Raw genomic sequence first — 144,179 nt, 5'->3', positions numbered from 1 at the left:
TGCACAATATCTGTCACTGGTCATGTTTAGACGACCAATACACAGTCCAGGCACTATAGGATTGACAATACATGTTGCTTTGGATGTTTGAATTGGCAATACATGTTATTGGACTTTATGTAAATATCACTACCTCCTATATGATGTGTGAGAACTTACAATGGCCCTCATTACGACCCTGGTGGAAATCGTGGTGCAATATGCACCATGGAGCACGGCGGAAAGCTGCCAATACCGCCATGGGGGTTGGCGGATTTACCGCCCCATTCCGACCTTGGTGGGGCGGTAAATCCCCAATCCCCATTTTACCCTTCCCCATTCCCATTTTTGCCCCATAGGGTATAATGGGAGTGGGGAAGGCGTTAATTACGCCACCGTAAAATACGGTGGCGTAATTAACAACAAGGTCCCGTAGCGCCATGGATTTCTCCGCCCGGAAAAACCAGGCGGAAAACGGCTCCATGGCGCTACGGGAACTCGTAGTAGGGCGGAAGGGTCCGCCGCGAATACCGCTGGCGTAAACCCACTCCGCCAGGGTCGTAATGAGGCCCAATGCCTGTTACAGGCATGTTGGAGTTGGCAATACTAGTTACTGGTATGAAACAACCAAACAAAATGCTGTCTAACATTAATCAATATAGAAAAGAAACAAACAATTATGCATATGTAAGCTTAACCCCTTTCAATTTGGCAGCAATATGGGATTTACGTGTGATGTCATCGAATAGAAGATGCACAAAATCATCCCGCTATATAAAAATCACAATCGCAGTAGTCACAATCTACGGCAATCGAACCGGATGCAACTTTTGAACCAGGAAGATAAGAAACAGCCCAAAATAATACTTTTTACTTAAGTTGGTATTACTAGCAAGAAGTACTATGAAGGAATTCTGTCCAGGTTTTTAACTTTAATCCAAAGAACCCAAATATAATAACGGGTTAAACCATTGCCTCTAAAATATATTTAGTGTCACAACAGACCTAATCTGCAATATTGTTTGCATTTTTAGCCATAACTTGGTTATATCCATCTAAGGACCTTGTATATATAACACTACGGGGATAAACAGGAAAAGACTACTCCACAATACTATTTAATGGCTGAAGCTACCCCACGGAGACATATGAGTAGCACATAGGCATATGCTCCTTTGAATCTTGAACATCGCCTAAGTCAAGATCACTATCAGAGAAAGTACAAAATATGCACTATTTCAAATGTGCATAGTTTAAGCCACATACAATTGAAGACTAAAAATACTGACCCCCCCGACCCCCCTGCCTTTTTTTGGCTGTATTCTTTTATTTCTTTCAGAAATCTCTTAATAAGTCTCATGAAATAAACTGAAAATATATTGGATTCAGTATCCAATAAAAATCTTATAGGATAGGAAGAACAGGCAAAGGGAATTGCCCTATAAAATGAAAACAAGTGGTCTAGATGTTTTAGATGAATGAAGATAATTCATCAGAGTGAGGTATTCTACACAGGATAAGAAGCACAGTCATACAATTCAGCATCACTAACAAGAACCTAAGGATTGTACACAACAATTTGCACGACTATTCCAAATGAATGGAGCCAATGTATCAGAGTGTGTCAGTTGAATGAAGTGAATTCAACCAAATCTGCCAGAACTATATGTGAACAAAAAATATTTGAGAAGGAGCTACAAACCAAACAGTCTCTAATGACATTTTTTCGTGAGTGCTCAAGACAAGCTGAATCTATTCATACATTATCTATTTTGAGTTCCTGTACAGTCTCAGAATAAGAATTAGCAATCTCCAGCAAACACGTGATTCTTTAATTTAGTACCTAAGACCAAGGAGAAGCGCCAAATGCTGTTTAGGCTGTAATCATCTTATAAACGTGGTGATCAACCATGTTGAAAGAAGCCGACAGATCTAACAAGTGGACTGCTCTGAGAACGCCCTTATCTACCAGACGCGCCAGATCATCCAGTAGTGAGTTCAGGACGGATTCAGTGCCCCTGCCTGGCCTGAACCCAGACTGGAATGAATCAAAACAATGAGAAGACTCCAGAAAACTAGACAGGACGGGGTCACCAGTGCTTCCATCATCTTCATAGGGAAAGGAAGAAGAGAAATAGGACAGTAGTTAGACAGTACGTCGGGATCAAGAGAAGGCTTCTTTAAAAATGGAACCACCAGAGCATGCTTGAGAGAAGAGGTACTCACTCCACTAGAAAAAGAAGCATTAACAGCAGCAGTGATATGTTCGATCAGGTCCACAGATGCAGCCTTTAAGCCAGAGGTATAGCATCGGCAGGGGAGGCAGACTTCAATTTCAGAATAGCCGACAATACATCAGAGTTTGAGAATAGAGGCAGAGAGGACCAAGATCCAATAACAGGAGGAGGTCGACAACAACCGTGTCTGCAGTAGTGTGACAGTTTAAGTGCCTGGTCTCCCTTTTCTCCCCCTTCTGTCGAACTCTCCTCACCTGAACCGCCGGAATCGCTGTCGGGGTCCTGCAGACGCCGTCGGAGTAGATAATCCTTCTCCTTTTTCCGATGAGCTTGCTTGTCACGGAGGGAGGCCACCGTGACCGCTGAAGAGAACAGCTGTCCGAGGACCTCCCTTCCGGAACCAAGCCGAAATAGGGGAAAAAACCCCAAATGGGGAAAAACCCTTGGACTCCTCTGGTCTGTAGCCCGGAAGACGTAGTTCCAGCAGAAAAGTAGACTTTCAGATGGGTAGGAGGTAGATAGTAGACTGGATCCGTATGTGTAACTGAAGGTAACACTGCAGTGGAACAGGGGAATCCTGTCGTGGGAGCCGGAACTCCCCCAGCCAAGGCCTGCAAGGGGGGCCAGGACCGGAGGAGAGGTAGGCAAAGGAGAAAGGCGCCAGGCAAGTAGCGGAGAGAGAAAAGAAAAGAAAAGCGCAGGGAAAAGGGGCGGCGCCTATCCGCGGGGATGGGGCCGCAAGAAAAGAGAAACAGAAACCGCCGAGGCACGGCGGCAGCAGAGAAAACTGGAGGGAAGAGAAAGTAAGAAGAACACTCGCTGTAGGGCGTGAGTGACTGGAGCCTGGACAGAGCGAGGCAGGAGCGAAGAAACCCGGAAGAGCGAGAGCTCCCAAAGGAAAGTTGCAACGTAGGGACCGCTGGGCCGGGAGAGTAGATATACTCCCAGCGGCCCCGCGCTACAAGGAGGAAAAAGTAACGGACACAAAGGAGGGACTAGTACCTCCCGTACCTATGTCCCAAAACCCAGCGCGGAAGAAACCGCCAGTCGGAACGCCTGCGGGTGACAGTATGCCCCCTTCCAGTCCGCACCACACCAGGTTTCCCCGGGTGCAGGCGGTGGAACCTGGCGAGCAAGCGAGGAGCATGCACCTGAGAAGCAGGTTCCCAAGAGTCCTCCGACTCCGGATAACCCTTCCAGGACAAAAGGTATTCCAACCTTCCTCGGTAGAACCTAGAGTCTCTAATGTTGGAGACCTCAAATTCTGCTTGATTGGGTGTCTGTGAGGGAATGTGTCTGGGCACTGGTCTGTGATGAGAATCGGAATAGAAAGGTTTTAAGAGAGACGAATGAAATACAGGGTGAATGCGATTTAGAGAAGGAGGCAGCCGAAGACGGTAAGCCACAGGATTGATCCTGAGAAGAATGGGAAAGGGACCCAGAAAGCGAGGGGAGAGTTTAGAGGGCCTTGTCCATCTGGGTAAAAACCGAGTGGACAACCACACCTTGTCGCCTGGCTTCCAGTCTGGACATTCTTTGCGGTGTTTATCTGCTCCGATCTTCGATCGTCTCCTGCTGTTCTCTAAACTCCGCAATGCGGTGGCATGGGCATCTTTGATCTGATCCAATACCTCTTCGGCCGCTGGGGAGTTGGTGAAATTGGGAACCTCAGGAAGAATGGACTTAGGGTGGACCCCATAAGTACAAAAGAATGGCGAGAGACCAATGGCAGCGTGCCTGGTATTGTTATACGAGAATTCTGCAGTAGGCAGTAGAGAAACCCAATTGTCTTGATGCTGAGTGACGTAACATCTCAGATATAGTTCGAGAGTAGCGTTCAGACGTTCCGTCATCCCGTTGTATTGGGGATGGAATCCCGAAGAGAGTGCTCTCTCAATCCCCAATCGGGTACACAGGGCTGTCCAGAATCTCGAGGTGTACTGACTACCCCGATCAGAGATGATCTTGTCAGGTAAACCGTGAAGTCTGAAAATATCTTGTGCAAACACCTCAGCCATCCTGGTGGCTGTAGGAACACCAGAAAGAGGAGAAAAATGTTCCATCCTGGAGAACGCATCCACCGTGACCCTGATGCAGGTACAGGATTCGGATACCGGTAGGTCTACAATGAAATCCGTAGAAACCAACCCCCAGGGGCGAGTAGGCATCTCAACTTGGGTGAGTAATCCCAACGGTTTCCCGGTAGGATATTTAGACCGAGCACAAGTAGGACAGGTCTTCACAAAGTTCAGGGTATCTCTTCTCACAGTGGGCCAGGAAAAATTCCTCGAGATGAGCTCCAGGGTGTTGATTCCCCCACGGTGACCTGCAAGGCGAGAAGTGTGACACCAATCCAGAATCTTCTTTCGCAGCATGCCTTCCGGAACATGCAGTCGTTTCTTGAAGAACAGCCAGCCGTCCTTCTCCTGGTAATGAGAGTCGGAGTGTAGCGGTAATTGGGGAAGTTCCTGAACCACAGCGGCTTTAACCTCTTGTAGGAAAGAGCTAACGAGGGCCAATATCGGGTTGCGAGGAAACATAGCTTCAGCGGATAACAAAGCCCTTTCCTTGCTGGAGTCCTTGCGGGATAGGGCGTCTGCCAGACGATTTAGTGACCCAGGAATGTAAGAAATCTGGTAATCATATTGCGAGAAAAGATAGGCCCAACGTGCTTGCCTGGAATTAGAACACTCCATTTCCTGGAGGGCTTTCAGGTTCTTGTGGTCAGTCCTGATAAGGAAGGGATGTCGGGCCCCCATGAGCAGATGGCGCCATTCGTCGCAAGCCAATTTCATTGCCAACAGCTCCTTTTCTAGGACAGAATAATTCAATTGACTGGGTGAGAGTGTCTTAGATAAGTAAGCTACCGGATGTTCCACTCCACCGACAGCCTGAAGTAGTACCGCTCCGATGGCAATTGCAGAGGCATCGGTCTCCAGGATGAAGGGCTGAGTTTGGTCCGGGTGTCGGAGTATCGGAGCTGAGCAGAAGAGATGTTTGAGCAACTTGAAACTGTTCTCGGTATCGGCTGACCAGCGGAACGGCAAGGCCTATTTCTTGAGTAGGCGAGTGATGGGGTACACCACTTCCGAGAAGTTGGGGATGAACCTTCGGTAATAGTTGGAGAGTCCCAGGAACCTCTGCACCTCTCGGACAGAAGTGGGGGCGGGCCATTCAAGAATGGCCTGCACCTTCCTTTGATCCATGTCTATTCCCTCTTCTGATAACTTGTAACCCAGATACTGCACAGAAGGTACCGCAAATTTGCACTTCTCGGCTTTAACCAATAGCTTGTTCTTCTGTAGACGTTCAAGAACTTGAGTGACATGAACGATGTGTTCCTGTAAGTTTGAGGAGTAGACCAAGATATCATCCAAATAGATGATGACAGAAGTGGAAAGCATGTCGGAAAACATTCTGTCCATAAATCTTTGGAACACTGCAGGAGCGTTAACCAGTCCAAATGGCATCACCTTATACTCGTACAGGCCGAATGGAGAGCGGAATGCCGTCTTCCATTCGTCACCCTTGGAGATTCTGAGCAGATGGTATGCGTTTCTGAGGTCGAGTTTGGTAAAAATTCTGGCTCCTTGTACAGCCTCGATGATATCGGAGATCAATGGCATGGGATAACGATCTCGGATAGTCACCTTATTTAGGCCTCTGTAGTCTATACAGGGTCTAAGTTCAGTGGAATCCCTTTTCTTGATGAAAAATAAGGGAGCCCCTGCAGGGGATTTCGAAGGCTGAATCAGCCCATTCACCATATTTGTGTCCAAATAGTTACGTAACACAAGCTTCTCCGTAAGTGTTAAAGAGAACATTCTGCCGAAGGGAACTAGTGCATTGGGTACCAGATCTACGGTACAGTCCTCGGGCCGGTGGGGTGGCAGTTTGGAGTGAAGGCTTTCTTGGAATACTTCGGAGTATTTCAAACAAAAACTGGGTAGTGCAAAAACCCCCACACAGTTTGAGGTGTGAGCCGTAATAGATTGAGGGGCCTTCTGACTCTTCGGTGGAAGACAGTGTTCGGTGCAGTATGTAGAACAGAAACTCAGCTGGTTATTAGTCCAATCGATTTGGGGATTGTGTCTGCGAAGCCATGTGATCCCCAAAATAATTGGAAAATGTGCAGCCCGGATGATGTCGAACCTTATCACTTCCGAGTGCTGAAAAACTGTTAAGGATAGCTCTTCAGTGGTATGGGTGATGAGTCCGGATGATAGTGGAGAGCCGTCAACTCCTTCTATCTTGTGACCTTCCTTCCGGGGTATCCTGCGTAGACCGACCTTATCGGCCCATAGGGTATCAACGAAGTTTCCTGCTGCTCCGCAGTCCAATAACGCGAGAGTCTCCACCTTCTCGCCTTCTATCATGATGATAGCTGAAACTACCATGAGTCTGGAATCTTCCTTGGAGTTGGAAGAAGAAACAGTTAGAGAAACATAGGGACGAGTAGACAGAACTGGAAACCCCCGGACACTAGTCCCTATTGATGCCGAGGGTGATCGTTTCCCTGCCTCTTGTTAGGCAGTTCTGTGCAGTCCTTTAGAAGGTGTTGATCCGACCCACAGTAAGCGCAAAGTCCTTTTTCTCTTCTTCGCCGTCTTTCGGCAGCAGTCAGAGGTGCTCTTGTGAAGCCAATCTGCATCGGTTCCTCTGAAGCGGCAGCGGGAGAACGACTAGGGGGAGAGTATGTCCGAGAATCCGGGAGGAATCCTGAGCCTCGTTGTTTGCGTCTTTCCATCTTCCTTTCCTGTAGGCGATACTCGATATGTAGTGCCGCAGTTAGCAGGTCCGAGAAAGTAGGTGAGCGAGTAGATCTGGCTAACTCATCCTTAATCTCCTCTTTTAGACCCCTCCTGAAAACGGCATACTGTGCCGGTTCTGGCCAGCCTGCGCCAGGGGCTACTGTTTTGAAAGCAGAGATATACGACAGGACGTCCAAAGAACCTTGCTTTACATCCAACAACTCTTCAGAAGCAGTAAATGACAACTCTGGGCGTTCGAAAGTCTGTCTCAGAGAATTTTGGAACGCTGCGTAATCTTGGAGAATGGCATTGTTGCTTGTGACTAGGGGAGTGGCCCAGGTCAGAGCGTTGCCTGTCATGTTCAAGATTAGGAAGCCGACCTTCGCTTGGTCTGTAGAGAAAGTGCGGGGTCGGAAAGTAAAGTAGACGGTACACGCCTCTAGGAATTCCTTCACTTTCTTGGGGGCACCATCAAATTTTCCCGAGGATAGTGTTGTAGGAGGTAATTCTGGAGGAGGAGGTTCCCGGGCGGATACCATTTGTCTAAGGAGGGCGTTCTCAGCTTTGACTCCCTGAAGTTCCTGAGACATAGCTTGAATTGCCTTCCAAAGTTCTTGCACTTGCCCTTCGGCTGACATGGTGTCTTTCTTTGGCGTTGCAATCTGTGACAGTTTAAGTGCCTGGTCTCCCTTTTCTCCCCTTTCTGTCGAACTCTCCTCACCTGAACCGCCGGAATCGCTGTCGGGGTCCGGCAGGGAGGCCACCATGACCACTGAAGAGAACAGCTGTCCGAGGACTTCCCTTCCGGAACCAAGCCGAAATAGGGGAAAAAACCCCGAATGGGGAAAAACCCTTGGACTCCTCTGGTCTGTAGCCCGGAAGACGTAGTTCCAGCAGAAAAGTAGACATTCAGATGGGAAGGAGGTAGATAGTAGACTGGATCCGTATGTGTAACTGAAGGTAACACTGCAGTGGAACAGGGGAATCCTGTCATGGGAGCCGGAACTCCCACCAGCCAAGGCCTGCAAGGGGGGCCAGGACCGGAGGAGAGGTAGGCAAAGGAGAAAGGCGCCAGGCAAGTAGCGGAGAGAGAAAAGAAAAGAAAAGCGCAGGGAAAAGGGGCGACGCCTATCCGCGGGGATGGGGCCGCAAGAAAAGAGAAACAGAAACCGCCGAGGCACGGCGGCAGCAGAGAAAACTGGAGGGAAGAGAAAGTAAGAAGAACACTCGCTGTAGGGCGCGAGTGACTGGAGCCTGGACAGAGCGAGGCAGGAGCGAAGAAACCCGGAAGAGCGAGAGCTCCCAAAGGAAAGTTGCAACGCAGGGACCGCTGGGCCGGCAGAGTAGATATACTCCCAGCGGCCCCGCGCTACAAGGAGGAAAAAGTAACGGACACAAAGGAGGGACTAGTACCTCCCGTACCTATGTCCCAAAACCCAGCGTGGAAGAAACCGCCAGTCGGAACGCCTGCGGGTGACAAGTAGGCAGAAGCAGGCCATCCTTTATGTGGTTACGAATGGTAGACATTTTTCCAGAAAGAACGCCAGAAAGAACGCCAAAAGCGAGTCACATAGACCCTGTGAAGGTGGAACAGAGGCAACACCATTCTCAGGTGAAGATAGTGATTGCACAAGGTCAAAAAGGGCCGGAGGTTGATGTATGGCCACCTGTACTTTGTGACTGTAGTAGAATTTCTTAGCAGTAATAACTGCCTTATGGTAAGCAAAGAGAGAGCGGCAAAGAGAGAGCAGCAGAAGAAAGCTTTAGCCTCGCTGGAATAATAGAGGCGCCACTTCCTCTCAGCCTGTCTACAACGTAGTTTATGTGCTCTAAGATCTTCCTAGAACCGGGGTTCCAGAGAATGATTTTTCTGTTTACAGAGACTGACACGGGCCTGCAGGACGGCGGTTACCAAGAACGCAGACTCCAATACAGGTAAATAACAGTCCGCGGGTGGGCTCCAATTAGCATGCAATGCAGAAATCAGCATGGAATTAGACCCTCTGCCCCAGCTACGTTTGGGGATAGCAGGTTGAGTAGGACGAGATCGAGGAACCTGACAGGGTATCGTAAAAGATACAAATAAGTTGTCAGTCCATAACACTGGGCTAAGAGCAACTTTAGTTACCTGCCGTGCAGTAGTGTTGTTCGCAGGGAGAGGGAGGTTTGCACTATTATTCCCTGACTCAGAAAAGATTAAATGACTGGCATTACCCCTGCTTCTGTTTCAGGTTGTTGGGTTAGTTGATAAGGGTCCCACGGGTAAAGAGAAGTTTGAATTGCGTACGCCATATTGGTGGCTAGGGTGACATCGATGTTGACATGATGTGGCAATTTAGCATGAATCCAGTGTAGCTAATGCAAATGTAATATGTGTTATATTTAGTGTTGTTTGTGTTTTAAATGAAACATTTTCAAACTGCATGTGCGCTACAAGATAAATGTCAAAACGGCTGATACAATATAAACACAATATAGATGTGTCATGCTACATAGCCTATCTGTGTTTTGCACTGACTATCGTAGATTTGCCCCGTGTCTACAATAGCATTTAGTGCCTATTTGTGCTTTGCACAGACTAGCTTAGATGTGCCCTGTGCCTACAATTGCATTTAGTGCCTATCTGTGTTTTGCACTGACCAGTTTAGATGTGCCCTGTGCCTACAATTGCATTTAGCCTATCTGTGTTTTGCACTGACTAGCTTAGATGTGCCCTGTGCCTACAATTGCATTTAGTGCCTATTTGTGCTTTGCACTGACTAGCTTAGATGTGCCCTCTGCTTCAATTGCATTTAGTGCCTATCTGTGTTTTGCACTGACCAGTTTAGATGTGCCCTGTGCCTACAATGGCATTTAGCCTATCTGCGTTTTGCCTTAACCAGCCTAGATGTGATCCAACTACAACTAGCATCTCTTAGGTATAGCACAGAAATCCCACCACACCTTCATCTACACTGAATTAATCACTCAGATGTTAGTATGACCTCAGCATAGTTTGACAATGACCTCTACCTACTTAACTAAACTAGCCCAAACGGCACTACTTACCTGTGCCATCATAATTATTATGGCCACTGCCATTTTAACAAACCCCCCTAAGGATAGAAACCTGAGACTTAGGTCTAGACTGTCCCCTATCTACGAACCTTATAGAAACCTACCCAACAACGCAAATAATCGAACTATTACCTGGACTAAGAAGCCCTCTTCCATATTAACGCAAACCACCAATACCACTGACCAAACTCCCCCCAAAAATGACACCTCTCGAGATACCCTTTCTCACAAAATATCGCCAACTGCCAACCCTGACAGTACTCTAATGCTAACAGGGTCCCTCATAAACTCTAGATCAGTGGTAGGCCATGCTACTGAAATTGCAGACATTTTAATGATAATCTCGATTTACTGGCCATAACTGAGACTTGGCTACATGAGGCCGCAGAACCAACTCTCATGTTAGCAGTACCTGACAATTACCAAATCATTAGAGTGGAAAGGCCTAATGCCAGAGGTGGTGGCCTTGCCATCATCTTCAAAACAACTCACCCCATTAGACTTGCCACCCCAGCTCCCTTCACATCCTGTGAAGTACTTACTGCCAAATTGCCCCTCGCCAACAACCATACTCTAACTACCCACTTGATATATAGACCCCCTGGGCCTCTAGGCACCTTCGAAGATGACCTAACTAGCCATCTAGCCAACAACACCAAAAATCACTCTCAAACACTACTGTTGGGAGACTTCAATCTAGGCTTTAATGATACTGACAACAAACATGCTGAATCTATTGCAACCCTACTAAACGACCACGGCCTCACGCAAATAGTCCTCTCACCAACGCATATCAAAGGAAGGACCCTTGATTGGGTATCCAAACTAAACTGCAATCTCAGCATCACCGATATTGTCCCACAATCATGGACAGATCATCACTTAATAAACTTCTCTGCCGCATTAGACCTCCTCAGCCCCAAGCCCAATAACATGGTACCACCTCTCCCCACCAGAACTAAGAAGGATATTACTGCTGAAAAACGTATCCCCCTTCTCCTCCCTGCCATCTCTGGAATGGAAAATAGCAACCCAGACGCATTGGTAAATACCTTCAACAATGCTATGACTAAGGCAGTGGACATGATTGCTCCTGTCAAACTGCGCAACGCTAGGCAAGTAGTGCACCTGAATGCCTGGTTCACCCCCCAACTTAAATCCTTAAGATCACAAAAAAGGAAACTTGGCGCCACTCTCCCTCTGAAAATAACAAAAACAACCTAATGGAATTTGCAAAAATGTACAAAAAAGAAATAACTAAAACCAAAAAGAATACCTTCAATGATAGGATTGAGAAAGCTAAATCCAACACTAAAGAATTATTCTCCATCCTCCGCGAACTAGAATCCCCAATCCAACTGGTAGACAATGCCCCAAAGGATAAAGTATGGTGTACTAATATACAAAAGGCCCTATCGAATAGAATTTCGTCATTACAATGCAAAATTGATAAAAAAAAGGCCTCATTACCATTCACTGACCAACAAACTAGTCAACCCCCGGTGACTAGGACAACCACACCCTTTAGATTCAAGACTATCTCCATTACTGAAACAGAAAAAATAATACTTTCCCTCAAACCTTCTAACTGTAAAGGCGACACGTGCCCAGCACAGATAATAAAGGATGCAGCGAGAGACCTAGCCCCGTTTATCTCCAAGTTGATAAATTCCTCATTTAAAAGTAATACAGTACCAGCCAACCTTAATGAATCTTGGGTTCTACATTCCTAAAAAAACAAACTCTGGACCCCTCTATCCCCACCAATTACAGACCCATCACCACTGTGCCATTTCTTCTTAAAATCTTAGATAGAGCTGGTTACATACAAATTCAGGTCTATCTGGAAGCCAACCACTTACTTGGCTGAGGACAATCGGGCTTCCGCCCTCTCCATGGCACTGAAACAGCGCTGCTAGACCCTAAGACTCAAATTGAAGAATTAAAGGACAATGGAAAAATAGCTTTGCTACTCCTACTGGACTTGTCGGCAGCGTTTGTCTTGGTGGACCATGCAGTTTTATGCAACCATCTCCATTCGGCTGCCAACTTCACCAATGATGCTACAACTTGGGTCCAATCCTTCTAAGCCAACAGGACCATGAGAATCTTCTCTATTTCAGCCTATGCCGACCCTATCAAAATAACCTCCGGGGTCCCACAAGGTTCCTGCATATCCCCTACTATGAATAATATCTGCACCAAGCCTCTGTTTGACAAGTTGGATAGACTGGGTGTCACCTACACTAATTATGCAGATGACACACAGATCCTCATACCCCTTTCGGGCAACTTCGAGGCAGACTCAGCCTTTGTGAACAAAATATACACCCTCATTCAGGCATGGATGGCATCCCATGGCCTCTGCCTGAATGACGAAAAAACAGAGTTACTAATCTTAGGCTCTGAAGTCAATATCCAAAAACTTAGCCCAAACTACACATCCTTCAACATTGATAACAACCCTATCAAGGTGATGTCTGTAGTTAAAACTTTAGGATTCTATTTGGACTCCTCTCTTACTCTCAAAAGCAAGTCAATTCCCTTGCCTCATCCACAACGTACACCTGCAAACTTAGCAGAGCCTCCAGACCTTACCTCTCGAGAGCGAGCTGCACCACACTAGCCAATGCTCTTATTATGTCAAGATTAGATTACTGTAATGCCCTGTACTCAGGAGCCAACAAATATATTACAGACAAAATTCAAAGACTGCAGAATAATGCCCTGAGGGCAGCACTGAACATCCCCTACAGAGAGCATATTACCAAATTCAGGAAAGAGGTTAACTGGCTGAAAATAACGGACATAATTCCCCTTAAAAACAGCATCCCTCACCTCCAAATGCTTGAATAACTTAGCACCTCCATACCTAATGGATAAAATGACTAGGAGAACAGCTACTCGCCCTACGAGATCCGCTAACTCATTTATGTGGGAGGTTCCTAGGTTCAAACGCGCGACAGCAGGAGGAACCAGCTTCCCTGTCAAAGCTGCACAATGTTGGAACAAACTACCCGTCGACCTCAGACTAGTACAACCTTACCCTAAATTCAGACACAAGATACTTAATTGGCTACACACCAATGACACCTAACTGACGAACTACACTTCCACCTATCCAGCCCCTACAGAATCCTTTGTTTCCACCAGACCACACCGTAGCTTAATTAACTGTGCACGCAGTGTATATGTAGGTGTGTTTATACTGACACTCTTGATAATGCTTCCTTGGCCTACCAAGACTATTGCTTTGTATTTAATGTATCTTTTACCTTGTACCTGGTTCCTATTGCAATCACTGCTCTATGTATTGCTACCTTTGCACTGTAACTAAGTTTTAAGACTTCTTGTTTCTGTTGCGCCCGCCTACCCAAGGGTTTGGTGCGCATTACCAAACAAATAAACAAACAAACAAACAAACATAGCACTTAACAATCACACAGCGAGGAGCTCTACATGTACATGCGAGGTAGGAGATTTTAAATGGAAAATCAGTGTGAGAGGATGCTGTAGCCTGAACATACATATATAGGTACACATACATGGCGGTCTCTAGGGAAATAGGTTTTGGGCAGTATGAATATACAAATCTGTTTTGCTGCATAGTTCTCTGTTAAGATAGAAATTGTGGTGGCTGGAAACCTGGGTTGGGCAATTGAACTCTGTGTGACTGAGAAACTAGTTTTACATGTTTGGGGAAAAACATGAGCAGTTGAGTTGCGATGAATATCAGATGGTCAGTTTTGGCAGGCCTTTTTTATGGCCCAGGTGTGTTGTGAAAGGGAGATGCAATCTCTGTAAGTATATGATAGTCTGTTATTTAATCACAGAGGGATTCCGCCCACCTGGTAGGGCTGGATTTTAGGGCTGGACAATTAAACCTGATGTGGGTTGCTTGCAAGGAAAGGAAAACCAACAGATCATGGATTTTCAATCGAGTTGTCCAGGTGTGGGTTGGGACCATGTGGGCTAGAATGGTAAGTGGCATAGTTTAGAATGAAATGTGGACACCAAAACATTTGGGCAATAAAACCAGCAACAATAGATCAAAAGGAAATGTGTTCCCCTCCTCTTCAGATCAATGAAATTTCCATAGAATAGCGGTGTGCGTCACAAGTAGTGATAACGGTTTCCAACCGTTGGAATCTGTGATAATTGAAATTGTTTGTAAGTTGTGTAAACGGTGTAACTAGGAGATGGGGCTATGACCAAATATGGAAAGGCCCCAGAGAGGGGTGTAGTGTCAATATGAAACATGCAATTATAAGTTAAAGAGGATGGAGCTTAGATTAATGTATCCAATATGAAGTATGGGAACTGAAGGGAACATGGTTACATTGCATAGGTTTAACCAATCATGTGTTGGGGGTTGACTCTTTAACAAAACCTGTGGGAGGGTTTTAACTGTTGCAAATTGTATAAAAGATGTGTTCTTTGTGTGGTTCAGGCAGACAGGTTAGTTAGGCTCTTTGATATCATCTAACCCCTCTCAGCCATTTGCTTTACGAACAAAGCAGGTACTTACTCATTAAAGGAGGGTCTTCTTTGAGTTACGGTGATCTCACACCCACTCCTACATTTGGTGTCCCTGGGTGGGCCCCAGGCTCTCTGAGACATTGTGGTCTCCGGTCCATCCAGCTTGGCTGCGGATCTTCTCTGCAGGGACCAGTCTTTGTGCTCGACAAGGAGAAGGACTACAGGTACCATATTGCTTAGAGGCCTGTCTGCCCCCCAGAGGTATGGTAGCTTGGCCTGGCTGCACAGGTCAGATTAAAGGAGCACCACGTCGGATCACTTCGGGGTTCACTTTCATGTGAGTGCATCTTTGCCAGGTAAAGCAAGAAGGTAACAGGGGAAAAGAAGCATGTTTTATTTGATTCTTGGATAGGTGTGTATAAGGTTAGATGAGGTCAAGTAGGTTGTAAGAGTGAGTGTTTTTGTTCTATGTCATAGGTTTTTACCGAGTTTGTTATTTTAGCTGTGTTGTCTCCCGCACCTACACATCCATTGTAAGGATAGTCTTGATACCCTTCAGGTTGTTTGTCTGGTTGGCAAGAGCCCTTATCATAGGGTGAGGTATCATTTTATGGTAAGACCACCTGTAGATACCTAAGGGGAGGAGGGAGGAGGGAGTAGACAGACGAGGTTGCTATCATACTAGGTCCAGGGACAATTCTGATAGAGTAAGTACATAGAAGAAAGTAAGGCGAGGAGGGGAGGAGATAGGAAAAAGGGAGAAGGGGGAGGAGGAGAGAACAGAGAGTAAGCAGTCAAAAAGAGAGGAGAAGCAAGAGGGGAGACCAAATGCAATTGCAGAAGTCGGTAGTAACACATAATGTTACAAGCCTGGATACAAGATGAAGATGGGAACAGCATGATTCAGGGCCACCATGAGAAAGGGTGATGCTCAGTGAATCAATGAAGTCCATAAAAGTCAAATCCAGCATTGGCCACAAGACGGTGATGATGAAACCAGAATGTATCAGGACAGATTCCTGCAGAAGTAGGCTGGAGGGGGCAAGGAGGAGCAGGGTAGAATAATCAAGCAAAGCAGGCAACACCTGTGTGCAAAAAAGGGGGGCACAAGGGAACATCACAGGGGCACCAGAGGGGTGGGGATGGCCTGTGGCGACCTGTGCCGCTATATTCGAGTAAATGAGAAATCTCAGAGAAGTAGAGAGGATTATATGGCCAGCGTGACTTTTGATAAATATGCTGTCTTCAGTGTATGCCTGAGGAGTGTATGATTACAGAGACGGTTGAGGTGAAGGCGAGTAAGGACAGTGAATGCAGGACATTTTATATTTTTTTAAAGAAAAGGGAACGGAAAAGGGGCTCTTTTGTAGGTAGTGATTGTGCTGTGGGTTTGATTCTTGGGGTTTATATTGTGATTTTTGAAAATGTGTTTGAGACACATTGGTCTTGAGTAGGGAGACTCCATTGAATCATCTATCAGGTGCTCCCGGATATAAGGTGAAGATTTTAAAATACCATCGAGAATGGTTGAGGGAAACGAAAGGCAAAATGCTGAATTCCTGGCATAAGGAAGGGTTTTATGATAAGGGTATATTGGAGAACGTGCATACTTTCCTAGAAACTAAGTATAAAAGTTTGAATTTGGAGAATAGATTGAATATCTTGAGCTATGGAGGTTGTATGAGAAGGATGGGAAGGCCCATAAAGTTATGACTGTTGAGGAGGGGACAAGAAAGAAGGGCGCAAGAGTTTCTTCTTCATCACCCCCACATGGTGATATCCTTTGTTGCACGCAGAACGATATATTCGAACCCTAAATTTGAACCTTCATACTCTCCGGTAACCATTCTGCCGGTTACAAGACAGGCAGGGGTGACACCTCTGTTAGCTCCAATCTCCAAAAGATGGCATCATGAGGGGAGCATGGGGATAAGACCGTATTTAGTAAAAGTTATTGATGGGTCTCAAATGGAAGGTGGAATGAGAAAATTATATTCGACATTTAGACCAGCACCGAAATTGGAGCTGAAGGACCAAGAGCAGGAGAGAACCATAAAATCAAGGAGCAGTGAACAGTTCAGAGGGGAGGAGGTGCTCCTCATCACAAGAATATGAGATAGATTGTGGATAGTGGTAGAGAGGCAGTAGTAACGGAAACTGGAAGAAGTTGTAAGGTTAGCAGAGAATGAAGTAATGCGGTTGCAGCAGAGCAGGAGTGAAGAACAGGAAGAAGGGAGTAGGCAAGTGAAGGAGGTCATTGAAGGAAGATGGAGGCATGGTCAGATCCTTGTTAGGTTAGATAAATCAGTAAATGTGGATTTGGAGAAGTATGTGCCATCATAGGTACGGAATCATAACAAGTAGAAAGAGAAGCGGCATGCTACGGCAGTGCTGAATATACTTCCACCCCCATATAAAGATTAGGGGATGTGGTAATAGGGACAGATGAGGAAGAGGATGAATAGGAAACAGATGAGGCGCAAGGAGGACACGAGGTAGTAGTTGTGCCTCCCGCTCCAAAGTAATCAGGGAAAATAAATCATGGGGCCTTCGGATGTGTCATGGGGCTCACACGGCTGTAGCGAGAGGCCGAGGATAGATGGGAAAAGTCCCAGTAAAGGTAGGAGCAACTCCCACTACTCCCAAAGGGTCAGAGGAATGCATATTATGTATCGTGGTCACACATGGACCGGAATAATCTAATGAAGATGCTTCCATCACTCACTGCATGGGCGGGGAAGTGGATTTATGCTTTGGAAAAACAAACCGTCAGTATCATGTTAGTGATTGGGGACATGAAAAGCATTTTCACAGCCTTGATGGGGGATGCATAGATGAGCTCTGGAAAAAAATGGGATATCTGGGGGTTCTATTGAACACGAACACCCATGATGGAGTGGCCTTTAATAATTATAGGGCACTCGTTTGGGGGCACTAAGAATGATGTACCCCAATACGCCCGATATAAGCTCTATCTTGGCGAAAACAATGAACCTAGATGAGGATCATACCGCCCATATTCAATTAATTCAAGACATTTGGAGGGCAGAGATGGAAGAAACATGGGACAAGAATGTGGCTATCTTCTTCCACATGTTAAAAAAGGGACTCCCCAAAGAAGTCCAGCACGACCTAGATAAAGTGTTAGGAATAGAGGCCAAGAGTGAGCAGGAGATTCAAGCACACATTGTGCATTTTTGAAAAAGGTGGCAGGAGAAGGAGAAGGCAATCATGGAGCAAGCACAAAAGGCTGAGGCCAAGCTGGTTCAGAAAAAGCTGGCAAAGATCTGTTTAGAAGGAGCATTAATAACTAGCTACACAGAGGCATAGCAGAGACAATCAGCACAGCAGGGACAAATGGAAACCGGAATGGGACAAGGATGGATATGTACCAGACTGAGACCAATGAGAGGGTGTCCACGGGTTAGGGGTGGATTTTCAAAGGGTGGTGGGTCATTTGGCAGGTTTGGAGGGATGGGGCCCCTGTTTAATGGGCCGATGGAAGGAGGCTATGGAGGGTATGGAGTGCAGTGCTGGGCATGTCTGAAAATGGGACACATCACACAGGACTGTTGAAGCCGGCCACAATATTTCAATGCAGATCCCTGGAAAATTAATCCCCCAACTTTGCCATCGCAACAAGTCAAACCCAGGAGCTGGAATGGCACAGATCTATGCACCCCCACCGGCCGTCCCTGCCCAGGCACTGGTACAGGCTTGGGATAAAAACCCTCTACTCCACGGGACAGTCACCCACTACACTGGAGCAAGTGTGTTTGGAGGAAATCCTTTTTTGCCTCCTGGAGCTCATATGTACCAGGAGTAGGACAGTCCACAGGAATCTCTGATGTGTTTAGTTCTATAAGTTACTACTAAAGGAACCTCGGATAGGAGTAAAGGTAGGTGAGTAGACGTTTCAGGCAAAATGATGGACACAAAGGGATTTTCTGGGGCTGTCCTGTCAGTTCCATACAACGATGATCTGCATATCAAGGTAGGTGAGCACATTTTATCTGCTCCCTTGTTATATTGTAAGAATACCCTGACAAATATTTTGGGAAGGGATCTCCTGAGTAAGCTTAATATGTTGATTACTTCTTTGAAACACGGTATAGTATGCTCGACTCCAGGATTGTACCCGGTGAGAGAAACAACACTTTCCCCCACATATTACAGTGATAGCCTGACCAGGGGGGTGCCAGTGCATTCAGCATTGTTTCTGTATGGGGTTATAGTATTGAGTTGGGTCCTGGGAATAAAAGATAGAACATGGCGTATACCTCTTGAATTTTTGTTTTGGGCTGCTGAGTCACAGAAGATAGTGACAGGGACTATTGTTACCATTCTGTTAGAAGCAGTGGTTGTCAAGAAGGACAGGGTGGTTCTTTCAGGCACCAATGAGGAAGGAGCCAAATGGCACACAGTGTTATCCATCGATCCAACCTCACAATTGTTTGAGAATGCGGAAGACACAGGAGAGATGGTCTTCGAGATTGGGGTGCCTTGCCAAGTGATGATATAGCAAATGGAAGTACCACACACTATGATCCTTGCTAGGAAAACATGACCATATTGGAAGGAGGATTTGGAGAATGTGCTGGACTACTTGAGCAATCCTCATAATGTGGAGTTGTTGAAAAGTGTAGGGTAGTACCGATTAAATTAAAACTAGGAGCAATAGTACCACAAGTTAGGCAATACCCTATGTCTAGGGAGGCAGACAAAGGCAGACAAAGGGATGTTCGAGACCATTATGGCATTGTTACCATTATGGAATTATACAACCATCTGTATCCCCATGTAATACGGCCATCTACCCTGTGAAGAAAGCAAAGGGGTACAGTTGGAGGATGGTCCAGGATGTGCGACCTCTGACCAACATTGTTGAAGCAGAGTTTCCGGTGGTACCAAATCCTGCCACCATTCTCTGTAACATTCCTACTGGGTCGACCCATATTATAGTAATTGATTTAAAAAACACCTTTTTTTCTCTGTCCCCTTACACCTCAGTTCCCAGTAACTCACAGCATTTACCTCTCGTGGGCAGAGATTTGAGTACACAAGGTTACCCCAGGGGTACTGTGAATCTCTGAATGTTTCAACAGGGTCATTCAAATGGACTTGGGAAACGTACAAGTGCCCAGTACCAAAACTCAGTATGTGGACGACTTATTGGTCTGCAGTGCTTTAGAGGAGCAGGGTCAAGAGGGCTCAATTAAGCTCCTCACCTGCTTGCGTAGAAGGGGTAAAACGTGGACAAAGATAAATTGCAGTATTGCCAGACAGAGGTAGTATATTTGGGACAGGTAATATCATCTTCAGGGAGAAAGGTGATGCCTGAGAGAGCCACCGCAGTCCAGAATATACCTCAGCCAGTTAAGGTAAAACAGATGCAGCAGCTTCTGGGGCTCTGTAACTATTGTAGGTACCTGATTTTTGACAACTCTTGTTACACGAGGCCCCTACTCCAAGCGCTTAAGGAAGCACAGAAGGAGAAGGATCCGATAAGGTGGTCAGAGTAAATGAGAACATGTTTTCGGGATCTCAAGACTGCAATCAGTAATTCTCCAGTTTTGGTGACCCTGAATTTCCAGAAAGCATTTTTTCTATTTTCACATACAGATGGAAAGGTAATGACAGCAGTCATGGCTCAAAAAACATCATTAGGTTACAAGCCCTTGGCTTACTACAGTAGGCTTTTGTATTCAGTTATGCTGGGGCAGTGCATGTGTGAGCAAGCTCTTGCATCAGCAGCTTTTGTGATACAAAAGTCTTCACCTATTACTATAGGCTGTCGGGTGACATTGTATGTGGAGCATGCAGTTGTTGATATCTTTGAAAAGTCTAAGTCCACTTTGACAAACCAAAGAGTATCAGAGTATGAAGTTATTTTGTCAAATGCTTCTATACATCTGGTAATATGTCACCTAGTCAATCCAGCAACCTTCTTAGCTGAAACAGTGAAACCTGGCGACGTTGTCCATGACTGTGCAACTTATGAGGGAGAAGAAGAAGAGAGGATGAATATTAAGGAGGATGCCTTGGAAGGAGGCGAGGTACTCTTTGTTGAAGTGTCATCAACAATTGATCAGGGCACTGGTGAGAGGCACACAGGGGCAGCTGTTGTAGGTCTTGTGGATGGGGAAAACCGGGTTTGGAGTGGAGAAACGGCTGCCTTCCCATTACTCTGTGCAAGCGGCATAACTAGTGGCACTCATCTACGTGCTAGATATGAGTAAGGGGAAGGCAGTCACTATCTACGCTGGCTCTGCATTTGTCACCTTCACAGTACATTCTGGGTTATCTAGATGGAAGAAAAGAGGGTTTAAAAGAGCTGACGGGTCCCCAGTCCAGCATGCTTCATTGCTAACCCAACTAATGGAAGTACTAACATTGCCCTTAGAGGTAGGAATGCTGAAGTGCGCAACCCATGCTAATAGAACTGATTTAATAGCACTTGGTAATGATACCGCAGACAGAGTGGCAAAGGAAGCAGAATATTTGCCCTTTTCAGAACCTCTGAAAATGAAATAGTGTCCCAACAGGTACAATTGCCAGTCCCATATACTGCAGTCCCTTTGCTTCAAATAGTAGAAATGCAGGGAAAGGCACCTCGAAAGGAGAAGGAGCTCTGGGCAAAGAGGGGAGGTATGCTCTCGTCTAAAGACTTGTTGTGGAGACAGGAGTTGACGGGGAAGGTAGAAAGGTCCGTAAAACTTCCTCTTGTGGCTCTAAAGCAACTGCATTACCCGTCACCTATGTTGTAACAACAAATAGCAACAGGAGCAGTGGTTTACACCAAACATTCACAAACAGGTAAGTAGGTTCATAGGGAATTGTATGGTTTGTAAAGAATTCAATCCTGGTAACACTGTGAAAGCAGTGAGATGGCCACATTGACTTTGTCGATATGATACAGAAGTGTAATAATTTCAGGTATTTGTAATTGTATGTCAATTTTCCCAGTGGCTTGTGGTTTGTGACTGCATGCACCCTGATGCAAAATTGGCAGCTACATTTTTGGTGAGGGAGAGATTTCCACAGTGGGGAATATGTGAGGTCCTGAGATCAGATAATGTGACCCATTTTTATGATGCATTATTTGCAGAGATGACATCCCTTCTGGGGATCAAGCACAGTTGTGCTCAGTGTATCACCCCCAAGCCAACAGGATAGTGAAAAGGCTTAATGGTTTGCTTAAAATGCAGTTGTCAAAATTATGTAGTGAATTGGGAAAATGTTGGTTGTACTGTGTTCCGTTGGCCCTGTTTTACTTATGAAATAAGCCAGGGAAAGATCACCACCTCAGTCATCATGAGGTGGTGATGGGGCGTAGATTGTATACACCACTCTCACCCGTACGCACAGGTTCAGACATACATAAGTCAGCAGAGGTTCTTGGAGAAGAGTTTGGGGAATGTCTTTGAGCCTTAACTAAGGGCCTGATTCCTGGAATAAAATTGCGCAGAAAAACATGTGCTTGCATGCAAAACACACGCATGCGCTCATTCGTTGATTCATGGAACACATTGCGCATGGCTTACCCGAGACTTGTGCTGAATCCGCACAGGTCCAACACGTCACTGCGACACTAACACCACAAACGTCTTTTGCGAGACACCGAGTGAAGGTGCATACTGTCTAGCGCAGTCACCTAAAAAGGGGGCTGAATACATGGAATGGGGAACAACAAGCGTAAATGTGGGCATTACATGGAAAGTACCACAGTAAAATACTTGCAACACCCACACGCACGCTAACAACATGTATTCATGGAATCGAACAGGGCTCTCCGGCGCACGGAAAAAGAAACGCAAATCCGGAAACACGTCTGCAACACGAAAGCTGGCATAAGCGTCACCGCACACTAAAAACAATGCATACAAAGTGCATGCTGTTAGGCAGAATGCTGTGCAGTTCCCTTAGGGAACACTGCAAAAAGATTAAGACTAGAGGAGTAAGCAGTAAACCCAATTGGTAGCAGTCTGCACCACCCAGATTTACCTGGTAGCTGTGGCTGAGCAGTCAGACTTCTCTCAAGAAGAGTAGGGCAATATATAGAGTATACACAATAGGGCTAAAAACACAGTAGAGCAAACAAACACTGACCAGAGCTTTGTATAAAAAGTATATAATTATTTATGTAAAACACACATTAGGCAATATACTAACACTCTAAATCAAAACCAAGTTAAAACACAGTCAGGTAAAGTATACACACCTCCCTTGATAACTATCAGACAAGTCAGAGTTAAAACACCATGATTTGTTAAAACAGATGTGAGCGCATAACCTGATGGCACTCCAGTAGTTCAGGTAAAGGGAGAGAAAAAGGCAGAGCATAGAATTAAAACAGGTCCCAACACTTTTAGGAGTTCTCAGCAAGGGAATAAAAGCAGCAAATACTGTTGAGCCAAAGTTCATAGGCCAGGCCCACTTTAAATGGAGCAAAGCGAAATGTGGCAAGGATCACACAGTTTAAAATGCACTAAAAGTCTTTGCAGAATGTTCAAAAGAGGTTGGGGTGATTCAAGAAGGTAAAGTTAGAAGGTCTGGGGCCAACCCAGTTGTCAAGCCAAGGATTTAAGGGTCACCTTGGGCAAACCGAAGAAAGGGAGGCCAGGCAGAAAACAGTACCTTAAAGGGAGAGGAAGCTCCAGTGGTGGCAGTTGTTCCTGGCAGTGATTGCAGTTTGATGTTTCGACCAGGGGAAGAGAGGATCTCGTCGAGGAGGAAACATGGAGTCGTTGCACTGCACAGGGATGAAACCAGCCGCGGATTTCTTCGATAAAACGTGCGTTCCTTTTATTCGCGGTCAAAGTGGTTAAGCTTGGCTATCCGGCCGCCGGGGTGCTTGGCACGGGCGATTCGACCAAGAGACGTCTTTGGAAGGTGAAAGGGGTGAACTGGTTGGTCCCACCAGCTCAGAGGAAGAAGACGCGTCCAGCAGAAGATCTTCTCTTGTCGTCGGGAAAGTGGTGAGGTAGTTGCAGCAGGGCTTCACCGGTGGTGTCGTTGTTGCAGATGGCTCAGCTTCTTCCCTCTTCGGATTCTTAGGTCCTGTGGCGACTTCTGAAGTTCCAGTCCCAAAAGCCCTGCTTTTATGCAGAAAAACCCCCATTCAACAGCCTAGCTGTCACTCAAACATGCTAAGTGGTGAGCCGGGCGGTTCACCACTGGCCCAATCAGAACAGAGTGCAACTTGAGTTGCTAAGGCAACGCAGTCCAGGGTGCCAATTCCCCTCCCCACCCATCCTGTGGAACCCAGACAGAGTGGCACCATTTTGAGGGCTTCTGTGGAGAAGCCCACCAAAAAGTGTAACAAAGGGCTCGACCTTGGTCAGAGTTACAGAGACAGACACAAACGCCATTTTAGAAAAGAGTTCTGGCAAAAAGACCCAACCGTTGATTTAATATTAAATAAATAAACCAGCGGTATCTTTAACATTGTACCAAAAAGTGGTGTGTTTACAATCAATGGGAAAATCCCTTAGGAAATATTCTGGTGGAATATTTTGAGTGGTAACCACTGCCATCAGCCAGAAACTCGACAAGGGTGGACTGGACAGTGCCCCCTTGAAAACAGACCCAGGGGCAATATAATTAACCCCTTCCAGTACTTCCACAATATGATGGTTTGTACTGGTTCTGTTCACAATTTAGGAGTAGTAAAGTCAATGGTGACTTTACATGCCCTGGGAGATAGTAGTCAGTCCCAGGGTTTGGAGTCTATATTTGGGGGTCACTATGACACCCCTGTGTTACTGCACTGAGGGTGCTGTGTAACACACACACATAAATATATAATACCCTATGGAGCAGAAAGAAAACCCCATAGCCCATAAGCACACAAAGAGTCAAAGACATACCTCAAATCATGCCTAAGAGTGGGAGGAAAAGAGTCTCATCCGGAGCCGGAGAAAAAACAAACCCCAAAAATCCAGCGAAGCTGCTGGGGGCCTCACTAGGTTTGGGAAACTAGCCTTGTAAGAGAATTCTCCCTAACCCTCGCCCCCCCCCCAGACTAAGGGACAGGAGGATTGAATCCACTCCTGGATGAATCTCATACCTCTAGTCGGTTAGAAACACCCTAGAGAGACCATCAGCATTTTGGTGGTGACACCTTGACCTGTGTTCAATGGATACATCAAAGGTTTTCCTTTGTAAGCTATATGACCTACAAACCCTTTGAGGAACATCTTCCTTGTTAAATTGATAGGGGATCTGGTTGACCAGTTCTTCAGAAGTAGGTACAACTTCTGAACCTGTGTTAGGCTTTTTCAAGGGGTCCTTATAAAGGATTCCCTTAAATCTAGAGGGGCCTCCAAGGTTCCTCACCACCTCTCTGTTTGGAGCAGGTGGGATCTCAGGCCTCTTGGTTTTAGGGGTTGGGGTTAGGCAATCTACCTGCTTCCCATTCCTCTTAGATCTTACCTCATCTACATTAGGAGCTTCACTCCCAATACTAGGATTTGAGTTGGAGTCTTCAGTAGAAGGTCCAACAGTCTGAAGGTTTTTGGCCTTAGACTTTTCTTTTCTGGTTTTCCACCAGCACTGAGCATTACCAGTTCTCTTAGGCCTAGGTAGGGGTCCAGTTGGTCTATCCACCTCTTCCTCAGAAGCAGGGGGAGTCACAGACTCTAAAACTGGGGGGACAATGATGGAGCTTGGTTTGGGCTCCCATTTCCCTAACATTTTAGCCTGAAATATGCCTGGGTTAGAGGTCAACTTACTAACACCAGGGCTTGTAGTGGGGTTCTCCGTAGAGGTTAACACAGGCTAAGAGTGGTCCCTTAAGGTGGCCTCTCTAGCCAATTTCGTTAGGTTCTGTGTCTCCATACTGGGAGGCCTGGGGGTACTGGATACTACTCCTCGAGTTTTTAGATCATTCCCCAACAGGACTCTCCCAGGCACCTCAGTCTTAACACTGACAGGGATCCTAACTGTCATGTTATTACACTGAATGAGGGCTGGTAGAATAGGAACCATCTGGACAGGGCCTCCATAATTTCTAGTGGGACCTTTGGGTGCCTTAGTCACATCCTCAGGTTTGGAAAAGCTTCCATCCACTACTGTTCTGCTAGCCCCAGAGTCTCTCCTGGCAGGAGTATCCTGGCCATTAATGAGAACACTGTCCATATAATATATTTTAGAGTTGGCTGGTAGGGAGTCATAGATTTCCCTATTTTGGCTGCTAACCAGACCCACAGGCTCTAATGATACACTTGCTTGAAGACTCAAAGGGTCTTCAGCAAAGACTTCAAAGTGAGCACTAGCCACTTATACGTCCTCCTCAGGAGTGAAGGCTTAGGAGACTGTGCTGATCCCTGCAGGTTTACCCTTACATCTGGGATCTCCTTTGATGTGGTCAGTTGCCTTACAGACATAGCATATTCCAAATGCTCTCTGGAATGGTGACTTGTTCTGGCCTCCTTCTGGTTGGTGACCAGAAGGTACACTAGCCTGATGGGGTTTGCCTGGTGGCTAACACTGGTTATTTTGTTGTTTGTGGCCCTCTTTGGTATGGGAGGTATTAGAATTCTCTGGATTCACATTTGGTGGCTGCTTTCCCTCATCCTTTTTCTGAGTGACCCCTGAATCCTTGTGAGTAGCCCTGTTGACCACCCACAAGTCAGAAGCCTTAGCCAGCTTTCTAGGATCTATTTCCTTTGAATCAGCTAAGTGTTGTCTGAGCTCAGGAGAGCAGGCATCATGAATTGACTCCAACATAACAAGATTTCTCATTCCCTCATAAGTGTTCACTATGTAACCCTAAATCCATCCCTCTAAGTTCTTCAAACTTTCATTCACCCAGGTAGCCCAAGGGGTACCATCATTCTTTTTGAGGGTCCTAAACCTCTTAAGGTACTAGGAAGGGGTCTTCCCAAATCTAGCTATTAAAGCTAGCTTCACACATTCATAGTCCATCCTATCCACCTCCCCCAACTCCATTACCACATCAGATGCAACAGGGGGGAGCCTAAAGAACAACCAAGGAAGCAACTGATTCCCTGTGATGTCCTGGAGCCCAGGACATCACAGGGAATACATCACATGTATATTCAAACATAGCCAAACAATCCAATACATCCAATTTAGGTTCATACATACCCACAATCTCTTTAGGCATCCGGGGTCTTTTGGGACTGGAACTCCTAGAGGATCCAGGGAGAGAAGTATTTTCAACAGACAATTTCTTCATCTCTAGCCTTAGCTTCTCCATTTCTCTGAGCCTTAGTTCTTGGTGCTTTTGTTCAGATTGGGCACTAATTCTTTTTAACTCTAATTCAAGTCTCATTTTTTCCAGTTCATTGAATGCAGGACTTAGTGTGGGGCCTGACAAAGGTCCAGTAGACACAGCTTGAGGTGCTAGAGCAGGCAGAGGGCCAGTAGGAAGAGTTACATTAGTTTCCTCTTCCTCTTGGAACTCTACAACAATACTATCATTACTTTGATTCATATCATCCTCATGACTGTGGTTTCCATGTGCTGGGGAGGTAGGCTCCTCTGAACCACTACCCAGACTTTGATTCTCTAACAATCTTTCTATCAGTTCCATTTTCTTGCCTTTTACAGGAAGATCCTTATGTCTACAAAGAACTCTTAAACAATCAGCAGTTTTTGCAGAATGGGATCCTGGCTGTAACTTGCCATAGTTGACTTGCTAAAAAAATTGCTTTTACAGTGCTAAGCTTTGTGGTTAGTTGCACTAAAGTCTTTAGAAGCACTCTAAAATGTATACTCAATACAAATCCCACTGCTGTACACCAGTGTTAGGCATATTTCTGTGCAGTTCCCTTACGGAACACTGCAAAAAGATTAAAACTACAGAAGTAAGCAGTAAACCCAATTGGTAGCAGTCTGCACCACCCAGATTCACCTGGTAGGTGTGGCTGAGCAGTCAGACTTCTCTCAAGAAGAGTAGGGCAGCATATAGAGTATACAAAATAGGGCTAAAAACACAGTAGAGCAAACAAACACTGACCAGAGCTTTGTATAAAAAGTATATAATTATTAATTTAAACACACTTTAGGCAATATACCACCACTCTAAATCAAAAGCAAGTTAAAACACAGTCAGGTGAAGTATACACACCTCCCTTGATAACTATCAGACAAGTCAGAGTTAAAACATCACGATTTGTTAAAACAGATGTGAGCGCATAACCTGATGGCACTCCAATAGTTCAGGTAAAGGTAGAGAAAAAGGCAAAGCATAGAATTAAAACAGGTCCCAACACTTTTAGGAGTTCTCAGCAAGGGAATAAAGGCAGTAAATACTGTAGAGCCAAAGTTCATAGACCAGGCCCACTTTAAATTGAGCAAAGCGAAATGTGCCCAGGATTACAAATAAAAATACAAAATACAAATTTAAATGCACTAAAAGTCTTTGCAGAATGTTCAAAAGAGGTTGGGGTGATTCAAGAAGGTAAAGTTAGAAGGTTTGGGGCCAACCCAGTTGGCAGGCCAAGGATTTAAGGGTCACCTTGGGCAAACCGAAGAAAGGGAGGCCAGGCAGGACACAGTACCTTAAAGGGAGAGGAAGCTCCAGCGGTGGCAGTTGTTCCTGGCAGTGGTTGTAGTTCGTTGTTTCGACCAGGGGAAGAGAGGAGTCGTTGAACTGCACAGGGTTGAAACAAGCCGCGGATTTCTTCGATAAAAGGTGCGTTCCTTTTATTCGCGGTCAAAGTGGTGAAGCTTGGCGAACCGGCCGCCGGGGTGCTTGGCAGGGGCGATTCGACCAAGAGACATCTTTGGAAGGCGAAAGAGGTGAACTGGTTGGTCCCACCAGCTCAGAGGAAGAAGACTCGTCCAGCAGAAGATCTTCTCTTGTCGTCGGGAAAGTGGTGAGGTAGTTGCAGCAGGGCTTCACCGGTGGTGTCGTCGTTGCAGATGGCTCAGCTTCTTCCCTCTTTGGATTCTTAGGTCCTGTGGCGACTTCTGAAGTTCCAGTTCCAAAGGCCCTGCTTTTATGCAGAAAAACCCCCATTCAACAGCCTAGCTGTCACTCAAACATGCTAAGTGGTGAGCCGGGCGGCTCCCCACTGGCCTAATCAGAACAGAGTATGACTTGAGTTGCTAAGGCAACGCAGTCCAGGGCGCCAATTCCCCTCCCCATCCATCCTGTGGAACCCAGACAGAGTGGCACCATTTGGAGGGCTTCTGTGGAGAAGCCCGCCAAAAAGTGGAACAAAGGGCTCGACCTTGGTCAGAGTTACAGAGACGGACACAAACGCCATTTTAGAAAAGAGTTCTGGCAAAAAGGCCCAACCGTTGATTTAATATTAAATAAATAAACCAGCAGTATCTTTAACATTGCACCAAAAAGTGGTGCGTTTACAATCAATGGGAAAATCCCATAGGAAATATTCCGGTGGAATATTTTGCGGGATAACCACTGCCATCAGCCAGAAACTTGACAAGGGGGGACTGGACAGTGCCCCCTTGAAAACAGATCCAGGGGCAATATAATTAACCCCTTCCAGTACTTCCACAATGTGATGGTTTGTACTGGTTCTGTGCACAATTTAGGACTAGTAAAGTCAATGGTGACTTTACATGCCCTGGGAGACAGTAATCAGTCCCAGGGTATGTAGTCTATGTTTGGGGGTCACTATGACACCTCTGTGTTACTGCACTGAGGGTGCTGTGTAACACACACATAAAAAATAGATGATACCCTATGGAGCAGAAAGAAAAGCCCATAAGCACACAAAGAGTCAAAGACATACCTCACATCATTCCTTAGAGTGGGAGGAAAAGAGTCTCACTCTGAGCAGGAGAAAAAACAAACCCCAAAAATCCAGCAAAGCTGCTAGGGGAGTCATTAGGTTTGGGAAATTAGCCTTGTAAGAGAATTCTCCCTAACACATGCAAAAGCCAACACGCATATATAGCTATGATGAATGTACCATTTTTCGCAGCTGTGATCGTGGGACACCGCAGGAGGAGGAGGATAGCCAGGGAACGCATTTCTTTACCCAGGACCAGCCTTTTTGGGATGCATGATGACTAGGTCTATGCCAGGTATAGGTTTCCACCTCATAGCATATTATACCTGGTCATGGAGTGGGAACCTGACCTCACATCACCCACCATGTGCTCCCAATCACTTAGCCCCTTGGAGAAGGTGCTCAATATACTGTATGTTTTGGCATACTGGGTCGTTTCAGCGGACAACTGCCATTGTTGGGGGCATCTCACAGGCCACACATTCACGCTGCCTACACCAGGTGTTGGCTATCATAACTGCACACCCCCCAGTCCGCAGGCACATATACATGCCGAGAACACCCTCAGAAAGGCAGGCCATGGTCCAGGAAATTTACGGGGTGGCGCACTTCCCAAAGTGCTTGTTGCCATTGATTGCACCCATGTGGCCCTACATCCACCTAGGGCCACAGAACACATCTATCGCAATCGCAAGCACTGGCATTCCATAAACGTGCAGGTTGTATGTGATGCCAAGGGAATTATTAACTTCGTATATGCAAACTATCCAGGGTCCACCCATGACAGTTTAATATTCAGAATGTCACCCCTACAGCAGGCCCTGGAAGCTGGGGTGCATGGCAACACATGGCTCGTTGGTGAGTACAAATGGCTCTGCAAATGGATGCATGACTCACACAGACAAAACCACACCACTGACAGACCATCTCACCTCCACAAGGGACAGTTCCTATCCTCTGAGCACCTACATGATGACAACAATGCGGAACCCCACCACACCGCCCCAGGTAAGATACAACACAGCCAATACTGCAACTAGGGCCATAGTGGAGCACACATTCAGAGTGCTAAAGTCACGCTTCCGCTCCCTTGACCACTCTGGTGGTGAGCTACTATATTAACCACCAGTAGTGTACAGGATCATCGTGGCAGCATGTGTCCTGTACAACATTGCAACACAGCGTGGCATACCAGTGGACATGGTGGTGCCCCCACATACCCAACAACATGCACGGCAGCTGCGCATGGAAAGGGAAAGGGCATGTGGCGAGGCTGCCCGTACCCAGCCTGTGGCACAATTTTTCACCTAAAATCCATACCCTGCGGAGTGCACACAAACCTGGCAAATTCCAGTTCATAATTGATGAGAGATGAAGGCGCAGACGCAAGGCCCAGTCATGCTCCCAGGAAATGTCATCTTCGGGGAGCGAGTGGACTGGTGCTGCATCCAAGGCAATGGCCGCAGGTGTTGAGGGGAGGCCCAAGAGGGTGACGTTGGTCATGGGCTCCTCGTCAGTGGGAGGGACAGGTGAGGTAGCACAGGGGAAATCCGATGTGGAGGACGGTGGGGAGGCATCCAGTTTGGCGGACGAGGAGGAGGAGGCTGCATCAGCCAAGCCCACGTGGGCATGGTGGGATGATGATGTGGGTGTGACTGGTGCACTCCAGACTCAAGGGCAGGAGCCGGTACAGGTTGCCATGGAGGGGCCTATGACTGACTCTGCCCCTGTGACTGCATTAGTATGCACCTGCGGGCATGCCTCAGGGCAGACCGATCCGCAGGTGGTGGATGTTTCCACATAAACGGAAACACCAATACCTGCGGATGTCACCATTCGGGACAATGTGGAACCAGTACTAGCTGGTATCATGATGCGGACAAACACCATCCATGATGATGTGCAGGCTTCCAATTGGGGGCTTGCACGTCATCATGATGAGGTTTGCCATCTCTTGAACTGGCTAGCACATTTCCTGGTCATGCAATGGGTGCGTGGGCTGTCCACTTATATGACCCCCTCCTCGTCTTCCTCCTCTATGCACCAGTCGTACTCCCTGCCATCTTCCGGCCCAGATACCACCAGGGCCCCCTGTGTACCTGTCCCATCCCCAGCAGCCAGTCTGGTGGAGATCCCATCCCTGCCAGAGTCGGGAGTCGAAGTTGGTTCAGCCGAGGTGGTCACCACGCAGATCCAGCCGGCGACAGTAGCTGTGGCAATGGAGGAAGAGCAGGCACCAAGGAGCATGGCATATGCACGACGGCCCCAGTGGTTGACATAATCCTGAAGGCTGTCCTTGAGGCGTAGGTACCGGGCTATTTGGCAGCAGCAGGCTCAGAGTAGGAGGCTACAGGCCTCAGGGCTTTCAATGGCAGAGAGGCAGGTATTGGCCATCGTTCAGGAGGCAAACGTGGACCTTACAAAAAGGGTGTCTTCCGTGTTGGAGCGTTTGGGCCAGCAGATCAGGCAGAGTGGCAGTGGGCATGGGAGGCTAGATTCACCATCGCCAGGGCGTAGATTTCACTGCGTCGGGCAGAGAGGCAGGCTGAGGTCCTTGAGGAGACTTGCAGGGAGTTTGAGAGGAGCATGTTGGAGTCCCTGCAAGCCCTCAAGGGGGAAGCAGAGGCCCGCCCAGGGGAAGTGGATGCAGTGTTCGATGATGCCCCTGTGGAGACTATGAGGGAGCATGGTGAGGAGAAGGACTAGCCCGCTGCCATTGTATATAGTTATTTAGGTGTAAGTTTCATTTGTTTTTCCCTTATTTTTTGGGAGTTTTTGGACTGTGCTCCACTATTTGTATATAGTTATTTTTTGTGATGACATTTTGTGGAGTGTTTTGAAAAAACATTTTTTATGCGTTTGGGACAATGGACCTACACTCCTTTTACATAGTTGGATTTTTTTTCTTCCATTTGTGTTACCCATGATGTAACAGATTTCTTTTTATTTGTGATTTTCGTTTGTATATTCATTTAGGACATGGACCTCATTTTGGATTTCACCCTTTTTTTGGCAGACACTGGTTTTTTTCATTTGGAGAAGATTACTTTTTGTTTCTTTTCATGTTATATTTATTTATTTCATGTAAATGAGTATGATTTCCATACTGGTTTTTAATATATTTTCAGAACTTTTATCAAAGTGGTGTTTGGTTGCCCATTTTTTGAAACATTTGATGCTTCATTACACTGTTCTGTGTCCATTATGAAGGCCTATGTTGTTCCAGCATACACCATGTTTGACATTCATTTGCATGGGGCATGGTCTGGTGTGCATTGAGGTGGATGGGTGTTTGGGTGTAGTTTGAGTGTGCACCATGTGTTGCCATTTGATTTCACATGTGCCGCATGAATGTGTATTGGGCCTCTGTATGTTTGTGAGGGTGGTGTGTTGGGTGAGTGATGTGAGTGTGATGTGTTTACTATTTTTGCACCAAATTCAGTTGCATGACACACTATTGCAATGTCTGTTTCTGTGACACATATCTAGGGTGCTTTGTGTTCTGTCACAGTGTGAGTATTTGTACATGTGGATTGTTGACATTACTTTGTCACTTTGCATGCTGGGCCTCACTTTGACATACACTTTTGTGATGTGGATGTTGGGATATGGTTGTAGTATGCAATTGTGTGTGATCAGCTGGGACACAGAAGCTTGTGGGCCATGTGTGTGTTTTTTCGTTTGCTGTATAATTTCCTGAGGAGGAGGTTAAGTGTGGGGTCACTACACAGCAAGCAAGTTCATGAACACACCATCATTGGAGTAAACCTCAGTCATTATGTCAGCATCCATCGTGCAGGTGGTGTCCAGTATGGGGGGTCTGCCTGCAGGTTGCCGTCACAGGTGTTGGGGGGAACATGAAGTGGTTCCTGCCTGCAGGTTGCCGTCACAGGTGTTGGGGAGGACATGAGGCGGGGCCTGCCTGCAGGTTGCCGTCACAAGTGTTGTGGGAGAACATGTGGTGTGGGCTGCCTGCGGGGTGTGTTCATGGGTGATGGGGAGAGAACATGTGGCATGGGCTGCCTGCAGGCTGTGGTCACAGGTGATGGTGGTCCCATGTGGTGTGGTGTGAGCTACCTGCAGGTGTGGTCACGGTTGATGGGTGTTCCATGTGGTGTTGGCTGCCTGCAGGATGTGGTCACGGGTGATGGGGGCTGGACAAGAGTACCAACACCAACCTAAGGCACGTGTTTCAGCCTTGTTGGGCCTTATCAGTGAGGTGGAGCTTTCCCTCTCTGAGCACAGTGAGCAAGGGGTCCACGTCTGGATGAACAAAGGAACAATCAAAACATTGTCATACACGCCCCTCTGTGAGAACGAACACGGACGAATTACCTGTTCTTTGGGAAGGTAACCACTCAAGAGTCCGCAGACACACTTTAGCTCACGGTACCTTTCACAGAAGGGAAATATCATTTGCATATCAGTCTTTGTCCCACCCACATGGGCAGTCCAGCACTGTAATGCTATGGAAATTCTCTTCTGAACAAGAGTACCAACAGCAACCCCAGACATGTGTTTCAGCCTCATGGATGGGTAGAAGAGAACATCAGTTTTAGTGGAGTCCAGCATGAGCGAGTTAGATGCTATCCAGTATTTGATGGCATAGAGACAGACATTTTTGATCATCGCTCATCAGATACAGAGGGATAGGAGAAGAATATCTGAATGCCATCAGCAAAGAGTTGATAGGAGAAGCCATAAGAAGAGATTGAGGAGAGCTGGCTCCGTAGAGTGCAAAGGCCAGAAGCCAGATTGAAGAGGATTCCTGAGGTTGTGTGTCAAGGAACTCAGTGAGTCGGTTGAAAACTACAGAATCTAGGATTTGGAACATTGAAGTAGAAGAGTAGCAGTTGTGGGTCCCACACAGGACAAAAGTCATGAAGCTCATGAGTGGGCTTGATGGGCAATGTGTTCAGAACTGCCCATATGCATGGATGATGATCAAACAGACCTTCCATGGAGCTCTTGAGTGGGATTGAGGAGCGACGTATTCAGAACTGCACAACTGCATGGATTTGGAGACATAAGCATTAGAAGGCAAGCAAAAGGTTGCATTGAATGAACTACTCACAGCTGAGAGGAGCCCACATTGGAGGACACTGAGCTGTTAGTTATTCATGACATGGCCCTCCAGATGTTTTGGACTCCAGCTGCCATGATCCTTCATCACTGACTGTGCTGTCTACAGCTGATGGAAGCTGATCTCCAAGACATCTAGAGGGCTACTTAGAGAACAAACATATGTATGACTCTTTGCTAATCTCTAATAGCTTTAACCATTCCTACATTTAATTGCATCTATAGCTATGTATGCTTGAATTAATAATGTGAACATTTAAACCACAAGTCCCAGAATGCAAACTGGTGCCATCCAAAAAGCCTGAAGGTGTAATGTGCGCCAGTGGACCACATTGTTACATTGGGGGCAGACAGGAATTGCATGCTTACTATACTCTTATTTTGTTTGATTGCACTTAGGGAACTTGCTAATGGGTTATAAAAGTCATGCTAAATATTGCACATTGAAATGGTGTGATTTCCTTCATCTCCCTCAGAGGGAAAGAAACAGGCTCATGAAGACTTTGCCTACGGAGACCACAAGTGCCATCTACATCACCGTTTGAATCCTACACTCCACGACCATTCCAAAATGGCTGCCGTGCTTAAACTGCATTGCTAGGTGACCCCACTAGCCTCTGAGTCAGCCCCATACTTGCCAATTGCCCACATCATTGGATTTGAACCAATTAACGCGACAGGCAGGAGGAAGCGGACCCAACACTCTAAAGCCTCAGCTTAAGGCCAGGCACTGTCTGTGCCTGTCCGTGTCATGCGAGCCGCTGTGCCGAACACGCTGCCCGTCACACCTCTGCTGCGACCCCCAAGACTTTAACCATTGTCAGCTGAAAACACCTCCACCAAGCCGATTCACCACATTCATACCTGCATTATCGCGGTAAGCTTGTAAGCCCCACCCGCCTGACCTTACCATATGCTAGTGTCCCAAATCACTACACGTCAAGCTGACATTAGTCAGGCAAACAACCTCTTTGTTTGTCACTGGTGTTATCATGCCCTTCTCCAGACCTCTTCAAGGGCCCATAACTTCCAAACTATGGGATTACCCATTCGCTGCCTTGCATGACACCTATGTCTCCCGCAGCTACCTTAGCACCACGGAGGCCCTCCCGGCCTGCAGCACTGTGTTTACAGCATCTCCACCTTGTGCCCTATGTTAGAAATTGTAATGAAACTAACTTGTCACTTCACTGCATGCCTGTAAACAGTGTTTTCACCATGTGCCTTGCTTATAACCTGTGAAATGATTTGCACTGCTCAACTCTGCCCTGCATCACTACCCAAAGCTTCCAGCAGCCACCCCAGCCTTGCAAGCTGCACCTCGCTACCTGAATGCCTTTCAACTCACCCCATACGCCCTCTGTCCACGGACTATATGCACATGCTTGACTACATCTGCGCCAAATCTCTATTGTTGCTGGTTTGTACTGATGCTAGGACCCTGCCTGCCCTCTGCATCCTGATGACATTGGCACAAGATTTGTATTGATGTTAGACCCCTGCCTGTCTGTTGCACCTTGAAGATTTTGTATCTAACTACTATTGTTGCACCTCTACTGTTGATAGGCCTCTGCCTGCGCTCTGCATCCTGATGATATTGGCACAAGATCTGTATTCATGTTGGGCCCCTGGCTGTCTGTTGCACTTTGAAGATTCTGCACCAAACTTCTATTTCTGTACTTCTACTGTATATATATATGCTAAATATACAGCCGCAGAGGCTACATAATGTATGCGGCCCAGCCTATCACTGCCTGAAATATACAAGTGTTATTTGCTCCCTGCGGTGCCCTGATTAGCACTGTTCGAAATACACGACCACGGGAGCTGCCCACTATGTGCTAGCCCGCCGACCTTTGCAAGTAATTGCTTGCTGTACACCCCCAGCCAGCCTTGCCCCCAAAGCCACTGCCCTAGGTGATATTGAACACCCACTACCCCTTAGCATAAAGGTTCAATGACCAATAAATCCACCTATCTAGAAATGCATAACCAAGTTCAACCTACCCACTGCCACCCCAGGCGGCACCGCAACCCTTCACGTATCAAAACAACTACCACCCCCACCATCCATCAGAGAAATAAAAGACTCAGTGATAAGATAAAAACCCTTCCTTGCCCTAGGAACACACACCAGTCCCATTACATCTAAAGGAAACAGTCCACCTAACAGGCCTAAAGAAAAAGATATGCTCCCCTTTATCAAAGGGGGCCCCATCAATGCCAGATCTCTCCCTGTGCACGCCCTGGGCATCTCAGACCTAATTACCACCAATGATCTAGATTTCATCGTCATAACAGAAACCTGGCTACATCCGGCATCCGGCCTGTCTCTTGCTCTTGCCTTACCAGATGGATACTCCATCACAGAAAAGATAGAACCATCCCAAAAGGGAGGCGGAGTCGCCTTCATCTCCAAAACGAATTTAAGCATAAGAGAAATACCAAACCAAGCCTTCCCATCAGGAGAATCGCTGACAGCCAAAATAATGCTATCTGCCACAGCATCCCTCTTAATCCACCTCATCTACAGGCCTCCGGGCCCCACTCCATCCTTTGAAGAGGATATAGCCACACTACTAACCACAGACCTAAAGCCCTCCTCCAAGGTTATCATCTAGGGGACTTTAACCTAGGTCTCAACGACAGCACCGACACCCAATCCACGACTCTGGCCAACACCATAGAAGCACAAGGATTCACCTTTTGCACCGCAGGTCCCACCCATGTCAAAGGCTGCACTCTAGACTGGCTGGCTGATCACGACTGTATCTCTAATATTTCTAACAATGACCCCTGCCTGTGGTCAGACCACAACACAATACTGTTCTACATCAACACATCCACACAATCAAGCTTACCCTCCATCTTTGCACCTACAACCCAAGCTCGAAATCTCTGCAACATCACGCCGGCTAACATGATTCCCTTGCTCTCAACGCTCACAGCGTACAATGAAAAGGTCACTAACCCAACATCCCTGGTAGCCACCTACAACCAGACCATGGAGGCAGCTATTAGCAAAGTGGCCCCCCCTTGGCACTCGCAAAGCTAAACCCAAAGCTCACATCAATCACTGGTTCACCTCAGAGTTTAAAGACCTATGCAATAAAAAAAGAAATGCAGAAAGTAACTGGAGAAAAAATAACCTGAGCCACAGCAACAAACTTCAATTCACCTCCCTAGCCACTGAATATAAAGAAGCCACTCTCCAAGCAGCGCATACAACACACTTATCGAGAATGCCAACTCTGGCACCAAAGAGCTCTTTTCTGTTCTTCGGGAACTAGAATCACCCTCTCAGACTCCGACCATTGAATTAAAGACCAAGCTTGGTGTGAAAGCATACAAAAAGCACATGGACAAAATCGCATCCTTAAAACACAAGATTAACCTAAAATAAAAAAAACTGAAGCTCGCCTCACCCGCCCAACCTGCTACTGCGGCATTTAACCCTCTGAAAACACACCCAAGGCTTAAATTCTCACCTACAACTATAGATGAGACCATCAAAATCATAAAGGGCCTAAAACCATAAAAATGTCAGGAGACATCTGCCATTCCACGCTGATCAAAGAATGAGTAAACAATCTAGCCCCTTTTATCATATCATTAATTAATAACTCCTTTGCCTCCAACAAAGTGTGGGTACTTTACCTACTGAAGAAATCTACTCTGGAACCTAATGTGCCAACCAAATATAGGCCCATTACTACACTTCCCTTTTTACTAAAAATATTAGAAAAAGTGGCCTATGTACGAATCCAGAACCATCTCGAAATGCATAATCTTCTTGGCCTTCGCCAATTAGGATTCAGACCTGGCCACGGCACCGAAACAGCCCTGCTAGATTTTAAAATCCAAATGGATCAAATCAGAGACAGAGGTGACCTAGCCATCCTCCCCTTACTGGACCTCTCGGCAGCTTTGATTTAGTGAATCACAACATCTTATGCCGCTATCTAGATAGCGATGCCCACTTCTCAAATAACGCCATAAACTGGATTGAATCATTCCTTTCAAATCGATCAATGAGAGTCTTCTCCCCCACGGCAGCAGCACCACCCACCCCAGTCACATGCAGAGTCCCACAAGGATCTTGTGTCTCCCTTACATTATACAATGCGTTGACAAAACTGCTCTTTGACCGGCTAGACAAATTGGATGTCACATACACAAATTATGCTGACAACACCCAAATACTCCTACCAATCATGGGCGACTAGGACACCAACTCCAAATCCCTGAACTCCATCTACTTTGCTATCCAAGCCTGGATGGCCCAACATGAACACTGTCTTAATGACGGTAAAACAGCAATTCTGATCGTAGGCAGCCCTACCAGGCTGAAGAACCTCCCACCCACTTGCAAATCCTTTGACATTGATGGGAACAACATCACAGCAGCCAAAGAAGTCAAAACACTAGGGGTATATCTAGATTCAGCACTAACTCTCACCCAACAAGTCAATGCCATCACCTCAGCCTCTGCATATACGGCAAAACATATCACCGCTTGCAGACCACGCTTAACTGTGGAGAACCGCATGACATTGGCCAGAGCTTTGATCCTCTCCAGGATCGACTACCGTAACGCCATTTTCGCAGGCTCCTCAGCAAAAAACATCAAAAAACTTCAGATTGTCCAAAACAATGCAATCAGAGCGGCACTCAGTATCCCCAAATCATACCACATAACCACAACTAGAAGAAATATTCACTGGCGCCCAGTCAGAGACCGCATTAAATTCAAAATACTGTCACTCACACACAAATGCCTGTCCAATACCGCCCCAGACTACCTTTCTAACCAAATCCCAAAGCTCAACCATCCAGACCAACCAGATCTGCCTATCCGGGGCAGCTGACCACACAGAGATACAAAAGACAAAAAGCAGAAGGCTCCAGCTTCCCTGTTATTGCAGCCAATTTACTGGAATGCCATGCCTCCGGAGCTAAGGACAGACCCTTCACTCAAAACGTTGCTCTTCAACCAAGATATCAAAAATCAGCCCTAGTCCACCCCGAGTACTAAACACCCTCCTAGCCCCTGCAAACAAGGTACATCCAGGGGAACTAGGAAAAGTATTATGTAATATGTACAGTTGCAATGATACGGACTAATCTTGAAATGTAATTATAGTGCAATGTAAGTGTATTTGCATGTATCAACAATTAAGTTAAATGATATGACTTGGACTAAGCCTGAAAAGTAACTGGATATAACCCTTTCCTTAAGCACAAGACATGATATGGTCTAACCATAAAATGTAACTGGTTGTAATCATATTCTTAAGCACAAGCGCCCAAATCCCCATGGTTAGGTGTGCTATACAAATAAAAAACACGCCAGATTTGCTCAGTGAGATTTGGCCGGGTAATACTACTGCTCATGCTAGATTATGATGCCGCTTATCAGGCGATTTCTTTTTTTACTACTTTATTTTCATTTTGTGTTATGAATACAACTTCAAAGTAAAATGAACAACTGTGACAGAGAAAGGTGGAAAATAAGAACATTAAACCAGAACGACCTATTATCAGAGGCCCGTCTCATAACTCACACATGGATTTTTGTCTCACCCTAACCCCAGGATAAGCCACTCACAACAAATTCCATTTCCCAGAAAAATAAAGTTTTCCTGTCTCTCTAGGCTTCCTCCTCCTGGCCCAAACTAGAACTTTTTTCAATCCTGTGAGTTTGTTTTGGGCTGAAAATGTGGACTATTTCCTTTCAGTTCTCACTCCCCTCTGACAGAATTCCAGTTCGAGGCCCATATTTTCCCGCTTAGGCCAGCATGCGCTCAGTTAAAAGCAACATTCACAGCTTAGAAAGGTGTTGCTGCTTGGTAGAATATCATACTGTGTGAAATCTCTAGGTGTTAAACACAGAAAAGGCATTTACAGGCGGCATCCATTATGCCATGTCCGAATGTAAGCTGCGCCATGCTTTTCACGCTACAGGCACAAGTAACCTTTTAGGGAGCTGCAAGTCACAACTAAGGCAAGCCATATGCGGCGGATTGATTTCTGCGAGACCATGGAAACGGAAATTCACTGCCTAAATGGCAGCAAGAGATTCTCATGCATAGGAAACTGCTGCAGTGCAACAAAAGACAAAATGGGGATCTTTACATATGAAGAGACTTGCTGGTTCAACCCTTCAGAGGCGGCACAAGGAAAAAGTGCAGTCATAGGTCCTTGACCTTGGGGGAAGCAAAGACTCCCCTGCCCCACCATAAGACAAATATACAGACCATAAGGGCAAAACGTGATAACATTTTAAAAACGCAAGCAAAAGTCCCAAAGGCACCCAAAAGGATGAATGAGATATGGTCATAGCTCTATGCATTTCAGGATAAATTCATGTGAATGCTCCAAACAAAAACACAGTAAATAGTAGGGGGTGGGGGGCAACATAGGCCTGCCCATGCTTCTACCCACTCAGCTCCATGTATGTCCTGTGATCAGTGGCACCCACGGAGAGGTTCCAGAGGAAGAGACTCTGATATTATTACTGCTGGATCTGGCACTTTACAGTGCACATGTATCCTTTCATTTGCAGGAATGGCTGTTGGCAAAGAAGTACAGATTGTTAAAAGATATCTAAATTGAGACTTCAAAAACATTTGTTCTAGCCTAAAAAATATCCTCCTTGGAAATCATTCTGCTCCCAACTTCAAGGTATAGAAAGTGACATTCTTCTACTCAGCGGTGGATTTAGCACTGGGATGATGGACAAAGGGCAGGCGGGCCCTTCCATGTCCTGGTCTACCATCTTCCCAATCTCCTCATATCAGCCACAACACACACGCCCTCATCCCTGCCTGCTGGTTGTCGTCCACAGTGGAATAACAAAGAGCAGGTTTAGCGCTCACTAAGAAGGCCCGTCTAAACATCTGTCAGGGCTCATGGGGGTCCATTTCAATATGATCGGGCCCGCCTAGCCTACAGTTAGCGGATGAGGATGCATACAGTCTGTGGCACCCTTGGGTTGCTTAAGTAAGACTGTATGCAAAGGAATGCTCTTTAATCTCACGGAGCAGGCAGCCAGGGGGGAGCTCAAACACTAAACGGCCACTCAAAAGTTGGTAATTGCCCTGTCAGCAAGGTGTTAGCACAGATGAAACCACAGTAAAAGGCAAAGAGGTGGTAGCACCCAGCATCCAGCCAAAGGCAGCCTAAGCGCACATTCAAAGTCTTCAGTTAAGGTGACAGTAGCCAGCAAAGGACTGTAACATGCACACGAGGCAAAGTGCACATTTAATGCCATGATAGAAAGAAATATGTTGCTGCGTAGTAAGACTGCCAAAATAGAGGCAGCTGCTTGCGCCTCCTCCCCACCCCAGGCTCTTGCACATACACAGAGCAACAAAATCACAACACTGTGGGATTGCTAGGCATACAAGGCTCTGATATGCTCTAATTTGTCTTCCGGACCTGTCCAGCAAAGATATGCAGAACCCTAATTTGCATAATATGAATTGACATGATCAGAAGCGACCTCACAGTAAATAACATTACAAGCAGTGACATCAGCCTTCAGTACTGTAGGACACCATTGGTAAAGACAGTCACATTTGTTTTCATGTTTAAGCCAAGAGAATAATGTGCTGTGCAATATATAAATATTCAATATTATTAAAATGCAGCAACTCAATAGTATAGTAAACCATGAGGGTTTTTCTTCATGGCAAAAATTGCAAACTAAATCACTTCAAGTGACACCCAATGTCAGCAGATCAAGCACAGTGAGGTTAAATGATTTGTCCAGGATCACACATTTTGTTAAAGTGGGGAAATCAGTATGTGTACCCAGGCTGTGATTTAAGCACTTGAGTACACATCTTCCTAGTGATAGGTCACATAAATATGTTTTAAGGTTAGAGTTTCCAAAAAACGAAATTATTACTTTTCTATCAATGTCTTGAAAAGTACACAAACCACATAAAAATCCAACCTGACATTATAAACGTTGTTATAGAACCAGGACAAGACAAAATACATGTACAGATTTATTATTGACACCCTGATTGCATGATTCCAGTAGCAGCATGCTCCCTCCTCATTTATTATCACCCACCAATCGCACCTTTTAAGATACAACTGTCGTTACGCAGGTGCCCCTGTGTCTTAGTCATCAACCTCTAATCAGATAATTGAAAAGAGAGTGACACAAAGCTGAACCTGGGGGTGTTCGGGGTGCAGTGGGAAAGGCACTGTGCTGCCCTACGCTTTTAACTGTCACATGAAAAGTGTGAGCTAGGAAGACTTTGGACAGCTGATCCTGCTTCAGAGGCAAAAAGTCAGGCCTTATTCTTGTCCCCAGCTGGCTGTGTGCGGGACACAGGACACAGCCCATGAATTGGGACAGTACCACAAAATGTGGGTTGGTTGGCCACCCTACAGATACACCCAGCCCTGTTCCCCGACCTTGGATTTCATCTGGGCTTGTTTAGCTGCCAACTTGGAATATAGTAAACACAGAGAACTTTCAGAAGGGGATTTTCCTCAACCATGTGGATATTTTTGGCCCATATCAATAGAACTTTGTCTAAGTGGCTGCATTTTAATTGTTTCCCTGTTCATTTATCTATTACAGCTGTTACTGGGTATAGGTGGGCAGTTAGGACAAGCACCTGCCCACCTCACATCCCAAATATGCTCCCCTTTCACTCTATTCCCTCCTGCTTCCTTTTTTCTCTCATACAGCATTCTTTTTGCCTCCCCTCTTTTTTCCTTACTAGCAATTTTCTCTCTACTATCCCACGCCTTTCAGCTCTTTTTGAACACAATGCCGTTGCCTGTTCTTGCCTCATTCCCTTACACTTCTTGTATTTCCACATTTCTGCCACAGTTGCTTTGTTATCTGTTTCTGGCCATCTCTCAGCTTAACCTTCATTCAGATTTTGTTGGTTGTCTCCATGACCACCAGTCTGGCTTCAGAGCGGTCAGAAGCACGGAAACTGCTCTCCTCAATATCTGTGAAGATCTGCTCTCCAACCTTGATTCTAACATTCCCTCTGTCCTCATCCTTCTTGATCTCTCTTCTGCTTTCGACACGGTCAACAACACCATCCTGCTCAACCGTCTCCGTGATAATCTGGGTATCACTGATCAGGCTCTGGCCTGGCTGACCTCTTTCCTCTCTGATCGACCCTCCCAGGTCCAACTGGGGTCTTTCCTATCATCTATCTCCCTCTCCACCTGTGGGGTTCGCCAGGGGTCTAACCTCTCACCCTGGCTTTTCAACCAATACCTGGCAACTCTCGCTCACTGCATTGCCATTTTCTGCTCAAATTTCCAGTGCTATGCTAATGGCACTCAACTAATTTTCCGGCTGCCCTCAGCCACCTCCTCTCCCTCTCTCAACTCTGACTGCCTAACTGCCATTCAAAATTGGTGTGCCGCCAATGATCTTTGTCTGAATGCCAGCAAGATGGTGATCCTCCTCATCGGCACACCATCTCCATCCTTTTCCCTCACTCTCTGGCCGGCCTCCCTTGGCCCTCCTCCTACCCCTACCTGCGAGGCTAAGAACCTCGGCGTCATCTTTGACTCCACACTTTCCTTCTAGGCCCATATCTCTGATGTCTCTAAAAAGTCAAACTTCCGACTGCACCTCCTCAGAGGTATTCTGCCTTTCCTCTCCTCCCCCCAGAAGCTCATGGTATTCCAAGCTCTGGTTCTCTCTAGCTTGGACTATTGTAACAGCCTCTTTCTAAATCTACCTGCCTCTACCCTCTACAACTTATCCAGAACAGGACTGCAAGACTTGTCCTTGGCCTCAAGCCCTGGGATCGTATCTCTCCAGCTTTGAAATCTCTCCATTGGCTCCCAGTGGATGCAAGGATTAAATTCAAAACCCTCTGCATTGTCCAAAAGGCTTTCTGGGGCCTGGGTCCAAAATACCTTCAGCTATCCCTCCGCAAATACCTTCCCTCTCGAGCTCTTCGCTCCTCTATCTCTAACTCCCTCAGGGTCAGTCGTTTTTCAAAGAAACGAGCTGGGGTTAGATCTCTATCTTCGGCTGGGGCCTCCCTCTGGAACTGCCTCCCTGCCACTCTAAAATTTGAGGAGCACCATCTCCGGTTCCAGAAGCACCTCAAAGCCTTCCTCTTTGCTTCTGCCTTTGCTCCCCTTCTCCCCTGCTGATCTGCTCTCTTATCACTGTGCACCTGGCCACCCTCTGTCCCCTGGGCCCGGGTACCTGCTCACCCTGCCACTTTCCTGCACTGCTTCCTGGCCACCCCTTGCACTGGGGTCTTTATCTGTACTCATACAGCCCCCCCCACATTTTTCTTCTTTTTCTGCACTTATTCAGACTTACCCAGTCTGCTGCCTTAAACACAGCACTACCACAGTTTGCCTCAATTTTCTATTTATTTTATTTATCTGCGCTCCTCGGCTTCTGCACTTTTCACTCTCCCCCTTCCATGCACTTTTTCCCTTTTCCCTTTCCAATGCACTTGCGCGTTCTCAATGTCACTGGGCCTAGTAAGATCGTTTTTATGTTGTGCTGTGTTCTCCCTTGTTCCCCTCCCTTGCCTAGTCGCGCTCTGAAACACTTGTGTACGAGCGCGATACAAATAAAATATCATATCATATCAATATATAGATCAGCTCACTTCTTCATTTCGCTGCTATTCGCATACTCACCTGCCTACCTTGACTCCATTTTGCCTCCCTCGTTCACCCACGTCTCACACTATTTGACTTAAAATTGCTACCCCTCCACTACCCATTCCTCACTCACTTGCCTCCCTTCCCTCCCTTTCCTCCCTTTTTCCTGCCCTCCCTCACTATTCGTTTATAACCGACTCATTAGACCTCCATTATTCCCCATTCACCTTAGACTCCCGAACCAGCTAATCTCTATGTGCCCTCCCTTGAATCCTCTATACCCTACATTTCCCCTCACTCTTGTGCCTCATTAACTGTTGCCCCATTCTCGTGCCATCGCCCCTTCCCTATACCCATTCACCCTTGTACCCTCACCTGTCTCCCTTCAATCAAGTTATCCCCTGCCTTCCCTCACTCTCAATCTCTCCCTCATGTTTCTGCCCTCTTTGACTCTCCACTTTTCTGTCTCATCAGTGTCCATGTCACCTGCCCATTCTCTACTTTTCTCCCTCATTATCCTGCCCTTATATTCCCTCTTCATTTCCATTCACTGCCCTTCAGCAGAGCCGAGTTGAGCTGGAGGTGATATGGAGGTGGTGGGTTGGAGTTAACAGGATTTTCAAGTGCCACAAGCAGTACCCACAAAAAAGGTGACCCCTCCATGTTTTGAGATTAAAAGGTGAACTCCTTTAAGTCTGTGATGTTCAATGACATTTCAAGTGTGTGGCGTAAGAACACAGGTGGCATGCACAAAATGGTTCTGCATGCTGTAAGAATCATCCTGTGGTATCGCCTCCTATCATGTCCCTTCCCATTGCCCATGTTTTTTCCCATTGCCTTGAACTGTATAATTTTCAGCATTAGCTGCAGGCTTCAGCATTCAATGTTACCTCAATTGACAGGCAAACCTGGTGAGGAGGCCCAGCTGTTTCCAGCTAGAGTCAGGCCCCCAAATACAGAAAACTTAAAAAACACAAAGATTTTACATTCTTTACATTTTACAAGTTCATAAATGTGCAACTCCACTCACTCTTGGCCCCGCCTCCATGACCTGTCCACCTGGGGCCCTCTGTAATTTTTGCCCATGGGACCCTTTGCCTTGAATCTGCCATTGTTTGTACTAATGCAAAATGTTACTTCTGCCCTGCATCTGCAGTATTCTCATCTCAGCTGATTAAAACCAGGATCTGCAATAACTTCCCTAAACATACTGTTTCACATCAGTACCAAAGCTACTAAACCGCAGCATCTTGTCTTATGGCTTCCCGGATGGATGAACTTAAAATACAATTCGCCAGCAGCTGCTTCAGGTCCCAGAGGAAGTTTTTCACTGTCGCCAAACAGCTGTTGGACTTTGCAGGGAGCTACTTTCCTCGTCTAACAATCCTTGAAAATAATCATCTCAGTTATTGCTGTGATGTTCACATTGATTCGGTGCCTGGAATAGCATTGATAGCTGAAGCAGATGCAGTGAGAAGCAGCTTCAGAATCGGTGAAATAGAAGGAGCGACTAGTGAATGGCGGTAGACGGGCGACTCATTACCGCACCCATCTCGTTCCATCATTGATGAAGGATGTATGTAAGTGTAAATGTTTACACAGTAGTGCTTCCTGCTTAGCCAGTGCGGGATTAAACCCTCTGCAAGCCCCTATGCATTCGAAATGTCAGGCCCCCCCAGGTAAATTATCTCTTAATCTGTTTATCATTTTCTACACGCTTTATTGCGGGGTCCCTGAAAGGAGTGGGGCCCATAGGCAGATGCCTACTTGGCCTAATGGATAATCCGGCACTGCGTTTAGCCAATGTCTTCCCAATCTCACACCAACAAGCTGTAGCAGTCCATTACATTCGTAAACAACGCTGTGTCCTGCTTCCGCCATCTTCTCTTTCCCACCCGAATGCTCTCTTGTCATGATATAAAAAAGTGGATCTCTATGAGACCGTAGAGAATCTGACCCGATGCACTTTTCATTTACAGCGCATAACAAAATAGGTTATTCAGCAGCATGTCTTGCTCATAGGGCAAATGAGCAGGGCGTGATTGGCCAAGTGACCTTTATTTGTTCCCCAGTATTGTCATTTGCATTGTTGTAAAGGTGCTGTTATTTAGCAATTACCAACTTCCTATAAAGGGAATGTCTGATCTTCCCGCAGGCAGTCAATGTGTCCATAAACAATGACAAATACCTGTTTAGATGTGTGAACGATTCTACGAGTGGGTGTGCGCTGGGACCAATATAGCACAGCTTGCCCTACTGTATATTTCCCAAAATACAACCAATGACAAAAGGGTAATGAGCAAGACCAGTGGATTCTCTGAGGTAAGCACTCTGTGACACAGACAGACAGACAGAATTCATCCTCCCCTGGAATAGACATTAGAACTGCTGTGGGATGTGTTTCCATGAGTATCCCTCACAGGCTTTAGCAGAACGACGCGAAAGATGAACTTTCAGGCTGTTCGTTTTCCAAAATTAGACCTGAGTGAATACGTTTGTCAGAACCCCAAATCACTTGCATCTCAAGGTATTAACATTTCGAGGAACCTTTCAAACATTAATGACATTTGCATGTTAGATTCATGATAAGTTAAAACTGTCTGCAGCCTCATGAACGTTTCTATAAATAGCTAGTTGAAAAGGTCAGAACCTTTTCGGTCAGTGGATATGCAAAAGAAGCTAAGTTCGAGTTTAGATGAAAAAAAGCTTGTAACTACTTTCAAATAGAAAGCATTATTGACCCCTTATTTTCATCCAAAAAAAGTACTTTAATTAAAAAGGAAACACTTCTTACAACTATGTTGGGCTGTATTTCCCAGGTACTGGGCTCCAAACATTGCATGACATTAAAATACTAAGGGCCTCATTCCGAGTATGGCATGCGTGAAAAAAGTGTCTGCAAGTGATTTACCGTCACTTTTACTGCGCTGCCATATTACAACTTCTGTCTAGCGTGGAGGTTTAGCCACCAAAAATGAGAGGTTTTAACTTTCCTACATGCATCCACGGTAAATCCTTTAAATGCAAATGGAGCCACAGAGAACTACAAAATTGGGACTGACACTGCTACCGTGCCACTCCAAATTTGGCACATTTACTGACAAAATGAGTGGTGGTATTTCTACTGGAAATACTGTCATACTCACAATCACAGAAAGAAAACGTTGGGCTACTCCCTCATCGCGTTATGTACCTGTATTATTATTCAAAAATGTATTTAGGGAATTGCATAGACATTTCGCAGGTGGGTGATTAGCATACATCAGTCAACTAGAATGACACTAGCCTTGGGCCACAAAACTAAACAGAAAAAAAGCCTGTGGACCTAATGCGCTGCACCCTCAACATTTTGCAACCACAATATATTGAGTATATTATGCATGCTAGTTTGTCAATACAAAGTTATACAAAAAAAAATGCTCTGCAAATTCTTGGTACAAATTATTTTTACTGGTATGCCGCCAACACGTGTTTCCACCTGTAAATGAAGGTCTTCCTCAGGGATTTTGTACCATTAATCATGAACCACATACATAATTTCACAACACAAAAGCAGATATCTCAAGAGAAATCATTACCTGGAATACATTACCACAAGATTTGTGATCCATATGGACAGGTACATCCATCATAGTTTACAGAATTTGTCAAATCTGAGCTTGGGCTACAAGAGAAAATGAGAAAACAAGAAAACAAAAAAAACTCAAATTACTCAAATTACTTAACTTCCTCAATATTGTTTGAAGACTACAAAAAGGCAAGTCTTTGGTCCATATCATACAGCACATATTCATGTCATTGATGACATCAGTGATGTCATCAATGACATTTGTGATGTCATCTTTGATGTCCTGGGTGTTAGTGTTAGCAGTGCACGGTGGCGCGAGTTATGGTTGCTTATTTTACCATAACTGCCGAATTTCAGGGGTTTTTCGGTTTTACTTTGAACCATAACGTCCATTTAACTAAGTTTTTTCACTGAATTTCATAGGTTTTTAGTAGTGCAGCTTAACCATAACGTCCCTTTAACAAAGTTTTTTCACTCAATTTCATAGGTTTTTAGTAGTACAACTTAACCATAATATCCCTGACTTTATATACATGTAACATAGAACATACTAACCCCCTCGTAGTGATTTTCATGTCCGCGGACTACCGCCATGTCCGCGGACATATCGAAAATCTGAGCGTGGTGAATGTAAATTTAAATATTGTGCCCCATTTCCCCTTTGAAGTTGGCTCTGAAAAGAGACGTTTTTTTTTTTTTTAAAGATGCTTAACAGACATGTGTTATTTTGTATTTATTTTCTTGTTTATTTTTCTTACTTTACTCCTAAAATCTTTACATAACCTTCTCCAAAGCAACCCTTACATTCCAAAATAGAAAGGCATTTCCCGTAAAAGATCAAGAAATGCCATCTTCTTTAAAATTAACAGCATTACTGGCATCAATATTCTCATTGTTACAGAAGAACATACCAGCTCTAAGCATGAAGGCACACATGCCTCGGTTGATGATACACCTAGCAATGTTTTGCTGAGGACAAAAAACTGAACTATTGTCCCATATTGCCCTAGGTAGTAATCCAGAAAGAATTAGTTTGGCATTTGGAAGGATCTTCATTACGGCTTGAACCAAGCGTTCCAAATCAGCCAACAAAGTAGGGGCACTGACGTTGCCCAAATGGAAAGCACCATAGTGCAAAACTACCACATGCAGACTGTTCATCATGGCCATATCCTCACAAACTTGTACAATTCCCTGTAAATTGCAATCAGGCACAGTGCCCCACACCACCTCCACTCTTTTCACATCAAAGTTCTTTGCAACATGCCTGCATTCAGCGTACTGCTGTAAACCATGCACAAACATATCTCCGAGCACCAACACCCTGACTTTCTCCACTTCTGCCATCTTCACCACACACAGTCTCTTTCAACACAAATCCACAACCTCGACATCTGATTGGCTGATCCGTACAGTCTTCTTTCCATGTTGGATTTCTTGGAAAAACCCGGATGTAGCACGCCCTGTCCACGAACAGCCGCGGTGTCCGCGGACGGCGTCCACTTTACTCTCTGTGCCATTCCCTCATTGCATACAGCTAAGCGATCACACAATACAAATAACGTCCTCAGAACACCCCCATTTTGTGAATTTTCGAACATATCAGGACAATTATCATTTCATTATTCAACATATTAACATTACAAATATTATACTTTCATCTTGTACTCTGCACACAATGCTATGTTTCTCCATTAGTAGCTCAGTATACTAGATAGAATCCCATAATACAATGCTATTTATATCAATGCATCGTTCAAAGCACTAATAACGGTATGATATTTATTGCAATATCCTTAACACTTTTTTCGGAACATTATAATAAAAATCCCTAGTACACAAATTCCATGAAAAGTACATACACATGTGATGTCATCAGTGATTTCATCAATGACATTTGCGATGTCATCTTTGATGTCCTGGGTGTTAGTCTTAGCAGTGCACGGTGGTGGCGCAAGTTATTTTTCATAGCTTACCATAACTTGCGATTTTCTGGCGTCTTTCGGCTGTACTTAAAACCATAACATCGTTTAAACAAACTTTTTTTAATATCACGCAAAAAATACACAAACATGGCGTGCAAAAACCAACTTCTACACATGGCTTTACACAGAATGTTGCAAAGTAAGAATTTATGCTCGTTCACAGTGAAGGTCAGCTGCTTCCATTTTTTTCTCGGGCCCCGGAGAGGCTCACGAAGCGGACTATAAGGTTGTATTGTGTTTTGACCTTGACAGACAGAGATTGTGAAGAAAGACTTCTCTTGAAGGAGTGGTGCTAAAACGTAAGAGAAGATAAGGATGAAATTTATGAAACGAAACCACTTTTATATATTATATCACTATGCGAAAGATCGTTGGCACACGCGGAGTCGTATTTTGGGACTGCACCACTCATAGACAATGGAAATTGCAATTGTACTGTAAGTAACCGTTTAGATTATTTTATACCAAATATAATTACAATAGCGTAGCATTAAAGACCGCTCAAGTTGAACTTGTTCGTTGAAAGTGGCATAATGTTTTCTACCGCGCACTATCACCGCCGAATTGATCCCCTGTTGTTTAGAGGGCTCTGAAAAAGGCAGACGACACAGGGTGGGTTAATACAAATAATTTAACCGGTCTATAGGCGGTCAAGCGCTCTACTCGCTGTGCCACGTCACTGTAGCCTGTCAAATGGCACAGCGAATACAATGCTCGCTTTGACATCCGTGCACAGCTTGCTAAAGCAAGTTCGAATCCCGGCAAGGCCAAACTCAGCCTTTCATCCTTCCGTGGTCGATAAATGAGCACCACACACCGTGGTTAATAATAAGCACTGCTTAGATACCTCACAGTTCTTAGCGCTATATGAATGGGAAAATATTATTATTTTATTATTAACATACTCCGTTGCACTATCTTCGATAGCAAATAGTTTCACGCCCTAATAAATAAAATGATGATTTTTAATGAAGATCGGCTGGTGAGACTAATTTATGTTTTTTAAAACAGGTATGTGGCCCCATTTTGCCTATGTCACGATTTACAGACTCCAGCGGATGGGGTCTTCAACTGCCAGGTGCAGGTCTAAATATGCAACTTCATGACTCTCACCATTTTATGGGACAATCGCCAAGGACCAATGTGCCCTTACGCAGTACTAACGGCTACAAACAACATACCAACCAATAGGGTGGTCTAATAGCTCGTTTTTGGAGCAACCTTCCGATTATCAGAGCGACCATTTACTGCTTTTATCATAAACCAACAGCCTATCTACCGCAAAGGAACAACGTGTGGCTCCAAATAAACCTTTGCTGATCGACAGCAGAGACAATAGCAAATCGCTGAATATTCACTAAACATTTCATGTAAAATAAATGTACTTTACCAAATGTACAATCCTGCTGTTTACTTTTAAACCACAGTTTCATATTCCGAATTGTGGCGCACTGAGTTGTAAGCTGATCTAACACCCTCTGTACCGCAAAGGAACATCGCGTGCCTCAACATGAACTTTTGCGGATCGACAACAAAGACAAATGCAAATTGCTGAATATTCTCTAAACATTTAATGTCAAATAAATGTACTTTACAAAATTTACAATCTTGCTGTTTGCTTTTAAATCACTGTTTCATATTCCGAATTGTGGCGCGCTGTGTTGTGACATAATATGTGTTGTCTTCCGGGTTCTGTGTAAAGTCACTTAGGACTGGAAAGGACTGGGCGTGTTTGATGACGCACCCTGTAACGTCACGGAGAGAGGCGGGGAATATGAATGCTTTGATAATATCAGGCTTAGGGGCGGGACATATGATTTAGTGTCGCAAAAGCAAGTGCGCCAGGTCAATAGCACCAGTCATAGGATTATCACATAATGTCGGCGCACACCAGCCGGATTTATCGTTTCTTTAGTGGACAAAAAGTCGGTTGACGCCCATAGGAAATTGTACTATTAGCGGACAAAAGGAGTGGTCTTAAAACACTTTCACCCTGACAATGAACAATACAAACATCGTTCTCAGAACACCCCGATTCTGTGTAATTGCAACCATTTCGGGACACCGCGAGTGTTCTTAGAACACATTCAACTAGACACATTACAATACGGACAGCGTCCTGAGGACACCCCCAGTTTGTGTATTTACGAACAATTAAGTACAGCGCGAGTTTTCATAGCTCATTTTTACCTTCCTTGCGAACAAAAATGACACATACTCCGTCCTCTAAACACCCCACCATTTAGTTTATTTACAAAATGTCAGAACAGCCGTGTTCTCCGCGGACAAATCGAACGCAACAAAAACGTCTAGCACATAAAAAAACATAACATTGAACCTATCTCATACTCCCCCACCCTCCCCAAACACTCTTACACACCAACACAGGGCACTAAATACAATTTTTTATCCACGTTTCACCGCGCTGTACGCGGTCGACGGCGAATACAAGATGGCGGGCGCCACAGAAAATCTGACGCGCTCCACGCCCCTCGCCATCCAATCAGCGAACACGTCACATGTCCGTGGACATGACACAAGGCCATGGGCCAATTGGGGTGCTGTCCGCGGAGCGAACAGGGAAGTCCGTCCGCGAAGCGAACACAGATATCACAATTTATTTTGCCTTACATTTTGGTCATTTAAAAAAAAAACTACTGTACGGATTTACACCAAATTTGCAAAAGCACGCTTTCGGGACCAGGCCGCCGCTCCAGCCACAAATTTGGTGTAAATCCGTCCAGCGGTTCGGGCTGTAGCCGTGCGCAAAGTTTTTTCCCATTCAGTCTATGGGAGAAAAAAAAAGTTTTGGGACCCCCCTATAACTTTTTCCCCCCTGGACGAATCCTCACCAAACTTTGCAGAAAAATCCAGAGTGGGCCATATACTTTTTGTGCAAAGTTTGGTGAGGATTCGTCCAGCGGGAGCGAAGTTATAAGCAGCCCAAAAAGTGCTCTTCCTATGGAAACACCAACTTAACCATAACTACATGGCCACTACCGTGGCCATGTTATACCACCACCAGGAACCTCTAATTGTGGCTAGGAAGGTTCCTAACCTTCTTAGAGAATGCGGCTACCTTGAAAATCTAGGGCCATGCAAGAAGCGGTTCAAAGTCTGCAACAAAATACTGTAACAATTTGGTGTTCCAGCTAATTCGTAATATTAATTCAATTGGAAATTCCAGCTCCCATATATCTGTAACACAGATGAGCACACTCACTTACATATGTTAGAGGCTGTCTACCTTCAACATGTCTCATGGCATCATTTGTGGTGGTCCGCACATAGAAGAATAAACCATGCAGTGATCCGCGTTTCAAAAGACAGCCATTTTGTCATGTCAAGGAATAAATATTCCTTTTGATGCAATGGCGTGATGACCTCATAGCGTTCTTGACTTGTTACTACAGCACTTCGGCACATCAGACCCTGCGCCCTTATGGTGATATTCTATAGAACATATACACAATATGAGAAAAAGATTACCCCTCTTCACGCCAATAGCTATTGGATTGGTGGTGTTTTCAAAATAACACAATGGCCTAGAGAAACCAAAACAATAATTATATAATGGGACCAGACATCACAGCCATTACAAAAAAGATGTATTATTATATAAAACAATTCACAAACAAGACTGATATTATTTCAATGTTGTCATAGTTTACAAAATCTAAAAACGTATTCACATAGGACAACATACAAAACAGATTTCATGGGGATGGGAATCACAACATTTGTGATCCATAAACAAGTGATTTATGTCAGTCAGGGAAACCAGACTCTTATTCATACAGTTTTTCCAGATAGTCGACATGTTTCAACCTCATTACTATCCCTAGTGTCCATGTCGATATGGATATAAGGGAAATCTTCAGGACAAACATTTCTTAGTGGTTGAATCTTGTACACTCCAAAATTTGATGTTCATAGACAGTAATCTATAAATAACACATAAACACAATAATAACAATTACAAAATTGCATGGTCCATGAATGTATGACATTAGACATTCAATCTCTAGGCATCTGTTTATTTGATATATGTAACAAACTCCTTTATTGGGAGCCCGTCTTCTCCGGGTGACTTGTTTACCTTCATGTCGTTTATGGCTTCCCGCACTTCCTCTGCCCAAAATGGTCCCCCTATTTGGAGCCTTTCTTCAGCACTTAAGGTGGCTAAATTCATGGTATTTAAAAACTCATCCACCACCCACTGGTCCGTGGCCTCTTCCACTGTATATAGGTCACCATAAAACCCACAGAACACTGAGCCTATATCCTTTGGATCAGTTATGATCCTGTTGTTACATTCTTCAGCATTGTGTTTAGTTGTGCAGCTAACTGGCGACCCGCTTTCTCTCCCTGATCATAGGTTGTTGTTTTTATCCTAAATAGTGCATAGTCTGCTTTCTTCGTAAAGAAAACATTTAACTTCTATTTCGCTCTCCTAACCCTCATGAGGTGCTCCTACATGGGCTGTTCGTCATAGAGGCACATTGAATTGGTTACCTATTCTTCAAGCAGTCTTTGTCTCTGCATGTCTTCCCTCTTCCTTCTTGCCCCTCTTTGCATCATGATCCCCCGGATATAAACCTTTCCTGCTGCCTGTAATGTACTCACTGTGCTAACTGAGCTTTCATCCTCTATTGCATTTGTAAGGGCTTGTTTGTCTTGCGGTTGACCATACTAGTGTTTAATCTCCACTGTGTTGCCTTCTACCCTCTTAATGATGTATCTAGTGAGATGGTCAACGCCTCATGGTCCGACAACCTTCCAGGTAATATGTCCCATTGTATCACATTGTTTAAAAATTGATTTGAAAGTAGGAAGTAGTCAATCCACGATCTCGTGCCATGTACACACGATGTGAATGTATATTCCCTACCTGAGGGATTCAACAGCCTCCACGGATCGCATAGGCGATGAGTGTTCATTACGTATACCAGATGCTCTCTGTCTCTGGCATTGCTATCTCTGGGGTGGTCCGACTTGTCTAGGTAGGGTTGTGGCGGCAGATTCCAATCCCCCCATCAGCATTGGAATATTGCCCATCCCCGCCAGTGAGCCATGAAGCTCTGGGAAGTATCATTACTTGTCTGCCATGGGTGCATATGTCGAGCCTATGATTAAATGGTTACTGACAATGTGCTTTTTAATCGCCACAATTCTACCACCCTCATCTGCCCAAATCCTCGTAGTGTGGATCAAAAGTGATTTTTGCTTTAGAAAAGCCACCCCACATTTCTTTCCTCTATCTAGACTACTGTTATGTTATGTCATATATGTATGTATTTATTGTGTTCCACAGTACAAATGTACTTTTAACACATTGCATAGAAAATATACATGAACCAACAAAATACATAATCAAATCATACAATTCAGTACCTAGTTCCCAATTCATCAATCAAATGGATATAAAAGGATGTTATCCCGAGAGGGTAAATTCGAAAACATGAATGCACAAACTCAATTCATTACAGTTTAAAATTCTCCTCCACAACTCTTCTTCAGATGTAAACCTTCTCCCAGCAAGAGCTTGAATCCTAAAATGTAACAAATTGGGGCACTCAAAACATATAAGTGCTTCAGAGTCTCAATCTCAGTCTTACAGTGGCAGCATAATCTTTGATCTCATGGAATGTTAAGACGCCTACCCACTGTTTAATTGGTTAATACCAAGTTCAACCTAATTCTTAGTAATTGAGACCTGAAACTCCTCGATGGATGTTTTTTCAGGCAGGGGCCAAGCACATTAAAACTCTTGCAAGACCATACAAAATGGTCCCCAAAACATTTAGCGTCCATAATCGTGTCTCTCACGCTTGACCAGATGTGCCTGTTCCATGCTAACTTGGCCACTTTAGGTGTAAGGCCCAATTGTTCAAGCGAGATTCCTGCGCAAGAGAGCATAGATTCACAGCCTAGAACTCAATTGTTAAGCACTCTGCAGCCACCCTGTAACTTTACCAGGTTTAATTGCTTGAGCACCGAAGTTGTCGGAGGGTTCATCATATTTGTAAAAAGCTGGAGCTTAGCCCAATCCACCATGTTGTGGATAAGGAGCTGTCCCAGCTGAAACAAAATCCCTACAAGAGGGACAGACTGTGGCAATTGCAAGAGACCTCTCCACAGGGCACCCTCCAATTTTGACCAATCTACAAACTGACTCCTGGTTTGGGCACCATAAATTAGTTTTGGGACTATTTGCTGTTTATATAACTTCAAAGCAGGTAAGAAGGAATATCTACCACACTTGCCATCAAACACTTGCAGCTTCACCAATGCCCCAAGAAAGCTAGCCTTCATGTCTTCTTGCAATTCTGGTCCTGTGACTTTATCATAGACTGTGAGGCCTAAATAAACAAATTTGTTCACTACCTCCAACTTTCCATTTTCCAGAGAAAAGGTTAGAGTTTTACAGCCCCCCCCTTTTAAAACAAGTACCTTTGATTTAGTTGAGTTTAATGATAGATCCAAACTCCCCAGAAATCCCTCTACTGCTGTTAAAGCTCTCTGCAAGCCAATAGCTGTCAAATCACAAAGGACAATGTCGTCCGCATAGAGCAAATACTGGATTACCAGGGAGCCCAACCTAGGGGGAAAAGTGTTAAATTGACTGAGGTGCCCTCCCAATCAAATAGAAATAAAACAAAAATGGAGCCAATACACACCCCTGCCTTAAGCTCCTGTTAGTGTACATCCAGGGGGGTATAATAACCAAAGGCATCCAGCCGAACCCTAATCTTTGTATCCATGTGCAAGGCCTCCAGGATACCCAGCAAAGCAGCAGCGCTCCCTTTCTCGTGCAGTTATTCCCATAAAAGGGATCTATTCACCAAATCAAAAGCTTTGCTAATATCTAGAAAAGCAATGAAGACAAGCCGAGATTGAGTCTTAACTTGGTGTGCTAACAAATCCAAGACAAAACAGTTGGTAGCAGTGATCAGACCCTGACGAAAACCCGACTGAAAGACATCCAAGGACTTAGATTCACTCTCCCATTTTTGCAAAACTTTCTGCAACATTTTGCAAAAATCTTATTTGAAGCGTCCAGGAGTGATATTGGTCTGTAATACAATGGTAAGGACCTATCTCCTCCCTTGAATATCACTATTATTGTAGCTGCAGACCAAGTCCTAGGGAAAATTTTACTTGAGAGGATGCTAATAAATAAATCTGCGAGCACCACTGCCCAAACCGGCCTATTATCTTTATAGGTCAGGTTTGAGAGGCCATCCGGCCCTAGCGCATTTGAATGTTTGGATCTCTTTATTAAATTAATAATATCGTCCAAATCCCAAACCAAGGCCCCCTGCCAGTCTACCTGAAACCAGACCACTGGACAAGCCAACCCTTTCACCCTATACAGGTCAGAAAAGTAGTTAACCCATGCTGTGTCACTAACCGCCTGTGCCTGTAAATAAGCCTGAGTCCCTGCTGACTTTATTAATTCCCAGAAATTCTCTGTCTTGTTGCCTGACATACATGCCAGCATTCTCTTTGCATCTTTAATCGACAGCACACATTTCTTTCCTTTTACCCAGTTCCTATAGGATTGTCTTAATCTCCGGACCTTGTCCTTATAATCTACCGGTGAAGCCCTTCTCAGGGACCTCACCTCTCTGTGCAACTGCTTTTTGTGTTTCTGTATCTCCAGATCAAAGGAGTGTGTCCCTTTTAACTTTTTCTGCCCCTGGATTAAGCCTCTGTCTGAGGAAAACCTACCGAATAACTCTCTGATTATCTCAGGGAAACCCTCTGGCGTGCATAAAAATGTCATCTTGCCTACTGAGAGGAAAAGATTTTGCTATCCTATGGAACCACTTTGCCTCACTCTTGCCTTGGTTTATTGGCACTGTCAGAATTTTGCACTCCTTACTTTTCACAGGACCAAATATTCTATATATCAAAATACAATGATCGTTCAGAGGTGTTGTTCTAACCTCCAAGGTATCCCCTTTTTCAACTAAGTCTGGTGATACAAAGACAAGTCCAGTGTCGTCTTCCATGTTATGTTATGTAAACAGTATTTCTTAAGCTCACGTTTGCTGGAGGCATCATGGTGCTGGCAGCATTAGCACATAGTAAGGGACTAGAAAAGGTGTGTCTTCAGAAGGCGGTGAAAAAGAATATGATCCACAGTATTTCACAGGGCAGAGGGAACAGCATTCCAGGCCTTGGTGTCAGCCACTGAAAAGGCCCGTCCGCCAATGCAGGAGAATCTAACACGAGGAACTGCCACCGCAGAGGCAGATTGTGAGCGGAGACAGCAAGACGGAACATACCGTAGGAATTTTTGTTGAATATATTCTGCCCCGATTTAGATTTCGGCCATAGTGATATGTATGCCCCTCCCTTTCTAGTGATCCCACTCCCTCTTTTCCAAACCTCAAATGATGTAGATGTCTCAATCATTTGGACATTTGTTGCTATCAGTTCTTCAGCAGAGATCTCAAGTGTTCTCTAATTCTGTCTATACTCGTGCCATCCCGTGTTCTCTGCTTATCACTGATGAGCTTGCGCCAAACCCCCTGACTTTTCTCTTCCATTTCATCTTGTCTTCTCCCCAACTTCCTTTCCTGTTCATGACTTCCTCTGTCATGGCTTCCCACCCTTCACGGTTAGGACGTGTCCATAGCCTGCGCCTCGAGATCATGCATTTAGTCCCATAAAATGTATGGCTCCATATAACCAATGGTCTTCTGTTCATTTCCTTCCACCTCTTCCAGAAATTCAAAGAACCGTAGGTCACTTTGCCTGCTCCTGTCTTCTAGCTCACAATTGACTTCCCACAGCTCCTCCACCTGTGCTTTCAGAGCAAACACTTCTTCCGCTACTTCTTTGACTTCTTCTTCAACTTTCCCTACTCTTTCCTCCATTTCATCCAGTCGTTCTGTGTACCTTGTCATTTCGGCTTTCAAGTTTAAGTCTTTGCTGTGTATTTCTTTCGTCCCTGAATCCATTGTTGCTACCACTTTGTTGAGCTTTGCAAACTGCTGTAGGATAAGGTCCAGTTTCAGTGCCTCTTGTGAGGGATTCTCTCCTTCTAGCTCATAGCTTGTCATTTTAATCAGAGGCACGGGGGGAGAGCTTTGTTGTCCTGTTCACTCCTTGCTCCTGTACAGGTCCCCTCGTGTCCCTCTACTCTGTCATGTGCTGTGATCTGCTTCCTTTATTTTCCCATTCCCTTTCCTCCTCTCACCTCTCACCTCTGTCCGCCTGTATTCACTGATGATGCCTTTCCACTGACATGTGCACTCTTACTCCTGTGTCTGTCCTGACAGAGGTTGTTTGGAGGGGGGTCAGAAATATTCTGCAGGCGCTTGTGTCCTTTAATTAAGCTTCCTTTCTGCCTTTTCCTCCCTGCTCCTTTTCACTCCTTAGTTCCTTTATTCATTGCTTGTGCATTCGCACCTTCAGGCATGGCTGTTCACATGTTTCCTGTTTAATACTATAGCCAGAGCCTTGTGCTGAGATTTGTGGTCTGCATATGCCACTCTAGATAGTCTCTTTCTGCAACATGTCCCATGCCTCCTGGACTTTCCTCTCTTTTACTCCTGCAGTCCTTTGTTGATGTCTATGCCCCCACCAGCTCGGGCTTCGCCTGCTCCAGCTTTGGCCTCTGCCTGCCTCCTCACTGCCCGCCCTCATCACTACTGCACTGGCAGGCTCCAAGCCATACGTTCCAAGCGGTGCTATGCCTTGTTAGGCAAAGTTTGAATGCAGTATCCTCTGGGAACACTACAAACAACTATGACTACAGGTATAGGCAACCAACTGTCCATTCTGGTCTCAATTCAGACCATGAGTTTGCTATTTTTCTATCATTATGTGTTCATGGCATTATAAAATATGTGATGGCAGTACCATTGCATGCGCGACTGGGCGGATGGTGCGCACGTGCACAAGTTATAATCTTTAGTCCAAAGGGATTCAATTTTGAATAAATTAAAGTACATCGACATGTTGCAAACAACTAGAGCATAGGCACGGTTTTTGACCATCTAGCAACTATTTTAATATAGATATTGCCCAGCTATCTTTTCCTAAAATGTTATCTCCAACCCTAGTACAATTAATCCCAGGCAATCATTTTGGGGTTGCATGGTTATTTTTTCAACATTATTTGTACATCAACCGCAATTGTGCATGGATAGCAGTTCATCTTCATCCAAGATGGCGGCTCTTAGTTGACGCATCACGAACACTAGCGCCACAGGCTAGTGCAGCGAATCTTTAAAGTTTCCTTGGTAACCGCAGGGTGTCTAGTGTCCTAATTCACTCTCGCTACACGCTTAATCAAGGTAAGACTATTGTTTTATAGCCCTTTAAACTGCCGAGATATTGTGGTTCGCCTATCCAATCAGCTGCTTTACCGCTACACACATAGGCTTCTATTCAGTCAAGGAGATGCTCATATTTTGCACTTTCTCTTTCTTTTTCTTGTCCTGATGCGGAAACGCTACATATAATTGATTAATTACTCAACAGTACTTTGCCCTATGGATCAATTGGTATGGGCTGGATCATTTTTAATTACAGTATAGTCATTTCTGCAACTGCGAGGAATTAGAGCTATGTTCTTACTCCATGTCTAATTAATGCAATCAATGGATGTAAATACATATTCCTTTGACAACTTGTCCAATTAAATGACACATGCTCCTTGTTTTCTGTACTCTAATTTAGTCATTCGCAGACCCTACAGGGTACCAGTTGGTAGCTCAGCCAAACTGGCTCATTTCTTTTGGCCCATTCCCAAAACAAACTTTAAGGTACACATTTACAACCAGTTGTTTGTGCTTGTGCGTTCTATTGCGCATGATAATGGGAGTGCATTTAAATTAAAGGCGTTACTAATGGTTCATTTCTGTATATTTCTCTCACACCCCTCCCCTTATCTCTCTTTGTTATGTTATGTTTATGCATTCAAAAACAAATACTTTTGGATTTGGATTGTGGTGTAACTAACCTAGAATTATCAATGATATACAATGCCAATATCTTGTTATTTGTAATATGTTGTGCTCCGACCTTTGCATGCCTTGCTGTGCGTCTGGATGTATTAATGTTTGTTATCAATTATGGATTTCTGATGTTATATTATGTTGTAATCAGCCTCTGAGGAAGAGCAATTGTGTACTTGAAACACGTGTCAGGCTGGACATATTGGATCTTGATGAATAAATTCACAATATTGTAAGATCATTCTAATGCTAATTGACTTTGGCGCTGTGAGACTGATTGTGTTATCTTAACAATTTACCCCCGTGGTGTACTCAGGCGAAGTACCCAATTTTCATCAGTCACCTGCAGTATTAGTCTTCTACTCTCTATAGTGTCAACTAGCAAGCGCAGTGGACCCTTAGTGACTTTTACCACAAGCATTAACGAACAAAGAGACCAAACCTGGTTTGGCGCACAGAGAAAAACTCAAGAAGTACCTTTCCAAAAAGAAATGGTGAAAAAAGAAGACCGGGACCTGTTTTAACAAAGGAGGCTAAGGCACTATCTTGAAATTCATGGCTCCCGCGATTTAACGTTACCGGAGCTGCAAACAGTTTGCTTTCAGGATAAATCAAAATCATGGTAGTTCATTGTAAAACCACTGCCACTAGCCATTCTGAAAGGAAAGGGTAACATTTGACTGTTACATGAGTAACTAGACCCAGGGGATACTAAGTGACCTCTCCAGCACTCTATTGTAACATAGGGTGTGCTGGGTCTAGAAATATACAGGACTAATTGAAGTCAATTTTTCTCCACTGCTCTGGGAAACAGTAGTTGATCCCAGAGAAGGTATTTAAACCTTGGGAAATCTGAAAGACACTGCACTAAAGGTGCTGTGTGACACAATTGTAAAAGATGATGCCTATGGAGTTGGTTAGACTCCATAACAAAAAAGAAACACAGTGTATAACATACATAAAATACATGAGAGAGTGGGAAAAAGGCTCACACTCTCTCCGGGTAAAAAAATCAAGTCCTCAAAATCCAGCAAAGTGGCTGGGGGTCTCTAAGGTAGAGGGAATTAGCAAATGTTTGAGAATTCTCCCTAACACCCGTCCCCCCCCAGACTAAGGGACAAGAGGATTTCATCCACCCCTTGATGAATCTCCTTACTCAAGTTGGTCATACTTTCTGGAAAGACGATCAGCATTTTGGTGATTACACCCTGATCTGTGTTCAATGGGAAAATCAAACCCCTGTAGGCTCATTGACCATCTTAACAATTTAGGATTCTCCCCCTTCATCTGCATTAACCATTTCAAGGGTTGGTGGTCTGTTTGAATAAAAAAAGTAGATCCATACAAGTATGGTCTAAACATTTTCAAAGACCACACAATGGCAAAACATTCTCTTTCTATGGTTGCCCACCTTGTTTCAGGTTCCTTCAGCTTCCTGCTGATGAAGCAGTTTGGGTGTTCCCTGCCTTTCTCATCCAGCTGACTCAGAACTGCACCTATACCTGTATCAGAAGCATCTGTCTGTACAATAAAGATTGGCTGTAGTCAGGAGCTCTTAAGACTGGAGCTTGACGAAGGGCTTTCTTAAGTCCTTCAAATGCCTTAGTGCACTCCTCAATCCAACTGACCTTCTTGTGGAATTTGGGTAAGGAGATCACATTTAAGGGAGAAGCTATGGACCCATAGTTCTCTAATAAAGTTCCTATAATAACAAGTGAGGCCTAGGAAGGCTCTCACTTGGGTCTGAGTAGTAGGGATGGCCCAGTCTTGTACAGCGTGTACCTTGCTAGGCAATGGCCTTATTTCTCTTCCTCCTACCTCATGTCCAAGGTAGACCACTTTTCTCTGACCAATTTGACATTTACTCGCTTTTATGGTCAGATTGGCCTGCTCAAGAGCCTGCAATACATATCCTAAGTGGTCAATATGCTCTTTCCAAGTAGGGCTGAACACTGCAATGTCATCCAAGTATGCCATGCAGAAGTCCTCCATCCCATTCAGAACATGAATCACCGTCCTTTGGAATGTAGCAGGTGCATTTTTTTATCCAAAAGGCATAACCTTAAACTAGTAGAGGCCTGCTGGGGTCGAAAATGCAGTTTTCTCCTTGTCATGATCAGTCAGAGCTATTTGCCAATAGCCTGATGTTAGGTCAAAGGTACTGAGGTACTTGGCTGAACCAAGTTCGTCCACCAGCTCATCTGTCCTATGTAAAACATGGGCATCAGTCTTCATGACTACATTAAGGGCTCTATAGTCCACACAGAATCTCAACTCCTTGGATCCCGCCTTTGGCACTGGTACAACTGGACTAGACCATGGACTTGTAGATGGCTCTATTACCCTGAGATCAAGCATCTTGTTAACCTCTGCCTGCTTTTAACAGTTAAACATTTACCAGTGAGAATCTCATGCTGTCCCCAAGGGGTCAAGCCTGGTGATAGTGAAAACAGAGGGGCAAACTGATTTAATAGAGCTTATCACTCCTCCTGTTGTTCCAGTGTCAGATCAGAAGAGAGATTAACTCCTTCTATCTTTCCATCTAAAGGCTGTCCTCTGAGGACGTAAGGTAGAGGCTCACTCACCTCCTCATCCTGATCAGAGGCTAGAAGCAAAGCTCCCAGGTCTGATCTAGAGACATAGGCCTTTAGTCGGTTGGTGTGAAAGACCCTGGGGGCCTCCTTAGGAATACCTAAGCCCACCAAATAATTGACCTCTCCAAGTTTTCCCACAACCTTGAAGGGTTCAATCCATCTGTCCTTCAAGGCCCTCTGCCTTGTAGGTACCATAACAAGAACTAGCTGGTCTTGAGTAAACACAACCATGTTGGCCTCCTGGTCATGCCAATGCTTCACCAGAGCCTGACCTGCTTTCAAGTTTTCTGAAGCTTCTGTCATTGTTTGTATCATTCTCCTCCAGAGACCTAACACATTGTCAGTGACTCTCACTGGCTTGTAGGAAGGAGCACTTTCCAACCCTTCTTTGATTAGGGAAAATGGACCTCTAACTGAATGACCATAGAGAAGCTCAAAGGGACTAAATCCAACCCCTTCTTGAAGGACTTCTCTATAAGCAAAGAGAAGGCATGGCAGTAGAAGGTCCCACTTTCTTCTAAGGGGTTCTTCTAAAGCACCTATCATGCTCTTCATAGTTCTATTAAACCTCTCTACCAACCCATTCATCTGGGGATGGTAGGCAGTTGAGAACCTGTAGGTCACTCTACTGTTTTTCCACATGACCTGCATGTAGTGGGACATAAAATTGGATCCCCTGTCAGAGATAACCTCCTCAGGTAAACCTACTCTGGTAAAAATACTAAGTAGGGCCTTAGCAACTGCCTGAGCAGTAACAGTCCTCATTGGTATAGCTTCAGGATACCTAGTAGCATGGTCTACTACAACCAATATAAAACGGTTTCCTGAAGATGTGGGAGGGTCTAAGGGACCAACAATGTCAATTCCTACCCTCTCAAAAGGAACTCCCACCACTGGGAGGGGCACCAAAGCTGCCACATTCTTGGCTAAACTCTTGCCAGACGCCTGACAAGTGTGACAGCTTCTACAGAATTTCTCTACAGCAGACCCCAACTTAGGCTAGTAGAAATATAGAGAAATCCTTTCCTTGGACTTCTTAAAACTTAAGTGACCAGCTGAAGGAATCTCATGGGCTCATGGTAGGAACTGAGGTCTCACCTCCTGGGGCACTACATGTCTCCTGTAGTCTCCTGGGGTAGACTCAGTAGGTTCACTGTAGAGAAGGCCATCCTCCCAGTATAACCTGTGCGTCCCTAGCTCTTGCTCGTCCAGCTGGGAAGCTGCCTGTTGGCAAAGTCCTTCAAGAGTAGGACACTCTCTTTGACCTCTGCTGAAGTCTGCCCTACATGGGCCACCTTCTGCCAGTAAAGACTGCAGCTCAGGATGGTCTTTAGGATCCAGATCTCCAACAGGGGGGAGGTATTCTTCCAGCTCTGAATCTTCAGCAGCTGATTCAACCTCTCCTGGTTGGTTCACACACTCAGCCTCAGCTGGTGGAGTAGTCACAGGTGTGACTTTGGACTGTGCTCTCGGGGTTGTTAGATGCACAGGAGGGCTATCTTTCTTGTTTCCTGAGACCTTGGGTTTCCCCTTTGTCTCTTTCTTCTTGGAGATAGAAGTTGGTTTCTGCTGTGGACTGGGTGTTATAGGTTCTTCTGTAACAACCCACTGAGAGTCATTTAAAGTGAGCTCTCTGGCCTTCCTTGTCTGCTCCTGCTTCCTTTTACTGGGAGGCCTGGGGGTGCTTGATACAACTCCAAGAGTTTTTAAGTTATTCCCTAGAAGGACTCTCCCAGGCACCTCAATTTGTACACTAACAGGTATTATCACAGCCATGTTGTTGCACTGGATGAGAGTTGGTAGTATTGGAACCATCTGGATAGGGCCTCCAGCAAGCTTAGTGGGACCTTTGGGTGCCTTAGCAACATCCACAGGTTTGAAGAAGTGCTCATCCACCACTGTGATGCTGGCCCCAGTGTCTCTAATGGCAGGGGTCTCCTGACCATTTACAAGTACACTGCCCTTGTAGTATTCTTTTGTGTTATCTGGAACAGAGTTATACACATCTATATTCTGCTGTTCCCACCGACCCAGGTACACTAAAGAAACACTGGCAGAGACTCCAATGGTGTCTTCAGCCAAAAGTTGAAAGTTTCCACTTGCCATATGTACTTCTCCCTCAGGGATGAAGGCTAAGGAGGCAGTGTGGACCCCTGAAGCTTTACCCTTGCATCTGCGATACCCTTTCACATGGTCAGTAGACCCACAAGCATAACATTTTCCAAATGTTTTGACAAATGGGGGCTTCTGCTGACCTTCATCTGGTTTGGCACTAGAGGTTTCACTAGACTGACCAGGTTTCCCCTGTGGCTTACCCTTTTTCTGTTTGTGGCCCTCTTTTGGATTTGAGGGTTTAGAATTCTCTTTGTCATCTTTCTTGTGCTGTTTCCCATCATCCTTTTTATGAGTGGCCCCAGAATCCTTGTGAGTAGCCCTGTTGGCAACCCACAAGTCAGCAGCCTTTGCTAGTTTCTTGGGATCAATCTCTTTAGAGTCACCCAAATGCTGTCTCAGCTCAGGAGAGCAGGCATCAAAAATAGATTCTAACAAAAACAGATTTCTCTTTCCTTCAGAACGGTTCACTCTGTAACCCTTAACCCACCATCTAAGTTTTCCAAACATTCATACACCCAGGTAGCCCAAGGGGTACCATCAGTCTTTTTGAGGGTCCGAAACATCTTAAGGTACTGGGAAGGAGTTTTCCCAAATCTAGCTATTACTGCTAGCTTCACGTGTTCATACTCCAATCTTTCAAGTTCCCCCCACCTCCATTACTGCATCAGTTGCAACCTGGGGGAGCCTAGACAAAAGCCAAGGAATCAACTGATTCCCTGTGAAACCCCGAATCCCATAGTTATATTCAAAAGCACCCAACCAATCCAAATGATCAAGTTTCACCTCATACATACTCACAGCTTTCTTAGGCATGCAAGGTCTCTTCGAACTGGAAGACCTAGAAGACTCTGGGACAGAAACATTTTCAAGAGACAATTTCTTCATTTTGAGAGCATGTTGTAATTCCATTTCCCTTAGTTTGAGATCATGATGTTTGGCTTCAGCTTGCATTTGTAATCTTTTAAACTCTAACTAATATTTTCAAGAGAGACACATTCTAGACTCAGTACTGGACCTGGTAGGGTCCCTGTGGCTAAAGGTTGAGGCCTAAGAGCTTATTGAGGTAAAGAGGGGCTCTCTTCCTGAGACTCCTTTAACTCTTCTGACTTTTCAATAACATTAGAGTTAGACTCTGAATCCCTATCATCCTCATAATTTTCCACATTTCCTGGATTAGTAGGTGTGACAGGCCTACTACCCAGACTTTGATTTTCTAACAATCTTGCAATACATTCATTTTTCTTTCTGTTAACCTGACTTTCCACATTTCTTTCAGTTGCTCTACTGTCAAAATGATCAGGGCTTCCTGTCTGAAGTTATCCATATCTGGCATGTTACCATTGCTTTTCTAGTGGAGTTTAGCCTTGTGAAGGTTACTATTTGAACAAAGGTAAAGTAAGCTCTAAATGTAACAACTCTACAATATATCCTCACCGCCTGCCACCAGTGTTAGGCAAAGTTTGAATGCAGTACCCTCTGGGAACAGTACAAACAACTATGACTACAGATATAGGCAACCCAACCTTTGGTATAAGCTTGCACTGCACAGTTTTGGTAGCGTGTTGAGCAGCCAGGCTTATCTCAAGAGGGGAAATGTGAGCTGTAGTGGAGTTACACAAATATTCACAGTTAGAGGTATTCAAATAAACTCGTACACTCAAGGTTTCTTGCATAAACAATGAATCATTTATTCATCAGTCAGTTATAAAGCCTTCTTCAGAAGGGAGCAATAGAATAGTAACACACAAATATACTTCAATATTGTACACTCTGAGTGTATGGATCAGACAAGGCCCTTTTGGGATTGCCCACAGACACAACCTACATGCACAGGTGACTTCAGTAACAAGGGTGCTGGGGACACTAATATATTACTGTTGGCATACAGAATACTCTTTAAAAAGTAAGTAAAAGGCAAAAGTTATTAGAACACAAGAAATACAAATAGTCATAAGCAGGGCAAATACTTTCAGATAGCTCTGAGAAGAGTCATTCAATTGAACAGGCTAAGCCAAAGTTAATGGGCCAAAGTCTTTGTATAGGATGCAGCACTTCGGGTAAGTAAATGGAAAAGTCTTTGCACAAGTTCTTAGGAGTCTTTGAGAACAAGAAGAATCAAATGTAGGGCCACAAGCTGATTAGACTTGTGAGTTGCAGAAGTTACAAGCACGTCCACAGTCAGAGGTAAGTTCTCTTAGGCTAGTTTTACAATACCTTAGTAAAGAAGAAAAAGATGCAGCTGAAGACTTCTGTTCCTGTACAGCTCTGCAGATCTCACTGTTCCTGGGCCTCAGTCGTGGGAACAAGAGGGAGGACATTGGGGGACTCCTGCACTGTACTGGCACGGTCAAAGCAGCTGGCAACCAGCAAACTTTACTTTCAGTGGCTGTTTCGCGTTTCAGCTCCTTGCGGTTCAGCAAATAGCACTAAGCGTGGTTCCTGCCTGTCAAGATGGACTTTCCTCACATCTGAGGTACCACACTCAACTGAGGGGGGTCAGGCTTGGTCGGTCTTGCTTCATGGGAGTCCGGAGGATCTTCCAAAAGCGTTATGCCAGCTTACAAGCAACACACACAATCTGTTGTCCCTATCCCTGGCTCTATGGTTTCCTGCAGCACTCTGACAAAATGCAACCAGCTCCGAGATGTGTGTCCAGGTGGCTTACTTGGGAGTTGATTGGTCCTACCAACTCAAAGGGAGAAGTCGTCCTTTGCAGGGCTTCTCTGTCGATGCAAACTTGGCGATTCGGACCTGCAGCAGGGCTTCACCGGGCTAACCAACGGTCTAGGAGTTGCAGCAGCCATCCTCTTCAAGCTCTTCTTCGGTTTCTTCGTCCAGTGGTCGACTCTGCCTTCAAAGCCAAGAGACTCACCTTTTATTCAGTTCTCCCCCATTCTGTCACGAGCCCCATCCAGAAGACCCCCTGGCAATCCCATGGGCCAGGAAGGGTCTCGACTAAAACCAGGCATCCTTGGCCTAGGCCTTCTTGGGGCCAGTCCTGGCGCCTTTGGCGCCAGGCTCATACTTGATAAAGGACTTGTATTGGGAACTACTTTATTTCAGTGTCAATCAACATTGAGGCATCCACATAGCTTGGCTCCTTGGAACCAAGCTATGCGTTATAGTATTTTGGGTGTGGTACCATAGGAACTATTTTGCCTGGACTACTTTCTTGAAGCTATTTAAACCACACCCGACTGGGATAACACGCTTTGCGTTACTTTGCAATTCTGCACCGTGACGCTCACTCTGTTCAGCTGCACCCGCGAACCTCGGAAGAACAGCATCTGTTAAGGAGAAAAAGGACATTGTTAACAGCAGCAGCACACCTGTAATTTCATTGCTAGCTGTCCACGGCTCTTGAGATCAGCATCCTGGAACCAGCTCTCCTACCGAACCGACAGATCTGCAAAAAAGGAAGAAACAAGGCATTAGACATTTTTACAATTTAATGAACAGTGCCGAAAAGCTTACCTTGCAAGCCGCTCCACGACCAGCATCGCCTCAGGAATTCCATGCACCGGGTGAGCACCGCGACCTGTGGGAAGACAAGACAACAGGTTAGCAAGAGGCAAGGCATTATAGCGCTGTGCTTAGCACCTACTCACCGCATCAAGGCGCTCTAAAAACGCCATTACTTACCGGCGAGACCCAATTCAGTCTGTGCCACATATTGGACTTCTGCGCACCTAAGGAAGAGAAAAGACATTAGTTAAACCAAAAAGGCATGCAAAGACAATAATATAGCACAGCAATAAGACCTTCCTGAAAGACTCAAAGCGGGCTGGTATCAGTGAAGTAACTCGATCGCAAACGCCCACCAAGCACAACACGCCCCTGCCAAGAAGGCAGGACGGAGAACACACCTGCATTAAAAACAAGGTGAGGAGAGGTCCAGTGAGGCCGCGGGTATACGGGGTGGTGGAGGACTGTTTACCCCAGCTGCCCAGTCTTGAACATTGCCCACCTGTATTCCAGGCAGAACCCTCCCACTGGTCACACCTGGGAACCGCAGGGAAGGATACCTGAGTCCCAACTGCTGGGTGGCGTCCCCGTGGAACCAGGTGAGCGTAACAGAACGCGAAGCCTGCCAAACCAATTCACCTGGGTGCCATGGAGACATTGGAATTAGACCAATTGGTCCAATTAATAGGAGAACTCCGTGCCGAGGTTCATTCTGCCCGACAGGAGACTAACGCTCTCCGAAGAGATTTAATAGTGACTAAGGAGCGCACAGAAGACATTAGCAGACAATACTTGCAATCACAAGCAGGACAGACACCTCTGCTTGGAAGCAACCCGACGATGCAGAATCCTACCCTGCCATCCACTTCCTCTACTCCGGTACAAATTATGCTATCAGGAACAGTTCCTTTGGCACCGCCGGAGTGGTTTACAGGTGATCCACGGGAATACGCAGCTTTCATGAATCAGTGTCACCTTCACTTTCTTTGCAGGCCAGGAGCATTCCCAAACGACCAAGCTCGGGTAGCCTTTGTTTTATCATACCTGAGCGGTAGCGCAGCAGATTGGTATGTACCATTGGTGACCTATGATGATCCTTTATTACATGACTTTGGGGGATTTCAGAGGGAAATGGGTAAACTTTTTGCTCGCCATACCCAAGAGCAAGCAGTGGACAATGAACTCCTTTCCCTCCGACAGGGGAATCAGGACTTGTTAACGTACATTGCTACTTTCAACAGATTGGTTGCCGAAGCTAGGTGGCCTGAAAATAAAAGAGCCACGTTGTTTCATCGGGCCTTACGAGGCGAATTAAAAGACGTTCTAGCTCAAGTAGTTGATCCTCCTCGAGACTGTTCTGAGTTCATAAATCTGGTCGTGCAACTAGACCACCGGTTGCAAGACGGAAAAGCAGATCATTCCAAAATGGATCCTCGGGCTGTGTATGTTCGGTCTAGAGACAATGTAACCCGAGCACAAGAAAGCACTGTGGAGGCCATGCAACTTGGAGGGGGGCGACCTCCATTAACAAAACAAAAGCAAGATAAAAGAAGGCAACAACAGTTATGTCTGTATTACAGAAAACCTGAGCATTTCCTGAAGGACTGCCCAGTGAAATCTCCAAGGAAGATCGTCGGGGCCACGGAAAAAGATGAAGAGAAAGAATCTAAATTGGAAAACTACCCAGCTCGGCAAACATAGAGGTCAGTTTGTCGAGTGAGAGGAAAGAGCCACCGACCACACACTTTGCAATACCAGTGATCTTAATCAATAACCAACGGTTGTCAAGAATGCATGCCGTTGAGGCATACATCGACAGCGGAGCAGTCAGGAATTATATAGATCAAGACCTGGCTGCAGAGATGGGGCTTCCCTTATGTTCTAAGCTGACTACAGACAAGGTGACGATGACAGAAATCGCTTCCGGACCTGTAACCCAATGCACAGCCAAGATAACCTTGCTGTGCCAGGACGGGCATCGGGAACTAATTTCGTTCGATCTCATCAAGGCACCTCGATTCCGGCTTATACTAGGGATGCCATGGTTAGTCGCTCACAACCCTTTGATCGACTGGCGGGCCAGGAAATTAACCTTCCCCAGTGACTGCTCTCCAGCCTGTTATTATCAAGAACAGAAACCAGCTTTCAGTATTTCTGCAAGTCCCAGAGCGACAACATCAACCCTGGGTGTAACTAATACCTTGCCAGAGGAATACCGTGATTTCCAGGATGTATTCCAGAAGGACCAAGCAAACACCCTGCCGCCGCACAGGCCTTATGACTGTCAAATCGACCGTGTTCCTGTTGCTCAAGTCCCTTGAGGTAGAATCTATGCTCTTACAGAACCTGAAAATCTTCATCTGAAGTCTTACTTAGACCAATACCTTGAAAACGGATTCATCCGTCCATCGAAGTCCCCTGCAGCCAGTCCTTTGTTCTTGGTGCCGAAAAAAGAAGGGGATTTAAGGACCTGTGTTGACTACCGCGCATTAAACCAGATCACTGTAAAGAACCGTTATCCCTTGCCACTTATCCCAGAAATGCTGGACCAGGTCAAAGATGCTCAGATTTACACCAAATTGGATCTTCGGGGAGCGTACCACCTGGTCCGGGTCAGAAGCGGAGACGAATTGAAAACTGCTTTCCGTACCAAATATGGTTTATTCGAATATCAAGTCATGCCCTTTGGGTTATGCAACACTCTGGCAGCATTCCAATATTTCATGAATGAAGTCTTGAGAGAGTTAATTGATGTCTGCGCCCTAGTGTACATAGATGATATCCTAGTGTACTCAACCTCAAAACAGGATCATATCAAGCACGTCCGTTCAGTCCTCGCCAAGCTCCGTGAACACCGTTTATATGCAAAGCTTGAAAAGTGTTTCTTTCACGTAACCGAAGTAGAGTTTCTAGGCTTTATCCTTACTCCCAGAGGCATCAGGATGGACCTGTACAAAGTTGACACCGTTCTGAAGTGACCATCACCAACGTCAGTAAAAGGAGTGCAAAGTATGTTGGGCTTTGCAAACTTCTATCGCCGGTTCATACCAGACTTCTCCCAAGTTGTACACCTGATCACCGTATTACTACGGAAAAATAACAAAAAATTTGCCTGGACTGAAGAAGCAGAAAAAGCTTTTCAGGAACTTAAGAAAAGGTTCACCTCAGCGCTGATCCTGGACATCCACGTCCAAATCTTCCTTATATCGTGGAAACAGACGCTTCCAGTATAGCAATGGGAGCTGTCCTCTCACAAAGAGATCCTGACACCGGCCAGCTACATCCAGGGGGCTTCTGGTCGAAGAAGTTCTCACCTCCAGAAGTAAATTATGCCATTACGGACAAAGAACTCTTGGCAATGAAATCCACCTTTAAAGCTTGGTGACACTACCTTCTGGGGGCCAGACACACCATTACAGTTATAACGGACCACTGAAATCTGCAATATCTTAAAACAGCTAAAGCCCAGTCTTCACGCCAGTTGCGGTGGGCTCTTTTCTTCGCCGAATATGATTATGTCATGAGAGAGTTAATTGATTACATTTCAACCAGGGGTCAAGAATGGAAAAGCTGACGCACTCTCTCGTACTGGCACTGATGACATAGTTTATACGGCCCCAGACCCAGTCCCCATCAAACCCGAAGACAAACTCTTAGGCCTCACTATGGCCTTAACCCAAGTGGAACTGGGAAAAGAAATTCAACAAACCATGAATCCGGATGCCCTCCTTGCATGGCAAGTGCAGGGGGAACAATATTCTATCAAAGATCACTTACCCTTTTTTAAGGGTCATCTCTACATACCCACCAAGAACTTTCAGCAGCAAATCATTTCAGGTTATCACGATTCTTTGATCGAAGGACACCCTGGAATTACCAAGACCTTAGCCAAGGTAAAACAGAACTTTTGGTGGCCTTCCTGGCATAGAGATGTCATCCAATACATTCAGTCTTGTGGAGTCTGTGCACAAAACAAGTCGCAAAATCAAAAACCATCTGGCCTTCTAAAACCTTAGGACATTCCTCCTGCACCATGGCACACTCTTTCCCTCGACTTCATCACTGACCTACCTTCCAGTCAAGGGTCTAACACCATTCTTGTAGTCGTAGACCTATTCTCAAAGATGGCGCACTTTATTCCACTCAAAGGCCTCCCTGACGCATCCACTCTAGCCAAGGTATTTCTGGACGGTATTGTTAAACTACATGGCTTCCCATCAGTCCTGATCTCCGATCGAGGTAGCCAGTTTGTCTCTAACTTTTGGAGAAAGTGTTGTGCTATGGTGCAAATTGACGTCCGGCTATCCACTAGCCATCACCCCCAAACGGACGGTCAGACCGAGAGAACCAACCAGACCCTTGAGCAATACTTACGATGGATGTTGCACCATGAATTAAGAGACTGGAAGGACTTACTATGGATAGCCGAGTACGCATATAACAACTCCTTGCATTCCAGTACGGGACAAACACCCTTTTACACCCTATATGGTAGACACCCACGTACCTCAGAACTGGATTTCCCAACCAGCTTGGAAATGCCAGCAGTAAAAACCCTTCACACCAACATCACTCAGACTTTCAAAAAGGCCAAGAACATCTAATTTGCGCCAAAGACAAGCAAAAACAATTTGCCGACCAACACAGGAAAAAAGCCCCAGACCATCAAGTAGGGGACAAGGTTTGGCTGGCCGCCAGGTTTATACCCATCAAAGGAACCCAAACCTTTCAACCCAGGTACTTAGGACCCTACACCATCAAGGTGATTATTAATCCAGCGGCCGTCAAATTAGATTTACCCTCCAACCTACACATCCAACCGGTATTTCATGTGACCCTTTTAAAACCAATGCAGCCTGGTATTCGGATTGGAACACAACCAAAACCCATTCTTGTTGACGGAGAACCAGAATTCGAAGTTCAAGGCATACTGGACTCTTAAGTACTCAAGGGGGAAGCTATACTATCTAATTGATTGGAAAGGATTTGGACCCCAAGATAGATCCTGGGAACTCTGTGAAAACGTTCATGCGCTACATCTGATCAAAAACTATCATCGAAACTTCCCAACTAAACCAGGGACAGGAGGAACACCTTGAAAGGGGCCTTGGTGGGGAGTGCTGTCACGAACCCCATCCAGAAGAACCCCTGGCAAGCCCATGGGCCAGGAAGGGTCTCCGCTAAAACCAGGCATCCTTCGGCGCCAGGCTCATACTTGATAAAGGACTTGTATTGGGAACTACTTTATTTCAGTGTCAATCAACATGGAGGCATCCACATAGCTTGGCTCCTTGGAACCAAGCTATGCGGTATAGTATTTTTGGGTGTGGTACCATAGGAACTATTTTACCTGGACTACTTTCTTGAAGCTATTTAAACCACACCCGACTGCGTTTATTGTAAAACCATTGCCACCAGCCATTCTGAGAGGAAATAGTAACATTTGACTACTGTTACATGAGTAACTAGACCTAGGGGATACTAGGTAACCTCTCCCGAACTCTATTGTAAAATAGGGTGTGTAAGGTCTTGAAATTTACAAGACTAAGTGAAGTCAATTTCACTCCCTGCTCTGGGAAACAGTAGCTGATCCCAGAGAAGGTATTTAAACCTTGAGAAATCTGAAAGACTTCCCTGTGGCACTGCACTGAAGGTGTATGCTGGCTGGAATTCTGGGAAGACAGCGACCTGTCTCTATGCTACTCTGATGCAAAGAAGTGGGGGGGTGGGGCCATAAGAGCTTGCAGAGCGATGATTGCTGGTGGCCCCCAAGAAAATGAAAAAGGGCAGTAGGTTGCAGCAGTGATGTGGGCAGCCTCACCTGGGGTATGGGACGACCCAGAATGAAATTAAGTGCGCCGGCAGTGTGGTGGTGATAACAGGCAGACCCCTAGGGCATGGGGTTTCCCAAGAAGATTTGAACATGCCTATGACATGCATGGGGGCTGCCTGAAAACATCAACGTTGCGCAGGCTGTGCTGGAAAATTGGCAGGTCCCACATGGTGGGTGGGGCCACCCCAGAAGAACAGGCTGTGGGGTACAGCCCCTATTTATATCAGGGGCACCACTAAGGACGGCACCAGAGACCAGTTACTGAAAAGGACTGCAGCAGTCACCCCGTTGTATAATAATACTCCAAATTCCAAAATCCTAAAGTGAGCAGTTTGTCAATTGGCTCACTCAGTTTCTTGATACTCACAACCTCTGGGACATTTTTCAATCTGGTTTCTGACCTTGGCATTCTACCGAGACAGCACTCCTTGATGTCAGCAACTTCATCTCTTCTACATGTCATGCGAACCATTCATTTATTCTCATTCTTTTTTACCTCTCTGCTGCCTTCGATACTTTCGACCATTCTGGCCTTCTCTCTGCATTACCTCTCCTTGGCATCAGAGAAAAGTTCCTCAATTGATTTGCTTCTTAGCTTGCCCCAGACACTTTCCTAGAACAGGCTCACCTCCCCACTCGCAACGCTTACTGTTAGAGTTCTACAAGGGTCTGCCCTTGGTCCACTTCTCTTCACTCGAAATACTTGGCACATTGATCTCCTTGTACCGCTTCTCGTAATAGCTCTTCCCTGATGACACTCAGATCTTTTTCTCTTTTCCCTCCTTATCCGATGAGCTGTTGTCAAAAATGTCCAACTGTCTCTCCTCAATCAAATATTGGAGGGCGTCTCTCGCACTCGCTCACGCTCAACTCCACTAAGACCAAAGTTATCTGCTTCCGAGCTAAATAGGCCATATCTGCGTCTCCCGGCTTCTTCACTTCACTCCTGACTACCTTCCATACTCTGCTTCCACTCGTAACCTTGGGGTCATCTTCGACCCACCACCCGACTTCTTGCTCTTCATTGCAAATCTACCACTGCAGCCAGACTCAACCTTCTTAATATCTGAAAAAATGTGTCATCTTCTTCCTTTCAATACTGCTAAACAGCTAATCTCCTCCTTAGTCCTTTCTAAATCTGACTACTAGGCCTGTCTCCTCTATTGCCTTCCCAACTGTGTTTTTTCACCTTTAGACAAAGTCCTCAACTTCGCTGTTTACACACATTTAAACCTTTCACGCTTCACCTTTACCTAGTCGGCGTGTCGCCAGATTGGCTGGTTATCTATGAAACAAAGGGCTAAGCATAAACTTATTCTCATCACCATCAAAACCACCCATGAACTTATCCCACCCTACCCATCTGCTCATCTCACTCCCTACTCTCCCCCTCGCTCGTTACGATCATCTTCAACTTACTTCCTTGCCACAACTCAAGCCCCCTGTGCTCCCTCTTGTTTCTGCACTCTCCCTTTCTTTGCTCCCTTACTCTGGAATGCTCTTTTTCTCAATACCATTCCAGCTCTACCACTGTTTAAATGCAGCCTCAAAGCCTTCCTCCTTTCTGAAGAACATGTTTCCTAATAGTCTTCTCCACTGCATCACTCTGATTTCCTCTCTCCCGACCCTCAATGACAACCCAACAGCACTTTTATATCACCCTCTATCCTTAATTTAGCACTTTCTCCACCCTCCCGTTCCTATGTTATTATGTCCTGTCCTCATCCCTGGGTTATGTTTCCACCTGAAACATCTGGTATTCAAATCCCAATCTCTCACCGCATTGTCAAGGACCCTTGTCCACAGCTCTTTTATCAATGTCACATTTTGTAAGGGGTTTTCTGCCAAAAATGCATTGCTTTCCCTATGATTTATATAAATACATTTCTATACATAAATGTTTCTATATGTTGTTTGTTTTGTATGTAAATGTATACGTATGTGTATGTTTATAGGAATAAGTACTAACGTAATGTTTATTAGATATAGAGCATTGTTAGTTAAGTAGGGGAATGTATAAATATCTCCACTGGCTCCCGGTGGCTGCAAGGGTCAAGTTATGCGTGGAAGGTTTTGAATCAATCTGAACCACTGGCATTGCTCTGAGCAACCTTCCACAACAACGTTATTTAGCCCATCTGCGCCATTGCAAAAGGGGGCCCGCACTACATCCAACTCTCGATTCCAAAATACCTTCCTTTTTGAGCCCTTAACTGAGCTACCTCCAACTCTCTGAGGGTCAAATGCTTCTCCGGGCAGAGAGTGGAAGGGAGGTGGATCTCGCTACTCTACAGGTGCGTCCCTGACCCTCTCAAACTTGAGCCAGATCACCTGATGTTCCAGAAGCATCTCAAGACCTTCCCTTTCTCTTCTGCCTTCTCTCTCTCTCCCGCCTGCTGACCTACCTGTCTGCTGCACTGACTGGTTGCTTAGTGCCCTCAGAGTCTCACTCCATACCAGGCTCCTCCATGATCAGTCTCCCCTGCACTGCCTCCGGATCTACAGCACACTTAGGTGCTGTAACTGTAACCTCTACAGTCCCCTAACTCCTTGCACTTTCACAGAGTCATGCTGCCGTGGCTGCACTTACTCAGAGCAATGCTGCCCTGATTGCACTTCACCTTCCTTTTCCCTGGCACTTCCACCTTCCCCTTCCCCATGCACTCTACGTTGTAGCACTTCCACGATTTGAATGACTCAAGGCCTTCCCTTCTTTGTCTTGTTGCGCCTATAAACACTTGTGTACAGGCGCGTTATAAATGACATATCATATCATATGGTGGTCGGTCATAATTTCGAAAACAAAAGGTCGAATGACAATAATGTTGAAACAATAATGTCGAAAAATAAAAAATCGAATGATTTATTTTTTTATTTATATATTTTTTTGGGAGTAAAAAAAACATAGTTAAAAAGAAATTCGATTTTTTATTTTTCGAAATTTTCGCAAAAATGACTTTCGACATTTTTGCTTTCGAGATTATCACTGTAAACCATATCATGTATTGTGTTAAGGATAGTATCACATATTTCAGGTGGGGCAAAGGGGTTTAGGGACAGGAATAATAGGATGCTGTTGATACCCTGGCATGACGTAGATAATAGAAGGGCTCATTCTGCCAGAGGCCACCCTGGTCGGCCACCCACTGAGCCATCCACTGCCCCCCCTGTTCAATGGGTGGTGCCAGGTATAGGTTTGTCGGTCTGATGCCCAGGTACACCCTATGGGTCTCCCTATAACCCCTCTAATGGAGGGAGGGTAGGCTGAGGGTGCAGATCCCATTAGAAAGAACTCATGCCATGGGAACTTGAAGGGGATTAGTTTAAGGAGGAAAGGGTTAGGAATAGTTAATTGAAAATGCTATTTTTTGTGTTTCTATGAATAAAGAGGGGTCCCCTTTGGGATGCCAAAACAATCCAGCTGCGTATATTTTCCCCATTGGAGTGGTATAAGGTAAGAACTCAGACCAGAGCCCATCTCCTCTTTAACAGCATTTCATTTGCTGGTTGCTGTGCATTCCTACCTGTCCAGTTGGACTGGTGGTTGGGAAATGGTGGCTCCTGTGGATCCGTCGCTGACATGGGGGGTGGAATGTGCACCTTGGGCTGAGAAAAGAGTGGCTTCAATAGTCTACTATATTCAGCTGATATGTTATGCTTTTCTGGATTCCATAGTATGTTAGTATGTTAATGTCTCTTTGCAGAGTATATATGTTCCAAATGTTAACCATTCTCTAATTGTCTTTCTGGAAGGCCCAGTGGCAGTGTCCTGTGGCATCACCTTGCCCAAAACGAATGCTAACTACTTCATAATCTTCCAGCCGTCCACCCTAACTGGCACCAGATGCCTTGTACTACCATAACACTGAAATATTCCATGACAAAAACCCTGCACTACAGCCTCAAGGTGCATGACATACATGCATGAACTAGACTGGGTCACCACCCAAACTCACACTTGACACCAATTATACTGTAACTATATCACGATATTCCCAGCCAGGTTCTCAGGGAAAGGCCTATTAGCTTATACACACACGGAGAGTGACTCCTTCTGATCTGCATTGATCAACACTGAAGCAACAGCTATCTTGATATCCACCTTTTACTACTAACACTTCAAACCAACCAACTCCCCTAAGTGTCAGTAGGCTAACAAAATGGCAAAAGTCATGCTCTACAGGGGGGGGGGCGCTGTTGCGCTTACGGAAAATGGCTGTTTGGTCGAGAGCTCCATCCTGGGAGGCACACTCCTCTCCAAATTTTGCTGCGGTGTGTCTCCGAATCCGGCACCAACTTCTAGTACCATCACCTGGGTACCCTGGCGAGGTCCTGTCCGACCCCCGTGCAATAGCTCAGCCCCGTCGCGGAGCCACAGCCCGCGGAAGACGTGAGCGTGAGGCTCCACTGCCGCGACCCACCTCTCCCTTCCAGGGAGGTCTGCCTACAAGCCCGGGGATCTGAGGCCTGCAGTGGGGGAGGGGCACTGTCCACGAACTGTGTCGGCCTCCTCCCCTCGCCGTCTGCTTGGCCTGCGGGTGGTCGCTGGCCAACGAGTCTACACCCACGCTGGCGGACACGCCAGGGCTCAGTGACCCGACCTTAGTGGAGAGTGGACTGCTCCGCTTCCCCTCCTGGGTGGCGTGCCGTAGCCCGGGCCCTGCCCCGGAACCAGACCCGTCGGAGCCTGAGCTTGTGGCTCACCCATGAGGCACCCCACCCCCGGCGGGCACGGTGAGTCTGCAAGGCCTTTGGGCCCGCCAGCGTTCCTCCTGCAGCGACACATTCTCCTCCTTTCACTGCCCCCCCACTCCAGGAGTACGGCCGGCTTCTCCCGCCCTCCCTGCAGACTCTTACTTACCACTCCAGATATTCTGGGATCCTTGGGACGTGCCTAGGGGGGCACGAGACCCTGGACTACAACAAAACACATTGAGTGTGCTCCGGTGGGAGGCGCGGGCGCTTCAACACAGCCCCATCTCAAACGTCGTTCGACTCTACACTCCAACGCCATCACGGGTCGGCCCTGTGCCCCATAACCCAGTTGAAATCTCTCCAGCAGCACGCCATTTAATCCCGAGGTGGCCAGGTGGGGACCGCTGTTGCAGGGCTGTGCATCCTGGCCCCCCTGCTCACATTTAGCACTCAGAGACCAGTCGCACATAGCCCAACGAGATAGCAGGGGTGGCGCCCTGCATGCATTCCCCAAATATCTGATCTGCCAGTCCCTGTTGTGGCTGCCTCCCGGTTGGTGGATTTGGGGTGCCCTGCCTGACCCTCGGCAACCTACAATACCTGCACCAAGAGACTCAAGCACATTGGGGCCCTGAAATACCACTTGCCTCTTTCCCACTGCAGACCATAGTCCTATTGACTACTTTCTCCATTCGGGACTACCGAGAATGGGCAGCGGTGTGCACTTGGGTGTTGGCCCCCTCTGGCTTACCCCTCTGAGCCCCCCCCACCTTGGGCACACCACGCAAACCACAGGCTCTTGCCGAGGCATGTCATCCAAACCCCCTGAAATACTCGGCTATCCCCGATCCTACAGAGAGGCTGCTACTGCATTCTACTGGTACCCTTGATGGTCACCTCCCTACCGACGCACGGAGCACTGACTGCTCACTCTCTGCATCCTACTGGGCCACCTTCCCGCATTGCTCTTGGACACCATAAGCCTCCCTCTCACCCCATTCAGGTGCCCTTGGTTCAACACCACTGTGACCCACACACTTTTTGGCTACTCACCACCTGCTCCTTTTAATCGCCAATCAGGAACTTGTACAGCATCTTTTTTCCTACAGCGCTAACTTGCCAAACACCTGCTACATCTACTTCTCTACTGGCTTGGATCACCCATCCATCTGGTGGGAGACGCGCACTCGGGGACCCATGGTCCCTCCACCTACCGGCGGACCATACTCCTGCAGCAATCATCTCCTGTGACGCGCCTCGGACCAGAGCATGATGGAATTTATCCGCAAGGGCTTCACCACACTCCACTCCAAGCTCCAAGCTCGATGATATGAATGGTACCATATCCTCCATCAAGGCACACATTGAGAGGACCGACGGCCGGGTGGCGGAGATCGAGACGAGGGTGAGCGCCACCGAAGACAACCGGGCTTTCTTCGTGCGGAGGTCTCCTCGCTCTCCAGCCATGTCCTTGAGGTCGAGAAGAAGAATGAGGACCTTGAATCCAGCTCGAGGCGGAATAACCTTTGCATTATCGGTGTTCCGGAGGACGGCGTCAATGAGCTGATGGAGGACTACGTCGAGCGCACACTGCCGACACTCCTTGACTCTCCAAAACTCTCCCCGCAGTTCGCAATAGAGAGGGCCCATCGAGCCCTAACAGCTAAACCTAAACCGGGCGCACCTCCATGACCCATCATAGCCAGGGTCCTGAACTTCCGTGATCAAGATGCCCTCCTCAGGGCTACAAGAGCTAAGGGCGAACTGCTGTTGGGAGGTGCCAGAATTCACCTGTACCCCGACTTTTCAGTGAATGTTCAGCGGGAGCGCAAGACCTTCTTGGCGGTAAAGAAGAGACTGAGAGACCAGGGAGTTAAATACTCCATGCTATACCCCGCTAAGCTAAGAATTGAATACTCTAACCAACTTCTTCACAATCCCAGAGGAGGCCTCCAGATTCATTGATGAGCACTTCCCTGGTTAAACCTCTCTTTACACCACTTATTTACGACTGCTAAATCGCTCTGTTGAAGGATTACTAAAACCAACTACCTTCCTGTTCCAGTAGCCGTGGGAGACTACTCCTTCCAACCATGAACAAATTGATTCACCATTGTGCGACTGTGCCGTGCCCATTCGTACAAAGTCCTATCCAAGTTACGCAGGACGTCATCGTTAGGCACCATGCTTGTCCTTAAATTGCCCCCCAGTCCGGAGCATCGCCGCCAGGCCAGTTCACGGGTCCCCCGGCGTTGATGCCATTGGTTTGGATTTGGTTAATCGGGTATGGGGTTATCATTCCTCTGTTTGGGGGAGGGTTATGGGTGGGGGGGGTTATGTTGGGTGTTATGTTATAAAAGGCTTGGCGTCCATGGAGGAGGTTGAGTTCAAGGCAGTACTGAACTGTTGGTATTGCAGTGCTGTTCGACCGGCCTATTGGCCACCGGTGTCACCACTCCGACAAGTACTGATTCCCGACAACTACCTCTACACTGTTGTCTGAGGATAACCTAACTTTTATGAGTTGGAATGTGCTGGCCTGGGTAACTACAAGAAAATGAGACAATTGCAGCTTCAGGCGGAACGTCACAGAGTCAAAATCCTCTTTCTGCAAGAAACGCATGCTTGTACTGAACACTGTGAAAAGTTTGCCAGAATGTGGGGCCCCCAAAGATACTTTACTAATTACTCTCCCCAAAGCTGTGGGGTTATGACCCTAATTCACAAGAGCCTTAAGTTTGATTCCATATCCTTACAGATCGACCCCCAAGGCAGATATGTGCTACTCCATGGTACCCTACAGAATAAGGAGGTGGTTCTACTAAATGTCTACGGCCTCAACATTGACAATCCAGAGTTTTATCTACACCTCACATTCCTCCTAGACAGCTTCCCACTAATACCAATCCTTTGGGGAGGAGACTTTAATACAATATTCGACATGGATCTGGATAGATCCGGCTCCAGACCCCGCCAACTTTCCAAAGCAGCCTATACTACATTGTCATCTCTTCCCCGACTTGCACTTGTAGATGCATGGAGGCTTCTCTATCCCGACTCCCGCTCCTACTTCCCTATTCCTCGGTGCATGATTCCTATTCCCGTATTGATAGATGGCTAGTGTCTGACATACTGATAAGGAACATGACTAGGCTAAGGATTCTTCCCAGAACCCTTTCTGACCATTTACCAGTGACTATTACCCTTTGCTGGGGTCCAGACTGCGATCGGATTAGACACTGGACAATGAAACCTCACTCTCTCCTTGACCGTGTCTTCAGCTCTGAATTGGAGACGGCCATTGAAGAGTTCTTTGAAATAAACACCAATTCGGTATCTTCGGAGGCCACCCTCTGGGAATCTTTTAAAGCCTATATCAGGGGCATTGCCCTTTTCCAAGGAAAATGGCATCCTCAGAACAATTCGAAGCGATATCGCAGAAAGCGAGGCCACAGTGTCGACCCTGGAGGCCCAATGTGCGCTACACCAAACCCCTGCGACCCTAGCATCCATAGGCGAGGAACTCGACACGTTTCGCTCTCTAGCGGACCGTGAGCTGAAATTCTTGGACAGCCCTGGCCTCACTAGGAAATATGGTGAGGGAGAGCCGGGCCGCTTCCTCGCTAGGCTTCTCCGTCTCGAGCTCAGTGCCCCACACATCCCTGGAGTGGAGAGACCCGACAGCTCCCTCGCCACCACGCTGCAAGATATCAACTCCGAATTCCTTTCCTTTTATGAATCCTTATATACCAACGCAGACAGTGCCCAGACATTGGAGATTGACTCCTACCTAGACAGCCTCCCCCTCTCGATCCCCTCTCGATCCTCTCCCCGAAACCATTGGCTCTCTCGAGACTCCATTTACCCCCGAGGAATTTTCAGACGCCATAGACACACTGAGAAATACCCAGGCTAGGATGGCATCCCAATCGAATTTTACAAACGCTACAAATAACTCCTACTTCCCCGCCTAATAGCCCTCTGGGAGGAATCAGTGGAGGCAGGCAAATTTCCCCCCTCTCTCCGCGAAGCCACAATAACTGTCTTACTTAAACCTGGAAAATCCCCCACATAATGCGGCTCGTACCGTCCACTTTCGCTCATTAACTGCGACGTCAAAATCTATGCCAAACTATTAGCTCTATGCCTGGCCCCCTACATGCCACACATTAATCATCCTGACCAAGCAGGCCTTATTCCAGGACGTCCACCTCCCTGAACCTGAGACACCTCTTCAACATAATGAGTAGAATCAAACCAAATGTTCATGCAGTGGCCGCCAAACTCGATATGCAAAAAGCGTTCGACTCTGTGTCATGGAGTTACCTCTGGCAGGTTCTTGAAAAGTGCAAATTCGGCACCTGTTCCCTCTCCTGGGTTAGACTGCTATACTCCGACCCAGTTGCCAGGGTCCGCATTGAGGACCGATGCTCTCCCCTTTTCCGAATCGCAAGAGGGACGAGGCAGGGCTGCCCATTCTCTCCCCTGATCATCGCCATAGCGATGGAACCATTTGCAGACATGTTACGCCAATCCCACACACACACACAGGCTTACAAACTGCTGGCCAGTCAGATATAGTGTCCCTATATGCTGATGATGCCCTTCTCTTCATCCGCTCCCCTTCTACCAATTTAGCTCCGATACTGGAGGACGTTATCCGTTTTGGGTGCATTTCCGGACTCAAAGTGAATTGCTCTAAATCCACCCTCTTCCCGCTCACAGACTGCACATGCCCCCCCCTGACACTCTGGGTTTTGCATGGGTTTTTCGGAATAGAAGGAACTTGCAACCCTGAATTGGTCTTTGAAGAAAACTATCAAAAATACCTTACGAACCTTGCAACAAAGACACTAGGCTGGAGTAGATTTCCGATCTCTCTCGCAGGTATGATAGTGATACTAAAGATGATAGTATTACCCCAGCTCTTGTACAGGTTTACCAACATCCCTCAGTTGCCAGGTGAAGGGTTCTTCCGAACATTAACTCACATTGGTTCAACACATTGGACACCCCCATGTCAGACTTGAAAGGCTAGCGGTTAGCGACCCGGACATCCGCTCCCTAGTTATTAAACCCATCCCAACAGCGCTGGACTCGCTTGACCCAGTGGCTTGCACGTCCCTCGCCCTGACCAAGACATGGAAATTACTAGGTACTCCCCACCCCTTCCATGGTAACCTCCCACTTTGGAATTTCCTCCCGGAGGTCCTACATGTAACACCACTCAAAGTGCGCTGATGGGCCGAGGCAGGATATGAACTGCTCCGAGACATCTTTGAACAAGGCAACTTCATAGAATGGCCAGACCTCCCATTGTCCCTGAGACGGAAACCGTCTATATGCCTCCACTACTCGTCCCTCCGGAAAACCCTTAAGCGCAAATACCCTACCTTCCCAGCGATACCACCAGATGATCCTGCAATCGCGGAGCTAGCCTCCCCACGCCCACGAGGGGTGAAGTATCCAGACTCTATACCATGGTTCAAGCCAGATCTACCTCTGTATTCACCAAATTGAGGCACGCGTGGGAAGACGATCTTGGGATGGAGATGACCGACGAACGTTGGGCCCATATGTGCGCACGCATACACAGGGTATCCTCCAACTCCCGCTTCAAGCTAATTCAGTTTAAGGTACTCCATAGCTATCACTACACCCCGAATAGACTTCATCGCATGTTTAATGACCTTTCTCCAAGATGTCCCAGGTGTGGCTATGATAACGCTGACTATATTCACATGATCTGGTCCTGCCCCCGCCTCACCCAGTTCTGGAGTTTGGTGTGCTCTACCATGTCAACTATTCTTGAACTCCCTATCACTCCATCCCCATTGAGAAGTCTTTTCCACGACTTCCGCCGAGACTCCAAAAAACTGGCTGGCCTCTGCATGCTACTCGCAGTATGGTCCATTTTACTTTGCTGGCTTTGGCCTACACCACCTACTCACGCGCAGTGGCTCAGGGCGGTCACATGGGCCTCAGATACTAAAGAATCTTGGGCTCTACTACAGCCAACTCACTCAAAACCCAGAGACATTTGGCTCAAGTTTCGATCCTATATGTCCTCCATGGATACTGCGTCGGACACTGCATCCCCAGCTCCCTCCCCCCATCCTCCCCGATCCCCTCCTGAACTGCTGCCTTTCCAGCCCCTCACCCACTCAGTATATTCCCCGTTTTGTGCATTATTACGTTGTAAGCTGACTCTGTATACCTGTATTACCTGCACTACTTCTGAATTGTGCCTGTATTGTATGTTGCTCGCCTGTTCCTGTGCTGCCAAGCTAAATAAATAAAAGTAAAAAAAAAAAAAGTCACGCTGTACAATGCAACATCAGAGGGATGCATGACTACCTTTCACATTATGAACTATTAAGCAAGTCTGACGCAGCCCCACTGGATTTTCTGAGGATATTACCATCCAGCTGTGGTTACTTGTGAAATTACTAACCTCCGTGGAACTCATTAAACAAGTTCTGCAGAATGAAATCCTGCATCTCACACACTTAACAGGTACGTAGCTATGCCACAGCTCAAAAGGACTTTCTGAGGTAGATGTGTAGAGCAGGTAAATGCTTTCTCATTAGTCCCCACCCCCTCACCGAAGTCATATTTGAATAGTCAGGGAAGAGAAGTAAATGGGACCCGCTTGGTTGTTCCCATACCACATCGAGTGTATGAGAGATGCTCTGCACTCAGACAGCCATACAAAACGTATCCTCGCACTGAAAGTGTGGAAGGATGCCGCATGGAAGGATGCCAGCACGCACCTATAGGCATCATTGAGCGTTAAAATAAAATTCGATGAGGGCAGATTGATGTTGTAAAGAAGATATATGAACCTATGCTGAAATGACATGAAAATACTTAAGAGTAACAACGTAACTGAAGTACTAAGAGAACCATATACCTAAACATTAAAGTAATCATGACTACAAAGAAAATTAAGTTACTGATCAATAGCTGTAAATACGCACTAAGGCAAGATAGAAGAGGCATATGGAGGCTTGTTACACAGGTATATATAACGTGGCTAGGACAGCCATGATAGGAACATGGATGCCGACTTGTGTCTGATTTAACCAAGCTACCTCAGAGACAGACCAAGGCTGTTGAATCTGGAGACGCGGAAGAATAGTTCTGTGTGCAGAACCAACGATAACTCAAGGTTGGCCCAGAATTAAGGATGCTATTTTAAGGAATAAGCACAGAGCACAAAAGGAGGTTACATGCATAGGCTCTGAATATGGGACATTCCTCAAAGATTGAAGAAGAAAACATCTGAAAGAGCAAACTGTTGGTCAATTAAAAGTGTACAAAGTTCAGATGAGATGGAATGAGTAAGTCTCTAGTGGGCAAGAGGAGCAAGTTCGCCCAGCATACTTGAATCAAATAGCAGAAAATAGAAAGGTGAAATGGACAAATTCGTGGTCTGCTAACATGTGATTTTGAAGAAGAGAACAAGCGCTATCGAGGTGAAGATAGTGGTGTGCTCACACTCCCTTGAATGTTCCAGGCCAGTGAGCAGCTAGCAAGGTTAACTACAAAAGGAAGACTTTGACTCATGGCCTACCGATGAGAGGTGATGGATTAATTGGGAAAACGGGGAGTAGTCTGATGGGATTCAAACACCTAGGTTTTGTTTAATGAACTTGCTGCTAAAGAGTTGAAAGTCCAAGGTTGGGGGGGAATGCCAACCAATTAGTGGGTTTGCGGGACAACCTAACATACAATGTTGCATAGACCAATCCACTGATAGCTTGTCTGTTATAGTCAGTACTGTAAGTATTTAGAGGTAGTTTGGGCATGCCCTACAGATAAGGGGTAGCCTATGATGCACTAATCCTTATATGTTCTATAAGTAGATATGTCCCCTTAACCTATCCCTCCCCTTGATAGGTTTTGTATTTTGCCACGTAGCATGACATCATAGATGATGAACATTGGGGTGTAAACCCTTTCCATAATCAAGGTTAGTTGTGAGTGGGCATGCCTCAGTCCGATCTTTATCAGGTCTCCCTACTTTATGAGCTAAGAATAAAGTAGTGTTTTGGGAAATTCTGTGAGTCTGTCTGGTTATTTGGTTTGTTATCTTTATTTGTAATCGCATCTAGCACAAGAGACGCTTCAAGGTGCTAGAGCACAGATGTCTATCATCAATTCCCTATATTGTAATATTATAAACCTCAATCTTACTCATTTGACCAATATCCAAAACAGATGGAAAGCAGATCCGGGTATGCCTTGTATGTGCTAGATCCAGCATGCGTTCAATGACATCTCATAATTATCCACTTCAACTCTGCTTATTTTATCAGTATCAGAATGTTGAAAGACATAGACATTCTTGCCCAGATCCAAACTTGCAGTTTACACACAGATCACCACAGTAGATGCATTCACATTTTGAGTTATCTTACTGCAGAGTTTAATGTGATGGATTATCCGGATAATATTCACAAATGCACAGGATTCAAAGTCTTCTTGCTAACTCGCCCATCCAGCCTCACACTACCTCTTTATTTACCCCACCCGTCTCTCCTTTTCTGCAAAATAATAAGTAATGTGTTTCAATGGCGCTTCCTGAGGGTCAACAGGGACCGGCCCAAACTTCCCCTGATCTTCCAGAAATTCTCCTGAGATGTATGCCTCTGACAACATTTTTTTAATGCTTCTGTTATAAGAGAAATCTTCAGGTATTCCCAAACCTAACAGATTCACAGGATCCTGCAGAGAACTTTTTAAAAGTTTGCCCAGGCCTATCCACTGCATACACCAGGGTTAAACATGAGCACCTGCAAAACCTGCCCTTACTGTAAATTTATGGCAAACGACCCTATTGTACAACAAACATGGGCAGACTCCTGTCTAACAACAAAGTCTATATAAAAGTCTAATTCGCATTTAGAGAAATAGACAAATATGAGCGCTCCTAAAATAGTGAACACTTTATCTTATTATTAAAATCTGTTAAATTAAGAAGCCACCAAAATCTCAACCTTGCATTGTTTGAAAAAACATTGTTTTACCATTATTCTACTACCCCTTGAATAAAAAAAAGGCAAAAAAGCAAGAAAGGTAGAAACTACACACACTTGTTAGAAGGGTCAAAGTCTGAGAAGTGGGAAAGTGTAAGTGAAACAAGAGGGATTGATACAAATACTAATATGATAATAAGGCATCTGTAAAAGCAACCTGCAAAATATTGTCGATCAGCCAAAGCCACCCGTGCTAATATAAAATCGAAGCCTAGTAGAGAACCTGCAAAGATCATGTGGAATTTCTATAACCAAATGATAGGATTCCATGGCAGTGATTCTTTATGCATGCGTGCAGAAGCTTTTCCATATGCAAGTCATGGTAGCTCAGGACAAACTAAAAGTTGAAAGTGGACTGGGACGTCAAGAGCCAATCATGGCCAATTTGTATTTGTACTTATTTTATTTACAAAGCTTACTAGGCCCGAGGGCATCCGGGCGCATCACTTAGGTTACTGCATGGTATAGGCAGACAGAACATTGCTGTAAGTTACAACTATATACATACGCATAAAGTACAGGATAAACAGTTACATATTTACACAAAGGTGAGGCTGGCTGCTCTCGCATGAATGGAAGCTGGCGAGTGGTCAAGGGTGAGTCTGTGGCGGAAAGCCAGGTTTTGACCATGTTTTTGAATCTCTTGAAGGATGGTTCCGCTCTTAGCGGGTTGGGAAGCGAGTTCCAGAGTTTGGCGGCCATTACTGGGAAGCTGGTCCCGCCAGATCTCTGAAGGTTGAAGCGTGGTATGGTTAGGCAGTTAGTCGGAGCAGTTCTACGGGGTCAGTTAGAGTTGTGGATGGAGAATCTATTGGCCAGGTAGCTGGGTGCTTGGTTCGAGAAGCATTTTTGAGTGAGGGCAAGTGTCTTCAAGGAGATTTGTTGTGTTACGGAGAGCCAGCGTATACTACGTCTGGTCTCTGAGATATGTTGTTGGTTCCTGGGGATATTTAGTGCAGCTCTGATGGCATTATTTTGGATGATTTGTATCTTGTTTAAATTACAAAGGTTGGTGCCAAGATAGAGGGTGTTACAGTAATCGATTTTTGACAACATCAGTGTCCTGGCTAGTGTCGTACAGTTGGCTGGAGATAAGAAAGGATGACTGGCTGTGATAAGCTTGCAGTCATAAGCAGCTGCGGAAGAGACTGCATTAGTTTGCCTGGCCAAGGATAACAGTGGAAACAATATAGATACTTAATGTTTTAGTGTCCTTGGAGACCTTGATGGTGTTGCCATCAATAATGAAGTAATTGAACAAAGGGTCTGGTTTGTTGAGTCTTTGGTGAGAGCCGAGGATGAGGAGCTCTGTTTTTCATCATTCAGACAGAGTCCATGTTGCGCCATCCAGGCTTGGATGACTTGGTAGATGGAGTTAACAGCAAGAGAGTCAGTAGTGTAATCTCCTATGATAGGGATGAGTATCTGGGTGTCGTCAGCATAATTAGTGTATGTGACACCCAGATAGTCCAGAATATCGAATAGTGGCTTTGTAAACATGTTGTACAAAGTAGGAGAGACACACGATCCTTGTGGTACCCCACAGGTGACTGGTGAGGGTTTAGCTGCTGCAGAGGGGGAATAAACCTGCATGGATCTGTTATCCAGAAATGAACAGATCCAGGCCGTTGCTTTATCCGAGAAGTGGGTCGCTAGTTTGAGGTGTCGACACAGTATTTGGTGATTTACAAGATCGAACGCCGCTGAGAGGTCAAGTAGAAGTAGTAGGGAAAGTTTGCCCTTATCTTTTAGGTCTTCGATCTCAGTTTTAAGGTCAATGAGGGCAGTTTCAGTACTGTGCCGCGGACAAAACCCGGATTGCCTCAGTCCCAAGACGTTGTTGGATTTAATGTACTCTTGGATGTGCAAGTAGGCAGCTCGATTGAGGATTTTTAGTAGAAAAGGCACCGTAGGAATGGGCCTGCAGTTAGTTGGTATGTTAGCATCCAGTGATGGTTTTTTCAGGAGCGGGATAACCCAAGCGTCCTTCAAATTGTCGGGTACAATTCCGGTGCTGAAGGAGGAGTTTATGAGAGTGGTGATGAATGGAGCTAGATCATGGGAGGCCTCCTAATGATAGGAGCAGGGCATAGGTCCCCCTGGCAGTTGGAGGGTTTGAGGCTGTTGATAATATTTTCAACTTCAGTAACAGAGAGGCGTGAGAAGCTGAATGGTTTCAGCGAGTCAAGGTTAGGGTTTTTTTAGTCGAATGAATGTTAGGTGGCGGGTTAAATTGTAAACTGGTGTTTTTGTCATTGATTTTGGAGAGAGGCTATCTTCCCAAGCAGTGCGTTTTGAATATTGGTGCACCAGATGTTATCTTTGGTGCATGTGTCAGGTGGATTCCAGCTCTTTTGGTATTCTGAACTGCTCTTTGGTATTGGATTTGGCTTGCGTTTGTTATAAGTGTCTTTTTTCACCTGGAGTATGGCTTCTTTGTAGTTTAGAGTTGCAAGAATAATGCTAGCTTTATTAGTTTCAGTGGGGTTACTTTTCCAGCGCACTTCAGAGTTTCGTTTTTCTTTATGTAAAGTTCTAAGCTGGGGTGTAAACCAGGAGGTAAGGTGATCTTGAGGTTTAGGCTTTCTCAGTTTAGAGGAGGCAATGTGGTCAAGGGCTTTTAGCATAGTCTGATTGAAGGTGTCAACCAGGACAGTTGGATCGGTGCATGAGAGTGCCTGTTCGTTGAGAACTGGTAGGATAAGAGGGAGGAGTTTTTCACAAGTTATGTCATGCTTATTTCTAGTGGAGATTGCGGGTGCGACGTCTCAGGTTGTGCTAATAGTTTTGGCTGGGAAGTTAAAGGTGATTAGATGGTGGTCAGTCCAAGCACAAGGTTGGTTGTATTCCACATTAATTTCACAGTTTAAGTCAGCTATCCAATCAAGGATTCTACCCTTAGAATGTGTATGTTTATTAATATGCTGAGTAAAGCCTAAATTAACAGATTGTTGATAACATGGGCAGAGGTATCATTGGTGTCAGAGAGACCCAAGTTGAAGTCACCTAGTGCAATGATTTGAGATTTGATTTTAGTGTTGTCTGCAAGAATGTTGGATAAATCTTCAGCGAAGGTGGATATAGGCCCTGGGGGTCTGTATATTAGGTGTAAAGTAATGGTGTGGTTTGGGGTAAGAGCAAGTTTAGCTGTCAGCACTTCTCCAGATGAGATTTGATACATGGAGGAGATACGGAAGTTTGTGGAGTTTTTGTGGATGATGGCAATGCCACCTCCTTTGGATTGGTTTGTATTACGGTTGTGTCTGATGATGTTATATCCTGTGGGGATAGCTAGTGAGAGTAGAGGCCCCGAGGCAGTGTGGAGCCAAGTTTCAGTGATGACGATGAAGTTGAGGTCATGAGTTAAGATAAGATCAGCCACATCTAGTGCATGAGCCGTAAGGGATCTAGCATTAATTAATGCCCCTTTGATTGGCAGTTTGGGAGCCGACGTGGCGTTCATATCGAGGTTCTTGACTAAGGTAGGTGTGGGTGGAGTTATGTCGGTCCTGGCAATTGGCTGCAGGTGGTTTTTGTGTCGAGTGTGAATCATATGGTGGTGAGAGGCATGAGTGAGTCTGGCGCCAAGTCTGGAATTCCTCACTGAGATCGTGCATGGTTGGTTCAGTATAGGTCTAGTGGCAAAGTGTTGTAGCCAGAGGGCCGTTTGTTGAGGTATGGATTTGAGTGGGGAGAGGTAGTGGCCATTATTGTAGTAGTGTGATAGAGAGGGTTGGTCGACAGAGCAGAGCTGCGGTTATAAACAAATGAAGTGGGGAATGTGAGGTAAAAAGTGGATACCACTGGTAATGCGAATATCTTAAGGAATGGTGATAGAATGGAGTGATTGACCGCTGAGGAAAAGTTTTGCCAGTACATAATGACTATGCAATGAGACAAGCAAATACAATGGTCCTTGTTGGAGCCTTTCCTCTTAAAATGAAGTGGAAAAAAGGTGCTTGTTCAGTCTGCATGATGAACCTGGGGACCTGAATAGGCTGTTCTCTCGCTCATCAGCCCAGTAAGGGGTTAGAAATCATAGAGCATTCATAGGTGATGAACCCCCATTCTGACAATGGCGGTAATCTGTTTATATGAGAGACTTAAGCAAAATGAGTGCCCGGCGAGGGTCAACTAGAATGTAACAAGCATTCTGATTGGCCCTTGCCGGGCAATTACAGGCCGGGAATCCCTTGCATGAACGTATGCGGCAGTACCCTTAGGCAATGAGGAGGCTCGAAACGGGGCAATTTCCACTCCGAGCCTCCCCATGGCTGGAGGCTGCCTTCGTCCCCTGCCGGGGACTCAGGTAAGTTTTCCTCCACCCCCCCTGAAAACTATCCCCTCCCTGCCCTCCCAACCCCACTTACCTTCTTTTTCCTTCTTTTCTCGGGAACAAACGCGCTGGGAACACTTTTGACAGGTGGAAAAAGCAGATGAGATCCATAGGGGTTTTATCCTCACTGTGAAGACAGTGGTGTATTATGTGTTCAGAGCTAGGGGACTTTAAGATCCATGCCCAGTATTAGTGCAGAAAATATAGTCAAAATGTGCAGAAAATGCTGAACAGGCAGACTGATTGCCTCCTTCTGAAAATGACATTACGGGCCATTTAAAGCATGCATGAAATTGAACTTGCCAGTGTTATGCAGACTAGGATACTACAATAACCTTCATGTTGGCTTTCTTTACAGGGCAACAAGACAGCTACATTAAGTTTAAAAATAAGTGGATTTACTTGTTTTAGGCCTAACGATACAGCCATGAAAATGCCAATGGTTCGCTGTGGATCAAACAGTGGTCTTCAAAATACTTTGTGCTCTACGCTGAGTGTACTGGGCAAATTGTCAAGAAAATCCCACCAAACTGGCTATCCACTACAAAGAAACATGAACCCTAGTCACCCAGCACACACTGCACCCAACAAAAAGAGAAAGGTCTTGAGGCTTTTTCTGAACTTAATGAGGTCCTGCTCAAGATGCAGAGGTAGAGGGAGGCTATTCCACAAGAGGATCCCGCCGAGGAAAGTGATCGACCACTAGCTTTCTGTTTAGCAAACCTATTCACATGCAGGGAGTTGTGCCAGAGGAACGCAGGAGTCTAGAAGGGGAGTATTTGGTCAGGAAACATTGAAGATAGAGTGGTCCCCATCACAGATAGCCTTGTGGATGTTATAGAGGGATTTGAATTTAATCTGTGCTGAGACCGGGAGCCAGTGAAGGCTTTGTAGGGCAGGAGAGATGCGATCCCTGGGATTGAGGCCATGGATAAGTCTTGCTATGTTAGCTCGAGGGGTCGCAGGATGAATGAAGGAAGATAAAGGAGGAGGCTATTGCAATAGTCTAGCCTGGAGAGAACCAGAGCACGGTTAACATTGAGTGTCTGTGGGAAGGTGAGGTAGGATAGAGTTCCTTTGAGAAGGAAGAGCTGAAAGTGGGACTTCTTGACATTGTCCTGAATATGAGGGATGAAGGAATGGGAGGGGTTGAAGATAACTCCGTGATTCCTAGCTACAGAGGAGGGGCAGGGGGGTGCCCATGGTGGAAGGCCAGAGTGAAGGGAAGAAGTAGAGTGCAGGGGACCCAATAGGGAGATATCTGTTTTGCTGGAATTGAGGCAGAGGTCATTGGCAGTGCACCAGGCCTGGATGGAGGAGAGGCAGTCAGGAGTGAAGGAGGGTGCAAGGGCATCAGTAGGAAATATGAAGAAGAGTTGTGTGTCATCAGCATAACAGTGGAAGTTGGGGGAGAAAGAGAAAATGAGGCATGCCAGCAGAGAAAGGTATATGTTAAAGAGCCAGGGCAATTGAATGGTGCCCTGGGGGACGCTACATGTGGAAGAGGAAGTAGGGGAGGAGAAAGGGCCTAGAATGGTTTTGGAGGAACGGTCAGTTAGGAAGGAGGTGAGCCAGTCCAGTGCCCACTCTGAGATGCCAAGGGTATCATGGAGGTTTTTGATGAGGATCGAGTGGTTCATTGTGTCAAATGCAGAGGAGAGATCAAGAAGGATGAGGACAGCAGGGATGTTAGAATCAAGGGACGTCGAGCAGTTCTTCACAGGTGTTCAGGAGAGCAGTTTCCGTGCCTCTGGATGAGAGTTGAGTTGGTGATGATGAGGGAGGGATATTTATCCTAGGAGAAGTGGGAGATAGCGAGGCCGTCAGTTCCGGTCAGGTTAGACAAAGGAGAGCCTTTTCAGCAATGATCATAACTCTGCAGCAATATAGAAGGAGGGACAGCTACCAGGAGAAATGGAACCATGAAATCCAAGGGAGCGCTTGGACCCAGGCACAGCAGATGAGGCCACAGTAAAGGATGCACTGGACATATTAACTCAGGTAAACGCTCTTCACTCTGACATCCAGGCCTCAATCAGCAAGTTGAAGGGTCATATGGACAAAGTGGAGGACCATGTAGAGGCACTCAAAATTAATAAACTATCCACCTATTTGATGGGTTTAAAGTATGAGAGACTAAGTTAAGAGCCTAATCACGTGTTTGGCCTGAATCCTTAAATGCATTGTTAATGGCATTACCTCGTCATTTAAGGGCTAGCCAAATCACGAGTTGAGTGGAAAATTGCATTTTCTGGCCGTTTTTGGCTGTTTTCGGCACTATTGCCACCAGGGCAATTACCACCAGTGATAATAGTGCTCCAAACCCCCATTGGGTCTTATGGACCCAATGGGGAATGGGGATTCACCACCACCCCACAACTCGTGATCCGACGCAAATTGCGCCAGATGAAATTGCGGTAGCGCTAAACACAGAAAGTAGAATTAACCTTGAAGATGGAAGGCATTGAAAATAGAGAGAGGCACTGTAACCTCCACATCATGGGTGTACCAGACACAGAAGATGAGCCCTCAAAGGAGACCGAGAGGAAGATTAAGACTGTATTGAACATTTTGTTTAAGCAGATTTATTTATTAACATGCCAAAGCATGGAATCAGTGGAATGAGTGGTGTGCGAGATCAGACCCATGAAAGACTTCGGAAAGAGGCTCAAGATAGCGAGGTCTAGAAAGTTCCACATAATGACCAAACGAAAAAAAAAAAGCCTCAGTCCCCCAAAAGGAGAATCTTTCAGTGAGTGTGTCAAGGAGTTCCCCCCTTCTCATCTGAGTCCAATCTTTGCTGGATTTCTTGGTCGATGCCTTCTTGCGGACGGATCAGGTCTTGAATAAGGCTGCACGAGTCTCTTCCGACTCCAGCGTGCGTTCAAAGTTCCGGGATGCAACGATCCAGGAATCCGGGAAATTAAGAAAGTGCACTACTCAGCACACGAGTCCAGGAAGTAAGAAAGAAAGGAGAGGGACTAGGAATGGAGTTAGTAGAGACAGAATCAGGGAAGCAATACCGCGAGCTACGGAGCACACGTCTGGTCGCTACTTCGCAATAGCATTGAGACGCACAGAGCTGCGGGGGTGTGGTCTATTAATAGAACACGCTACGTCCAACGTGTAGAGCGAGGAAGGTGTTTCACGCTGGACGGCCATGTTGGGAGTACCAGGGAGTGCAAGCCCCGTTGAGACAAGGACCAGGAAGTCCAAAAGAGGCGCGTTCTGTAGGTCATGACAGAGTGCTGGCGTTTCCCAGGGGGACAAAACATAATCTGAGGGATTGCGGTGAGATGCGACAAATTGTTTGGCTGTTTATTTTCTAAATATATGTTTGATATAATCTAGCAATAGGAGTTCATGAAGGGGGTTACTTAGGCAATGGGTCAGACACTATGGAATATTAGAGAGAAAATGAGCCCAATTTAAGGCTTTCCAGCAGTAATGAAGTTTCATCCAGCATAGGTCTCTCAGTGATTAATGGGTGGTTTGCATGTGAAGGAGGGATTGTGAGAGAATCCCTGTGTGGCCCAGAGAAAACTGGGCATCGCTGGAGGAAAACAGAATCCATACAGATGGCTCAAACTTTTTTGCACACATTTTGTAACATATTGTTCTTCAATGTTTATGAATGGCATGAATCCAATGTTTGATATTGTTGGGGATTATATCTTCAGTGACATCAGTGGGCTAAATAAATGACTGAGGATGGGGAAGTCCAAGTGAATGGTGGCCAATGTAAAATGGAAGACGTTCTCAATAGTGAACAAGAATGAGTAAAACAGGGGGTGGGGAGATGCAACCACATTTAATGTCAAAGATTTTAACTCATCACACTTAGTATCTTTATGATATTGATATGATATTTTATTTATGGTTTCAAAAGAGTGAAAAATGAATAACCTCTTGTTACTCTTCTTGCAGGAAACATACTTGGACTCAGTTACAAATAAGAAGTGGGGGGTTTTGATACATCATTCCCTAAAATGCAAGTTTCAGCAATTAAGTGTTTGTTTTAGGGATGTGTGCTTTCGGTAAAAGGCCATCTTGATGGAACCTTGATAAATCTTTGGTTGATTTATTGGCTTAAGCAGGCACATAATGAGGTCTGCGATGCAGAATTTACATAGATCAGGAGGTGGGCAGAAGGCCTGTTGCTTATATGAGGTTACTTAGATATGATCTCAGATTCAGGGATGGACTGCTACTCACTTAAGGAAAGGGAACAAATGCAGGGACATGACTCTAGCAGAGATAAACAGATAATGGAGTATCATTTCCTAATGGATATGTGATGAGAAGTGAACCCTAAGGTGAAAAGGTGAAAAGGATAACCTGTTTTTCCCAGCCACACTCTAAATTTGCTCGAACAATATATCTCCTAATGGAAAAGAGTATTGAATATTTGACATCCTCCTGTTGCACTGAGGCAGTAGGTTGGAAGGACCACAACATGGTTATTTTACAACTGGAGATGGTGGAAAAATCACCAGACATGAGGCAGATGGAGGTGTATTGGACAATATTTATATGCCCATCTTTCAGGGCATCCCTCAAGAAGAAAATAGAGGACTTCTTCAAAATGAAGAATCCGTGTGAGGTCCATAAGTGTTCATTATGGAAGGATGCAGAGGCCACATTCAGATGATTACTGATTGGAGAAGGGTCTAGAAAGAAATGTAGAAAGACCTGAGCATCAAGTTGCTCAACACTGTTGTGAACACTTTTATTATTAATCAGCTTCACTATTGAAATGCAATCTAATTGTGACTACTTAAAGTTGTCTGCATAAACTGCAGATCATTAAAAATGCAGCTGTATGATTATTACTTCCTTTTGGCCACCAAGACCATGGTCCTCATTACAAGGTTGGAGGTAGCCTTGCCGGTAAAACCGGCAAAGCTACCTCCAAACTTGCAAGAAAGTCTGGCACCTGCAAATGGGCAATTACTGGGCTATTCTGGCCCCGCTGCACCCGGTAATTGCCCTTTCGTGGATGCCAGAATTGGGTGATCGCCATTCCCATTGAGCCCCGTAGGGATTCCTATAGCACTGGCACTGTTCATAACTGGCACTGTTCATAACGGTGCCTGTGCTACAGGCATGCTGTGCTCACGGGTGCCTTTCATTCTGCCAGGGAAGCACAACTCTGAGTTTGCCGGTCCGGATACAACGGTACTGGTAAGCTTACCAGTACCGTTGTATACAGACTGACAACCTCATAATGAGGCCCCATATATCATCAGAACTAAGGGCACTTTGCTGGCTTCCACTGGCTAAACTCATACAATTTAAATCACTTTGTTTCTTTCATAAAGCTTATTACAATTATTATCATTCTTTTCTTAGGAACCGACTTTTCCGATATTACCCAGGTAGAATGAGATCAAATTCTGTCAGTCTACTTACCTTTCCCCAGTTCAGATATCAAAAGTGGGGAGGAGGTGCCCTCTCCGTCCTAGTGGAAAAGTTTTAGTATGCTCTACCTCTGTGCGTTGCTCCAATCATCTGGAGTTCAAGTGCAGGCTAAAAACGTTTCTATTTCTTCAATAACATACCTTCAGTTGTCATAAACTAGGAACTGTCATCATTGCTTAGATTGTTGCACATACAAATGCAAATACCATACCATACTATACTATACTGTACTATATGACACCATATCATTACTAGAGGCATATAAAAGTGTTAGAAAGGGATTTGCTTAAGTATGGGGTGTGGGATGTTTCAACCCACTAGTCCAGGCCCGGCAACATTACTGTGCATTTCTTGCAGCAGAAACATCAGAATGGCTGCCGGAAAGCATGCTGCTCGCCACAAATCTCCAGAAAGTGCGCAGTAAAAATCTGAAAAATAGGCCGCCATCCACTTTTGTCTATGTCAGTGGTAACCCAGGAGACCACTGCCAAAACCCATCATTTGGCTGCCCACAGAGCAAAATCATTGCAAAAGAAACACAGAGCTGTTCTAAAAATCTGTTTTTTCCCTGGCTGTCAAATTTGCAAAAAGCATGGCTCACAAACCACCCAAACAGATCCAACCTCCTTGTTGGGTGGTGAACATCATTCTACTTCAAGAATCTACATAAATACAATGTCCACAGAAGTATATGTTATCTGAACAAAGTACACATTTGAAGATGGTTGCTGGAAGAAATCTCTCAAAAATGTGTGTAGTACCGTTACTCACCTCTGTCAGAAGCAGGCGATTTAAAACCTGTCATGTGTAAAGTTGTACATTGAACTCAAACTATGCCAAAGAAAGACTTCCTATCAGAAGCCTAAGAGGTCGATACAATTCAAAACTATATTCTAAAAAGGCTTGAAGTAAGAAATTGGTTGATGTATATGTAATAAATGTCAGTTCTATTTTAAGACAAGACAATTTCAGACATTGGGCCTTATTACGGGTCGGGCGGTCCGGAATTAACAGTGGCGGTAAACCCGCTGCCACTGTTAATTCCAGACCGCCCAATCCCGAGTCCTGCAGGCGGAAGGTGATCTTCCCGCCAGGTCTGACCTGGCGGGTTGAACACCTCCCGCCTGCACGCGGACGTGGAAACACCAACACCATCACGAGATGGTGCTGGTGTTTCCACTTCCCCTTTACCATTGAGTCCTATGGGACTCAATGGGAATGGGGATTAACACCATTCCGCCTCTGTGACTCCCGGGACACCGGGGCTGTAATGCCCTGGTAATTCCGGAAGTCACGGAGGCGGAATGGTAATACGAGTCCGGCGGTAACGAGGCGGTTTTACCGCGCGGTTCCCGCTGGACTCGTAATGAGGCCCATTGTGTTTAAAAGTTAAGGTTTCCCACACTGGGCTTCAAACACATTCCACACCTCCTCCCTAAACAAAGGAATCTGTTCTCCTGTGCTCTGCTAAGAAACTGGCAGGCTGGTGTGAAAGGAACTGGGAGGGGCACCCTGGCCTGTTGCTCTAAGTGCAGACAACGGGCTCTGTTGAGCTGAATGGAAATGCTAATTTGGGGCATCAATAGAAACTGCCCTGGCAGGAAGATGGCCATGGGACTCTCTGACTCAGCCAAGACCTTGGAGGCGGGCTAGACTGAAAATGTGGATTTGAACTTGGATTAAATATATGTTTAAGGAAAATAGGAAAATACTTCTAAAATATTGTACCGAACTGACAAAAATATGAAATTTAGAGACTATTAAAATGAAAAATGTGCTCACAGTTTAAAACTAATCTGGAATCTGTGTGATGTTCTGAGACTGAACCACAGAAGTTTTTAATATTGTGACTATTGTGGTTGTGCTAGGAACATGAACAATTACAGAAGTATGACCAGATGGTATGTGCAAGTAAAAAATTGTACAGATCCGAAAATGTGTAACCAACCAAAAGCGTGAAAAAACTGTCATTTGTGAACCGAAACTCTTAGGAACATGGGACTTGAACAGAGACGTGCCTTAATTAATCTGTGATGTGTATATGTAATATTAACAAGTTGTGCACATGGGAAATATGTTTTTGGGGAAAAATAGATTTTCTAAGTAAAAGCAAAGGAGAGGTTCTTCCCAAGTTTGTAAATGGCAGCATTACTCTGACACATGATGACATGCTGTTCCTTTCTCAAATCAGGGGACAGGGAATTCTCTGACCTATCAGATCCTTAGAGGGTTGGGCATAGACAATCAGCCTCCCCACCCACTTTGGAAAATTGATAAATAGGGACTGTTGAGGACCCACAGACACACACTCATCAACTGATCCACTGGTGAAGCATCCTGCAGGAAGATCCATACTCCAGATCCAGACTCTAGAACCAGACTCTAGAACCCAGAGGCCTAATCCAAAAAACTGAACCCTCTTCAGCAGGTCTTTAGAAACCTTGGAAACCTGATTTTAACCCCTAAACTTCCAAGGGGCACCACAAAATCCAACAGCCTAGCTGAGCTGTTTTGCTATTCTAGCTAAGAACCTCATGCTAGAACCAAGATCCAGACCCATAGAGCAGAGCTGTACCCAGAACCAACCCGTCAGATCCAGTCCAAGAGGCCGTGCAGACCAGAGGGCCTTGCTGAGAGCAGAGTCCAGGTGCCCTGATCCTGTCCGGTGGCGAGTGAAGTCCAAACCCTTGACCAGATTTTTGACGGGCCCATTCCATTCCAAAGCCATAGGAGTGAGTATTTAGTATAGAACTGTCCATAGTCATCTCTTAGTTTAAAGTAATCCTATTCAATCCATTTTAACCTATCCAGAACTGCATTATAGAATCATTTGTCCATCCTGAATTCTTCTCATTATATAGTCTATGATAATTGTAGCGATAATCATCTGTGCGCTGATATTTTCTGAAGAAAGTCAAGTGTTCTGGCGCACAGCAATGAGAGCGGAAGGTGCCCTGTTCTGGTGGTTGTCCCATTGGGTATCTTGTACTTTCATAGCTCCTTAGTATAAGTCCATATTGGTTCCTAATCTTTGAAGCGTATCTTTCTTTTTGAATCTTGACTCTGTTTCTGAAAATCTACCTTCAAAAAAACCTCTGTAACCTTTGAACCATACGTCTTAGAAACTAAATTTAAATGTAATTTTGACTAACATCCTCAGCTTTTAAAAGTTGCCGCAAATTTTCAATTTGGATCAATTTCACCACATGTAAAAATAGCTATTTCTTAGTATCAACTTCTGAATTTCGTTTTCCATCTGCTAATCATTCTATAATCATTGCTAGTGTTGACCTGAACCTATCCCAACCCACTCTCACTAGTTCTGAATCCCATTTAGCAAATTAAAATCATTTTTAGCATGTTTCCCATTCAATTTAACCCACATCTAAAAGCAATTGACCTGTTTAAAATCATACCTGTTCTCTCTAAGCTTGCTGGGGGAATTGAGATTGAACTGCAATGTTGATTGTTATTTCTGATACCTGTGTGCCCTCATTCCATATCTTCATATTGCATATTGGGGGGAGTGGGTAGTAACAACAGGGGGAAAGAGTGATCACATTGTCTTTTGATTGAAGTCATATCAAGTTTTATTTCTGGGTTGCATTTCTTTCTATCATTGCAATCTCTTGAACCCATGCAAAGTATTCTCTGCTAGATTATTCTTCATATTCCTACTCCTAAGTGATTAAAGAGATTGTTAATATTCTAATATTACCCATTGGTGATCATTGTTCATATTCATCTGCGTGATATTCAGATATTATTCATATTCATAAAAGTGTAATCTATATATTGTTCAATTCTTCAAATAAATCTTTTAATTTGCAAAACAAACCTATTTCTTGGTTCAGTGAGACCGGGGGAATTCAAAGAGAGGGGCGTTATATAAGTGTACATCATCCAGAATTAAACAAACTTTTGACATAAAATATATAAATAAGGGTGTCCATTGGGCATCCCATACTAGGCATTGGGCCTCATTACACGGAAGGCAATAAGGGTTAACGGTCATCGGTAAGGGTACTGGTGACCGTTAACCCTTACCGCCTTACTACGGGGTCCCTTTGCGGGACCCAACCTTAACGCCTGGTGTAGACCAGCCGTTAAAGTTGGATCCCAGAAAGGGATCTTGGTGCTAATTATGGTACTGCAATTTGCGGTACCGTAATTAGCTCCTTCACCATTCCCATTACGCCCTATATGGGCAAAAATGGGAATGGGGAAGGGCCATGGAGAAAGGGGGAATTACCGCCCTGCCAACCTTGGAATGGGGTGGTAATTCCCCTTTTCTCCATGGTGGTGCCGGTATGGTACCGGCGGCAACCATGGTGCTAATAGCACCATGGTTTACCGCCTTCCGTGTAATGAGGCCCATTGACTTAGTTGGAGTGCTGGATTGAAATCACTTACAGATTGGGGGCTCGTGGCCGGGATTTCTGGATTAGAACTACCACTTGTACACCTTAATACAGTGTGCTAACTAATAGGATACATAAATCCTGTTGGGCTACCACACTGTGTTACGCTGTAAAAGCACCTCTCAAAAGGGAACGCTCTAAGGAAACGGACTGTTTTGCAAAATAAAATAAAAAACTTCTGGAAGTAATGAAGGAAATTAATATTTCTAAAATGGCGACATTGGTAGACATCAAGATAGCTAGAGAACATCAAGATAGCTGAGAGGTGAGTGGACTGAGCAGGACCAGAATGTGTGGTTGCAGACAATCACACAACAGATCACTGCAACTGCGTTAGATAACTGGAGAGATCAGGGTCCCTTACATGTGGCCCTGAGTGAACTATATATGGCCCCTAAGGCCAAGGATGAGCAAAGTAAGATTGCCAAGATAGCGGCACATCTATATTTATCTATGGGAGCCATACAGGACAAATATGCTGAAGGCCAAGATCTGGCAAGTAGGCAACTGATGGCATTAGAAAAGGCCCAATCTGATCTGGACTCTTCTGAGCGGAGGCTGCAGAGGAGCCAAGAGTCAGAAAATGAAAGCAGGCAGTATATAGTTAAAATAAAAGAGGATATGGGTATCCTGCAGCAGGAAAAGGCAGACCAGGATACCAGAATTCTGGACTTACAGAAGGAGTACGAAGAAGGTTTGGACTCTCTACTGCAGAGCCAGAAAAAGCTGGAGCAACAACTGGATTTCAACTGGACATGCGCAGAACAGTTAGTCACCCTGCAAAGCACCTAGATAGAGAGTAGGCATAGAGCAACAAATTCATTCTGAAAGACCTGGACACCCAGGCAGAGTTTGATGAAGAGTGCCAGAAAGCTGGTGCCCTTCAAAGACAGAGGGACGACCTGGCGGCACAAAGACAGGCTCTTGCGCAGGAAAGGGACACCTTAGGCCAGGAAGTCTGTCACTTAAAATGGAAACTGGAAGAAAATCACTTGGCCCTCCAGGGACTGGGTGACCTCCAAAAAGAGCACAATAGATTGTTAGAGCACACCAGGAGGGCGGAAGATGCTCTAGCAAGGAAGGGGCAGGCCAGTATGGACAGGACTCAGGAGGTAACCCTCCTGCAGCAAAGACTGGCCCAGTACTCAAAGACAACCCAGGAAACACAGAGAGAAAATGAGGCTCTCTGTCAAAACAATGACAAGCTCCACAGGCAGATAGCCATGCAAGAGAGACTGATAGAGACTAGTAAGGCCTTGATTGAGGAACAGAAAGCTCAGGTTCTTGCATGGCAACAGGGAGCAGGGGCTGATAGAGATGAGGTTTGCTGGGAAAGGGAAACACCTGAGCATAACCTCAGGAACCCTAGTACCAGAGGCCTTCATCTCTCCCAGTCCCTGGACTCTGCCACCCCCTTGTCCACTGGCCCACATGAGCCCAGGGCCACGGGGATGGCAGATTACTATCCAGTCAGAAGTATGGGGCTCATAGGCCAGTACCTCCCAGGAATGGATGGGCGGGCACCTGGGTATGGGTACCCAAGTACTGTGACGTTTAGTGGGGAACTCCAGGAGAGTAGGCCCACTAAGGGCATCCTAAAAACCTCTGCCCAGCTAGGACAGTGGGGGAGGGGGGTACCCATCAAATCCTGGGAGCAAGGAGGAATTAGAAGACTCCTCTGAGTGCCCCAGGACACAGGAGACTAGGTCCCCACATTCTACCAGCCATTCCTAGGCTTGCAGAATCAGGGAGAACCTAGAAGATCAGACGGCACCTCTTGGAGCTGTGCCTCTGAGTCAGAGGATGAATGGACCAGGGTTACTCGAACTAAGAAGGCATATAAGGCAAAAAGGGCCTTGCTTAAGGACCCCTTAAAACAGATCAAGGCAATAAGGAGCGTCATCACGCCTTATCATAAGAACGCTAAGTATTCTGTTTGGGAACACTTAGAGCTCTTTGAGCAGATGATGCAAACTTTCCATCTGAAACACAGCAGTACCTGCATTCAGTATGTGAAATGGACCTTTTCACCAGAATACTCCAGTTTCTTTGCGGGGCTGGAGGACCAAAATCATTCTAGATGGTCCACCTATAGGACGGCCATCTTGAAGCATTTTTCTGTTCACAGAAATCCTCAAGAGGCTCGCAAGGCAGCCTACAACTTGCATTGTGGGGAGGATCAGCACCCACAAGAATGTGCGCAGGAACTAAAGCGTGCCTTTGCGCAGACTACCAGAGGGGTGCGCACAGACAGCAGAGAATTTGTTAATACTTTTTTCCACCCTCTACCAAAGAACATCATGACCCAGCTAGTGAGAGATTTTCATGAGAAAAGATCACAAGACTGGGTCATTGAATAGGCCACCCAGATCTATGAGGTGCAAAAGCCCATAGACAACAAGAATACTCAAAAAAGCCCCAAAACAACCAACCCCCCTGCTGCTGCTAAGGAGGCAGAGGTAAAAGTTGCCCCCATTTTAGATTTGGAGATGGGGAGCTTAAAAACCCGCCTGCACAGCAGAATAATTCCAAGCCAAGAAGGCCCTCGGGCCAGTCACAGCCAGGGAGCCAAGGAGGTAGTACCACAAATGGGATCCCTCACTCCCCTGACTATGTAAATCCCTGCTACAAGGGGAACAGACCCATCCTGGGTTATGTGTGGACTCCTCCAGCCCAAGGGGGGAATCAAACCAGGCCCCTAACCCAGGGAACTTCCCTCCTAACTTCCCCCAGGAGGGCAGAAACTCCCCAAATCCTGGACAGAACTTCTTCCCCAGGTATCCACAACACTTTCAACCCCAAAATCATCCATCCTTCTTTCCCCAAGTTCCTGAGCCCAGACAACCTAATCCGGGAGTGGGGAGGCCAAGGGTGGAGGGGTACCCAAATCTTCCCAACCCAGGTGTTACTAGAGAAGGGATAGCTACCATTCCTGGGATCAGCCCAGGGGAGAAAACAGAACCCTGTATCAGCCTGAGCGGGTCTCACAGCTAAAGCGCCAGGTCCAAAATATGGCACAGGATCTGGGTCGCATGCTGAGGGCTCAGCAGAACCCTCAGATGGGCATGCCGGCACAGAATTCCCCAAACTCTGGACCTGGTGCTCCAGAACAGTGACGAGGCAGCACCCCGACAACCCACCGTTTCCCAGGGAGGAGGCACAAGGGGAAGGGGGGTGTAAAGCCTTGGAGGAAGCTTCCTTCCCCACTTGTAAAAAGCCCCTGGAAACCCAGGAACCTGAAACAAAATCTCCTGCCCCTGAAAGCCTGCCACCTAAGGAGCAGAGGGGGGTAGGAGAAACAAAGGATCCAAACAGACACATTTTGTGGAGGAGGTACAGATCTTCCAATTTGAAGGAGAGGGGTCCTCAGAGGATCCTGGGAAAAGGATCTTCTCCTTCATAGATGGGGAACTTGTCCCAAGGAAAAATGGGTCCCAAAGGATTCAAATCCAGACTGGGTAGATGTGGGGACTGAGCTAGCGCCGCCCATCATCCAATCCCAGAACCAACAGCATGAAAATCCCCTGGTTCAAACCCATCCTGGTGACTGCCTCCAAAAAGGGCGGGGGCGGCCTAGAACCGCAACCAGGGGAACTCAAAACTTCTCCCATCTCTAGTTGCCACCTTTTTCTTTCAGACTCCCAAGACTCCCCACAGAATTCTGCCCAAATCTCTTCTCTCTCTATGTCCAAAACTAAAAAAACGCACCCACCAGTTGTCCTAAAATGTACATTATCTGTGCCCCCTTGCGGAGAAGGAGGGAAGATACTATGCCCCGGTACAAATACAAGGCAGGGTACAATTTAGGCACTGGTGGACACTGTATCCCAAGCTACCCTTCTGTCCAAAAAGGCCTTTGATAAACTGAATTCAGGAAGGGGGGAGAATTATCAAATTCCTCTCACCTCTATTCCTGGACAACTTCAGAACTTTGACAGGAAGGAAATTCCCGTTGAGGGGACTGCAGGTTTGGACATTAAAATTGGGCGACACAAGGTGAAGCACCCGGTCATGGTTGAGACTCCAGAGGGCACCCCTTGTTTACTAGGGAATGACATCCTGAGAAGGTTGTCACCCCTAATAGACTGTGTAAACAAGGTCCTATGGACCCAGACTAGACGACCAATAAAGTTAAAACAGAGTGTCAACCATGTTAGTTTAAATGGCACATGCCACATGGTTGAACAAAAATCTGACCAAGTGGAATTTCACTTCCAGAACAACCAAATTCCAGATGTGACAGTAATAGCAGTAGGACAACAGATTGGTGATGGGGGGTCCTCTCTATTTCTGAAAATCAACCTTCCTTCCAGTTTAAGGTGGCATTCCACACTGGAAGGAAAAACTCTGAAATTCTTTACTAATCCACAATCAGACATTTCCACTCCTATAGTTCAGAAAGATGTGAAAGCAGCTCAGAGCCTGGCTGATATTCAGCAAATTGGAGAGCAGTTGTTCATTCCGGTTCAGTTAAATGAAGGTAAGGACTCTGTTCTCGCCCAAGTGTGTGTGAACAACGGTAAGAGCTTCATCAGCGAAGCCATGTTCCGCAAACTCCCAAAAGATCCAGCCATTCCCACATTCAAACTGATAGACAAATGGGAAATGGATCTGGAATCACCCAATTCCAAACATCTCCTGCAAGAAGGTGTATGCTCAAAATCTCCATAGGCAACAAGAGCATAGTTCATAATTGTTGGGTCGTGCGAGACGTCACTGCCGCCTTTTACTTAGGCAGTGACATTCTCAATTGCTTTGCCATTAGTTAGGACCTAATAAACTTCAAAGCTTGGTCCCGATTAGCGGATAATCCCATGGGCATTGATGATCCAGAGAAAGCATTTAAGTCAGCTCAATTGCTGCGTTATGCAGTTGAAATTCAGAATGGAGAGGAAGTCACCATCCCAGAAAGGACCCAACAATTCTCCCTAGAAGTGAAAGTTAAAAGAGGACAGAAATTGAAAAACCCTGATGCTTATATTCATCTAAATGCTTCTCTCCAACAGCAAGGGTTGGGGGTGAACCCAACATCATTAGTCATCATAGACATAACACCATTCCAATTGAGGTGGATAATAGTGACTTAAAGAGTATCACTCTAGCCGCAGGCACCATTATTGGAATGGCGGTTGATGACCGACATTATTCTATTGATTTAGGTAATGAACTATTAGGACCAATCCCCATGGACTGTTTTGACAGTGAGACTGATGACAACACAACACCAGACAGGATCTTCACACGGCATGGGGGGAACTTCCTGGTATACACTTCCTGCCCTTATGGTAAGGAAGATGTGACTTATGACTTCAGGAGCGATGAGGTGATTTTCCAGGTCCATGAGGGCTGCCTTTCCCACCTGAAGCCACCAGTCCAAATCAGCACTTTGACCAGGGACTTCTCCACCCAGCTGGAGGAGGCCGCTGAGATAGCCAAACCAGAAGTCTTTCCAGGCTTCATGCAGAGGGTTGAAAAGAGAGTCAACCTAGCTGATGCTTGCGAGACTCTGGAGCAGAAGCAAAAGTTGAAACAAGTTTTCTTGGATTTTCAAGATCTCTTTGCGGTGGGCTCATATGACTGTGGTCGCACCGACATCCACACAACAACAATTCCCACGGACCCTGGCATGGCTCCAGTTTTTGTAAAGCAATATCGCTTGCCTCTCGCATCAATGGAGTTCCTTACTGAAATAATTAAGAACCTTGAGTCCCGTGGGATAATCCGTCCAGTCCACAGCACATAATCCGGTGCTGGGGATACTGAAGCCAAACGGCCAGTGGAGACTCTGCGTCGACCTTCGGGAGCTCAACAAATGGGTCCATACTTCCCGATGGCCTCTTCCCTACATTGACCAAGGGCTCGCCCAGATCCAGGGGTCACAGATATTCACTGCAATAGACCTGACCAATGGGTACTGGATTGTACCTGTCAGTAGGGAGGACCAATACAAGCTGGCTTTTACCTTTGGGGCCCAGCAGTACACATGGACCCGGATTCCCTTCGGATACATCAACTCCGGCAATGGGTTTAACATTTTTCTACATAAGGCCATGCCAGACCTGGGTGAAAGGGGTAACCTGGCTTATGTGGATGATGTCCTCATCAAAAGCTTAACTGTGGAGGAACACATAGCTGAGATCTGTTATGTTCTGACACAGTTGAGGGCAGCCGGAGAAAAACTTTCCTTCCAAAAGGCACAGTGGTGTAGAACCTGTGTAAATCGCTTGGGGCATGAGATTACTTCTCAGGGTGTTTGTCCCCAGGAAAAGAAAGTGGAAGCACTCCAGAATTGAAAGACCCCACAACTCTGAGGGAACTAGGGAGCCTCCTTGGACTGACTAATTACAGCAGAATGTTCATTGAGGGCTACGCAGAGATCACCGGACCCGTCATTCATCTTTTGAAGAGGGGGTCAAGTGGGAATGGGGCCCAGAACAGGCCGAGGCAGTAAGCCAACTCAAAAGAAGCCTCTCACAAGCGCCTTGCCTAGCTTATCCTGTCAGAAACAAGGAGTTCTTCTTGGAGACAGGGTTCTCAAATACATGCTTGACTGCAGTATTATACCAAAAGCATGACAAGGTCAATAAAGTAATCTCCTATGCGAGTAAAACTTTATCCTGTGTGGAGGAAAAATTCAACAATTGTGAGAAGGCACTCCTGGCAACGGTGTGGGCATTGAAGAATTACTGCCTGTTTATCCAGAGGGGAACACATCATAGTGGAGACTCCACACCGGCCTCTGCAATATCTCCAAAGTGACAGAATCCGGGCCGGTAATGTGAGTAATTCCCGAATTACTTCCTGGATTCTGTCAATGCAAGGCTTTCCTGTAGAGGTCAGATGTGGCCAAAACAAGAAGAGTCCCCTCGCGCAAGGTCTGGCTGACTTGCATGATTGTGCCAGAGAAAACTGTCTCAAGGACGAGAGTCTAAAAATCAAGGACAACGTGGAGGCTCTTACCATGTTGACAACAACGGGGAGAAAGAACTTGTGGCTGGCGTAGGGAATGCATGGGTGAATGAGTCCCCAGAACCCTCCGCTGGGTACAAGATTAGTCCCCGAAGTAGTCAAGTGGCAGAGTTGATGGCTGTGCATCAAGCCACCCTCAGTGCTGTCCAACATCAACTCCACGAACTGGTCATAATCACTGATTCGGATTATGTACGGCACAGGTTCGTGGAGCACCTGATTAATTGGAAAACCAGAGGCACGCCATGTGCTAATAACAAAACCTTGAAACATGGAAAATGAATCCAAAATATTGATGATCGGGTCACCTCGAATGGGATGACCATCTACTGGAAAAAGATCAAGGGTCTTTCCAAAGTAGAGGGACCAGACAAAACTGGAAATGACTTAGCTGACTAGCTGTCCAAAACCGGGGCCATACAAGGGGATCAAATAGAGATTGAGGCCCTTTTGGGGGAAATCCAGGTCAGTGCTATCACTAGGTCCCAGACAAATGCTCACAATGATCTTTCAACTGCACAATGGAGTAAGGAGACCCCAGATGCTGATTTGATTACGGCTCAAAAAGGGGATCCAATAATTGGTAAGTTTTATCAACACATTGAGGACCCTGAGAACTTTCCCCTGACGGATACCGATTACATAGGGAAAGAGGACCTCAGAGTGTTGATGAAATGTCCAAAAATGTTCCGAATCCAAGACGGTTTGTTGGTAAGGAAATCCCTAGCTGGCCATGATCAGTGGGTGGTCCCTACCTCATTCTGAAGCCTGATGTTAAGTCACGCCCATAATGCAGCCACAGCCGGTCATAGGGGGTTTCATACAACACTTGAAATCTTAAGAGAGGTTGCATACTGGCCACACATGGGACAGGATCTCGACCAATACTTGAAGGGGTGTCTTGTGTGTGCATAATTTCAGCCAACATCCCTCACACACAGTGTACCTCTCCAAAAGAGGGGGATGACACTGCCATGGTCAGATTTGCAAGTCGACTTTATCAGGCCCGTGATTCGCTCCTCTAGGGGAAACAAGTACATGTTGACTGTGACATGCTTGTTTACTAAATGGGTGGAATGTCTCCCGGCCCCAAACTGCAAGGCAGAAACAGCAGCTACCCTGATGATCAACCACATCTTTTCGCGTTTTGGACTACCCCAAAGGATTGAGTCAGACAGAGGAAGCCATTTCACCAGCGAAGTACTGACAAAGATGTGGGAGATACTTGGGGTTAAAAGGAAGCTACACGTTGCTTACCGGCCTCTAGTGGTGCAGTAGAGAGATATAATAGAACAATTGTGAGCATATTAAAAAAGTTTGTGGCAGATTCTGGGCCAAGTTGGACTATTCGATTACCTCTTGTCCTAATGGCCATCAGACCTACCTCTTCATCTGCAACCAAAATGTTACTCTTTGAGCTGATGACTGGATGCAGGATGGTGCTTCCCCAGCATCTGCTATACAGGACCCAAGAGCAGACACTGATCAATGCCTCCACAACTCATGAGTATGTTGAAAATCTAAGAAAACACCTTCAACATGCTTTTGCCTATGCTCAGCGAAATCGATAGGGATCTGCAGACAGCATGAAGACCCACTATGACTTAAAGACTACCAGAAAAGAATACAATGTAGGAAACCGGGTCTACCTATCCAATTTCTAAAGGAACCGGGCCAAACAGCAAAAATGTCTACCTACCTGGAGGGGTCCTTTTGAAATTGTAGACAAGATCTCACCAGTCGCCTACAAAATCCGCATCCCCAAAGGCAGTTTGGCAGAGGGGGAAGACAAGTGGGTCCATATTAATCAACTAAAGTGTTGCCATCCTAGGCACACTCTGCAGCAACTGGAGGGGTCTTCTGGAACCCCAGAGGGGGCCACTCCAGCTCCATAAAATTCCAACTCTAAATATTCCATACATAGGCCTTCATTACAACCCCGGCGCTAAACCATGGCGCTATTAGCACCATGGTTGGTGCCGGTGTTGTAACGAGTCCGCCATGGTGGAATGGGGAAATACCGCCCCATTCCAAGGTTAGCGGGGTGGTATTTCCCCATTTCACCATGGCCCTTCCCCATTCCTATTTTCACCCCATAAGGTTCAATGGGACTGGGGAAGGCGCTAAGTACGGTACCGCAAATTGCGGTACCGTAATTAGCACCGAGGTCCCTTTGCGGCACCCTACTTTAACGGCTGGTAAAACCAGCCGTTAAGGTCGGGTCCCGCAAAGGGACCTCGTAATCAGGCGTTAAGCGTTTAACGGCGCCGACACCTTTTACAGCGCCGTTAAACCCTTAACGCCAGGGTCGTAATGACCCCCAGAGTCTATAAAATATAATAATAAAAATGTGTCCTGATTTATCAAATGTATGTGTCCGCCCCACTACATTAATAGTGATGGGGAAATGTCTACAAATATGTTTTTGCTTTGTCATCCTAGGAGAAAACCTATAGTTGATTGGAAACCATGGAGACTAACCAAGGAGGACTAACCGGGGACCGGGAGCAAAGATCCGAGGGGCCCGGAGTATCGCTCAATACTCCCATCAGGACTGGTGAGGAGAACTGATCGATCCACCCCTGATGGAGAAAAAGATGATGAACTTTACCATTGTGGAATCAAAAGAGATGAAACTGACATCCCAGTCTTGCGAATTCCCACTGATGGTCGATCAATGCCAATCGCAAGAGGGGGGGCTTGTGGGATGTTTCAACCCACTAGTCCAGGTCCTGCAACATTACTGTACATTGCTTGCAGCAGAAACATCAGAATGGCCGCCAGAAAGCATGCTGCTCGCCAAAAATCACCAGAAAGTATGCAGTAAAAATCTGAAAAATAGGCCGCAATCCACTTTTGCCTATGTCAGTGGTAACCCAGGAGACCACTGCCAAAACACATCATTTGGCTGCCCACAGAGCAAAATCATTGCAAAAGAAACACAGAGCTGTTCTAAAAATCAGTTTTTCCCTGGCTGTCAAATTTGCAAAAATCATGGCTCACAAACCACCCAAAAAGATCCAACTTCCTTGTTGGGCGGTGAACATCATTCTACTTCAAGAATCCACATAAATACAATGTCCACAGAAGTATATGTTATCTGAACAAAGTCCACTTTTGAAGATGGTTGCTGGAAAAAATCTGTCAAATATGTGTGTAGTACCGTTACTCACCTCTGACAGAAGCTGGCGATTTAAAACCCGTCATGTGTAAAGTTGTACATTGAACTCAAACTATGCCAAAGAAAGACTTCCTATCAGAAGCCTAAGAGGTCGATACAATTCAAAACTATATTCTAAAAAGGCTTGAAGTAAGAAATTGGTTGATGTATATGTTAAAAATTTCAGTTATAATTTAAGACAAGACAATTTCAGATATTGGGCCTCATTACGGGTCGGGCGGTCTGGAATTAACAGTGGCGGTAAACCCGCCGCCACTGTTAATTCCGGACCGCCCAATCCCGAGTCCTGCAGGCGGGAGGTGATCTTCCCACCAGGTCTGACCTGGCGGGTTGAACACCTCCCGCCTGCACGCGGACGTGGAAACACCAGCACCATCACGAGATGGTGCTGGTGTTTCCACTTCCCCTTTACCATTGAGTCCTATGGGACTCAATGGGAATGGGGATTAACACCATTCCGCCTCTGTGACTCCCGGGTCACCGGGGCTGTAATGCCCTGGTAATTCCGGGAGTCACGGAGGCGGATTGGTAATACGAGTCCGGAGGTAACCAGGCGGTTTTACTGCCGCGGTTACCGCTGGACTCGTAATGAGGCCCATTGTGTTTAATAGTTAAGGTTTCCCACACTGGGCTTCAAACACATTCCACACCTCCTCCCTAAACAAAGGAAGCTGTTCTCCTGTGCTCTGCTAAGAAACTGGCAGGCTGGTGTGAAAGGAACTGGGAGGGGCACCCTGGCCTGTTGCTCTGAGTGCAGACAAAGGGCTCCCTTGAGCTGAATGGAAATGCTAATTTGGGGCGTCAATAGAAACTGCCTTGGCAGGGAGATGGCCATGTGACTCTCTGACTCAGCCAAGACCTTGGAGGCGGGCCAGACTGAAAATGTGGATTTGAAATTGGATTAAATATATGTTTAAGGAAAATACTTCTAAAATATTGTACCGAACTGACAAAAATATGAAACTTAAAGATTATTAAAATGAAAAATGTGCTCACAGTTTAAAACTAATCTGGAATCTGTGCGATGTTCTGAGACTGAACCACGAAAGTTTTTAATATTGTGGCTATTGTGGTTGTGCTAGGAACATGGAAAATTACAGAAGTATGACCAGATGGTATGTACATGTATATGTAAAAAATTGTACAGATCCGAAAATGTGTAACCAACCAAAAGCGTGAAAAAACTGTCATTTGTGAACCGAAACTCGTAGGAACATGGGACTTGAACATAGACGTGCCTTAATTAATCTGTGATGTGTATATGTAATATTAACAAGTTGTGAACATGGGAAATATGTTTTTTGGGAAAAATAGATTTTCTAACTAAAAGCAAAGGAGAAGTTCTTCCCTAGGTTGTAAATGGCAGCATCACTCTGACACATGATGACACGCTGTTCCTTTCTCAAATCAGGGGACAGGGAATTCTCTGACCTATCAGATCCTTAGAGGGTTGAGCATTGACAATCAGCCTCCCCACCCACTTTGGAAAATGGATAAATAGGGACTGTTGAGGACCCACAGACACACACTCATCCACTGATCCCCTTGCAAAGCACCCTGCAGGAAGATCCAGACTCCAGATCCAGACTCTAGAACCAGACTCTTGAACCCTGAAGCAGAGGCATAATCCAAAAAACTGAACGCTCTTCAGCAGGTCTTTAGAAACCTTGCAAACCTGATTTTAACCCCTAAACTTCCAAGGGGCACCACAAAATCCAACAGCCTGGCTGAGCTCTTTTGCTATTCTAGCTAAGAACCTCATGCTAGAACCAAGATCCAGACCCATAGAGCAGAGCTGTACCCAGAACATACCCGTCAGATCCAGTCCAAGAGGCCGTGCAGACCAGAGGGCCTTGCTGAGAGCAGAGTCCAGGTGTCCTGATCCTGTCCGGTGGCGAGTGAAGTCCAAACCCTTGACCAGATTTTTGACGGGCCCATTCCATTCCAAAGCCATAAGAGTGAGTATTTAGTATAGAACTGTCCGTAGTCATCTCTTAGTTTAAAGTAATCCTATTCAATCCATTTTAACCTATCCAGAACTGCATTGTAGAATCTTCTGTCCATCCTGAATTTTTCTCATTATATAGTCTTTGATAATTGTAGCGATAATCATCTGTACGCTGATATTTTCTGAAGAAAGTCAAGTGTTCTGGCGCACAGCAGTCAGAGCGGAAGGCACCCTGTTCTGGTGGTTGTCCCATTGGGTATCTTGTACTTTCATAGCTCCTTAGTATATGTGCATCTTGGTTCTTAATCCTTAAAGCGCATCTTTCATTTTGAATCTTGACTCTGTTTCTGAAAATCTACCTTCACAAAAACCTCTGTAACCTTTGAACCGTACGTCCTAGAAACAAAATTTAAATGTCATTTTGAAGCTAACATCCTCAGAATTAGCAATTTCACCACATGTAAAAATACCTATTTCTTAGTGTCAACTTCTGAATTTCATTTTCCATCTGCTAATCATTCTATAATCATTGCTAGTGTTGACCTGAACCTATCCCAAGCCACTCTCTCTGGTTCTGAATCCCATTTAGCGAATTAAAATCATTTTTAACATGTTTCCCATTCAATTTAACCCATATTTAAAAGCAATTGACCTGTTTAAAATCATACCTGTTCTCTCTAAACTTGCTGGGGGTATTGAGATTGAACTGCATTGTTGATTGATATTCCTGATACCTGTGTGCCCTCATTCCATATCTTCATATTGCATATTGGGGTATTGGGGCGAGTGGGTAGTAAAAACAGGGGGAAAGAGTGATCATATTGTCTTTTGATTGAAGTCACATCAAGTTTTATTTCTGTGTTGCATTTCTTCCTATCATTGCAATCTCTTGAACCCATACAAAGTATTCTATGCTAGATTATTCTTCCTATTCCTACTCCTAAGTGATGATAGAGATTGTTGATATTGTAATATTACCCATTGCTGATCATTGTTCATATTCATCAGTGTGATATTCAGATATTATTCATATTCATAAAAGTGTAATCTATGGGCCTCATTACACGGGCGGCGGTAAGGGTTTACCGGTACCGGTAAGGGCACCGGTACCAGTAAACCTTTACCGCCTTACTACGAGGTCCCTTTGCGGGTTGGTACTTTAACGCCTGCTGTTTAGCAGGCGTTAAAAACCAACCCGCAAAGGGACCAGGGTGCTAATTACAGTACTGGAATTTGCGGCACCGTAATTAGCGCCTTCCCCATTCCCATAGAGCCCTATGGGGCAAAAATGGGAATGGGGAAGGGCAGTGGGGGAAGGGGGAATTACTATCCCGCCAACCTTGGAATAGGGTGGTAATTCCCCTTTCCTCCAAGGCGGTGCCGGTATTTTACTGGGATGGACCAAGGTGCTAATAGCACCTTGGTCCTCCGCCTACCGTTTAATGAGGCCCTATATATTGTTAAATTCTTCAAATAAATCTTTTAATTTGCAAAACAACCCTATTTCTTGGTTCAGTGAGAACGGGGGAATTCAAAGAGAGGGGCGTTATATAAGGGTACATCATCCAGAATTAAACAAACCTTTGACATAAAAATATACATATAAGGGTTTCCATTGGGCATCCCATACTAGGCATTGGGCCTCATTACATGGAAGGCGGTAAGGGTTAACGGTCACCGGTAAGGGTACCGGTGACCGTTAACCCTTACTGCCTTACCACGAGGTCCCTTTGCGGGACCCAACCTTAACGCCTGGTGTAGACCAGCCGTTAAAGTTGGGTCCCGCAAAGGGATCTTGGTGCTAATTACGGTACCGCAATTTGCGGTACCATAATTAGCTCCTTCCCCATTCCTATTGCACCCTATATGGGCAAAAATGGGAATGGGGAAGGGGCATGGAAAAAGGGGGAATTACCGCCCCGCCAACCTTGGAATAGGGTGGTAATTCCCCTTTTCTCCATGGTGGTGCCGGTATGGTACCGGCGGCAACCATGGTGGTAATAGCACCATGGTTTACCGCCTTCCATGTAATGAGGCCCATTGACTTAGTTGGAGTGCTGGATTGAAATCACTTACAGATTGGGGGCTCGTGGCCGGGATTTCTGGATTAGAACTACCACTTGTACATCTTAATACAGTGTGCTAACTAATAGGATACATAAATCTTGTTGGGCTACTACGCTGTGTTACGCTGTAAAAGCACCCCTCAAAAGGGAATGCTCCAAGGAAAAGGTCTGTTTTGCAAAATAAAATAAAAAACTTCTGGACGTAAGGAAGAAAATTAATATTTCCAAAATGGCAACATTGGTAGACATCAAGATAGCTAGAGAACATCAAGATAGCTGAGAGGTGAGTGGATTGAGCAGGACCAGAATGTGTGGTTGCAGGTAATCACACAACAGATCACTGCATCTGGGTTAGACAACTGGAGAGATCAGGGTCCCTTACATGTGGCCCTGAGTGAACTATATATGGCCCCTAAGGCCAAGGATGAGCAAAGTAAGATTGCCAAGATAGCGGTATATCTATATTTATCTATGGGAGCCATACAGAACAAATATGCTGAAGGCCAAGATCTGGCAAGTAGGCAACTGATGGCATTAGAAAAGGCCCAATCTGATCTGGACTCTTCTGAACAGAGGCTGCAGAGGAGCTAAGAGTCAGAAAATGAAAGCAGGCAGTATATAGTTAAAATAAAAGAGGATATGGGTATCCTGCAGCAGGAAAAGGCAGACGAGGATACCAGAATTCTGGCCTTACAGAAGGAGTACCAAGAAGGTTTGGACTCTCTACTGCAGAGCCAGAAAAAGCTGGAGCAACAACTGTATTTCAACAGGGCATGCACAGAGCAGTTAGTCACCTTGCAAAGCACCTAGATAGAGAGAAGGCAGAGAGCAACAAATTAATTCTGAAAGACCTGGACACCCAGGCAGAGTTTGATGAAGAGCGCCAGAAAGCTGGTGCCCTTCAAAGCCAGAGGGACGACCTGGCAGCACAAAGGCAGGCTCTTGCGCAGGAAAGGGACACCTTAGGCCAGGAAGTCTGTCACTTAAAATGGAAATTGGAAGAAAATCACCTGGCTCTCCAGGGACTGGGTGACCTCTAAAAAGAGCATGATAGATTGTTAGAGCACACCAGCAGGGTGGAAGATGCTCTACAAGGAAGGGGCAGGCCAGTATGGACAGGACTCAGGAGGTAACCCTCCTGCAGCAAAGACTGGCCCAGTACTCAAAGACAACCCAGGAAGCAGAGAGAAAATGAGGCTCTCTGTCAAAACAATGACAAGCTCCACAGGCAGATAGCCATGCAAGAGAGACGGATAGAGACTAGTAAGGCCTTGATTGAGGAACAGAAAGCTCAGGTTCTTGCATGGCAACAGGGAGCAGGGGCTGATAGAGATGAGGTTTGCTGGGAAAGGGAAACACCTGAGCATAACCTCAGGAACTCTAGTACCAGAGGCCTTCATCTCTCCCAGTACCTGGACTCTGCCACCCCCTTGTCCACTTGCGCACATGAGCCCAGGGCCACGGGGATGGCAGATTACTATCCAGTCAGAAGTATGGGGCTCATAGGCCAGTACCTTCCAGGAATGGATGGGTGGGCACCTGGGCATGGGTACCCAAGTACTGTGACGTTTAGTGGGGAACTCCAGGAGAGTAGGCCCACTAAGGGCATCCTAAAAACCTCTGCCCAGCTAGGACAGTGGAGGGGGGTACCCATCAAATCCTGGGAGCAAGGAGGAATCAGAAGACTCCTCTGAGTGCCCCAGGACACATGAGACTAGGTCCCCCCATTCTACCAGCCATTCCTAGGCTTGCAGAATCAGGGAGAACCTAGAAGATCAGACGGGCACCTCTGGGAGCAGTGCCTCTGAGTCAGAGGATGAATGGACCAGGGTTACCCGAACTAAGAAGGCATATAAGGCAAAAAGGGCCTTGCTTAAGGACCCCTTAAAACAGATCAAGGCAATAAGGAGCGTCATCACGCCTTATCATAAGAACGCTAAGTATTCTGTTTGGGAACACTTAGAGCTCTTTGAGCAGATGATGGAAACTTTCCATCTGAAACACAGCAGTACCTGCATTCAGTATGTGAAGTGGACCTTTTCACCAGAATACTCCAGTTTCTTTGCGGGGCTGGAGGACCAAAATCATTCTAGATGGTCCACCTATAGGACGGCCATCTTGAAGCATTTTTCTGTTCACAGAAATCCCCAAGAGGCTCGCAAGGCAGCCTACAACTTGCATTGTGGGGAGGATCAGGCCTCACAAGAATGTGTGCAGGAACTAAAGCGTGCCTTTGCGCAGACTACCAGAAGGGTGCGCACAGACAGCAGAGAATTTGTTAATACTTTTTTCCACCCTCTACCAAAGTACATCATGACCCAGCTAGTGAGAGATTTTCATGAGAAAAGATCACTAGACTGGGTCATTGAACAGGCCACCCAGATCTATGAGGTGCAAAAACCCATAGACAACAAGAATACTCCAAAAAGCCCCAAAACAACCAACCCCGCTGCTGCTGCTAAGGTGGCAGAGGTAAAAGTTGCCCACATTTTAGATTTGGAGATGGGGGGGCCTATAAACCCGCCTGCACAGCAGAATAATTCCAAGCCCAGAAGGCCCTCGGGCCAGTCACAGCCAGGGAGCCAAGGAGATAGTCCCACAAATGGGATCCCTCACTCCCCTGACTATGTAAGTCCCCGCTACAAGGGGAACAGACCCATCCTGGGTTATGTGTGGACTCCTCCAGCCCATGGGGCCTAATCCAACCAGGCCCCTAACCCAGGGAACTTCCCTCCTAACTTCCCAAATCCTGGACAGAACTTCTTCCCCAGGTATCAACAAAACTTTCAACTCTAAAATCATCCATCCTTCTTTCCCCAAGTTCCTGAGCCCAGACAACCTAATCCGGGAGAGGGGAGGCCAAGGGTGGAGGGGTACCCAAATCTTCCCAACCCGGGGTATTACTAGAGAAGGGATAGCTACCCTTCCCGGGATCAGCCCAGGGGAGAAAACAGAACCCTGTATCAGCCTGAGTGGGTCTCACAGCTAGAGCGCCAGGTCCAAAATATGGCAAAGGATCTGGGTCGCATGCTGGGGGCTCAGCAGAACCCTAAGATGGGCATGCTGGCACAGAATGCCCCAAACTCTGGACCTGGTGCTCCAGAACAATGACGGGGCAGCACCCCGACAACCCACCGGTTCCCAGGGAGGAGGCACAAGGGGAAGAGGGTGTAAAGCCTTGGAGGAAGCTTCCTTCACTACTTGTAAAAAGCCCCTGGAAACCCAGGCACCCGAAACAAAATCTCCTGCCCCTGAAAGCCTGCCACCCAAGGAGCAGAGGGGGGGTAGGAGAAACAAAGGATCCAAACAGACCCATTTTGTGGAGGAGGTACAGATCTTCCAATTTGAAGGAGAGGGGTCCTCAGAGGATCCTGGGAATACGATCTTCTCCTTAAGAGATGGGGGAACTCCTCCCAAGGAAAAATGGGTCCCAAAGGATTCAAATCCAGACTGGGTAGATGTGGGGACTGAGCTAGCGCCGCCCATCATCCAGTCCCAGAACCAACAGCATGAAAATCCCCTGGTTCAAACCCATCCTGGTGACTGCCTCCAAAAAGGGGGGGCGGCCCAGAACCAGAACCAGGGGAACTCAAAACTTCTCCCATCTCTAGTTGCCACCTTTTTCTTTGAGACTCCCAAGACTCCCCACATAATTCTGCCCAAATCTCCTCTCTCTATGTCCAAAACTAAAAAACGCTCCCACCAGTTGTCCAAAAATGTACATTATATGTGCCCCCTTGTGGAGAAGGTGGGAAGATACTATGCCCCGGTACAAATACAGGGGCAGGGTACAATTTTGGCACTGGTGGACACTGGATCCCAAGCTACCCTTCTGTCCAAAAAGGCCTTTGATAAACTGAATTCAGGAAGCGGGGAGAATTATCAAATTCCTCTCACCTCTCTTCCTGGACAACTTCAGAACTTTGACAGGAAGGAAATTTCTGTCGAGGGGACTGCGGATTTGGACATTAAAATTGGGTGACACAAGGTGAAGCACCCGATCATAGTTGAGACTTCAGAGGGCACCCCTTGTTTACTAGGGAATGACATCCTGAGAAGGTTGTCACCCCTAATAGAATGTGTAATAAGGTCATATAGACCCAGACTAGCCTACCAATAAAGTTAAAACAGAGTGTCAACCATGTTAGTTTAAACGGCACATGGTTGAACAAAAATCTGACCAAGTAGAATTTCACTTCCAGAACAACCAAATTCCAGATGTGACAGTAATAGCAGTAGGACAACAGACTGGTGATGGGGGGTCCTCTCTATTTCTGAAAATCAACCTTCCTTCCAGTTTAAGGTGGCATTCCACACTGGAAGGAAACACTCTGAAATTCTTTACCAATCCACAATCAGACATTTCCACTCCTATAGTTCAGAAAGATGTGAAAGCAGCTCAGAGCCTGGCTGATATTCAGCAAATTGGAGAGCAGTTGTTCATTCCGGTTCAGTTGAATGAAGGGAAGGACTCTGTTCTCGCCCGAGTGTGTGTGAACAACGGTAAGAGCTTCATCAGCGAAGCCATGTTCCACAAACTCCCAAAAGATCCAGCCATTCCCACATTCAAACTGATAGACACATGGGAAATGGATCTGGAAGCACCCAATTCCAAACATTTCCTGCCAAGCAGGTGTATGCTCCAAATCTCCATAGGCAACAAGAGCATAGTTCATAATTGTTGGGTCGTGCGAGACGTCACTGCTGCCTTTTACTTAGGCAGTGACATTCTCAATCACTTTGCCATTAGTTTGGACCTAATAAACTTCAAAGCTTGGTCCCGATTAGCGGATAATCCCATGGGCTTTGATGATCCAGAGAAAGCATTTAAGTCTGCTCAATTGCTGCCTTGAAATTCAGATTGGAGAGGAAGTCACCATCCCAGAAAGGACCCGACAATTCTCCCTGGAAGTGAAAGTTAAAAGAGGACAGAAATTGAAAAACCATGATGCTTATATTCATCTAAATGCTTATCTCAAACAGCAAGGGTTGGGGGTGAACCCAACACTATTAGTCAACATAGAACATAACACCATTCCAATAGAGGTGGATAACAGTGACTTAAAGAGTATCACTCTAGCCGCAGGCACCATTATTGGAATGGCGGTTGATGACCGACATTATTCTATTAATTTAGGTAATGAACTATTAGGACCAATCCCCATGGACTGTTTTGACAGTGACAGTGATGACAACACAACACCAGACAGGATCTTCACCCGGCATGGGGGGAACTTCCTGGTGTACACTTCCTGCCCTTATGGTAAGGAAGATGTGACTTGTGACTTCAGGAGGGATGAGGTGAATTTCCAGGTCCATTAGGGCTGCCTTTTCATCCTGAAGCCACCAGTCCAAATCAGCACTTTGACCAGGGACTTCTCCACCCAGCTGGAGGAGGCTGCTGAGATAGCCAAACCAGAATTCTTTCCAGGCTTCATGCAGATGGTTGAAAAGAGAGTCAACCTAGCTGATGCATGTGAGACTCTGGAGCAGAAGCAAAAGTTGAAACAAGTTTTCTTGGATTTTCAAGATCTCTTTGCGGTGGACTCATATGACTGTGCGCGCACCGACATCCACACAACAACAATTCCCACGGACCCTGGCATGACTCTAGTGTTTGTAAAGCAATATCGCTTGCCTCTCACATCAATGGAGTTCCTTACTTAAATAATTAAGAACCTTGAGTCCCGTGGGATAATCCATCCAGTCCACAGCACCTTCAATAATCCCGTGCTGGGGATATTGAAGCCAAACGGCCAGTGGAGACTCTGCGCCGACCTTAGGGAGCTCAACAAATGGGTCCATACTTCCCGATGGCCTCTTCCCTACATTGACCAAGGGCTGGCCCAGATCCAGGGGTCACAGGTATTCACTGCAATTGACCTGACCAATGGGTACTGGACTGTACCTGTGAGTAGGGAGGACCAATACAAGCTGGCTTTTACCTTTGGGGGCCAGCAGTACACATGGACCCGGATTCCCTTCTGATACATCAACTCCGGCAATGAGTTTAACATTTTTCTACATAAGGCCATGCCTGACCCGGGTGAAAGGGGTAACCTGGCTTATGTAGATGATGTCCTCATCAAAAGCTCAACTGTGGAGGAACACATAGCTGAGATCCGTTATGTTCTGACACAGTTGAAATTGAAAGACCACACAACTCTGAGGGATCTAAGGAGCCTCCTTGGACTGACTAATTACACCAGAAAGTTCATTGAGGGCTACGCAGAGATCACCAGACCCGTCATTCATCTTTTGAAGGGGGGGTCAAGTGGGAATGGGGCCCAGAACAAGCCGAGGCAGTAAGCCAACTCAAAAGAAGCCTCTCACAAGCGCCTTGCCTAGCTTACCCTGTCAGAAACAAGGAGTTCTTCTTGGAGACAGGGTTCTCAAATACATGCTTGACTGCAGTATTATACCAAAAGCATGACAAGGTCAATAAAGTAATCTCCTATGCGAGTAAAACTTTATCCTGTGTGGAGGAAAAATTCAACGATTGTGAGAAGGCACTCCTGGCAACGGTGTGGGCATTGAAGAATTACTGCCTGTTTATCCAGAGGGGAACACATCATAGTGGAGACTCCACACCAGCCTCTGCAATATCTCCAAAGTGACAGAATCCGGGCCGGTAATGTGAGTAATTCCCGAATTACTTCCTGGATTCTGTCAATGCAAGGCTTTCCTGTAGAGGTCAGATGTGGCCAAAACAAGAAGAGTCCCCTCGCGCAAGGTCTGGCTGACTTGCATGATTGTGCCAGAGAAAACTGTCTCGAGGACGAGAGTCTAAAAATCAAAGACAACATGCAGGCATACCTCAATTCCCCACACAAAGTCTTTGAAGAAGACAAATGTGAGGGAATGCCCACTGTCTATGTGGATGGATGCTCTTACCATGTTGACAACAACGGGGAGAAAGAACTTGTGGCCGGCGTAGGGAATGCATGGGTGAATGAGTCCCCAGAACCCTCCGCTGGGTACAAGATTAGTCCCCAAAGTAGTCAAGTGGCAGAGTTGATGGCTGTGCATCAAGCCACCCTCACTGCTGTCCAACATCAACTCCACGAACTGGTCATAATCACTGATTCGGATTATCTACGGAACGGGTTCGTGGAGCACCTGGTTTATTGGAAAACCAGAGGCACGCTATGTGCTAATAACAAACCCTTGAAACATGGAAAATGAATCCAAAACATTGATGATCTGATCACCTTGAATGGGATGACCATCTACTGGAAAAAGATAAAGGGTGTTTCCAAAGTAGAGGGACCAGACAAAACTGGAAATGACTTAGCTGATCAGCTGGCCAAAACCGGGGCCATCCAAGGGGATCTAATAAAGATTGAGGCCCTGTTGGGGGAAATCCAGGTCACTGCTATCACTAGGTCCCAGACAAATGCTCACAATGATCTTTCAACTGCACAATGGAGTAAGGAGACCCCAGATGCTGATTTGATTATGGATCAAAAAGGGGATCGAACAAATGGTAATTTTTATCAACACATTGAGGACCCTGAGAATTTTCCCCTGACGGATACCGATTACATAGGGAAAGAGGACCTCAGTGTGTTGATGAAATGTCCAAAAATGTTCCGAATCCAAGACGGTTTGTTGGTAAGATAATCCCTAGCTGGCCATGATCAGTGGGTGGTCCCTACCTCATTCCGAAGCCTGATGTTAAGTTACGCCCATGACACGGCCACAGCCGGTCATAGGGGGTTTCATACAACACTTGGAATCTTAAGAGAGGTTGCATACTGGCCACACATGGGGCAGGACCTCGACCAATACTTGAAGGGGTGTCTTGTGTGTGCACAATTTCAGCCAACATCCCTCACACACCGTGCGCCTCTCCAAAAGAGGGGGATGACACTGCCATGGTCAGATTTGCAAGTCGACTTTATCAGGACCGTGATTCACTCCTCTAAGGGAAACAAGTACATGTTGACTGTGACATGCTTGTTTACTAAATGGTTGGAATGTCTCCCAGCCCCAAACTGCAAGGCAGAAACAGCAGCTACCCTGATGATCAACCACATCTTTTTACGTTTTGGACTACCCCAAAGGATTGAGTCAGACAGAGGAAGCCATTTCACCAGCGAAGTAATGACAAAGATGTGGGAGATACTTGGTGTTAAAAGGAAGCTACACATTGCTTACCGGCCTCTAGTGGTGCAGTAGAGAGATATAATAGAACAATTGTGAGCATATTAAAAAAGTTTGTGGCAGATTCTGGGCCAAGTTGGGATATTCGATTACCTCTTGTCCTAATGGGCATCAGATCTACCTCTTCATCTGCAACCAAAATGTCACTGTTTGAGCTGATGACTAGACCTCAGCATCTGCTATACAGGACCCAAGAGCAGACATTGATCAATGCCTCCAAAACTCATGAGTATGTTGAAAATCTAAGAAAACACCTTCAACATGCTTTTGCCTATGCTCAGCGAAATCTATAGGGATCTGCAGACAGCATGAAGACCCACTATGACTTAAAGACTACCAGAAAAGAATACAATGTAGGAGACCGGGTCTACTTATCCAAATTCCAAAGGAACCAGGCCAAACAGCGAAAATGTCTGCCTACCTGGAGGGGTCCTTTTGAAATTGTAGACAAGATCTCACCAGTCGCCTACAAAATCTGCATCCCCAAAGGCAGTTTGGCAGAGGGGGAAGACAAGTGGGTCCATATTAATCAACTAAAGTGTGGCCATCCTAGGCACACTCTGCAGCAACTGGAGGAGTCTTCTGGAACCCCAGAGGGGGCCACTCCAGCTCCATAAAATTCCAACTCTGAATATTCCATACATAGTCTATAAAATATAATAATAAAAATGTGTCCTGATTTATCAAATGTATGTGTCCGCCCCACTACATTAATAGTGATGGGGAAATGTCTACAAATATGTTTTTGCTTTGTCATCCTAGGAGATAACCTATAGTTGATTGGAAACCATGGAGACTAACCAAGGAGGACTACCCAGGGACAGGGAGCAAAGATCCAAGGGGCCCGGAGTATCGCTCAATACTCCCATCAGGACTGGCGAGGAGAACCGATCGATCCACCCCTGATGGAGAAAAAGATGATGAACTTTACCATTGTGGAATCAGAAGAGATGAAACTGACATCCCAGTCTTGCGAATTCCCATTGATGGTCGATCAATGCCAATCGCAAGAGGGGGGGCTTGTGGGATGTTTCAACCCACTAGTCCAGGCCCTGCAACATTACTGTGCATTGCTTGCAGCAGAAACATTAGAATGGCTGCCGGAAAGCATGCTGCTCACCAAAAATCACCAGAAAGTGTGCAGTAAAAATCTGAAAAATAGGCCGCAATCCACTTTTGCCTATGTCAGTGGTAACCCAGGGGATCACTGCCAAAACCCATCATGTGGCTGCCCACAGAGCAAAATCATTGCAAAAGAAACACAGAGCTGTTCTAAAAATCCGTTTTTCCCTGGCTGTCAAATTTGCAAAAATCATGGCTGACAAACCACCCAAAAAGATCCAACCTCCTTGTTGGGTGGTGAACATCATTCTACTTCAAGAATCCACATAAATACAATGTCCACAGAAGTATATGTTATCTGAACAAAGTCCAGTTTTGAAGATGATTGCTGGAAGAAATCTGTCAAAAATGGGTGTAGTACCGTTACTCACCTCTGTCAGAAGCTGGCGATTTAAAACCTGTCATGTGTAAACTTGTACATTGAACTCAAACTATGCCAAAGAAAGACTTCCTATCAGAAGCCTAAGAGGTCGATACAATTCAAAACTATATTCTAAAAAGGCTTGAAGTAAGAAATTGGTTGATGTATTTGTTAAAAATGTCAGTTATATTTTAAGACAAGACCATTTCAGACATTGTGTTTAAAAGGTAAGGTTTCCCTCACTGGGCTTCAAACACATTCCACACCTCCTCCCTAAACAAAGGAATCTGTTCTCCTGTGCTCTGCTAAGAAACTGGCAGGCTGGTGTGAAAAGGAACTGAGAGGGGCACCCTGGCCTGTTGCTCTGAGTGCAGACAAGGGCTCTCTTGAGCTGAATGGAAATGCAAATTTGGGGCGTCAATAGAAACTGCCCTGGCAGGAAGATGGTCATGTGACTCTCTGACTCAGCCAAGACCTTGGAGGCAGGCCAGACTGAAAATGTGGATTTGAAATTGGATTAAATATATGTTTAAGGAAAATACTTTTAAAATATTGTACCGACCCGACAAAAATATGAAATTTAGAGACTATTAAAATGAAAAATGTGCTCACAGTTTAAAACTAATCTGGAATCCGTGTGATGTTCTGAGACTAAACCACGAATGTTTTTAATATTGTGGCTATTGTGGTTGTGCTAGGAACATGAAACATTACAGAAGTATGACCAGATGGTATGTGCATGTAAATGTAAAAAATTGTACAGATCCGAAAATGTGTAACCAACCAAAAGCGTGAAAAAGCGGTCATTTGTGAACCGAAACTCGTAGGAACATGGGACTTGAACAGAGATGTTCCTTAATTAATCTGTGATGTGTATATGTAATATTAACAAGTTGTTCACATGGGAAATATGTTTTTGGGGAAAAATAGATTTTCTAAGTAAAAGCAAAGGAGAGGTTCTTCCCTAGGTTGTAAATGGCAGCATCACTCTGACACATGATGACACACTGTTCCTTTCTGAAATCAGGGGACAGGGAATTCTCTGACCTATCAGATCCTTAGAGGGTTGGGCATAGACAATCAGCCTCCCCACCCACTTTGGAAAACGGATAAATAGGGACTGTTGAGGACCCACAGACACACACTTTTTCTCACTCATCAACTGATCCTCTTGCGAAGCACCCTGCAGGAAGATCCAGACTCCAGATCCAGACTCTAGAACCAGACTCTAGAACCCTGAAGCAGAGGCCTAATCCAAAAAGCTGAACCCTCTTCAGCAGGCCTTTAGAAACCTTGCAAACCTGATTTTAACCCCTAAACTTCCAAGGGGCACCACAAAATCCAACATCCTGGCATAGTTGTTTTGCTATTCTACCTAAGAACCTCTTGCTAGAACTAAGATCCAGACCCATAGAGCAGAGCTGTACACAGAACCAACCCGTCAGATCCAGTCCAAGAGGCCGCACAGACCAGAAGGCCTTGCTGAGAGCAGAGTCCAGGTGCCCTGATCCTGTCCAGTGACGAGTGAAGTCCAAACCCTTGACCAGAAGTTTTTGACATGTCCATTCCATTCCAAAGCCATAGGAGTGAGTATTTAGTATAGAACCGTCCATAGTCATCTCTTAGTTTAAAGTAATCCTATTCAATCCATTTTAACCTATCCAGAACTGCATTATAGAATCATTTGTCCATCCTGAATTCTTCTCATTATATAGTCTGTGATAATTGTAGTGATAATCATCTGTGCGCTGATATTTTCTGAAGAAAGTCAAGTGTCCTGGCTCACAGCAATCAGAGCGGAAGGCGCCCTGTTCTGGGGGTTGTACCGTTGGGTATCTTGTACTTTCATAGCTCCTTAGTATAAATCCATCTTGGTTCCTAATCTTTAAAGCGCATCTTTCATTTTGAATCTTGACTGTGTTTCTGAAAATCTACCTTCACAAAAACATCTGTAACTTTTGAACTGTACGTCCTAGAAACAAAATTTAAATGTCATTTTGAAGCTAACATCATCAGCTTTTTAAAATGACCTTCCTCATAGTTTTTCCATAATCGCGTTTCCCGTACACGTAAAAGTTGCTGCAAATTTGCAATTTGGCTCAATTTCACCACATGTAAAAATAGCTATTTCTTACTTTCAACTTCTGAATTTCGTTTTCCATCAGCTAATCATTCTATAATCATTGCTAGTGTTAACCTGAACATATCCCAAGCCACTCTGACTAGTTCTGAATCCCATTTAACGAATTAAAATAATTTTTAGCATTTTTCCCATTCAATTTAACCCACATTAAAAACAATTGACCTGCTTAAAATCATACCTCTTCTTTCTAAGCTTGCTGGGGGAATTGAGATTGAACTACATTGTTGATTGTTATTCCTGATACCTGTGTGCCCTCATTCCCATATCTTCATATTGCATATTGGGGGGAGTGATTAGTAACAACAGGGGGAAAGAGTGATCATATTGTCTTTTGATTGAAGTCATATTCACAGTTTTATTTCTGTGTTGCATTTCTTCCTATCATCGCACTCTCTTGAACCCATACAAAATATTCTCTGCTAGACTATTCTTCCTATTCCTACTCCTAAGTGATTACAGAGATTGTTGATATTGTAATATTACCCATTGCTGATCATTGTTCATATTCATCAGCGTGATATTCAGATATTATTCATATTCATAAAAGTGTAATCTATATATTGTTCAATTATTTAAATAAATCTTTTAATTTGCAAAACAAACCTATTTCTTGGTTCAGTGAGACCGGGGGAATTCAAAGAGAAGGGCGTTATATAAGAGTACATCATCCAGAATTAAACAAACTTTTGACATAAAAATATATAAATAGGGGTTTCCATTGGGCAGTCAACACTAGCAATGATTATAGATATGTATTGGAAGGTGCACTGGCCACAGGAGTATGAAGGGAGGATAAGGGGGCTATGAGAGAGCAAGTTAGAGGTGGGGGCCAGAGGAGTAGGGAACCGGTATGCCAGTCGGACCCAGATCAGGACAGAACCACATCAGGAGAGACTTCTCAAGCCGAGCGTCTCAATTCAGGCAGAGACGCAAACTAACCAACCCTACTAACTATTTCCCTTTCTGCATTCACCTCTCAAACTCCAAACCAAACACAACCAAAACCTACAGCACAACAAACCGTACAAACTTCACTACATCGCAACAACAAAACAAAAACACACAGAGCCTTGCACAACAGTACACGATGACTACCAGCCGCAAACACCTCAGGCCCAGCCAACCAACCCACCAGGCTGAGGCCGCCAACAGCACATCACTGCTCTCTTTCACTTTTCCTGCTTCCTCCCACTAACTCAACCTCCCCTCCTCTTTCAGAGCCGCCAGACCACCAGGGGACCACTCCGGTGGTGATAGTGCGCGGTACAAATGTCCTTTAACATTAACATCCCATACTAGGCATTGACTTAGTTGGAGTACTGGATTGAAATCACTTACAGGGGGAATTGGATGAGAAAAGCATCTTAGACATTCACGCCAAGAGACATGAGCTCAAGGCCCTCTTAATGGAGGAGGTTTATAGAAAACTAAGGTTCCTTAGACAAAGGTGCTATGAAAAGGCATATGGCTGATAGATTTCTTGTGAACTGAGCAGTGACTCGCTCAATGATTGCACTGAGGTGTGTGTGGGATTAGGGACCAATATGAGATTCACAACCGGTTCACAACCGGTTGAAGTGGCCCAGTCTTTTATACAGTTGTGTGGGAAATTATACAAAAGAACTCAGGAGGTACTGAAACAACAGATTATTGGTTATTTGCAGGGGCTTCATATTCATAGGCTATCACAAGAGGAAGTTGCAGGCTTGGGCATATCATTATAGCATGAAAAGTTAAAGGGGCTATGAACCATGTGACTATGGGGAAATCACAGGGAGATAATGGCTTTTCTGTGATCTTTTATAAAATATTTGATGATGTGCTGGCTCCTGTGGTGTGAGACTCCATTACTGATGGCTTCAGTGATCTACAGTCAAAGATGGCAGGTTTATTGGATTTTTAAATTAGTTTGCCCGGTAGACCGGGACGAGCAAGACTAAGAGGGTTCCTATGGCTCCCTCAACCTCCACACAGGCTCCCACCAGCCTAGCACAGGCATCCCTAGTCCCCACAATGATCCCGATGTATCCTAATGCAATGTAACCCATACTGTCTTTGTCTTCTCTATTCTAGTAGGGAACCCTAAAGGCTGTGACCTTCTCTGTCTAACACCATCAGGGAATTTGTAAATGCTCCGCTCCCTTTGGTCAGCCAACTGATTGCACCAGGGTTTCTCCACCAGTCTCTCCCCCTCACACTTTCTCTCTCTCTGTCTCTATCTGTGTCTCTTTCAATCTCCTCGGACTCCCCTCCTTTCCTCTCTCCTTCTAATGCTCCCTTCTGTTTCTCATTCCTACCATCCTTGCACTACCAGCACACCTCAACCTTTCTCTCTCTCTCTCTCTCTCTCTCTCTCTCTCTCTCTCTCTCTCTCTCTCTCTCTCTCTCTCTCTCTTTCTCTTTCTCTCTCTGCCCCTGCAACCATGCACCTCTCTCCCTCAATAGCCCCTGATCTTACACACAGTCTCCACCTGTCTCTTCCAACTACCTTCTTCTTGATTCACTCCACCCTGACCACTACTCCTACTAGCACCCTTCACACATTAAGACAGATCTACCCAAGGACGTCATTTTACCAAAATGCCACGGGTAGCGGAAGTGATATCATATGACCCTTGCCCTTTAATGACATCACAGGAAGTGATGTCATTTCACCCCACATCAAAGTGATATCACGGGAAGCGATGGAACACGACCTTTCACCCCTTGACAAAACAGAAAGTGGTATCACATTGCATTGTTCCTAAGTACAGTACGAAAAATATGGTTACGATATCACTATAATGCGATATACATTTCATACAAGAATGGATTGCCATATGTATTGTTAAGATCAGTGTGTATAGGCCCATATTGCCAAATTACTGTGAATGCAAGCAGAAGTTTATGGCCAAATGATAATGATGTGTTTATTATATAGCACTTAAGCTTAGGAGCTTTATATAGATAAAAAATGTGCATACAATGTCACCAACCTGCGTTGGTTCTCATTTTTTACCTCAGAAGAATGAAAGGCTGAGTTGAGGTGTTTAAGAACAGACTAAATCAGTAACTAACCCTTGAAGTGTGCCTGGAATAAATCATTAATGATTCTACCCCAGGAGCTTGCATTTAAAAAAACATTTAAAAAAAAAATGTTCTTTAGGGGTAGAAAGGGTGACCACAGGGCTAGCAAGGGAGACCTCAGGGGTTGCAGTTGCGAACCCTGGTGACACCTAAATGACATCACTGCATGTACCATATACGCTCTGTCACTTCCACTCTTTCACCCCCTCTGTAAATTCCCTTACACTTTCTCTCTCTTTCTTTTCTCTTTCTCGCTCCCTCTCTCTATTTCTCTCACTCATATTTTGCACCCCCTATGACCTTACTACACTCAACAGGTACCAATCTCTATCACACACAATATTGTACCTGCACTCTCTCAGAACACTGCCATAGTCTCCTCAGCAGTACACCCTACTCTCAGCCCTACGCCTGGCCTTTTGGTCCACAACCGCTCCACCTGACCTCAGCTGCACACCTTCCAATCACCTGTGTGCTGACTCTGCTTTTATAGCCAGCCTTCCCCAACACTCCTCCCTGCTCCCATTGGTCTCCCAAGTCAAATGCCCTCCTTGGCCACCCTCTGGCTAAGCTATCCCTTTGAGGGTTGGGACATCCTCTGGAAGGCTTTAAGAAGGCATTTAGCCCCGCCCCTTTACATTCTTAATTTCTGGGATGGCAGCCATGTGATCAGACCACTTGTTTTTCTTGTGGTTTGCTTCAGGTGATAGTGAGTTTGCCCTACAGTGCCTTCCCACTCTCAGTTTTTTTTCTGTTGCTCCACCATTCCGTGGGGTCTCTTTGAGGTTGGTGGGGCGGGTTTTCCATCTTTTTTTGCAAGGTAAAATCCCAGTCCTTTCCATGCCTGGTCTCAGTTTAATTGCCCTGTTTCTGGTCTGGGTTTTCTTGGTTGCACCAGGGGAATTCTGGGAGGGAGTTGTGGTTCTGAAAAATAGAAAAGAAAATTCTGCTCTGCAGTAAGGCTGACAGGCATTGTGGACGGGAAAGTGGTGCCAGCAGACAGTTACTGTGTATTTGTTGTTACATCTATATTTATTCATTTTTATTTTTATTTTTATTTTATTTGTATTTTCACAATGGAACCTTTACAAAACATACACATATAAAACCATTACAATACCATTGCAAGACATAGGACCTCATTCCAAGTCCAGCGGTAACCCTCATTGGGAACCCTGTCGGTGCTACCGGCGGGTTGCCGCCAGACTCCGAATGAATTTCTGGCGCCTGACTTCCTGGTGCCACCAGGACATTCCAATTCCGGCGGCCGGGTTGTCAGGCACCGGCAATTTCAGTATTCGCCATTCCCAGAGAGTCCTATGGGAATATCTGTGAATGGGGACACGGGAGCACCAGCACCGTTAACAACGATGCCGGTGCTCCCGTGACAAGTCTGCCTACCATGGCCGCTGTGCCCGGCAGGGTCATACCTGTCGGGCACAGCGGCTCTGGCAGGCAGACTTGTAGTTTGCCGGTACGGAAACAATGGTGCCCGTAGGCTTACTGACACCATTGTTTCCGGACGTGCAAACTTATAATGAGGCCCATACTCTTACACATAAAACCTTTGCACAATGTTGTCATTGTCTTAATATCTTGTATTACCGGTGTTTCTCTAAAATACACCTTAAGATACACTCAAAAACCTAACATTTTTATAACCCTCTAAAACTTGATTTCATATATCTAAGAACCATATTTCCATACTTTGAAATTCATAACTCAGTCCTAAATAAATACCTAAAATTTACTAAAAATCAACAATTTCATATGGCTACTGCATCATTTCCCCGTTACTTCTTCCAGCATTCAAGAATCTCTTTCCAAACTTTGCATAGCGCCATGTGCACAATTTCAAGGTCAGAGTTTAAACACTAGTCCCAGAATTCGGCAATCTTAATTAACTCATAGTTTCCCACAAACTGCCCCAGATTTATGATTTAAGTGGATGCCATCTTAGGACACAATGTTAATACGTTTCTAGGTGATTCAATGTTCTCCTTTGTCTTACAAATATGACATACTCTCTGCTCCGCTGTGAGCTTAGAGTGGGCACCTTTTAGCGCCAACAGTGGAAACTGGTTTTTACGCAACTTCAACACAAAGTAGCGGACTGCAGGATTGGGGCATTTCAAAAGATACTTTTGGATTTTAAGATAGCAGTGGCCAATGCCCAATACATATTTGAAGTTATGTGGTGATAGCAAATGTGTGAAATTGTTTAAACAATCCCACTGCTCCACCTTATTTTCGTAGATTTCCTTCAGCACCTCAAACTTTGTGCCACGTTCAAAGATAGGGGTCCACTCAATATTAGTGAAACATTCCTCACTCAGTTTAACATATTTGTTATGGCTACCCATTGTATAGGTCGAGCCAGTGAGCTGTAACAATTGGCAAGTTTGCAAACCTCTAGATTTAATATAGAGCGTACCCCTTCTTATGTGCATTTGACTCATGAGGGAGACCAATCCTAGTTCTAATCGTAGATATGTCACAGGCACGGCAGGAGACACATTCAGGAGTTTCCTCCAAAATTGACCCTCCACCACGTTTAGCCATGTCAAATCCCTCATGGCCAATGCTTCTAGATCATAGAGAATGGCTGGCAAAAAACTCTGTTTATACAGCTTTAGGATCCCTTCTAGTAAATTTCCTGCAGTTTGTTTCACAAATGTGTTAATTAGACAAGTTTGTTGTCTGTCCTTTATTTCTTATAGTCCTTGATGGCTTCATATTCACCGTCAGCTGTCAGATCAGTGCCCAAGTATCGATAACTATCAACACACTCAACCTTATGAGAGTCTGTATGCAGAATGACTCTAACTGTCTTACTACCCGAAACGACCCTCATTTTAGTCTTGCACATATTAATACTTAGGTCATTCAACTTTGCATACTCTCTCAGTATTTCGAATTTATTTTGTACCCCCCTTATTGTACGGTCTATAAAGACAAGGTCGTCTGCGTACAATAGACCGGCTTATGTTGAGAGCCAATCTTAACTGGGCATCTGTGCCCCGCCAGCAGCGTTAACGGCAAAACAGCCAAATAGAGACAGAATAATAGAGGTGCCAATACACAATCTTCTCTGATTCCGTTATTAATCATAACAGGGGTCGTCTGAGATTCCAAGCTATTCAGACGCACCTGAACACTATTCCCTGTGTGCAATTGGATAAGTACTGCCAACAACCATTCAGCACAGCCCCATGTGCGCAGCTTCTGCCATAGCTCAGCTTGGTTCACTGTATCAAACACGGCACTGATGTCCACCCAATATAGTGCTGGGTTCCGTCTATTTTCGGCTTTGCCTATAAGTGTATCCAGTAACCTGATGTTATGTGTTGTAGCAGATCCTGGACGGAAGCCGGTTTCTGTAAAGTCCAAGATGTCATTTTCCTCAGCCCAGCTCTGCAGGTTACGCAACACAAATGTACTAAACAGTTTGGCCGTGACATCCAGCAATGATAATAATCAATAGTTCTCAGGGTAAGCTCTGTCTCCCTTTTTGTATACTGGGAACAGTGTAGCCCTTAGCCAAGATAGAGGGACTGTTTTTTCTTTGCACACCTTTTCAAATAAAATGTTCAACACATATGCCCATGCACTAGGTTCAGCTTTCAGTACAGCATTGGGCAACCCATTGGGCCCTGGAGCTTAAGATCCCTTCAGTTTTATTATAGCACTGTAGATGTCATCAACACTTGGGTTTAGTGGTCATCGTCCAACTTGTCCAATTCCCGATTTTCCATCTGCTATTTTAACAAAGTTAGATCTGATGTACTCTATCCACTTGTGCTCAGGTTTAGGATTTATTGTAAGACCCTGAGTATCGCCCTTAGCATTAGAAAGAGTTTGCCAAATAGATTTAACGGTTTTGCTGTAAAGCACAGGGAACATCTGTTGTCACTGCCCGTTAAGGACCGTGTACTTTCTTCTGTTCATCCAGCAGTTATACACTCTTTTTATTCTTCTCGTCTTTACCTCCAAGAGAGATTTGGAGTGTGCTTCCCCTCTTACTTTTCTCATCTGCCTACGCATCGGCCTTTTAGCATCTCGTATTTCAATATCAAATACCTTAGAGTGTTTACCTTCATGAATGGCCAACTGTCCCTGTCTAATCGTCCCTGTATCCATAGCCAGTTGCTCCAGCCACGTTCCAATATTTCACACACTCTGCCCTTGCCAGAGTTCATTATTATGCATGATGAGTTGATTGACGTGTCTCAATGCCGTCCATACATTTTGTGGCATCCAGCATATCCTATTTTTCTGCTGATTAACTTCCAGGTCACACACACGCACCAGACAACCCACTTTTGTTTGGTAAAAGATTGTAAGTATAAGCATGTGGTGGTCACTATACCCCGTGCTTCTAGATTCTAGTGACTGCACTCTTTCGGAACAGGTGTTGGTGTCCTGAAAAAGTAGTCTAATGTAGAAGTTTCATTTCCCATGTACCATGTACCCTGACCTGGGCAAACGCCCGGGGTCCATCCATTGTACATATGCATATCCCACTCCTTCAACATATCAACCCAGATCTTCCCTTTTTTGTTCCCTCTTGGGTTTTTGATTACACTCGCAGGTTTAACATATTCATATTTAGGTCCAATTTCCTTATCTCTGCACCCAGCATTTAGGTCTCCACCCAATAATACATATTCTCGGTACACAGCAAGTACCCAACCTGAACATATATGGTCTATTGACTCATGAATCTCATCCAGATTCTCCATGTCCAGCAGAACATAGATGTTAATAAACAGTACCACCGTTGGCTCACCCACCCCGTTCACCACACCCTCTATGGACAGTATGATCTGTGTGAAATTAATGGGTGTGTCCTGTATGTTGGTTTGTTTAGGTGTCAGTGGATTGTGGGACAAAGAACCGACTCATACACTTGCTTTGAACTTCGGTCAAGTGTAAGTGCAGAAATGTAAGTATTATGTTGGTTCAACCAGAAAAGAGTTTTTTTTTTTTAAAAGTATTACAGTCCTTTTCGAAATTGTGTACCTTCTTTCTGTTTAGAAATGAATACAGCTGTCCTGAAGAAAACTTGCATAAAGACGTCTGGGAAAACCTTTAACAGTACGAACACAGCCCATGGACCTGTTCTTGGGTGGATGGCCCACAGGAGGGTCTCAACCACACTTTAGCTCACTATGCTTTTCACAGAGGAGAAATTTCCATACACATATCAGTCTTTGTCCCACCCATATGTAGTCCAGCAACGAAATGGTACGCAATTCTCCTCTGAACAAGAGTACCAACAGCAACCCCATACACATGTTTCGGCCTAGTTGGGCCTCATCAGTGAGGTGGACCTGTGCCTTTCTAAGCACAGTGAGCAAGGGGTCCACATCTGGATTGCCCTGTTAACATAGGGTGAAACCCACAATTACTTAATATGCAAAACAAGGGGGGTTCTGGGAGTCCATCTACCAGCACGAACACAGCCCATTGACCTGTTCTTGAGTGGGGTTTATAGTCATAAAGTCGAATGTCATAATGTCGAAAGTCAAAATGTCTAAAAAATAAAGTTGAAAAAAAAATGTCGAGCTAAAGACTTGGTTGACACTCTCCCGGGGGCAATCCACCCAAGAACATGTCAAGTCCTGGTAGAGGGACTCCCAGAACCCACCTTGTTTTGTCCTGAAGAAAACAGTTGTTGAAACAAGGACAAAGGAAAATGATCAAACCCTTCGGAAAAGCGCATTTTTGGAAGACAGTGTTGCATCTGTCTCACCTAGTAGACTGTGGTTGTGTTCCGCTATTGATGATGATTGTATCACATCAATGAGTAATTTTTAGACTTACAGATTTTGTTTTCAAGGTTTTCAAAGTTTGAGGATCTTTACGTATTAGAAATGGCACTGAATGGATTCCATCGCACATACGCAGGGTTGGATTGTGATGTAATATATGAGTAGATTTTTGCATATTTCATATTGCACTTTATGACATTTTGGATGTATGAATATTGGGATGCATTTTAATTGATGAAATTGTTTGAATTTTGTGTTTTTTGTTATATGTATGTCCAACATTCTAATTAGCCAACTACTGCAGCTTTTAAAAATATAATGATTAATTAAATAAAGAACTGTTATGTGAAATCATTCTTGATTCCTACAATCAAGCCTCCCGATGGTCGTCCTCTTCGTTGCAATTTGTTGGAATAATATATAACCCTCAATATGGAAATGGGTGTAAGCCAGGTTTCTTAAAAGAAGATAACATCAAATTCATTGAGTAGCGGGAGTGAACCCATTGGGTCCATGAAGTGGGTGTGGCCCCTAGTGTTACAGCTAACTATCCTTAGATTTCAATTGGTATCTGACAATTGTCACATGAGAAACTTCCTGAACCATTTACATCCCATAGCATCTTCTAGTACTGCCTCTTTGCCCGTTACCCCTACCTTTGAGACACCTACATCAGGCAAATTCATTGTTATCATCTATGGGACTGGCACATGTGTTGGACAATCAACGACATACCCCACGTTCAAGGTGGACTTTTGGTAACTACGTATGAGCGTCAATACCTCAGCGCTAACACAGTGGATTCTTACAGAATTACCTCCATTAACTTTCACAGGTTCAACAAAACTGAAATCTGCTGATGATAAAACTCTTAATGCAGGTACACTTTTACATACTTTAAGCAGATCAGTACTATTAGTTCAATTGCCTGTGAATGTCAATGGGCCTCATTACGACTCAGTCGGTAAGGGTTTTACGGCTGCGTAAACAGCGCCGACCCTTACCGCCTGATTCCGAGGTCCCTTAGCGCCATGGAGGTTTTAACACCTGCTTTTAGCAGGTGTTAAAATCCATGGCGCTAAGGGACCTTGATGTTAATTACGCCACCGTAATTTACGGTGGCGTAATTAACGCCTTCCCCACTCCCATTATGCCCTATGGGGCAAAATGGGAATGGGGAAGGGAAAATGGGAAAATGGGGATTTACCGCCCCGCCAAGGTTGGAATGGGGCGGTAAATCCGCCAACCACCATGGCGTAAACATAGTTTACGCCATGGTGGTAAAGTCACGGCCCAGGCGGTAACTTACCGCCTGGGTCGTAATGAGGCCCAATGAGCCTCTTCCCAAGGTAAAAATATGTGAGTCATTCACTGCAGGAGTGGGAGCAGGCTGTACAATTTGCAGAGGCCATATTGTACCAGGTGTATCCAAACAGACAGCATCTGAGCCCAGAAAGATGTTATATCGCAACCAAACAGGAGAGTTCACCCCTTGCCGGTTCTGCAATGGGCATAAACATTACCACATAATTTCTTTTAGCTTGTGGGTCATCAACCAGTAACCAACTTGTCAATGTGCCAGGTGGCTTCGGCCCACTAGCCCGCCTCTTATTGAAGATAACCCTGGCTTTCTTATTTTGTACTTGCTCCGGCATAACTGACGTAGAGTTTAATGGCTCTGTGGCTACAGTTTTGACCTTGGTAAGGATTTTTCTATTTGCAACTTGTCTCCGTATATCCAGGCGCCTTTCCTTACAAGTTTCATACATGGAGAGGTCTTCCACGTTTTTGGCTTCATCCTGCGTGCTAGTATCGGTCGGTATTAGGATGGCTTCTTGTTCTACATTGTCATGTGCCAGTTTGGTTGCTGTAACTGGTTCGATCTGTTCTGTGCTATTTGTACATTTGCACTTACTTAAGGAACCATTGTTCAGTTGCCCCACTACAGCACCCAGTTTTTTCACCTCCTCCAGGATAACTCCACACAATTGGAGCAGGATCTTTACAGCAAAATGCAGCACACCGTCTGCGGCATTGATGTTATTGCTGAGATCCGGTGTGCTGCTATGGCACTGTTTCCTTGCTGGTTTCCGGGAAGAGATTCCGCGACATAGACGGTCGCTGCAAGTTTGTCAGTATGTCCAAAGGGCGGGTTAGCATCCCCTTTGGTGCAACTTCAGCTGAGTTATCAGGACTTTGCAAGGTGGCTACTACCTCAGTAGCATTAGCATGTACTGATGCTTTGGTGACACCATTTGTGTCAACAGCAGATAACAGTACTTCGGTGGTAGCAATGGGTGTTACCCACCTTGCCACGATGCCAGTTAATTTATATCACAGTGCCAACAACGAGTTGTTATCTTTGTCCCCGTAATCTGTATTTGTATAGTCAAATGGCACTGAATTAAAACTAGCCACCTCATGTGGTCTTCTTGATTTGGCCTGTATTTAAGCCACCTGGAAGTAGGTGGTGATACTGCGAGTGGCTGCCTTACTGCTTTATGCCACTCCATTGCCTGCTGCTGTGGAGCAGGTCTGCACTCGAGCCTCAATGGTTCTTTTTTGCCACGCCTTGATGGTTGCTTAACATAAGGATGACTGTTTCTGGATTGCTGGGTCCTAGACTTTGTAGATGCTTTACTTGGCATTGTTTTAATGCGGTCTCAAACTTAATGTGTTACCCAAAATCCACAAGGAAGTTCAGCCGCCCAGTCCAATGCCAAGGACTAGATCCTACTCTGTCGTCGAAATTCTAGTCGCACTCACAGATTATGTCTAATGTGCTTCAAAGGGGCCTGTGCAAATCGTGAGTCGGGAGAGGCAGTAGGGTCACTGAGAACTGTGCAGGGTGGTATAGGATTCGATATTTGTATCCCCGGTGACAACGCTGAAACAGTGAATCACCAATACAAACAGGTCTCAGCAATGGCAGTACTCATATAACAGCCGCACTCTGTACCATTAAGTCAAAGTTCACAAAATGCCCCACAGTAGATTTTCCATAAGCGGGCTATGTCAGGCTATGGGACGCCGTTAAACAGTTCATTGGTGTTACCACACTCCTGCACACACTCCCTATGATGAGCGTGTGTTCAAATTACAGGGGAAACTTACATGTGTTTTTCCGTGAAGGAGCAAGTCTCCTTTCCTATTCCGTTGGCAAGAACATCCACCAGCCACAGCGCACTAGCAGCCTTGCAATGACTGCATGGACGGCAGTCAACTCACTCCAACTATTATTAATATGGGTACAGGCCTGCTAATCATAAGAGAGACAAACGGGGCAAAATTGCTCATTACTACATATTGAAAACAGGTTCAATGAAACCTCTGTAAAATGGCCGCCAAATTTACTGTTCAGGCTAAGGTGTCCTGCAGGAGCTAGATATGTGATTCTCTGCAATAAAAGTCATACATGAGACACCCAATCGGTTTAGCCGGTTTGCTGTCTTATTGTCCAGTACATTACGAACAGTTAACAGTGAATCTTAGTATGGAGATTAGGTATGCAGGTGTTCGGGAACACTGAGCTAGAGGTTAAACTGACCTATAATGTATCATGCAGGTTGTCTTTGGTCCTCTGGGACTTTTCCACTACGATGAAGATTTTCTTCACACATTGAGATTTGGCTCCTATTAAGGATGCTGAACATGGTTTTTAATTTTAATTTATAGTTATCTTTTGTTTTAGAGAAAGGAGCACACACTTGAAATGAATGAAAAGGTTGAGGTTGTTTCTCTTGCTTTAGGTAGGCACATCAGAAGACTCTGAGAGTTGAGGTTCGTTTGAACTTCTATTACACACTACGGATGATGGCAAGATTCAGTAAAGAATATAGTGAACTATATTGATTAATGCTTGCAGGATTTATACAAGACATAATTTAATTGAAGAACATTTGTGGTGTAGCCTTTGAAGTAGGATATGGTGTTTTATGTGAAACGCATTGGTAAGAGTTTATTAAACATTGATGACTCATCTGAATGCACAAGTTGTTTGATTATAGGAAGGGTTGTTCTGATTTAACACCGTGATGGTGGAAGTGTACAGTTGTGAAAGATCTTTATGTGTCCCTCATTGTGATTTAGGTCACCAAATCCAGTAAAAGCAACAGGTAGCCATGTTGTTCTCTGCCCTGGAGCTGTGTGAGGACTGGATTTCCTGGGTAGGTCAGGGGCAATACGCTTATCTGGGAAGCAAGACGACGCTGAGCAACATAAGTTCCATCCCCGGGTCCGTGCTTAGAAACATCTGGGTATTAAACACGTTATAAATAACCCATTAAACAAAAACACTATTAAACAAACATTCTTGTGCCCCATGGATTTGTCTCTCCACAGGTAATTGTACCCTGATGGTTTCATATGGATTCTCTGTACCTTCTTCTATAGGCCCCCATCCTTCCTATTTCCCCTGACATTCACCACCATCACACTAACTGCACCTCTCTCTCTCTCTCTCTCTCTCTCTCTCTCTCTCTCTCTCTCTCTCTCTCTCTCTCTCTCTCTCTCTCTCTCTCTCTCTCTCTCTCTCTCTCTCTCTCTCTCTCTCTCTCTCTCTCTCTCTCTCTCTCTCTCTCTCTCTCTCTCTCTCTCTCTCTCTCTCTCTCTCTCTCTCTCCCCCTCCCTCCCTCAAACACACAACACCTTATACGTCCACAGTCTCCTCAGCACCCCTCCCCACTGTCTACACTCTGCCAGGCAACCTCTCCACCTGACCTCAGATGCATACCCTTCAAACCCCAGCCTGCTCCTACATTGCTCTCCCTGTTTAAATACTCTCCTTGGTCAATCTCAGGCTAAGCTTTCCCTCCAACGGTTGGCACTTCCTCTGGGAAGCTTTAAGAAGACATTTAACTGCACTCCATTCAATATCCATTTGAGAGGTGGCAGCCTCATTTGTCCAGGCTGCCAGTTTCCTTGTGATGTACTTCATTTGCTGGTGGGTTGTGTTCCCAACTTGGTTTGGGGAGAATGCCTGTGTCTACCATGCTTCCTTACAGTCTATTATCAATCCCATTTTCCATTGCTCCAGCATTCCCCTGGGGTCTGTCTGGGGTTGGTGGGTCGGGTCATGGGTGTCCCATCTCTTTAGGCAGGAAATATTCCAGTCCATTCTATGCCCGGTCTCTATTCCATTCCTCTGATTTCACTCTGTGTTTTTTAGGTTGATCTCAGGTGCATTCTGGGAGTTACAGTTCTGAAAAAGACACAAGAAATGTCTGGCCAGAAGAGAGAGGCGGGCAGGCATTGTGCAGTTGTACCAGCAAACATATTCCAGATACACTCCAGGAAACAGGGACTGTGTCACTCCCAACTCCCCCACTCTCTTTGGCTCTTAGGCTTTGATTTAAATGCTGGTGGGTGGCCTACCCCATAGTGGAAAGTGTCCCTGTTCAAATCTTACAGAGTCATGACCCAGAGCCTCTCACAGGTCTTTATTTCTATTGTGAAAGGACGGAGAAAAAACGCCCTTTTTCTTGTAAGTGACAATTGCAATGATGCTGTAGGAGAGAGGAGACCCACTGGATTGTGTGTCTTACTGGCCCATATCAATATTTAATATTGATCTAAAAATTATTACTTCGGTCCTGGCTAAGTTATATACAGTATTATCAAATCCTATCCATTCTGATCAGGTATGTTTCATTGTTGGGAATCAAGGGGCAGACAACATAAGGAAAACAATAAACCTAATGGCAGCAACAGGTAGGGATATAGCAGACCGGATGTTAGTATCATGTGTACCTGAGAAGGTATTAGACTGGAACAGGTCCATCGCATCTTGTGGGAAAGTTTCAAGCATCTTCTATCCGCTTCAATAATGGAACCACTGTTGCAGCAATTAGATGCAACAGAGCCATTATGGGTCTAGAATGGGGAACAGGAATTCAAGCTCTACACCTTTTTGGGGACGGTGTCCTTGTACATCTAATGGATTCTGCTAAATCAGTTCCAGCTGCAACTATAGAGAAAACTGTCTGGGTTTCTGA

This window comes from Ambystoma mexicanum, chromosome 5q (assembly GCF_040938575.1).
Source record: "Ambystoma mexicanum isolate Mex_15411 chromosome 5q, UKY_AmexF1_1, whole genome shotgun sequence".
Classification (NCBI taxonomy): domain Eukaryota; kingdom Metazoa; phylum Chordata; class Amphibia; order Caudata; family Ambystomatidae; genus Ambystoma; species Ambystoma mexicanum.
This window is presented reverse-complemented; position numbering follows the sequence as displayed.